At 42.7% G+C, this 144179-nt stretch overlaps 1 protein-coding gene and 1 long non-coding RNA gene across 6 annotated transcripts; one reads left to right on the forward strand and one right to left on the reverse strand.

Annotated features, from left to right (window-relative positions):
* Positions 1-5303: 5303 nt before the first annotated feature.
* On the reverse strand, positions 5304-76264 carry ESRP2 (epithelial splicing regulatory protein 2). Of its 5 annotated transcripts, none has more exons than XR_016444120.1 (16): positions 75786-76240; positions 74830-74958; positions 45545-45658; positions 44903-45017; positions 40811-40909; positions 40567-40621; positions 36462-36572; positions 33648-33780; positions 33211-33253; positions 32273-32574; positions 28292-28513; positions 27206-27404; positions 25781-25976; positions 24614-24791; positions 5692-6790; positions 5304-5625 (listed from the first exon to the last, which is right to left on the reverse strand). XR_016444120.1 is itself a non-coding variant. In XM_090062341.1 (16 exons), the coding sequence occupies exons 2-16, from the start codon at positions 75918-75920 to the stop codon at positions 6632-6634; spliced, it is 2190 nt and encodes a 729-aa protein (XP_089918467.1). In that variant the 5' UTR covers positions 75921-75938; positions 76145-76264; the 3' UTR covers positions 5304-6631. The 5 variants fall into 5 exon arrangements, 4 of the variants coding, with proteins under 4 accessions (XP_089918467.1, XP_089918469.1, XP_089918471.1 ...); XM_090062341.1 differs by having other exon boundaries at positions 5304-6790; positions 75786-75938; positions 76145-76264; XM_090062343.1 differs by lacking the exon at positions 5304-5625 and adding an exon at positions 11278-11389 and having other exon boundaries at positions 6653-6790.
* Positions 76265-101383: 25119 nt separating this feature from the next.
* On the forward strand, positions 101384-139847 carry LOC149857280 (uncharacterized). Its single transcript, XR_016444279.1, has 3 exons — positions 101384-101777; positions 113381-113482; positions 134443-139847. It is a non-coding gene; the product is annotated as an uncharacterized LOC149857280 (long non-coding RNA).
* The last annotated feature ends 4332 nt before the right edge of the window (positions 139848-144179 follow it).

Consider the following 144179-nt stretch of genomic DNA (forward strand, 5'->3'; position numbering starts at 1 on the left):
CAACAGAATAAAAATAAATAAATGAAGGACCAAAATAATGCACATTTCACTGAACTAGAATTGGAGCAGGGTGGAGTTGGGTTAGTACTCACACCAGGGCAGAGCTGAGACTCAGCAGGCTTGTTGCATGCTGAGACCTAGCAGTTTGGAGGTAGTAGGACTGATTGCTGCTGCTGTTTGCATGGAGGTACTAGAGCACACAGAAAACTGAATGGGATAAGCTTCACCCAGGTGCTCAGAGCAAGCAGCGAATTGAGGAGCTAAACCTGGATGCTCAGAGTGGTAAAGGTGGGGATGGGAAAAGGAGACAGGTTGTGGCCAGCACCAGCTCCTGGGCAGTAGAGTTAGGGAGGGTTGAAAGTTACCCACAGAGCAGAGAAATGGGAAGGGCTGAAAATGCTGCATCCTGAGATACTGGAAGAATGAAAGTAAAGTGTTTTATCTCCCTGGAGGATTCAAACAATACTTGTTCCTAGGACAACCTGGGTAAAATGGTTCAAAGATAAACCTCTCTCTGAGTGGCATAGCTTTAAAACATTTAGAGCGGGGGGGGGGGGGGGGGCAAAATGTGGCCCAGGGGCCAGATGCAGCCCTCCAGACCATTCTATCCAGCCTGCGAGACCCCTAAAAAATTTAGAAAATTCATATTTATCTGCCCCAGCTGCCTGTCATGTGGCCCTCCATGGCTTGCCAAAACCCAGTAAGCAGCCCTCTGCTCAAAATAATTGCCCACCCCTGATTTAGAGGGTACTTAGCCTGGGCAAACTCCCTTTAAGAGGCAAATGCTCCCATTTTAAGTGCCTTGATGATGGTTTAAAGGTAACTTAACACCACCCTCAGTGACCAAGGGCCATGGAAAATCTAATGCAGTGGTTCCCAACCTTTTTTATACTGTAGACCAGCAAACATATTTAAATTTAATTTACATGTAATTTTTATGTGGGGGGTGCTGGGGGGACCCAGCTGGGACTGCCCGGGAAGAAGAGGTTCCACTGCCTTCTGTAAGAGCAAACAGTGGTGCTGCCTCCCTAACCTCTGCCCTAGGCAATTCCCTGCCTGCATCCCCATGCTCCCAGCCATGGGCAGGGCTACAGGCCCCAGTACTTGCTGTGTGGGCAGAGTCTTGCTGGGCATGGCCATGGTGGTAGGAGCAGGATGGGGCACACAGAGCTTGGTGCCTCCCTCCCAGGGCTGCCCCACCACCCAGCTTTAACCCTGCAGCCTGGTGGTTGGGAACCTCTGATCTAATGCACTTATTCTACACTACCAGCTTGTGATGCCTGCAGTTCTGAGCACTGCCCTGGCTCCCCTCCCTCATGAAACCTTGAACCAAGGACCACACCGTTTCAACATTCAATTGCAAAGAGCAAACATGGATGTCAGAGAAAGGAGAAATGTTTAGGCCTTACCTCAAGTTCTTCACTTTGCAGGAATGAGGGAATGGGAGCAGCTAATGCCAGCTCAACATCTGTACAGTCAGCGTCAGGAAGTGAATGGCAGATGGGCACTGCCAGCACGGGTTGCATGGGGTGGGTATAGCTGAGCAGGGCTCAAGCACCTTCCTGGGTTTTCCTGGGGCTTACCTCCCTGTCCCTGCTGCCTGGGCTCATGCCTATGCTACAGGGAGCGGCACTGTCTCACAGGGAAGGGCATTGCAAGGAGTCACCGCCAGGCCGCAGGGGTGCCCTCACAGCATTGCTCCCAAGCAAATCCAATAAGTTGCAGGGGTCAGGTGGATGTGCAGCTGGTGAGCAGTGCGGAAGCAAGCAAAGCAGGAACCATATCTCCAAGATGAAGTGGCCAGAATTACCTGTGCTTGCTCTGAGCTTCACCAGAGGAAGCCCAAGTGCAAGGACAGCGCAGTGCCCCAGTGCAGCCTGTCAGGTGCCAGCTACAACTGCAGCCTGTGATGCCACCCTGCATCCTGTGCAACTGCTCGCCTGGCACCAGCGGCATAAGGCAGGGAGATGTGGTCCCTCTATTGCCAGCAGCCCTGCAGCACTGGATCCCAGGCATCTCTGCACCTGTAGCCCTCACTGATACAAGGTTGCATCAGAACCTGTGAGCTGTGCTCAGACAAAAGAGCCTGCTGGGAAGATAGAAGTTGCTGCCTGTTTGCAGCTCCAGGGGACTGTTATACCAGGGAGGTCAGAAAGACCTGTCAAGCATGAGACCTTCCCTTTGAGTCATAAAAAAACAAGTTTCAGCCAGTGGATGAGCAACAGAAGGAAAGCAAGGAAGTGTCACCTTCCCATTGCTCTGGGAGCAAAGACATCTTGCTGCATAGCTGGCACTAGTGGGGCACACCCTCTGCCAGGGCTGTGGTTGGGCTGCCTCTCACACAATTGGGTACAGAGAAGACAAATAGTACAAGGGAAGGGCCTGTGTGAGAGAAGAAGGCAAACAGATTAATGCTAAGGAACAGCATTAACCCTTAGGAACCATGGGCACATGCAGAAGTAGTTGGCTTCTGGAAATCAAACTCAGCCTGAAGATATTCAAAAAAGGGAGGCAATTAGAAACAACCATCTAGGCAGCTCATCCTACCATGCTAGCCTGGACTGTCCATTCATCAGCTTCTGCATGTCTCAGCATTGTTCTTTAGGCCTGGAACAACTGTCTAGCATTTAGTCAGAAGACTTATGGCTCTGATACCAAAACAAAAACAACCCTCTCCCCTCCACACACTCCTTTAGTTAAGCTTGTAGGTATATATGTTCACCCATTTCAGATAATGTTTATTAAGTTCCCTGCTCACGATGTACTATTTTTTAAACAGCTGGATAAATTTAGGTGAGACTAGAAAGTGTCTTCTAATCTCTACCCCTGCAGGGAACTAAGTGTAAATGTACATATGTCATTTATTGTTATCCACAGAATCCTATAGCCTTAATACAAAACAAATAATTTCACACAACTTTTTTGCAAAGGTGATATTTTGGCAGGCATTAAAAACAGTTGACACCCTCTTTTTTTTCCAATAGGGAAAAACCTAGAGCCTGAATTTTTCAAGTGCAGCTTGTTTCAGCCAGATTCCAGTGGCTTAGGTTTTTAAAGGGAAAACACCTTTGATGACTGACAACAGGAATCTCATTTCATATTCTTTAATCAGAGATTATCATTTCAAAATGTCAGGGAGTTACACAAAGCAAATGGTTTGTTACTAGCTTACAGATTGTGCGGTTTGGAGCTCATTGCCTTCAATGAGAATTTTCAAAGCCACCAAGGAGTTAACAGGCTATTTTTGAAGAAAGGTAGATAGCTACCTTACTCATGCCATGGCAGCTCAGATTTCTCAACCTGTTAAGGGAGGAGTGGAATAGTGTACAAACAACAATGGAAGTTGCTGTAAAGAGACTGGAAGCTTAAGTAGATTAAGCACTAGGTTCAGCTAACATTCAGCCTAGGTTTTATAAAAGCCTGTTAAGGGAAAAATAAGCTGTTTTAACTGATTGCAAAGCTGATGACACGGCAGATTCTTGCCAGCTGGAGCGTGGCAGGATGCAGCAAAAAAATGAACTAGCTAACTTTCTTCTACAGAAGATCTAAAACTACATGCCTGTTTCATAAGCTCCACACTGCTCAAGCTGTGGGACACCTCTCTCTCAGGTAAGTGCCATGACTGCTAGGCTACAGGACCATGCTCATGCTTGGTCTCTGGCCCAATTAATATTCATGTTGTTCATGTTTGGTGGAAGAGCTTGAAACAGGAGGGAATGAATGCATCTCATCCTGGAATACCATATGGCCAGACATTAGATGTCAGTTTGAATCCCATCAAGAAGAGGAAGATACTAAACTTGGCCTCCCACATGCTAGGGGAATTGCTTTAACCAGTGCGCCATTTGATAGGTAGGAATGACACACTCTCCTTCAGCCATATTTTGTGCCCGGCCTAAGCTGCTAGATACACTCGGAAAACACAAACCAAACTGGGCCCTGAAGGCAAGATAGGTGGAGGTAGAGAATGGGACACACCTAGTTACTGGAACCTGCAGGGACTGAGGTGCTCAGCTCAGTACTGTAAAGACTGAGGAACTTTCAGGCATGCCTAGAAATGGAACATAATTGCCACACATCTAAATCTTGGCCCAAGCCAAAGCGCAAGCTTCAAAGCACATGTTGATCAGACCAGGGGAAAGGAGAACATCCTTCCTATACAGTCACATTTTTCCATTTAAAAACCAGGGTCCCCAGTACAAGTACCTAGGCTGATTACAGCCATGATAGCAAGGAGTGAGGATAGGGGAACTTGCAAAAAGGTAGGTCCCATGCCAGCTGTGTATGGGAAAGTAAAAAAAAAAAACCCACAGTAAATATTGCATATTTCTGTTTATAAACTAGATTAAAAGATCCTTTTACAAACAAACCTAGTATCACTTTCCCCATTTTGCACATAAGTAATCAGGGCAAATTGCTTTACCTATTTCACCTCAGTCGCGTACTGTAGGTCAAAAAGAGTGGCAATAGGACCTCAGTTCTCTATCCTATATAATGAATTAAACATATTTTTTATGCTTCTTTTATAGTTATAGAATCCCAGCCAAAGCCCAGACAACCCTGTTCTAGTACAGAAGAATCGGAAAGTTACCAGTTTAGCTTCCTCATGCAGACACATACACAATATAAAGGAAAAAATAACATGTACTAATCTATAGTTTCTACAAGTTGCTCATATAGCTATGTAATTGTTTTTTCCTACAAAATCCACACGTGCTTCTGTTCTTCTCCAATTTAATCCATATTCAAATCAAGTTACACAAAAGTATTCATAGAATTTGGGAGTTGATGGACTTTACAGCTTGACATTTAATAAGAGGCAGAACATTGCATCTCCTACCAAGGCAGCAGAAGCTTTGTGAAACTCCAATTCTAGCAGGTATACATTAAATTCTTTGGCACTGCAGTGCTGGTGTATATATCCTGTGGGTCAGTAATTAGTTTCATAGTTTCACAGCCCCATCTTTTCTGTCCCTATCTTTTTAGAAACACTTTATGAAGGCTAACTTGCACCTGCTGTTCTTCTGCAGACTCCCGGGCTCATTTTGTCACACTCCTGAACAATCCATCTGGGCAAGTGCAAGCCATGTTCTACCCCAGTTGTCACCATTAATGGCTATGACTAGCTATTTAAAATGAAATAGATGAGCTTACTTTTTGTACAGGTGACACTTTTAAAGTATTTTCTACCAATCAGTTAAAAATTCTATATGTGAAAGTCACACCATCAACACTGAAGTCAAGGGACTAAGTGGAATGGATGTTACTAGATGAGGTATGAGTACATTTAATAAGCCAACACCCATTGTAAGCATCTCTTTTATTTGTTGTAATATAAAGAAGCATACATCATTCAGTTCTTTTAAGTACAACTCAAATTGTACACTAACAAAAAAAATCAATATACACAGACATCCATGAGCCTGTCACAAAAGGACTCATTACATTTTTGCTCTGCTGGTATTGCACTTTGAATAGTTTTTAAGTAAGGCACAGTAAAAATAAAGTCATTTAGTGCTTCTACAGCAGATGTCTTTTTAAACACATATGCTACATGACATGAAAGTAGCTCTTCTAGCTTATATATATATCTATAGATATATACATATATCTATAGATAGATATCTATCTATCTATCTATCTGTAGATAGATAGATAGATAGATAGATATCTATCTATACACACACATACACACGAAAAAAAGGAAAAAAGAAAAAGGCATGCACTAGAAGGCTTACATTTCAACATTTTCTGTTGCTTCATAATATACAAATAAAGTAGGTTAAAGATGTAAACAAATTGCATGCACATAAACTAGAGCAAAATCTTTAATACAGTATTTGAAAGCTATTATGCTTAAATAAAAAAATATAACTTAGTACTCAGTATTTATGTGCCATTTTTGTCCTGTAGAAACTAAAACTTGGGGGTGGGGGTTGCCTTACATATTGGCAGCATGCATATTGGTAAGAAAGACAGATATGGCTTTTGCAATACACAACACAATGTAGGGAAGCTTCTCCTATTCCATTTGAGTGCAGCATCCTGGGTATTCTCCAGTTGAGGAAAAGAACAACAAAAAATCCAATAGGATTTAACACTCTGAACTGGAAAAAAAATGGAAGTTTCAGCAGCCCTTTCTGGAGACAAACTCTACCAAAACCAGACACTTTGCTGAATGTAAATTCTTAAAAACTAAACACACAAAGCCTGAACTAACCCAAGCTTTACTTTCCACTTCACATACTAGAGAACATTAGGTCTCCATCTTTCTTTCCCCTTCTTCCTTCCCCCCATAATGTGTCTGTGATAGCTGAAGTGCTGTTGGATTGTCCAAGTAGTTAACTGAGTGAAAGTTTTGGGAAACATTCATTCTTGAAACTAAGCTTCCATCTTTCTTAAATCAATTAATTTTGGTTTGCTTTTGTCTGTCTGCTTGTTATTGGTTTCTCTCTTTGGCAAAGAACAGACCATTTTTCAAATTAAGTACAGGGATAAGTACAGCTCCACACCCCAACACACCAGGTGGAAAAGGCACATTTCCTTCTGTATAGGTGGAATGGGAAGACTTCTTTAATAAAAGGAACAGTATTTAGTATGACTTCTCCCTCCCTCCCACAGAGTGTTTTAATTAAACCAGATAAAGTTCTACATAGCGACTTCCCAGGAGCCGTCCGTTTTTCTCAGCCACTGCTTTTTTAGCAAGGTCCAGGCTTGGAAAAGTCACCAATGCTTCCCCACTGGGCCGGCCGCTAAAGTTGTAAAGCACAAGGATGGAATCTGTGTGGAGCTGCAGGAATAAGAACACAAGAGAAAGAGAAAAAGAAATACTGTTAAACTCAGAGGCTTTGTCTCTAGTACTTGTGCTGTCTTGCTGGTTTATCCCATTCCTTTGTCAAACTATGTTTCTACTGACCTAGAAGTTTATAAAGAACAACTTCATTTTGGATCTTTTTTCTGGCTACAAACAGCCAAACATTGTAGAATACTGAACAGCATGGCTTTTAGGTTATCTTGGGAAGCAGAAGGATCACAAGTTATGCTGGTGTGCCAGGCAGAAAGATTTAATACACCTCCATAGGAACAGTCCAATAGAGGAGCACCGCATATGACTCAGAATGACGGTTAGCAAGATGATAAGAGTTTAAATGTTAATAAAAGGGCAGGCCGAACCAAGCCTGCAGTGAAGAATTTTTGTCCTACCTGGCTTGCTTGCCAGAACAGGAAGACGAAGACTAACCAAGATAGCATGAATACTAACAGAAAAGGTAGAAAGGGACATCAGAAACTCATGGAAGGACAGAACAGCTTAAGGAGTGGCATGAGAATTAACAGAACTCAGATAGATAAGAAAAAATATTTGCCAAAAATAAGACAGTTAGATTTGCTAGGATACTTTAATAGAGATTTTCTTGATTCAGTTTAAAATGTTAATGGGGGGAAGGAAAGGAGAGGGATTGAGGAAATTAAAATGCTCCGTGATTGAACTTCAGTCAGTTGGGGTAATGTGTCCTTGTGTATTCTCAAAGATTTACATTTTATAAAATGTATTTCTTTTTGTTATTAACTAGTCTGCAGACATGCTATGGTTTCTCTGTGACATCTCAGGCATCTCTCACAAGAGCCTTGAAAAGTAAATTTAGTAGTCATGTGTATTTGAGTATAAGAAATCTGACCCAGGTTTAAAAATCAAAACTTGAAGAAACAAGAGAACAGAGTACAAGATACCTGTTTACTAAAAACCTCAGATGTGTCACTTCAGAGCCAGAGAGCACACACAAACATCTGCTAAGGTGGAAGACCAAACTCAGTTTTTTTAAATTTGGTAATGCAGAGATGAAGCTTAACATTTTGCTTTGTTGAGTCTGATTTAAAATGTGAATTGCATGGCTCAGGAAAACAGCCACAAACATATACTCCTTGGTCTAATGCAAAGAATTTTGGTTACCACCAGCATTAGTTTGTGACCAACTTTATATTAAAACACAGAAAGCCAGTACATGTCTGAACTTTAAATCACCCAAATGCTTGGCAGGACATGAAAGCACTCAAGCTATAAGCAACAGTATGTTGGAAACTTAAAATATTTGTCAGGAAAGTTACCACAGAAACCATTACATTTATTCAGTGATACATTTCCTTTCCAGAAAGGAGGTGAATTAGAAAAGAAGCATGCAGAAAAATCTTCACAGACTTCATATAAAAATTCCTGAAAGAAGCCCAAGTTAGGGTTAAAAATAGTCCTTGTAGGTTCCACATTACCAATGTGCTCAAAAAGAAAGAAGTGATTGCTTTGTGTAGGGCTTCAACTGGAGAAAATGTCGCAAGTGCAGGTGTCATGCTACAGGCCCAAACATAAGTCACAGAATACAATGGATATGGTTAGATTCCTAAGCACAGGAGGCATTTAAAAGTATTCATAACTATTTGCATGTGAAGTCAGTGTCTTAGGATGTCAAAATGAAATGTTAGAAATAAATCATTTTTGGTTTGTTTGGTTTTTTTAATGAAATGGGGATAGCTGAAAATTCATTAAAAAAACATTTAGAAGGTCAGTGAAGGTAGAACTGCACATTTGTTTAAATCTCTTTGGTCTAATTTGTTTACATTCCCAACTTTAGACACATTAAGTAAACATTAATTTTGAACATTACAGATGATTTAGAGGATGGGAATGATATTCTCACTCATTCTGGAAAATATAAGTTTCTTTGGATTGTTTGCAACAAGATACTATGGTACTGAAGCTGCATAGTTTTCATGATGAGCTACTCCACCAGTACTCCAAGATCTTACTTCTGATTTGTGGCAAGATATACTCCCCAAGTCAGTTTTCCAGATATTCTGACTAATACACAGAGCAGGGTGAATAAACTCAAAGGTCACAGAAATCAGTGATCTACCTAGAATGATCTGGTGGTTCTTTTCAAAAGTAGATTGAACGGTCCATATCATATTTATTCTGGACCAGTTATGATAGATTCAATGCCCTTATGGCGTAAATTAAAAATAAATGCAGTGCCTTTACTGAAATGGATATAAAGGAATGCTGCTTTATTTTAACCCTCATTTCACTCAACTTTATGCAACTGGTTTTCAAATTCTGACATTTTACACATAGGGGCTGTGTCCAGATGTGTGTGGATGTTTGGTTTCCCAGAGACAAGTAGCAGGGATGCACCTTGTGCTGCCGCTATTTGTCCCCAGGGAACGCCTGTGCCACGTGCACTTTGGCATACAGCAAGTTGCCCTGGGTGTGCTGGCCCCAGCAGCCTTATCTGGGGCCCTGGGGGCCTCCTGGGGCTGCAACCACAATGATTCTGCAGTGCCAAGCCTGGCAGGCAGAGGAGTGACGCTTTGGGTGGCCCAGCTCTGCTTTTCAGTAGTGCATGTTGGCTGAGTGTGTGTTGCTTCAGGATTCCCCCCCCACCCCCATGTTTTTTTTTGACCCTGGATATCCAGGGTCCAAACCCCCCCCCCCCCCCCATAAATAAAAGCAAACCAAACAAACCCTGCAGAAAAACCCCAGTGCTGCATGCTCGGGCAGCGTGACCTTGTAGAGCAGAGAACACTGGACTGTGCGGCATGTGGTGCTGCAATGTGTTTGCAGCACTACATACCACACAACTGTGCTTGTCTGGATACTCCTGGGGAGGGCAAAGTGACTAGCTGGTATGATTTTTAAGAAGTCAGGGGCTTAATATTATGGGACTCATTAATAAAACTTTCATGGTATAATGGCATTCTTCTGGCATTTTGACTTAGGGCCACATAAATGCCAAAATGCATTAGTGTCATTAAATTAATAGCAAGCACGGAAATAAGATTTGTGAAGATGCTAAACAAAATTGGGAATTATATAAAAGTACTAGAAAGTACTAGCCAACTGCCCATCAAGAATGACCTGGGGCGGGGGGGGGGGGGTTCAGATGGAGTGCCGCCACCTAATGTCCCATGCTACCGCTGTTCTGCGTCTTGCAGGGAGAGGGGTGGGGGAGCCAAAGCCAGCACTGCTGGCCCCAGCTCCCCCACCCTCCGTCCAGTCCTCGATGCAGCTTCAAAATCGCAGTACCATTCCTCCACACTTGGAGCACTCTGACTGTTTCCATCAGCCAATCAGAGTGCAAATAAAGCACTAGGCAGACAGACTTAGGCTTTTATAATATTAGGATAATTGACAACAGGACTGTTTCATGGAGTGAAAACACCTTTTAAAGTATTGTTTATATTGGAATGGAGTAATTTAATGCGAGTGCTCTAGCACCAAGTACAGGGTCTGTACGAATCTTGTGGGGATATTCTGAGCACTTAAATTGTATAATTATCTTGCTGTTAGCCTCAGAGCACAAAATGAATTTTCACCAAACAGCAGCCACCAAAACAGGCTCCAAGATCAATGAGAGAGCAGTATCCTCAACGCCATTTTCTTTTCTTAAATTGTGCAACTCATATGTTTAAATGAGAATACTTTGAGCTATACTATAAAGGTATCTTGTCTTAATATTTTTGTGCCTTCAACTTGTATATTTTCTATAGCTATATGATCAAATTTTAATATAGGCTCACTGAAGGATTTAATAGTTAAATCAATAGCCACTATATTTTTCTCTCTGATGCTTACATTTATATATGTTATTAATTATATGCATAGATGAATGATGCATTCAGTCCCAGCTATGTCTCAGAAGCTACAGTGTACGTGTAATGCTGAGAAAGCCAGATGCAGAGTGTAATGCAGACAGACGAATAGGTGTGGTTCACTATTAGCCAGCTTATTTGCATATATGTAAAAAAGCCCTCTTGCCAAAGCAAGAACTAACTCATGCAAAGTGTGCAAGAGCACAACCACCTCTAGATAACAACACAGTGTGGGAAAAAACTGATTTTTAAATGCATGTTTTTTTATGTCAACTTTAGTGGAAGTATATACTTACTGCTACATTCAACAAACAAAAAGAAAAGCACCCGATTAAAATCTCACAGGAAACGCTTAAAACAGCAATAAACTATTATGAAACTTTAACTAAAACATTTTTGCACAAAGCCAAGCCATCACAACCTCCACCATTTAACACTGCTCTCCCCTCAGCTAAAGATCATAGGAGTGGCCTCAGTTTCACCAGGTTAGTTGATTCTTATAGGACAGGAGAAGGGAAGTTAGGAGCAAGGATCCCAAGGCAAGCTAGGAAGGGAAAAAAATCTCCATGTCACCAAGCCCTTCATTTCCCTTCTTCCCATTCACCACTGGAGACCCAATTTCTTCCAATCCCATCTTACCTTCTTTGGAAGTTACAAACAGTTACAAACAGACCCACTCTTTCGGTGCTTGTAACACACTCCTTGCTTGATCGTTCAGCTGAATAAGGCCATTGTAGTCATCAGGTGCATACTACAGTACAAGTGTGATACATGATAATCAGCAAGAGAAGGAACAGTTCTGGTATAGCAAGCCACACAGACTAGAATTTGCAGCCTTAATATTAAGGGCATCAGCTACAGTAACTGGCAGGAGACAGTGCATGTGACACTCACTACTTAATATGCAATCTATAGAATAAATCATGTGACTATTTGGTTGCAGACTAGATTTAAGGGAAGTGTACAGAGAGGATTCACACTGCATGTGGTAGCTTTTGCAATGCAAGTTTCCCTCACACTATCAAGTATTCTTTCTTCCCTTGATATTCATAGAAACAACAGCAATAGCTGTGTTGGGTTAAAAAAAAAATTCAATAGTGTGAAGTCTACTTATCAGACTTAGAGCAGAAACTCTCCTTGAGACTGGAGAGTTCCCTCCAAACTGTGTACTGAAATGGGAAAAGAAAAAGGGGTAGAAGACACCAGGGTCCCAACTCATATAACTTGTTCACACCTCTGTGAGCGAGAAGTCCACTGAAGCAAAGGGAATTGGAGTGGTGTAAAGCCAAAGCGGGGCCTTGTCTACACACAGAAGTTGTACAGCACTAACTACGCCAGCATAGTTAAAGCAGTACAACACTCTAACATGAATGCACTTACACCAGCAGAAAAAGTGCTCATACTATCATGGCTTATTACCTCTTTCTGTACATGAATAAGCAATGTCAGTGTAAGGCCCTTTTATACCAGTACCCTCATCAGGGTTGTCCCAGCATAACTGTTTCAGTAAGAAGTAAAAAAAAAAATCATACCCCTAATCAACATACTGGTACAAAAACTATGTAGACCAGATAGAGGGAAGAAAGAATAAAGTCCGTGTACATTAATCATGTACATTTAGAGCTTAAAGAGCATGATTCTTGCATGCAGATAAGGTCAGACATTGGATGAGACAAGATACTGCTGGATGTATCACCTCTCCCGAAGTGCACATGCTCAAATAAGACTAAGCCTGCATGTGATATGGAGATTGTTAGAATGATTCCTATTACTTTGCAGCAAACAGATATGCATGACCCAAGTTATGCAACCTCCTTTCTGCAGTAAGAGGAAGAGTTTTCTTTTCTCAAATACCTTTCTTTGCATGTATTGGTAGATTACAATATCACACAAAATAAATAATAACCACATAAAGAATGTATGTACTATGCTGCCCTTTGTTCCTTTGATACAGAAAAATGTCTCCTGCCAGTTTACAGTGAAGAATTAAATACTGTACTTACAAAGGGGATGGGGCACAAACACTTTGTAGCCATCTAAGGTGAAGTTTAAAGGATCACATCATACACCTGCCACACAGACCAACATCCAAGAGCCCAGAGACCATAAGAAACAGAATCCCCACAGTTTTTACTACTGGATTCTAGCCACCTTCACATCTAGACCCATGCCATTAAGTAAAGGACAAATATAAGAAGTGTTTTCTAAATAGTCTCTACCAGGGCAACCAGGCTGTGCAAATTATTAATCAGCTCCCAGACCTGCCCTTGAAACAAATCTACAAAGTTTGTTCTTTGGAAGGAATGTCTCAAGATAGTACATACTTTAGATTACCAGTAGATGTACAGTAGGTAAAGCTCTGTATACGCTACAGAAAGTCATGGAGCGGGGGGCGGGGGGGAGTAGTTGAAATGCATAAGCCACAAGGAAAACAGAGAGGACTGGGAAAATGTTAAGGAACTGAAATGCCAAGAAGAGTGTTCAGTCAGAGTTAAGCATACAGGAAACTCAAACAACTACTATTAGAGAAAAGTAAAGTATTTACAAGACAGAAATATAAGAGGAGATCATATTTAATTAATTAAACAAACAGACATTATGATGCAGAGAATACTTTAGAACAATTTTTAGCTTAAAAATATGAAAAGCAATATTGTAAATCAAATTTCAGAAACAATGGAATAAGAGAGACTTTATGTAAGACTGGCTCACATTGACAATAGAAACTCCCCCAATTAAGAGTGCATTAAGGAGCATTTCAGATGTTGGCTGCATTTCAGGTGCCTCCTAAACCAGTGAGCCCAAGATAGATTACTGCAGAAATCTTGTTAACAGTAGCATAAGTCAAGCCCTGTTTGTACTCAAAACAAAAACTCGAAATGGAATTGCATTGTTACCAGATGTAAGCACTAGAAAACAATTTACAAACATTAAGCTTGTCAACTCAACCAGAAATTCACATGTTGAACCAATCCCCTAATTTAAGACTGTGAAATGATCATGTAAAAAAAAGGATCATGTAAAAAAATGCACTATCATGGTTTTGCCAGGAAATATCCAATGCCCCATACTCTACTGATGACAAAACCACACGTTACTGAAGACAGCCTCAAAGGCAGACAAAAGCAAAACTGCTGTCACTTCCCTGCCTCCTGTCTGTTAAAAGCTGGCATGGATAACATTGTCTGTTCATGGGCTTCTTTCTTTCAAACCAAGGCAAAAAGATGGCATTTTCAAAAGAAATTGGTATGGATCTTATTCTGTCTCCTTTGAAATGGAGGGAAGTTAGAGCAGCTTGAAAATCCCAGCCAAAGTGCTCAATTGTGAACTAATGAAACCGGAGGTTATTTGATTTGGTTTTATAAATCCACTGACATATCAAGCTTGTTCACAATATTTCATGTGAATAAAGGCTGCATTTTAAAGACATGCTCTTTAGTGCGCACCTGTGACTCACCGAAGTTCACTGATGAGAGCTTAATCCTTAGTAGATTGCTGCAGCCATTGATGCTTATTATGTAATTATTCACCACTGAAGCACGTTTCTATTAAAAATGGTTTCTCTCTATCCCCTCCCTGCCCCGCCAGCATATTTTCTTTGATTAGTGACAAAAGTAATTTTTCTTTCCAAAAGTGAGGGTCAGTGAGGACCTAGTCAGGGAACTTCTGGAGGGACTGGACATATTTAAATCAGCTGGCTCTGACAATCTCCACCCCAGAGTGCTGAGGGAATTAGCGAGGTCATTGTGGGACTCCTAGCACAGCTTTACAAGCACTCATGGTGCTCTGGTGTGGTGCCAGAGGACTCAAAATGGGCCAATGCGGTTCCCATTTTCAAAAAGGGAGGAAGGAGTCTGTGGCGTCAATACCTACAGTCAGATGGGTCGCTTATTGGCTGGAGGGTCGCACCCAGAGAATGGTGGTGGACGGGTCTTATTCAACCTTTAGGGACGTGGGCAATGGGGTCCCCCAGGGCTCCGTCCTCGGGCCTGCACTGTTCAACATCTTCATCAGCTACTAGGACGAGTGGGTAAAAAGCACCCTGTTCAAATTCGCAGACGACACTAAGACGTGGGCATGCTAGAAGGGAGGAATAGGCTGCAAATCGGACCACAACATGTTACAGGTGTGGGCGGATGAGAACAGGATGGGTTTCAACACTGACAAGTGCAAGGTGATGCACCTGGGGAGGAAGAACCAGCAGCTTACTTACAGGCTGGGGAACTCCCTTCTCGTCAGAGCAGAGGCAGAAAAGGATCTTGGAGTCATCATTGATGCTAAAATGAACATGGGCTGGCAGTGTGGGGATGCAGTCAGGAAGGCCAACTACACCTTGTCATGCATCCACAGATGCATCTCAAGCAGGTCCAAGGAAGTGATCCTCCCCATCTATGCGGCACTGGTCAGGCCGCCGTTGGAGTACTGCGTCCAGTTCCGGGTGCCACACTTCAGGAGGGATGTGGACAGCATGGAGAGGGTCCAGAGGAGGGCTACTCGCATGATCAGGGGACAGCAAGGCAAGCCCTACAAGGAGAGGCTACAGGACCTGAAGAAATTCAGCCTCCACAAGAGAAGGCTGAGGGGGAATCTAGTGGCTGTTTACAAACTAGTCAGAGGGGATCAGCAGGCATTGGGGGAGTCCCTGTTCCCCCGAGCACCACCAGCAGTGACTAGAAATAATGGTCACAAGCTGGCAGAGGGTAGATTCAGACTAGACATCAGGAGGTGCTATTTCATGGTCAGGGCGGCTAGGATCTGGAACCAACTTTCAAGAGAAGTGGTGCTGGCTCCTACCTGGGGGTCTTTAAGAGGAGGCTAGATGAACACCTTGCTGGGGTCGTTTGACCCCAGTACTCTTTCCTGCCCATGGTAGGGGGTCAGACTTGATGATCTGCTCAGGTCCCTTCCAACCGTACCAACTATGAAACTAAGATACTATCAAGTCCAGCAGAAGATGATAGGGGGGGGGATCACAACAAAAGGCAGAAAGAGACCGCACAGACAGGTTGCCACTATATGGCTTCTTTAAGGAGCTCATTAACTGACACTAAGGCTGAAGGGCAATAGAAAGTAGTTTTCAGATTGCCCTCCGCTGTTATTGTTCTTTCAAGCAAGGAGTAAAATTGCATCAAGAGGGTAGGCTGGAAAAAAGTCATATAAAAAAATGGCAAATAATGTATATAGTAAAGATCTTACAGGCTAGAAATAAATCTAAAAGCACTTTAGACAAAGGCCACAGACAAAAGATTGATACCAGGCAGAATAGGCAACTGGAGGGGAAGAGTGGTGCTACCAAATGAAACAGTCTTACACCAAGCTGGCTTGATCAGGGAAACCAGTCAATCCTCTGAGCAAGCATAGCTCATTTTTTTATATTAAAAAAGCTTGGCAACTGCTCGTTCAGCCTCCTAGCGACTGTTTTACTGAGTATGAGACATTAGACAGTTATTTCCAGGATCTCCTGGACAATCTTTGTGGGACTTTCAAATTGAGAAATCTCCAGACAACTGGATTAATGAAGGCTGAGAAACATTTACAGCAGCCCCATTATACCAAATCAAGACTTTTTATATATTTCCCTGTGTCTCAATATGAATTGTTAACTTATGTAAATATTAATCTTATCCATTGCTTTGTTTTCAGAATGGATGGCAGGTTCCATCTCTTCAGTAAGTCCTGTTGAAGCAACTTAAGTGTTCAATAAATGTATTTTTGCAATAAGCATTCAGTCAGGATCTTGCAATCCAGGTTCTCATTCTTGTACAATTGTTTTGGTCTTTCTACAGGTCCTCAGCACAGATAACAAAATGACAAATTGAGTCCCACATAGTACCGGTAGGAAGGCTGAACCTCTAACAAATCCATGGGCCTATGTGAGCTCACCTCTCCCTCACAAAGCTTTTTAACTTGTAGGTTTATATCTTTTCCCTTTGACATTTCTTGACTGAAAAATATTCCCTCTGCAGTTTCAAGTCTAGTTCTGTACACATGAAACATGAACATCAATTTAAAATTCATTCTAATAATTCTCCCAACATTTTCCATTTCTGACCAACAATCTCCCTGTCATGCTAACCTGGCTTATAACCGTCAGCTATGGTGACTGTAGTATGATGCTTTCTAGGGAGACATCCCTGTTTCTTCAACTTCTTTCCTAAAAATGAACTCAAACATAGGCAGACCCAGCATATTGAAACAAATATAGATGGTGAGGTGCATCATGGCATATAAACCCAATGCACATTTTTCTCCAAAAGAAAAATGAGTTAAATACAATCTGCAAGGCTCTCCGGTAAGAGCTTCAGTACCAGGAGCAGAGAACAGACAACAGAATTACACATCGCTTGATTGGTGGAACATCAAGACCATTAAAAAGAAGAGAGGGTTGGTTAATACCCATGGAAGTAAGAGTTTAGAAGGGATCAGATAAATTACTATGAGCCATGAAGTCATTGACTCCTTCAGCGCTGCCCGACTTGAAATTCTGCTTCCAGGGTGCACCAGGAATCAAGGAGGAAGAAAGGGGGAGGCTTCAAATGCACCCTCCCTGGATCCACCCCTAAACTCAAACCTAAATCTTCAGGAGAAAGTTTAGTGCACCACTATCCCCACTGACTTTACTTTCAATCTAATCCCTCACATTTTCTCTTCCACTGTCTTAGTGCCTCCTGAAATTTCTGCTGCCCCAACAGGAATAAGAGCTTGTCCTCATCTTCATATACTTTGTACACATATTTAATCATTTTAGAAACTAATGTTTATGTAATTATTACACCTCGTGGTGTGGATATTTAAATCTGTTTAGCCCATAAAAGCTGACAAAATAGTGCAGGTGAGGAGCTTGCACCAATTTAGCTAAACTAGTTAGATAAATCAAGGAAGGAGGTGCATTTAGACCAACACTAGAAGGAAAGGAAATGGGAACCAAGACTTGTTTCCAGCTGGAGAAAAAAGATCACTTGTAGCAGTTATCATTAAAATGGCATGTCATGGACGCAGCTGCAATTCTATCCCAGATATTAATGTATCCAGTCACCAAAAGATGATGCTGGTGTATGGCCGTAAGAGGGTGAACCCCACTAGATATGGTTTAGTAAGTTTGGCGGGGGGGAAGATTCCTAACTTTGAGATTGGGGGGGAGTGTGAATGCATTGCGTCATGGAACGAAAATAATGATATAAGCACAGCAGCAGCAGCAACCTTCATGTTTAGTGAAAGAGCTAGATAGACCTGTTTCATATTAGTCACCCTCTGGGCACAGCTGAGAAGTAGTGCCACTTCAATGTGTTGCTTAGTGTGTGGCAAGCTGCTCACTATCAAAAGTAACAGCAAGTTTGCTATCCCAGCTTTTGTAGAGTCTCTCTCCTTTTGGGCAATGCTTCCAATCAGAAAAAAATATATCCAGGTCAGAAACAAAGTAACATAGGCAATGGACTGGGAAGATGCCCGATATTCCTCCTACTGTCTGCAAGCTGGCTTCTAGATTCTACAGCGAGCAAAATTATCCCAACATCACGTCTCCAACCCACCCCCTCCCCACCCTCTCCCAATCACAAAGGTGTTATGACTAGAATTGGCAGCTAGAGGATGCATCAGACATGGATCACGAGAACATCCCTCCAGGACTATGTAAGGTGTCATATTTCGGTAGGAAGTAGAGAATGTGCCTTTGTTTACGCATGCACTTCAGAGAAAACTTAATCCTAGAGAAGTCAGCAACAAAGAATCCTGCTGTCCTGATGCTAGAGAGAGGGAGAGATGGGTTGCTAATGCTCTTGAAATTTTACCATCAGTTCATCTCCCTTATTATTATTTAAAAGTAATATATTTATGCTGTGATTTCCATCTGTGAAGACTCAGATGATTAGGAAATGGCAAACAACTTTTTAGCTATAGATGAAGAAGGGTAAAAGAGGAGAAATGACATAGTGAATCAGGTCCATCTAACTTGGTATTCTGTTTCACAATGTCATTGAGCTCAGTGCTCTACCTAAGCCCAGTACAAGTTTAAAGGATACTTTAATTTATTTTGAATTTGACCTCCACAGAAACACTAAAAAGATATCAGGTCTCTATCCTAGCCTTGTTTTAGCAAATTTAATTTTATGAGCAAGTTTCAGGTGCTGACAGTAGTTCCATAAACTCATTCTTCTCAGATCATTTCATTTATGACTGTAGTTATGAATGATACAGGATGCTCCAGTTGGTACTACTACACTGACACTGAAGTTAACTAAGTAGGCAGGTCTGCCTTTTAAGAGGCCACTCCAGGATACTGCAATTCTGTCAAGGCTTCATACACTCCCATGATGGAAGCAAGCTTAAACAGCCTGGAGTGTTCTTGTAGTCCAAAAACATTTCACACATATGTATAAATTTGATTAGTGATCACAAAAAAGAGAACGAGATGTATGTATAGTGGTTACAGCACGTGTGTCAAATATACAGCCCATGCACTGTATCCAGCCTGCAGAGGTGGTCCAGTGCTCAGACCTGACCTGTAAGCCTTCTTGTTGTAGTTCCCAGAGCCACCATGTTGGCATCTAACACATGGGATTAACACCCCCCTACCACCTCCCCCAGAATTTTCAGTTTTTGATCACCATTCAGCATGCAGATTGGTAACAGCAGCATTAACCAACATGTGCTGGCCATGCTGACCCAGAAGCTTTAGGAAACCTCTGGGCAGGACACATCCCATCAACTCATTTGAGGGTCCTTCAACATGTGCAGATAAAAGTGCAACGGGATCTAATGCACAATCCACAAAATTGCACCTCCTGCCATGTCACACATGCATGGCAGAAGGCATGATTGTAGGATCACACATCAGATCCCATTGTACCTTATTGCCAGTGCAGGGGAGCAAACTCAGACTCCCCCTGCACCAACAAGAAGCAAGCTCCTACAACCAGGAGCCCGCTCAGCTGAGGGACTTGCGAGCCACAGAAGCAACCCTCAACACCACTTCCATGACTGGAAGATGCAGCTGCTGCAATCTCCCAGCCTTGGGAGTATGAAGCTGGGACCCAGATTTGCTGCTGCTGAGGCAGGCCCAGCTGGGCATGGTATACCCCTGTGGCTGGGACCCTGCTACATGTACAACTTAAAGCTCAATAGCAACCAGCTGGGAAGTTAGTACACATTTTCAGAATCTAACTGGTTGATTGCGTGATACCTGTGCCGTATAGAGGGGGCTGAGTTTGACATCCTTAAGCTAGCGTAACATACAGAAATAGATTAAATCAAATGTATTACTTTGTCTCTCTCTCATGATTGTGTGCCTTTCTTGCCTTGGCACACATTATTAATTGTTTTGGATAAAAACACCATCATACTTCTACAAATACCTAACAAGGCAGATTTCTGATTTTGTGTTTTCCTGTTACTTTATTCTTTCCAACTTTTGTGACAGCTGCTTAGAGAGCTAGGCTGAAGCAATCAGCTGAATATTTTACTAAATGCCAGTATAACCAGCAACCTATTTTCCTATTCTCCTCTCTGACACTTTGGCACCTGGTGCAAGGACTATACTGCCCAGTATCTTGGCCAATATTACTTCATTTTTATCTCATGCAACCGCAGGCGTCTGTGTGCATTTACCTGTTACCTTTCATTATTAAGGGATTTAAGATCTTTTGGGCTTTTTTCATGTATTTGTACACAGGGATTATGGTTCTGAATGGGACTCTTAGGGAATACAATTATAAGAATTACATATACAATTAATAAGAAGTTACATAATGAATTATTAGATGACAGTATACTAGAATTAAACATTAAGCACACTGCACTACAATTTAGTGGGGTCTAAACAGCTTCAAAGATGTTCAGATTAATAGCTTTGTTAGTCTTTGCAAGGACAGTTCAAATCTGCGTAACTCAACTGAATATAAATTGCAGGAGAGCCAACAGGCCCTACAAGAAAGAAGCCCAGTTGCTGAGCTATTAAATAGAAGAGGTCAATACTAATAATTGGAGTCAAATAGTTAGAAATGTAGAATTATAAAAGTTGAACATTACGTACTATTAAAAGCATGTACTGAGGTTGAGACCAGCTTGTTAAAGCACAATCTAAGCCAGGAGTATCTCTGTTATGAGGCAGGTCTGGTGTGAAAGCTGTTTTCAGTTATGTAGCAACATGTGCTTACATGCAGTACATGGAGCCCATGAAGACCAAAGAAATTCAGAGAAGGAAACAGCAGAAAATAAATAAGCAAGAACTGAAACTTAATTCATCCCTTCTAAACCAAGACACACAGATAAAAATCACCCTTTGTTCACAGCATCTCAGATCCAATTCCCATGTCCACTGAACACCAACTGCAATTACTTTCACAAAGGGATTAAAGACCATACCCAAGCCACTGGTGGTTAATAATGGCTCACTTTATAAAGGACCTGAAGCATCGTTCAATACATCCTTGAGGTAGCAGCAGAAAGAGAAGAAATGAGGGGGGGAAAAAAGATAATGTTAGATATTCTTACCAGAGACAATACACTGTCCCAACACAATATGCCAACAGCTCTCTCTTACAAAAGGATTTTTCCTTTTTATAATTGCAGGAGTGGGTATTTGTGCTCATGTGTAAGTGCAGAGCTGGGGTTACCACTTACGGCATCTCAGTGATATCACAGTGCACTAACTGCTCAGCTCCTTCACAAACCCCTAAGTCCACATCTTGTTGGAATAACAATATTTTCTAAAGACTTATTTAAATCAATCAGCTCTTTCACCATAAATAGCTGATGATAACTGTGGCTGTAAACTTGTAAGTACTTTGCCAAGTTCTTTATATCATCAGCAACAGGAAGACAGTTTATCTGAGAACATGAAAAGACAAATGCCAGTTCAGTTCCTGGAAAGGACATAGTGACTAAGCTGTACTTTTAAGACCATTTGTGAGTGAAGCAGAGTAGGGATATTTTTTATTACAAAAAATTAAAAATGAAAACTAGAAATACATCCCCAATTATCAATGGTATTTCTATATATTTAAGAATGTTAGATATCTTTTAAGTACTCCTTCAAGCTGCCTTCCATGGAAGGGGAAATGGAAAAGAAACTGAGCAACAGAACTGAAAACTATATACTATCAATCTAAGATCTGGTGCATAAAAACAGGCCACTATCAGAGATAAAAATGTCATCGATCCATAAGCAATTGCCTGACCAGTGCCATCTACAGAAGGGTCAGATCTAAATGAACTCATTTTTCACGCTGACTGGTATTTACATTTCTACGTAGTATTTTAGCATGGGATGCAATTCAACATCCTAAAAATAAAAGCTCATATTAAAATCTAGCAGGCCAAACAACACCCCCCCGCTTCCAAACCACATGTAAAGTAAGTAGCAGATACAGGGTTACTACTAGGAATGTATCACTTGCAAAGGTGGGAGGGGGGAGGACAGGGAAAGAGTACGAAATATGTGCTTTTTTTTTTTTTGGTTTGAAGTTTTCTTTAAAAATATTCTAAGAAGTAGAGGGGAAAACCAAAAGCTCTGTCAATTAAAAAAAAATAAAATTAGGAATTTGCTGGCATAATAATTCAAGAAACCATGCTTGATCTAAACTCAGAGGCTAATTGGCACTTAATAGAATCATACAAAAACAAGTCTAGAGGGACCACATGAGGTCACTTAGTAGAACCTCCAAGGATGTGAACAGACCTTTATAATGTAAGTAAGCCTTTATAATGTAAGCCTCTCCACAGATCTACAGCTGTAGAGGCCAGCAAAACCACTGCATCTTTAATCTCTTTTAATTCAGGGTTAAAATTACAGCAATTTAGCTTACTTATAGGAGCATGGAAAGGTAAGTTACATAGTTCCTACTGTTGCTCATTCCTAAACAAGAACTCCCTCCACTTAAAACACTGCAAAGTTAAATCCATCCACCGCCCAGAAAAGTTTTTGACTTAGAATTTCAAATCACTGACTGCAAAAGACATGTAAAATTTTATAAAATTCTTTCTGAATTAGCAAAACAGAATAACGTGTAATGAATAAATGTATTTTTCAATACCAAAGAGACATCTCTTAAAACAACACTAGTTCTCCAAAAGGCTCAGAATTCCTAAGACACATATCTAAGCATATCATCTACTCTAAAAATACATGATTATATGGCTGATGCAATAAAATGGCTGACACTGTAAATAAAATCTGCCATAACCCTTTCAGAAACTATCTCCTATTCTAAACCATCTTTCTTGCCACCAATTTGTCATTGCCCGTTAAAAATACCTCATCTGCCTTGCAGCCTCTAAAGCAGTGGTTCTCAACTGGGGTCCCATGTACCTCTTTCAGCAGTGCCACAACATGGGTACTGCCTCAACTAGGTGGAAATGTACTGTGCACCTCCTGTTGAGGCAGACCAGAAAGCAGCTACAGCTAGAGCCTGCACTCTGATGGACTTTACTGGTTCAACCCTACACAGTCCTCTTGGAAACACAGGTGTGCCAAGCAGGGGGGACTGTCTCATGCCCCATGTTTCCAGAAGGAGCATATGCAGGGTCTGATCAAAAAAGTCTGTGACAAGCACGCACACTCCAGCCACAGGCCTTTACTCTGTCTGTCCAGGGAACCATGCTGGGCTGGAATAACCCCTTGCATTGCCTAGCTAGAGGAGCTGGATATGGGAACACCTGGGATTGATAAGACCACTCTTTCCATCCCCTCCTTCCCAGCCCTACCTTTGCCCACAGCACAAAGCTAATTAAGTACACCTCTTCTCCTACTTCTGACAGAAAACCCTAATATAGGCAGGAACACTCAGCAGGACCCTGGCTGAGAACCACTGAGGCAAGCAGAGGCAGCACAAACATGGTTCTCAACCAGGGATCCTGCCACAATCAAAATAGGTGTAGAGGCATGCTCTGACTCTAAACAGGTTGAGAACCATTGCTCTAAAGAGAGAATGAAGGTCAGAATCAGCACTAGCTTGGCATCCTGTGGAAGTTTAAAGGGATGGACTAATGTCAAAAGTGTTTTTTTTTTTAAAGCAGCCTATGTGGAGTAGGAGGCATGATATATGTTGAGTTTTTAATAACATCTCATCCCAATCAGTAAAGGGTTGGAATCTGTACTAGGTCTTATTTTTCCACAGACATAAAATTACCACCTTGAAAGCTTCAAGCTGGTTATTTTTGCCTTTACAACTTTTTAATTACAGTACATGGATTTAGGGAGCTGGTACTATAATAAAATATAGTCATCATCTGAGCTGTATGGAGTACCATCCCATACATTTAGATACCTATGCTTGTGAATTTTCCAGGGATAGAGCTCAGGTTCTTTATCTTTAAAAAAGTTATTCAGTTGATAGTCAACTGCCCACTGACTAGTACTCAATGCCTTTGATGCCAGTAGGTAGCTAGCTACCTGCAACAGTTGTTCAAGGCAAAGTGTGGTTTGAAGGGCATATTCTCCTTTTGACTGAGATTAGACATGATTATTCTAAATAAAATGTTTCAGCTTTGAGGCCAAAATAGTCCTGGACTGTATGACCTTCATTTTCAGATGCGTCTCTGTTCCCTCCCCACTCCACTCCCTGCCCTCAAGTAAGGTAACAGAGGGAGACTTTAAAAACTTTAGTTCGCCTTAAGAACTCTCTAGCACCCAGTCCTGTGCTTTGACCACTAGATCCTACTTCCAGACTTTGAACAGAAGTGCCACAATAAATAAAAGGGGTATAGGTTGTAGCCATATTGGTCTAAAGACATAAGCAAAAAAACCTTGTCTGCCTATGATAAATAGAAGGGTAAGATTTCCAGAAATGCTTTCATGTCTAGTATGAAATTTACCTTATTCATCTGCTTAGCTGCTGACATGACAGTGAATGTACAGTCATCCTGACCCTTCCTCCTTTTCCCAAAGCCAAGATTGACTAAGTTTGGACAGACAGCAATTCCTGTCAGAAGCCCAAGTCAGAAAAACATACCATGTAAAGGAGAAGCACTGCATACTAACCTGATATCCCTGGAAAAAACTCAGAATTTCTTTCATTCCTGTGTTATAAGGCAAGCCCTGCATACGGACCAAAGCTCCAGGCTGGGGCAGTATTGGAGTGTGTGTGGCTGTGGCAGCAGCTGCTACAGCTGCTGGTGGGGCTGTGATATAGCCCACTGTGGTGGGAGATACAGGAGGGCTGTAAAGAAAAAAAAAGAGAGGAGCAAAATGGTTAACATAGGCCGAGTGACTTGAGAGCCTGGAAGAAGAGAGAGGTTTTAGTGGCCATTTTATCTTAGTTTTGATAGTAGCTTGTGCAGGATGCTTCTGAATATTGCCTATTCCTATTCCTACCTCAAAAACTTACTGAGATCTGTGGTAAGGGAAAATGAATCAATAAATCCCAAACCAGAAGGTGATGGCTCTTCCTAGTGCACAAAACAGGTTATTAAATGATGATGATCCAAGCCAAACAGGCAAAATATTCATCCACATTATCTTAGGGCTGAGAGTGAGGCATGGAAGAAAATGAATAGCTCCAGGGTTATATAACCAAGCTATGAAAGTAAATTCTTGCTTAGTAGGGTTTTATTCTTGATGGTGTATATTCCATCATCAAGAGGGGGAAAGAGTCACAGGGATATGGTCATATTTAAAAACTCTGCAGACACCTGGATCCCATCCTAGTGACTGAAATGTTAGGATCCAGTTTAATTTACAAGGAGCAAATTAAATAAGGTATTGCTGTAGGCTTATCATAAAGGCTGGGGAAGACAAAGTAAAATAACTCCTTTCTTCTTTCATCTCTTGACTAGAGCACCATGTGTTAACACAGTAGATAAAGACTGCATAGGTAAAGTGTTTACTTGCATTGTTTGTGTGTGACTACACCCTCTAAAATATTGCTCATCTTTTCCCTCAGTGACCTTTGCTAGCAACACTTCTCTAGTGCTGTGATAAAGTGATGCTCAAAACTACTTGAGGTTTGATTACAGCCAGCAAAGGTTAAGCTGCATTATGAGACCAGGAGAGAACACTTACAGGGTCATTGCCAATAATGGCAGTGGGTTGCTCAGAGTAACAAAATAGAGTTACACGGAAGTGGGTTAATAGTTGCCTCCAAAAAAAGAAACCGAGTCTGCTCCACTTATATCAAAGAGCTTAAATGGCAGTCCAGGACAACAGTACCTGGGATAGTAAGCTGTGTAATTCATGTAAAGCTGGGCAGCCTGAGCTGGGTAATAGGTAACAGCTTGAGGGGCAGCAGCAGAGGCCTGGGGAGTCCTGGTTGTCGGTAACAAGGCTTGGGGCTGGTAAAGTGCTGCTTCTGCTGGGATCACCGCTGCTGCTGTTTGGAAAGCAGCATAAGCAGGAGGAGAAAGACCTAAAAGTAAGTCAGAAGACAGGTCAATCAGAGCACAGAACTACTTGTGTGGGAATAGAACTCTCTCTTCTAATGTGACTATTATCCATTCTGAGAGCACCTGACCATGATTAAGTAATGCTCACACAACAACTGATCTCAAGTCTGTTGTACTAAGGGCACCCAGTGCACACAAATGGCTCGGTTTCTGGGTTTGTTACACTTAAATACTTACCAGTGCAGAAATGAGGACTCCGAACCATATTAAAAATGCAGGAACTTTAGAATTATTAAAGGAAGCATGAAGCGGGGGGACTGAGTGTGCATTTGGCACATCTTTTGTTTCTTCTAGTAGAAGCTGCACTCTCTGGGGTATGTTCAAAGATAATGGCTGCACAGGTTTTCCTATATTTGTTCACCAAGAGTCTATATATCTACTGCAGCTTGACAAGCTAGCAAAATATTGTACATACAAAAGACTAATCATAGGCATTTTCATACACAGTTGCCCGATTTGTACATGAGTACGTACAAAAAGCAAGCTTTTTTGAAAGCCCAGCTGTCTATATTGTTTTGAAAATGTATATATACCAGCACCCACTTTGTAATCATGCTAGTTAGAATGGAACACTCCTACCCACAACATTAAATTAATACTCCAAACATTAAACTAATATTGTAATGTTTATATATTCTTAAGAGACCTTAAAGTTATTCTTTGCTGAAAGTGTTCAGTATACAATATTCACTGATGATAGCCAATATAAGCCATCCAGTACCACTATGCACTGGTCCATTAGAAATGCATCCTGATGGAAGTTCCCTTCAAAAACAAGTTATCCCCAAAGAGCAGCACCTTCTCAATGCTCAGAGGCAGGACAGCAAGAGCATTCATTGGCAGCTAGAGTATAGCATGTTCCCCATTAAAAACATTCAATTCCAAATAGGTGTCACTACAGGCAAGTCTACTGCAGAGCTCAGAAGAACAGTACACCCAATAAAAGCAAAGTGCACCACAAATACACTGGCGAGGCATTGCTGCCATCTATTTCCCCACCGAAAACATAATAAAAATGCCTCAATCAGTCCCATTATTTCCCCAAGGGAACAAATTCCAAATCTCAGCCTGTACACAGATGGATGATTACTGATCATGGCATACCCCAAGTTAAAAAGTGAAAGGCCACAGAGCTTCAGCACCTACCACGTCAGCCGTTAGCAGCAGAGAGCGTGAAGAATTGGAGACTTACATGGTAACTTACATGGCGGTGGGGATAAGCCACTACGATTTAAAGTGCCACCCATTAAAACAAAGTTCATCTCTTCTCCTGAACACTGGAACACTTCCACATAGCGGTCCTTCATCATTTTTTTGTGACATTTCTGGGCCACCAAAAAGGCCTTGTCAGCAGATTTCATTTGGATAAATGCATCACCTGATGGTCGTCCCTGAAAAGTTGCAAACAGCCATGGTCAGTCAGTCGGTCGCACAAATTTCCAGAGCATAAAAAAATGCAAATAGTTCTAGCCAGTGCTATGATCAAGTGTTTACTAAAATCTTACAGGATTTTTCCCCTCTGTTGCTAACAGCTAATGACTCAGCCTCAGATCATTTCAAAAGCTGGGTATGCAATCCTACATCATTGCACTTGGCTTTCTTCAGCAACAACTTACTACCAATCCATTTGGGCGCACAAGTGTTCAGGTCAAGCCTTACTTCAATAAAGTCTACAGGCACTTTGGAAATTCATTCCTAGGTTCCTGGTTTTTTAAAGCACAAGAGAGTTTAGTTCTATTTGAAGCAGATAAAAAAACACCACACACAAAAAGAACCCGAGTCAAAAAGGCTTTTTGACAGACTGTTCGTTTAGACAAAAAGAACCTGTCAAGTAAAGAAAAAGTGGGGAAAAAACCCCCTCAACTTGTTTGAACAAGTTTCCCCACCTTTCTGACAGGGTCTAAAGAAGAATTAAAAAGAAGGTGGCAGCAAGAAAGCAAACCACTTGAAAACCACATTTTTTATTTTCTAATTTAGTTTCTATTTAATTTTCACTTTGAATGTTTTGATTAAAAAAAGCACTGGTAGCCAACACAAGCTCCGACATGTGATAATGGTGGGTATTATCCCCTTTTTATAGAACATTTTATCCTCCAAGCCAGCAGTTCTCAGACTCTGACAGATTGTACACCTCCAATTTAAAATGATACAACCTTAAGTACTACTAGCAAATTTTTGTCATATAAAGTAATTATAATAAATCTGTTAATGTGTACCATTAGTGATACCTGTATCACAGATTGGGAACTGCTGCTCCAAGCAAAAGAACTGCTGTTACCTGTTGATTAAGGACCATGTGGACTCCATGTGGCTTGATATCTCCCGTAGCATCTCCCATGAATTCCAAGATATCATCAATGCCAGCAGTGTAGGGAAGGCCTCGGAGTCGGACACAGTCACGTATGCTACCTGTGGCAATGGTGTAAGGTGGGGGTATGACGGGAATTATGGGAGTTGGCAAAGTGGGTATAAGAGGAGTTGACATGTATCTATTAAGAACCTGTTGGCCAGAAAAAAAAGAAAAAACGTAAGTGGGTGGATAGGAATATAAATGCTGATAGGATGCACAATACCACTTCATATATTTAAGTGTAACCAGCTTTATTAAACTGGGAAAAAGGAAAATTTTGCACAAGATAATCCTGTTTTTTGTTGTTGTTGCTGTTTGACATCTACCAGTTTCAAATAGAGCAGGTTAAAAAAAAGAGACCCTCTGAAAAATGTTTGATGGAAACCAAAAATAGATTGCTCACTGGATAAAAACGAGAAGTGGATTGTTGTTAATCTGAGAACATCCCACACAAAAAGTATTTATCATTTGAAAACACTGGCTATGCTGACAAACCCAAGTAATTATTATTGTCAATTATTAAATTCCCTTTGCTTAATGCAGTACTTATAGTCAAGATTTTTTCTTTTTGTTAAAACCAGTTTTACTCCCCTGCTTTCCTGAGTAAAACACTGTTAGAGCTACATACTAGCCAATTACTCTTTTTGTTTCGCTAGTGCTCATACTCACCCTGAATAGAGAAGAGTAAAAGGCATGGGAGATCCATTTTCTCAGTCTCCTCACACCCCCAACTCTCATTAGCATTTTATTTGCTCTCTGATTTCTCCCAAAAGAGAAAGAAAGAGATAACTGGGAACAACTTAGTGACAAAAATGCTGTTGGGACCTATTCTTCAAGAGATAAATTAAACGATGAGTAATAAAATAAGCAGAGACAAACAGCTTATGCTGGTAGAAGCAGCCTTCTAGTAGCAAGCCTTCATTTTGTCAGCAGCAATTCTGCTTAAAGAAGTATCTTGCTTCATTAGAAACACCCTTGTAGCATTCTAATACTCTGAACGTACTGTACAGGACAGGCCAGAAATCTTTTTTTTCCAGTTAGTTACTAAACTGGCTATTGTGGTTATGTTTGTGGTAACAGTGGGCTGGCTCTATATAGTTGGCTCCTGAACAACCAAGTTTTAATCCCTCTAATTTCTTGCTATTCACCCATGTAGGTGCCTCAATCATGAGATACGAATGTCTTACTTCAGATACAACCCCCAGCAAAGAAAAAGAACGGTATTTTCCTAGGACGGCGTGGCATCTTAATCTAGCTCTCCTTAACCAACACAACTTGGCTGGTGGGCCTTCAGTTTTTTTGGTCTTAGAGGACTTATGCCCCTTTCTCAAGGATACAAAACAAATAATCTAGTAGTGCTATTTCACTGACAAAATTAGTTAGCAGTATCAGATACTGGGCTCTTCGCATGGCTATTACCCCCAGTAGTGCTGGTAAACAGTAGTAATCAACATTCTTCTGCTCACCCCTCAAGCTACTTAGAGAAAGGATGCTTATGATGTGCTTGGACAAGAGTTGACGGAACGCCCATAAAATTGCAAGATGGAATCTTACAGCTCCTGTTCTGCAGGAGGTTAGACTATATGTATGTAATGGCTGCTTTTGGCCTTGAGTATTACAAAATTCCATAGGCAGGCAGACCCAGACTGCCATATCTGGAAATGTTATCTCCTTAAATGTGGTACAGTACTTTCAAAGATTAAGTCTGCTAATTTCAAAGTAAAGAAATGTTTTCTGAAGTGACCTATCACTGCTGTAGACAGTGCTTTATTTTGCAAATATGAGCAGGTGCCCATTAACACTATTTGAAGTTAATATATTACAGGAGGTGGAGAGGGAAGCAAAATCAGAAATCTGAAACCATAATTTTGAGAAAGTGAGAATTTAGTTCCAATTCCCCAATTCAGGCACTTAAAAAAAAATCCAGGCCAGATCCTATTCCACCCTGCTCAAATGCCTGGAAAACGTAATACAAAACACATGCAGTTCTATCCTATTCATTGCCTTTTTTTGCAATTCTCTCTTAAGGATGACACAGCAGCATTTTACAAAATTAGGTGCATTAATGGTTTTCAGGATCTCAAGCAGGGTCGAATAGGATCACACTTATGTACCGAAATCCACATTCATGCATAACAGGTGTCCAGCAAGAGCATTTTAAAAAGTTCCTTAAATAAGTGCAAGTTTGAATGCTGTATTAAGCTTCCATTTGAACATGCTATATTAAGCTTCCATTTGTAACTGGTTTGTAATAAATATTTAAAAAAGCACGTTACAAGTATGAACAGGGTTTATTAATAGGAGAGTTGTGGAAAGCACTGTAAATGTCCATTTAGTTAGAGAGCAGTGATTTATCAACCACGATAAATTTTGTATAGCTAGAGCCTTAACATTGACTTAAGTGCTCATAAAGCTTTTCGTAGTTGGGCACCAGAATGTCTTAAACTAATTCACAGATTTTTGGAATGGTCTGTCCCTCAGGGACCTGCTGCAAAATTTTAACTTGTATTTTTAAATTTAAAGACAATCTCAAACTTATAGGAAAAATAATTTTTCAAACATTTCTATTTGATTAGCTGGTAAAGGAAGAAATCAATTTGAAATACTATGCAAACAATAGTTATAAAATGCCATCTATCGTGTACGATATCTTTATTATAACAGCTATTTCTGTTTTTATATGTAACAACATGTGAAGCAGAGTTTCGTAATAAGAAGGTAAAAACCTAGGAAGTGTGTTATTGGGTCAGACTTATGATCCACTTATCCCACTACCCTGTCTCCAACAGTGGCAGCAGTGAATACTTTAGAGGGAGGGTGTTGAACTGGATATATCTAGAGCAAGGGTGTTCAGCCTCCTGCAAGGGTGGCTGGAGAGCAGTGGCAAGTAAGACTTGCCACCGGCCACCCTCCCTTGCTGCCAAATTCCTAAGTCCCATGGGGCTGGACCACACACCTCTGCAACTGGATTGGGGTTGAGCCATACACCCTTCCTCTCCCCTGCACAGCTGGATAGGGGCTCCTCCGATGCCTCCTCCCACCCCCTGCCCTGTACAGTCACATCAGGGATGGGCCATACTCCCCGCAACATGCAACAGATTGGGCCCGCTGGCCAGATCCAGCCTGTGGGTGGACTGAGCACCATTCGCCTGGCTCAAGGGGAAAAAAGATCGGGTATTACTGATTTAGAGTGATCTATCCCCTATTCATTACCCTCCCACAGATACCGTCCCTGGCATCCACCTTTATTAGTTTAGAGATGCCAGAGGAAACATCCCCAACCAGTCTGTTCAATAGCTATGAATAGATCTAGTATCCATTCATTCCATCTAGCCCTTTTATGAACCTGGATGTGCTAGGTGCCTCCACCACCTTCTGCGGCAATGAATTCTACAAGCTAACTATACACTGTGTAAAAGTTCTTTTTCTTGTTAGTTTTAATCTGTCTCCTACTAATATCAATGGGTGTCCCCTAGTTTAAGTATTCTGGGACTTGGTGAAAACAGTTCCCTGTTCACAGTCCACCCACTTCATGATTTCGTAAACCTCTGTCATACCTCCTTTTCTGCATCATTTCTGATTTTACTACGTCTTTTTTGGGCAGCAGGGACCAGAAGTGTATGCAGTACACAGTATTCAAAATGTGTGCACACTATGGATTTGTATAACAGCATGATGAACTTCTCTATTTTCAATTCCCTTAAGTGATACCCAACATTTTATTGGCTTTTTTTGATTGCTGCTGCATATTGAGCTAATGTTTTTAGAGGACTATCTACAGTAACTCCAAGGTCAGTTTCCTGAGTCTGGTTCAGTACCTAGTATTGTGCTTACAGGGTTAACACTAGTAGATGATATAAAATAAATAAATAAATAATTTTTCTGGGCTTCACAGCCCATGGTTATGACCTGCTGGACTTCAGCTGCTGTGCTCCTGAAGAGTTCAATGTAACGTTTTCCAAGTATCTCCTTGTGTTTTTTAAGTGCATTCTGTGCATATTCTTCACAGGAAAACAACACAAATGCATCTCCTGTAGGTCTGCCATCTGGATACTTGACAAAGAGAAGTCCCTCTTTCCCTCCTGTGACAGGACACTCAGGCCCCAGGAACCCTAAGACATCCTCCTGGGTAGCTGTGAATGGAAGACCTCTCATCCGGATGATGACTTGATTCTCTTTGGATAAGAACTGAGCCACTTCATTGGAGGTACCTGGCAGAAAACAGGTTGGGAGTGGGAGGAAGTAGGTTAATTTTGTTTGTAAAGAATCTGAAACCTAGCCACAGAGGAAGGAATGAAACTGCAAGAAGATCCTTTGTAAGTCACGAGTTCTGTAGGAACTGCGACAACAAAGATTTAGTCCACAATCCCATCAAGATGTGGAGCTACCCCTAGCTTCCTCAGAAAGCAGTCTGGCACTGTGCAGCAACATGATGTTAAGTAACAACACAAGAGACATAGCTGACAAAGCTTCAGATCACTTAACTGTAGGGAGCCCTTTCAGGGTGCTTATACCCTGGGCACAGCAGTTAAAAAAAGTGACATACAAAAAGACAGGCTGAAATCTTTTCACATTATGATTTTAGGTTTGGCAAGGAAAAATAAGGCAGATAATGGACTTTTCCAGTGCACACATTCTGTTTCTCCCTCTAAACACCAAGCTGTTTGCCTGTGGGTGTCACAATTAGAACAACCCAACTAGCACAAATTCAGTAGTCCCAAAACAGTTGATAACAGCATACAGCCATATCAATTTCTGAAGAGTAAATAAAAAATGCTATTTGGTTATTCCTTTTTTTTTCCTCGTACAGCTAAAGACTAGAAAGAGAATGGATTACTACTACTCACCTCCAGCAATCTTTAGAAACTCTTCTCCAGTAGCTTTGTAAACCTTTGTAAAGGGGGGGGAAAAATCCAAAATCACTCATATTAAAATTACAAAGGTCATTTAAAATTGAAACGGAACATTTTCTAGAGTTATGCAGAACTTTGTAAAGGATCTTTTAATAGCTGCTGAGTTCTACCAACAAATAAAATTTATTTTTAAAATTGGAGGAAGATTGGATTTTCAAAAATGGTGAGGGTAAAAGTGGTCCACCTCCCAGTAAATTTCAATAGAAGCTGAATGCCTTAATTTTCATGGATCTTTTGATCTTCCCTCCTAAAGAGGAAGTCAATTCCCACTAATTACATAATAGGTTTGTGCTCATTTAAAAGCAGACTGCTTCAAATATTCTCAGCACAGTAATATGACAGTTGGCATACTGTCAACATATGTTCTTTACCTCAATGTATCGGCTACCCATATGATGCTTATGTCTTTCTAAAGCCAAGTCTCTCTGTTCAGCACTGACAAATCGCACTAGGGCTTCCCCATTTCTTCTTCCTTGAGCATTCAGACACAGAGCCACACCACCTCTAAATAAAAGACCAAAGTAAAAGGTGAGATAGGAGTTATGAAAGCCTTATAAAACATTGGCATCATTTCCCCACTCCTATTCATCTGAAAAATCTTGAGACCAAACTTTAAAAATAAGTCACTACTTTTAAGTAGTGTTTAAGTGACGGTGTTGCTGCGGTGATGGTCGAGGAAATATCTCTAGTATAAACACATTTCCACCCCACAACTCTAGATCACAAAAATTGTTTATACAAACAATGATTTTGGTATCTAATCCATTGATTTATCAAATCAAATCAAAATAAAATCTCTTGCCATGCAATGCTCTCACTAACTTACAGTGCTTTGCTTTTCCTGTTTTCTATTTTTCATTATAAACAAAGAAAACCTTTAAAAAAATTCCACCTTCAAACTGATATGTTCTTGGAATTAACACCTAAAACAATCTGATGTCTAGGATATTCCTTCGCTTTTACTATAAAATATATTAGGACCCCTAAATAAAAGAGTATATTTAATGCTTAATATATTCAACAACTGTGTGTTGTTGCGGGATGTTCTTCAGGCAGTCTGAAGAAGGGCACTTGATGCTCAAAAGCTTGTCCAACATCTCTGTCAACTATGCAATTGATCCAATAGATACCACAAAAATGTCCTTGCTTCTCATACATTTCCTGGACCATCACAGCTATGACAACACTTCAATCCTATTATAGTCATATAAGAATATATGCATGCATATTCACCAACCATGTTGATTAGATTGTATCTTAGACTATAAAAGATAATTATGCAAAACTTGACATATTCATCTCCTACATCTGAGACTAAGCAATGCTGGAGGTGCCAAGCCTGTTCTAACTAGATGAGGTGACATTCAATCTTGACTAGCACAGGATTCCCATAAGCAGCCAGTGTTAACCAAAGGGTCATAACACCATGCACATGTACCATGATCAACATCCAGTTCAATAGGAAAAACTGCAGAGCGTTAATTAACATTGATGGAAATAGACAAATTGCAGAATAAACAACATGCATTGGGTATGTTCTTACACACACACACATTTTAGTAGGACTTTTTTTTCCTGCAAAGAGCTATCGGCGATAAGGTGAAAAGCTATTTGTTGTTTGTGGCTTGTTTTAAGCATCACTGCCTTAAAAACTAGACTAAAACTTTGAAATGTTACCCCCAAATTAAAACTTCTCCAATTAGCACAGAATGTCTGAGAATATTTTTGATTACACTCTGAGTCTGTAGCTGTAGGAGATTACAACAGGTGAATTAACAATATTTGTTCTTTAAAACAAAAACAAAAAAATCCTCTTCATTTTCTTGTTTGAAAATGCTTTGCTTGCTTTGTAGCTTTACGGGGAGAGGAGTAACAGCTTTTTGGTAGAAGTCTTACCCGTAAAATTCCAAGCCCTTGGAAACTTAGGATAAGTTTCTCAGAACATCCCAAGGCTTATGCAAGTTACTGCAAGATAAACTAGGGTGTTAGCTTATAGCATGCTAGCTACTCTGCAGCAATGATTCCTGTGCATCCTCTTACCTTCATAAGGGAGATGAAATAGCTTAGCCTACTTGCATTAAGGACAAGCTACCTCACACTCACAATAGGGTAAGAGCATGCAAACATGCAGCTTTCCCATACAAACTCCTATTCTGTGAAATTCACATCGCACTTCGCCTTTTGGTAACTTGCTTGTGTGGCCATACCATCTGTTTCCTCATTGGCAAAATATGCATCCCAAACCTCATAGAGGTGAAGCAAACTTCTATACTGTGCTTTGTATCCAAAGGTCTTAACAATGTTATCAGTGACTGATGGCTGGTAATATAGCTCCAAGTTTATACTAATTACTAAGCTGCCCTTTCTAAAAGCATAATAAAGGGAGGGTAAATATGGTAGGGGGTGGGGTTGGGGGAAGTCAAATAAGATGAAGCAAGATCTGAAATAAGGTATGTGTTGTTGGGTTTTTTTGGTTTTTCTTTTACAAAACCAACCTGTTTGACAAGTTTTTTCCCCTATCAATGCACATGTGCAGTAGAGGATACACCAAGAAGTTATGAAATAGGAATAAGAGGGAAGAATACAATGTTAAAAAGGCAACATAGAAATAATTAACTATGGTTCTGTTCCTAGAATAGAAAAATCTCTTAAATTCTGATTGTTCAGATATCAATATGTCATCCAGTTAATTCTTTTAAAAACAAACTTTTTAAAATTATACATACGACAATACTGTCATATTCCTGTAAGTCACAATAACTATGATTTCTATATAAAAATGTTCCAAGGTTATGCATAATACATTACCAACAGTTCTTTGTTTTGAAGAATATATGTAAACTAGACAAAAACTGTAAATTTTATTATAATTGTATTGTAAAAATTAAATAGTAACTATTTAGTTACACAGATATCATATAATTATAAATATTTAATATTTTAGAATTGTACAAACCTGTGCAAGTATCTTTGAACTACAAGACTAAAGAACATAACAGAAAGTTGTGTATTATATAATCCCAGCCTTGTGTTCTTATCTATGCAGTTCACGGTACAGTGAAGTGCATATACACTTCATCTATGCTGTGAATATATTCTATATAATAAAATTATGTACTATATTTTAAAAGGATTGATGTTAAAAGCAAAGTTAAATGATATTACAGAAAATCTCACACTCTTACTTGGCAATATTGAGTCCTTTGAAAAATCGGGCAATATCTTGGTCTGAAGATTGCCAGGGCAAACCTCTGGCACGTATTACTGTTTCACTGTCTACTGCTTCAGATTTGCTACTGCAGAAAGAAGTCAAAGTAATCATTAAGTCACATCTTCTGTGATACCATTACCACCAAATTTAATTACAATTACTCATTCAACAAATGAGTCATTGGGACATTTGCTGCTGCTTCATTTCCTTTTTCCTGTCCTTGCATGACAAGGTATTTAGCAGAATTCACATATTCGCTGGAATCTGACAGGGCCAAACTGCAAGTGCTTCTGCTACAGCTTTGAACTTGCAAGCTCTGGGCTGTCAATCATGTGCCTTAAGCACCACATCCATTTCCTTTCTTAACTGAATAAGGAATATACCATAATTTTCTCATATATAATATGCCCCCGTATAGAGTATGCACCTTGATTTTGAAGAGAAACTGAAGGAAAAAGATTCTTTGACAGAATGGTAGAGGCTACTCAATGGAGTACCAGCTCCATGCACTGGATGGGAATCATGGACCAAGCAAGAGCACTGGGTCTAGGGCCATGCATTGAGTCTGACCCCATGTACTGGCTTTGGAGCTATCTGTTGGGGCAACCCAGTGAACTGAGTCCAGCACCACATGCCAGGTCTGGGGCTGCCCACCAACTCAAGCCACATGCTTGTTCTGACTCAGTGTGCTCAATCTAGGGCCACACTCTGGTCCTAGAGTCATGTGCTAAGTCCAACCTAGCACACAGCCCTGGAGCCACCTCATGGTCCCAGACTTGGCATACCAGGTTGAACCCATCATGTCAAGTTTGGGGCCATGTGCAAGGTCAGATTCAGTATGCAGGGTCTGGCTGTGGACTGATTCAGCACATGGCTGGGAAGGGGGGCTCCCCTTACTGCCAAATTCTGGAACCAAGGGGTAAATATGGGAGTGAAAGTGGTGACTGAGCGTCTCACCGCCTCAGCTCCTCCCCGCCCCCCCACTGTATTTCCAGACCTGTGGAACTTCCTTTTCCTTGCATATAATGCAAACCCCATTTTCCTCACCTGGTTGGGGGGGAGGGAAAGTGTAGATTATGTAAGAAAATACAGCATTGCAATCATCATACCACTACAAGGCCCACCTGTGACCTTAAATGGTGCCATCTTAAAAATAAAATAAAATACTTTAACAAGTCTGCAGGGATTTGAATAAGGTTTCTCTTAGTGGTAGCACTGGCAGTACACTGCAAGATGGTTACATGCCAATACTGAGCATAAATGATAGAAATCAAAGCAAATTAGATCAGGCAGATTTCATATAGGAATATTCCCCGTTTACTCCAATTTCTTTCAAAACAAAAGTACATATATCCACTCAGCACCTCCCCCCGCCATTTTTTTAGAATTTAGAAAAGCACAAATACTGAACTCATCTAAAGAGAAAGATGAAAGAACTGTGTTTATTATTTTACAAATAGTTTGTTAATGTAAAAATATTTATCAAAGAAAAATATATAAAAAAATAATGTGAAACATTTAGGTGTTGGAAGACATGAGGTTGTAAAAAAATGTATTTCTTTCTAACTAAATTTCTTCCTCTCTTTTGAGTGAAAGAAAGAAAAAAAACTCAGAAGAGAAAAGAAAACTAATTCCAGGAATACCCATGAAGCAAATATCTTTATCCAAACTAAAGGCTGAACACTCACTCAGTCCTATTAGCCCCAAAACATAACATATTAGCCCCCAAATTCACATTATTTGAGCCATCAGCAACAAAAGCGAGGAAGATCCAAGGGCCAGGACACAGACCTGCTAATCATCAACTTTTGTTTGTTTAAGGCATATGAAGGAAAGTCACACAGTCTAGGAGGAGTCGCAGAGTCTTTGCAAGCGACATCTAATAAGCTGTGGTTCAACAGCAAGTGATTAACACTTCAGTTTCATAGTTGGTAGGGTCAGAAAGGACCTGAGCAGATCATCAAGTCCAACCCCCTGCCATGGGCAGGAAAGAGTACTGGGGTCAAACGACCCCAGCCAGGTGATTATCCATCCTCCTCTTGAAGATCCCCAGGGTAGGAGCGAGCACCACTTCCCTTGGAAGTTGGTTCCAGATCCTAGCCGCCCTCACTGTGAAGTAGTGCCTTCGGATGTCTAGCCTGAATCTACCCTCAGTCAACTTATGGCTGTTATTTCTTGTTACTCCCAGTAGTGCTCAGGAGAACAGGGACTCTCCCAGTGCCTGCTGATCCCCCTTGGCAAGTTTATAGGCGGCCACCAGATCCCCTCTCAGACTTCTCTTGTGAAGGCTGAACAGGTTCAGGTCCCGCAGCCTCTCCTTGTAGGGCCTGCCCTGCTGCCCCCTGATCATGCAAGTGGCCCTCCTCTGGACCCTCTCCATGCTGTCCACATCCCTCCTGAAGTGCGGCACCCAGAACTGGACACAGTACTCCAACTGCGGCCGGACCAATGTCGCACAGAGGGGGAGGATCACCTCCTTGGACCTGCTCACAATGCATCTATGGATGCATGACAAGGTGCAGTTAACCTACACAGCCTTTACACTGTGTAGCCATCTTTTGACAAAAAAGTTTGGTGTCTCTTTCTACAAACTGTCCAGAATCCTCACTCTAATCTGTTCAGCTTTACATTGCTCCGATTGTCTAACTAATTACAGTTTGCAACAGCATCCTGTTCTCATTAAGAAACTGGGGGACTGTGGTGTCAACATCCACACGGTCAAATGGGTCGCCAACTGGCTGGAGGGCCACACCCAGAGGGTGGTAGTGGATGGGTCCTTCTCAACCTGGAGGGATGTGGGCAGCGGTGTTCCGCAGGGCTCAGTCCTCAGGCCCGCACTGTTCAACATCTTCATCAGTGACTTGGACGAGAGGGTAAATAGCACCCAGTTCAAATTTGCTGAGGACACTAAGATGTGGAGGGATGTGGGCATGCTAGAAGGGAGGAATAGGCTGCAATCAGACCTAGACAGGTTACAGGGGTGGGCAGATGAGAATAGGATGGGATTCAACACCGACAAGTGCAAGGTGATGCACCTGGGGAGGAACAATCAGGACCATACCTACAGGCTGTGGAACTCCCTTCTTGTCAGTGTAGAGGCAGAAGAGGATCTTGGAGTCATCACTGATGCCGAGATGAACAAGGGCAGGCAGTGTGGGGATACAGTTAGGAAGGCCAACCGCACCTTGTCATGCATCCACAGATGCGTCTCAAGCAGGTCCAAGGAAGTGATCCTCCCCCTTATGCGGCACTGGTCAGGCCACAGCTGGAGTACTGCGTCCAGTTCTGGGTGCCGCACTTCAAGAGGGATGTGTACAACATGGAGAGGGTCTAGAGGAGGGCCACTCACATGATCAGGGAGCAACAGGGCAGGCCCTACAAGGACAAGCTACAGGACCTGAACCTGCTCAGCCTCCAGAAGAGAAGGCTGAAGGGGGATCTAGTGGCCTGTTACAAACTAGTCAGAGGGGACCAGCAGGCATTGGGGGAGTCCCTGTTCCCCCAAGCACCACCAACAGTGACCAGGAATAATGGTCACAAGCTGGCAGAGGGTAGGTTTAGGCTAGACATCAGAAGGCCCTACTTCACGGTCAGGGTGGCTAGGATCTGGAATCAACTTCCAAGAGAAGTGGTGCTGGGTCCTACCCTGGGGTCTTTAAGAGGCGGCTAGATGTACACCTTGCTGGGGTCGTTTGAGCCCAGTACTCTTTCCTGTCATGGCAGGGGGTTGGACTCGATGATCTGCTCAGGTCCCTTCCAACCCTAGAAACTATGAAACTATCTACGCTAGGAAAAGTGTCTAGATGTTTTTCTGAATCAGTGGGTTCAGCTCTATTCAGACACTAATATAGGGGGACAGCCAGAATTTATACATGGTATCAATTTCACTTGAACCCTAGGGCTAGATAACATTGTTTGGAATTTCAGTTGCAACCTGTCTACATTTGGGTTTGTTCTCTTGTGACTACTGCCAGAGCTGAATAAAACTGTCAGTAAGGCAACACGTAAAAAAAAAAAAAATGTCCTTCTCCTTAGTTTTTTTCTGCACCATCAGTTGTAGAAGTTGTAAATGCACTCACCAGGGACCTGTTTCATACTTGTATTTCACAGTTTCAGGGTCTGTAAATAAGTGACCTGTAATAAAGATGAAGGCAAATATATATATATATATATATATATAAAATTCAGAATATATATAATTCAAAATATATCACTTAAAAATATGTAATTTAGGCTTTTCAAGTAGTATTGAAAAATCCATTGCTGATTTGTTTGAAGGAAAGTATCTTAAAAATCACTCCACAAGAAAAAAGTCTCACTTACTGCATGTTTCAGACAGCATGCTGAAAATGATAGCCACCATAGTTTTCACTTGCCAGACACCAAAGTCCTCCTCTGTTTCATCTGTTCCTAAGCTTAGATCTATGCAGATGGTTAAAGAAAATTAGATTTTCACAATTATTTGCAACAAGTTGTAAGGCTTTGCTATTAACACAGAACTAGAATGCAATGGTCCTAATCCATGTGGGCACTAATGATACAGCCAGGAGAAGCCCTGATCACCTGATGGTGGACTACCAAGCTCTGGGGGCCGTGCTGAAGAAGCTGGGTGGTATTCTCTTCTGTTCTACCAGTGAGCGGACGTGGAAGATGGCATGAGATGTGCAGCGCAGAGACCAATTGGCAGCTTCGGAAATGGTGTCTTGCGGGCTTTGGCTTCCTTGACAATGACCCACATGCTTGGGTGGGATGGGCTCCACCTTTCCCCTAAAGGTAAGCATGTGTACTCTTCTAAGTTGGCTGATCTCCTCTGGCAGGCTTTAAACTAGGCTCGTCGGGGGATGGGGAAGATGTGGGAGGAGGAAGCCGTGGACCGCTAAACCAGGTAGCACTCACAAGTACAGCCCAGCCTAGACCGACGAGTGAAATATATACAGAGGTAAGCAACAGGAGCCAGGGCAATGCTGCAATTAGGGGGCCAGTGCACATATCCACAGGAGGTCTCAAATGCCTCTACACAAATGCTCGTAGTATGGGAAACAAGCAGGAGGAACTTACCTTCCTGCTAGCTGACACCAACCCAGACATAGTGGGGCTCACAGAAATGTGGTAGGACCCAACACACGACTGGGCAGCGAATATCAAGAGCTACAGGAGGAAAGGCAGGGGTGTGGCGCTCTATATTAAAGAGGAATACATCCTCACCAGCTACCACAGAGTCAGAGGAGGGGCACACTGAAGTGCTCTTGGTTAGAATACCAGGCAGTTGAGGGGAAAGAGACTTAATGGTGGGGGTCTACTACAGACCACCCAACCAAGGGAAAGAGCTAGACCAGGAATTCTGAAGTCAGCTCATGGAGGTAGTTAGGTCAAAGAACGTGGCCATCATGGGTGACCTGAATTTTCAAGACATCTGCTGGGAAGAGCAGTCAGCCAGGTCTGACTGCTCATGTAGGTTCCTAGCCCAAATGCAGGACCTCTATCTAACCCAGGAGGCGCACAACCCCATCAGGGGAAATGCCTTGTTGGACCTGGTGCTGGCCACAGGTGACGACCTGGTGAGGGGCTGCAGGTGCTCGACCACCTGGGCAACAGTGATCATCATCGCCTGCTGGAATTCACCATCCAGCGCAAGGTGGCAAGGGCCTGCAGCAAGGCAGCAGCCCTAGATTTCAGGAGGGTGGACTTCAATGAGCTAAGGAGAATAGTCAGGGAAGCACTGAGGTCCCAGAGGGGAGGGGAGTCAGGTGTCCAAGAAGAGTGGTTGCTCCTTAAGGAGACGATCCTCCAAGCCGAAAGGGAGGTAATCCCAACACGGATCAAAGGGAGCAGGGGGGAATAAAAGCCCCGATGGCTCACCAAAAGCATCCGGGAATTTCTTCTAGTGAAAAGGGAGGTGTACACCCAATGGAAGGGAGGGGCCATCACCAGGGAGGATTATACTGCGGTTGCTCGGGGATGCAGGGGGGCAGACAGAGAGGCCAAGGCGGAGATGGAACTGGGACTAGTTTCCCAGATCAAGGACAACAAGAAGTCCCTTTTTAAATACATAGGGGGGCAAAAAGAAGGTACCAGGTAACATGGGGCCCCTGCAAGACACGCTAGGAAATCTGGTCGTCACACCAGACAACAAAGCTAACCTATTTAATGACTTCTTTGCCTCCATTTTCCTGAGCAGGGACCAGATCAGCCCCCCCACCAGATCCCCCTCAGGCCCCAGGGGAGGCGCACCTAGGCCAAGGGTCAGGGAGATCTAGTCAGGGAACTTCTGAAGGGGCTGGATGCATTTAAGTCAGCTGGTCCAGACGATCTCCACCCCAGAGTGCTGAGGGAATTAGTAGAGGTCATTGCAGGACCCCTGGCACGGCTTTACGAGCACTCATGGTGTTCTGGTGTGGTGCCAGAGGACTGGAAGAGGGCTAATGTGGTTCCCATCTTCAAAAAAGGGGAGGAAGGAGGACCCAGGGAACTATAGGCCAGTTAGTCTTACCTCAATCCTGGGTAATCTTTTTGAGAGAATTATTCTGGCACATGTCCACGAGGGGCCAGCAGGGGAGATTATGCTTAGGGGCAACCAACACAGGGTTCATTAGCGGCAGGTCCTGTCAGACCAACCTGGTGGTGCCAGGGGTAGCAGTGGACATAGTCTTCCTGGACTTTCGGAAGCCCTTCGACACTGCCTCTCATCCCATTCTCATTAAGAAACTGGGGGACTGTGGTGTTGACACCCACATGGTCAAATGGGTCACCAACTGGCTGGAGGGCTGCACCCAAAGGGTGGTGGTGTATGGGTAATTTTTGACTTGGAGGGAAGTGGGCAGTGGGGTCCCCCGGTGCTCGGTCTTCAGGCCTGCACTGTTCAACATCTTCATCAGTGACTTGGACGAGGGGGTACAAAGCACCCTGTTCAAATTTGCTGATGACACTAAGATGTGGGGGGGGATGTGGGCATGTTAGAAGAAAGGAATAGGCTACAATAGGACCTAGACAGGTTACAGGGGTGGGTGGATGAGAACAGGATGGGATTCAACACTGACAAGTGCAAGGTGATGCACCTGGGGAGGAAGAACCAGCAGCATACTTACAGGCTGGGGAACTCCCTTCTCGTCAGTGCAGAGGCAGAAAAGGATCTTGGAGTTATCATTGATGCCAAAATGAACATGGGCAGGTAGTGTGGGGATGCAGTCAGGAAGGCCAACCACACCTTGTCATGGATCTCTAGCAGGTCCAGGGAGGTGATACTCTCCCTCTATGCGACACTGGTAAGGCCGCAGATGGAGTACTGCATCCAGGTCTGGGTGCTGCACTTCAAGAGGGATGTGTACAACATGGAGAGGGTCCAGAGGAGGGCCACTTGCATGATCAGGGGGCAGCGGGGCAGGCCCTATGAGGACAGGCTACAGGCAACCTGTTCAGCCTCCAGAAGAGAAGGCTGAGGGGGGATCTAGTGGCCTGTTACAAACTAGTCAGAGGGGAGGCAATGGGGTAGTGCTGTTCCCCCGAGCACTACCAGGAGTGACTAGAAATAAAGGTCACAAGCTGGCAGAGGATAAATTCAGATTAGACATGAGAAGGTGCTACTTCACTGTCAGGGCGGCTAGGATCTGGAACCAACTTCCAAGTAAAGTGGTGCTGGCTCCTACCCTGGGGGTCTTTAAGACAAGGCTTGACAACCACCTTGCTGGGGTCGTTTGACCCCAGTACTCTTTCCTGCCATGGCAGGGGGTCAGACTCGATCCGCTCAGGTCCCTTCCAACCCTATTAAACTATGACTTGAGGGGGGACATGACCTCTGTGTACAGGTTTAGGGTACGGTTAGGGTTAGGGCAGCACATGTTGCTGCCCATGACTGATAAATATTCAATTGACTGGTGAAGTATTGTAATGCTACGATGATGTCATCTACCAATACACAAGTGAGAGAACTTTCTACCAAGCAAAATGACAGATTCAGGGAGGCTATAAAATTTCTTTCAAACAAGGGTGTTTTTACTAACCTCACACTGTGTCAGACACTTGGAGAACTACCATTGTCTGCAAGCACTTTGAGTAGAACATTAGAAACTCCAGTCCAAAAAAAGGGGATTTTGACTCATTTCTCAAGTAAGCATTTACTTGAGACCAAAATAATGTCAATATCTGAAAGAAGGAAAAAAAAGAAAAAAAGATAGAGGTACCATAAACATTACTAGATGAAAACTAGGTGTGAAATAAGATTTCCTGACTTGAAGTAGCAATGCTGGATCCTATGCACAGAGGATGAAGTTGAAAGTTCCTTTGGCTCTGCACAGAAAATAATTTTTATAACCAGGTTATTGATTTATTTGCAGGATGGAAACTATCATAACTGCATAGAAATGCACAATTTATAAGTAGTTAAAAACTTCTCAGTTAGAAGCAACAGCATAAGGATACATTCTGCCATGGATTTGATAGTCTGATCCTTCACAGTGGCCGAATTGGGGTAACACATGTGGAACTCTTTGCGTAGATCATAAAATGAATAAAAGTAGTCAGACAGCAGGAAGTTCTACAGAGAAAGGAGGAAGAAGGAACATAAGTTGACATTATGAACACTACATTCAAATCCATTAAAAGCCAAGGCTTGTCCAGGCTGAACAAGGATCCTCCTGGCCATATTTCATGAATATTTTGTTATTTGCTAAATGACACATTTGCTTTTTCTTTCTGTAATTACACAGCAGCATGTCATAGGCTTGGGAAAGAGAGCCATACATAGTTCCCTTGTAACCAGCCTCTGTTTTATGAAGGAAACAATTCAGAAGGGTTTTGCAATCACAGAGATAAGCAAACCAATTGCAGTAGAACTCAGATTTTTTCCAGGATTGGGGTCCTAACCTCACATGAAGATGAATACAAATTAGTCAGGGTATACCTACCAAGTAAACATCATAGGCTGAAATAGAAAATTGTTTTAGTACCTAGAACACTAAGCACTATTGGAGCATCTTGCTTCCTAAAACAGGATTACATTACTCCTCTTTGTTATGGTCTTTATGAGGTTGTTTCTTTGGCCAAATCTGATCGATCCCCTACCTTTTTGGATGCTTCTGGGTGGAGAACCTGTCGAATGAGTAACTGGCCATCAGTACAGAGAGTGTAAGAGCTTCTTCCTAGTAACTTCAGATCACTGGATACCAGCTGGCTAAACTAAAAGAGATAAAATTCCATTGTATTAGTCCAAGGTCCTCTATTTCTGGCCCACAGGCCAAATAGGGTCCAAGTAGCCATGATATCTGGCCTGCAACCCCGAGTCAGAAAAAATTGGCAGTTGGGAAGCAGGGGAAGTTCCACGCAGCTGGATCCAGCCCTGCCTGGGCTATTGCAGCACAGTGGGATCAGAGCTGGGCCCACTCACTGCATGTCCAGATCAGGCTATGCTGCTCCCCACCTTCTCCATGATAGGGGCCACTCCAGCCTCCCCACCAGCCCAGGCATCTGGATCAGGGCTGGGCTTCTCTCCCACCCTCCCACCTGCATGTGCAGGCTGGAGCTGCTCCCCCTGCCTCTCCAGCTCCTTAAGCATCCAGATTGGGACTGCTCCATCCTGCCTTGCACAGCACATCCAAACTGAGGCCAGCCCATACCCCCAGTACCCCATGCATTCAGTCTGGGACCAGACTTCCACCCTTCCCTGGGTGGATGGGGATGCCGGGGAAATTTGTGGGGTGGGTGCAGACACTTTATGGGAGGGTGACGAGCAGGGTTCTTATGAGGGGTTTTCTGGGGGAGGCATCTGGAGTGGACTCCGGGGTGAGACAACAGTGTCTGCTGTTGCCAGGACTCTTTGTTTGTGCCATTGAGCCTCTGGTGCAGTGGATCAGGGGGAACAGGGTGATCAGTGGGGTTAGAGTGCCAAGGGGAAGGGAATTAAAAATCCTCTTATACATGGCCAACATGACATGCGTGGTAAGGGAAGAGATGTCCCTGAAGAGGGTGATGAAGCACGCAAATTAATTTGGGGAGGTATCTGGCGTGAGGGTGAATGTGGAGAAGAGTGCTGTCTTGGCAGTGGGGAATTGGGGGATTTCGGGAAATTTGGATTGCAGGTGGAAAGAGAGAAACTTAAGGTACTGGGCATATGGATGGATACCCAAGGGAAAGGGAAGCAGGCATGGGAGGTACTGGAGGGGAGGGAGAAAGAGAGTGGGGTTGTGGGGAACATGGGGTTTATCATCTAGGAGGAAGGTGAAGGTTATCAAACAGTGCTTGTTCCAGATGATTTTGTACACAGGGATGGTGTACCCCACATCCTGGCTACAGGCCTGGCAGGTCCAGCATGCCTTGTGCCTCTTTTGCAGGGGGTAAAGACAGAGAAGGTGACTAGGATGGAGTTATATAAGGAGGGAAGGTTGGGGGGATGGGGTTTCCCCAACATAAAGGTTTTTGTTTATGTCTACTTCTTGAAAATGATGGTGAGAGAAGTGAGGGGGGCACTAGGGGTGGTTTCAAACTACTGTAGGTTCTGGGGGGGAGGCTATTATGAAGGTTGGGGCTGTTTGGGAGCGGGTGGAGAGGAGTGTGGGCTTGGCACATGTCGCTCCCTTATGCACAACTGGGAACTTTTGTTACAGGACAAGGCTTGGAGGGGTTAGAGCTTGAAGGGCTGGGGGATGCAAAAAGAGTATTTAAGTTCATGAGGGGGAGGGAAAGGATGACAGATGTGGGGGAGCTGAGATCACAGCAAGTAAATAGGGTGTGAAAAGGGGTGTTGGGAAGGAATGGAAAGGGGAGCATGAGGAGCTGGCGTGGAGGGCAGAATGCTTTGCTGGTGCAACGGGTGCTCTATCATTGGGCACTGTCGCAGTCCCCCAACTGTCCAAGGGAGCTTTATTGGGCTGCACATTCCCCGTAGCACAGGGGTGGGCAATTATTTTGGGCAGAGGGCCACTTACTGAGTTTTGGCAAGCCATCGGGGGCCACGTGACAAGCAGCCTAGGGCAGATAAATATTACTTTTCTAAATTTTTTAGGGGCAGGCTGCATCCGGCCCACCCCTGCCATAGCTGGATCAGGCACCCCTACCAGCCCTGTGTGCCAGATCGAGCTCACTGACTGGATGAGGTTCACAGGGCAAAACCTTTGGGCCCCACTGCATTAGTCTATATTATTGTTATTATATTATTTACTATAATATATTTTTAAAAGATACCAAAGGAAATGAACTACTTCATAATAATCATTGAAAGATCACAACTGGGAGAAGGGAGGCAAAGACACATTAGGCAGTCACCGGCTACAGACTAGGTATAGGACCAAAACACTACAGGCAGTTCTGTAGCAACAAAAGTTTGGCACCCAGGACAAGGCCTGCAGTGGCAGCCCACCCTTGCCCCGCGCACAGATGCAGGGGGCACACCCCCACCCCCATGCTTGCCCAGGAGTACGTGAAGCAGTGGGAGCTGCCCTTCCCCTATCCCCACACCCCCCAAATGTGCTGCTTGTAGCTCTGTCCTGGTCCCTGCCCTGGCTGGGCAGAGCCTGTTGGCACCTCTTTGCTTCGACACCTGGGGTGGTTGCCCTGCTTGCTCCCACCTCTGCTAAGGCACTGACTACAGGCAGCACTGCAGCAGCACAAAAATATGTTGGAAGCTGCATTGAATTCTCACCATAAAGTTCAAATATTTGGACTTTTTGCAGCCCAGTTAATTATAAGGCTGTGAAAAGAAAGAATACACTGGAATATGATGCAATCCTGACTTTGCCACATCATTTCTTGACCTAAACTGTCCAAACTGGTTTAAAGCTTGTGTTACAATGGGCTATCTTTCTTTCCTTTTCTCGCTCGCTCTCTCTCTTCCCCACTCCCCCCTCAGTTAAATGGAAAACAACAAGAGCCAGGAAACTACTGAGCAGAGGTTATCATTAACTGCATAATAACTAAACCCAGCCCTATACCCCCCAATTCTGGTGTTTTCATTACTCAGTTTATAATAAAATCTGTGCAAAGACCACAGAAATGTTGACAATCAAAAATTGTACAGAACAGCGATCATTAACTGAAACAAAGCTACTAAAGCTTTTCTAGGTTCCAGATAGGTTTACTGTGAAAAAGAAAAGAATAGATAAGCATGTGTGCCCAATTTCTGAAGTAGTCTAATTCTAAACCAATACTGAAGTCCCCATCTTTAATTGTTAGCAACTATGATACCATAGCTAACAAGCTGCTGTTTACTAATTTGATGCACACAGATAACTTCCAAGGGAACAAACATAATTTTAGTTTCCTTCTCAGTTCCAATCCCCTCCCTGGAAAAAGGAACATGGTTAATAGCACGAGTCAGTATTTTACAACTCCTCTCAATGTTTTTCCCCCTTCTAGAGAGCACCTTGTAGAACTTTATATTATGGCCTTCTTTCCTTTTCCTATTTACATAGATATCTCTGACGTCATGTTAGACACCAGTCACTGCCTCTGATTGGCTCATTCTAAAGACCTGAATGTGTAGATATTATACATGCAGTTAGCCAAACCGTGTGCACTCTGTACGGAAACTGTAGAAGTAGATCCTGAAGTCCTAAGGTCACATCTACACAAGGTGGAAAAAAAAACATGGACTTCGGTTAAAATAGCAACTAAAATATCAACTCAAGATGAAACTAGAATTGTTCTAGGTTTGCACTCAGCAGACCATTGTAACAGCTAATCACTTACTATTTTTTGCCAGTATTTAACCTGCTAGTGTTTAACCTCAGACCACACTTTTATTGCACAGTCGATGTATTCTGAGATATAACAGAGTGAGACTAAGCCAGAACACTAGAGCAGTTAAAGCAAATTACTTGTAATTCACCATTTTTATTTCTCTGACCCCACTATTCTGTGGCAGGTGGCTAGGTCAGCTTTGCCAATAGACTTGAAAGCTGGTTTGAAGGAGAACATGAGCTGTAAGTGAGGGTAACTCCTGTGCATTGACAACACAGATTCAACCCTGTTTTGAATGGCTGCAATTTCCGTTTACTTAAGTAAGACTTTTCTTAACTTAAGTCAGGGCTGAATCTTACGCGTTATGTTGAAGTGTTCTGCCAAAATTCTGCCTGGGCTAAGAGACCTTTCTTTGAATGCCTGGAAAGGAGCAAGGTCACTGCCATGGTGCATCAAAGGAAACAGTATTGATATAAGCCAACCACAGAGGACGTATACTATCCTCAAAACTGGCTCTTTCACCATTTTCCCCTTTCTCAGAGTAGCAAGTTTCACCAGGGTTTGGTACTGTTTCCCTATTTCAGAGACAGCTGCTGCAGAGCTCCTCTACCAAGCCTCAGGTCTACTGTGGAAAAAGAGTAAGGGGGATGCAAGAGGAGCTTGCGGAAGCTTCTAGAGCAAGGGAGGACAATTATTTTGGGCAGGGGGCCACTTTAGGTGTTTTGGCAAGCCATCAAGGGCCACATGACAGGCAGCCCAGGGCAGATTAATATTAATTTTCTAAATTTTTAGGGGCCCTATGGGCTGGATAGAATGGCCTGGTGGGCTGCATCTGGCCCCTGGGCTGCATTTTGCCCACCCCTGTTCTAGTGGGATGTCCTGTATTCTGAGAAGATGACAAGTCCCAGCTCAAATTAACAAGCAAATATTTCTGGCAGGAAAGTCAGGCAAGGCATACATTCGTGTCTCCCACACGCTTGCAGTTCCCTCTCCAATAGCTTTAGAATTCTAATGTTCTGCCCAGCTGATCATCTTTATAATATCTGCTTGACCCAGAGATAGATGGATCCATCTATCTATTGATCTAGCTAATCTATTGCCCAGGCAAAAAAAGTGTATACCAGCAAGTTCCTAGCAAAGCAATCATGATACTCTATAATTAATATTGTTTTTTGTCCTCTTAGTGTTTTCCTCACCAAGGGATCATTGCATTTGCAGTGATGAGTACAGCATTGAGACCCTGAGTGTGGATGGCAGACTGAATCCTCTTTATGTAAAAGCGGACAAAACAAAAAACCACCACTACCTACCTCCCCACCACCAACCAGGGATTTTAGTCAAAGGGGATTTGTTTCTTATCCAAAAGAGCAAATGTTTCCATCCCTTATATGTCAGTGATTCTCAGCTGTGGCACCCTGGAATGTCTTGATATTTTTAAGGGCACCTCACAATGGTATTACGGCACTGTTAGGTGAACAAGCACGTTCCAGAAGATAAACCCAGAGATTTCAAAGAGAAATTCATAGTGTCAAAAACATTCCTACCTGCTGTGGTCTGAGTTCTCATTCCTTGGAATCTCAGAACAGCAGAGACTCCCAATGCCTGAAGAAGGTGATTGCACCCGAAAGCTTGCTAAGACCTTTCCCCCTCCAACTACTGACTTGGTCTAATAAAAGATATCACATCTGCTCAAAAAGCCTAGTCTACCTTGTAACAAAAGAATAGCTATTGTTTTTCTGTAGTAAAAAACCTGGCATTTTCTGAGGGATGTGTCAAATTTAATGAGGGGTGTCTTGAGTCTAAAAAGGTTGAGAACCATTCCACTACATTTTAGTTTGGCTTTAAACTCTGTTCCCATGCTGCCCATTTCAGAAAGATGGCTTTCACCAGAGATTATCTCACTTGCTAAAATTGTTTTTTGCAAAACAGTTTGAAGTGAAAAGTTAAATAGGGGGAAATAGTCAACTATCAAAAGAAAGTGGGGGTTTTCTTTTATTCTATTTTTTCTTCTCTCTCAAAAGAAGTGTGATGGTAAAGGCATTTAAAAATAAATGAAATGCTCCCCTCTCACTTTCTAAACTTATCAGTTTCACCATATTTCCAGGTTAAAACAAAGAGAAAAAATAGGTAGGTTTAGGAAAAAATGCTTTGGCTTTTTTTTTTCTGCCCTGACCTTTCAACTAGAAAAAAATAGTAGTAGCAGGAAAGTAAAAGTTTATAAAATCCTTTTTCTACTTGAAGGGGAAACAAAAGTATTTCTTAAATATTTTATATATTGTACACATTAAATAAATATATTAAAATTAATAATATAAAATATTTTATATATTACAATACAACTCAGAGAAATGGGGAGGGCACGTTCCTCTCACTTTTTAGATTAAAAAAATGTAAAAAAAATGGGGAGAGTAATTTTATCTGCCTCCCCTATTCTCCCCTTCGAAGGTTTTTGGGGGAAACGCTTATATATCTCTCTCTCCACATTTCTCCAAGTTTTACTTTTTTAAACTTTTGTTGCATTTTGTTGCATTAGGAGGAAAAGCAGAAGAATGTGCAAAAATCTAAAACAATGTTTCAAAATGAGAAAGATGATTTGCATTTTTTAAATTTTATAGAATTTCTTCATTGCAAAATGAAAAATATGAAGAATTTGCAACAAAAATCCCCCCACACTATCCCGAAAGAAGTCTGTATCATTATGAACTCAAAAGGCTATTTGCCACATAGACTATTTATCTTGCTGCACAGAAACTTATGGTTTCAAGCACAAAAGTCTGATGAACGTGAAGCTACCATGGCATGTCACTGTTTAGGATGGATTTTCAGTCACTGCTTAAAATTCAAAAATCAAGATTTAAGAGTGTTCAAACTACCTTAACTGTAGTGTAAACACCAAAAAGACAAAGAGATGTAGCCACTCTCAGAGATGCAGTTCTGAGTATCACCACATTGACAGGATGGCAGCAAAGACACTGACTCCAACCGCAGTCGGGAGCTCTGTCTACTGATCAAATCAGCTTGTTACACCTCTTGTCTATAGTACATATAAAGAAAAATAATTGCCTGCAAAAAAATGGACATGAAAGAGGAACAGAAATTAACCATCCCATGAGTAAGAGACTCAACGAAAAGAAAATGACTGCACGATTGGTAAAGTATTTCTGAAACAATCTACTTTGTACCCAGAATGTGCACAAATCTTAAGAAAGGAATACAAATGGGGACAGATTTGTTATCATGAATCTGCATGGGATTCTGGTGTTCTTTTCGGGAAAGGAATATAATGGAAAAATGACCACTGCATTTCAACTGTGAAGCTGCAGATCAGACAGCATAGGAAAAAGAAGATTCCCTTGGGGAGAAAATACTGTAAGGCCATATACCTGCCTGGTATAAATCCACATAGCTCCACCAGAGTCTGATTTTAAATTTTTCAGAAGATGTGTGGAATTTAATCACGTGATGGAAAAGGAAGAGAGATTTAGGCTAGTGATTTTCATCTAGGAGGAGTTCCACATAAGGCGGCATGCCACATTTCAGTTAAGAATGACGAGATGTCATATAAGGTCACAGAGGAATCCAGCACTAAGCAGGCAGAAGAAAGAGAGGCAGCCTCTGGAAAATGGGCTGGAACAAACCCTGGATGTATTTTTGCTTTGTTTTGTTTTTAAGTTAGCAAATTATTTCCACTGTTTATTTATAAAGGTAAACAGTAAAATTCAGCATGACAAACCCACAACTACTGATAGAGATATCTATCAGACCAGCAATGCTGACAGTCCCAAATCACCCACCCTTATTAACAGAGTTTATAATTTCAGCAATTTGCAGCTTGGGTGGAGAGTTAGCTAATTGATCAGATTAAAAAGACTTCATAAGGAGATGCCCGATGAAGACTGGTTCCTTCTTGTCCCTTCCACCTTCCCCAGTCAAACTGTGGAAAGTTCAATATGACTTAAGTAGCTCTGGCCAAATTCTCACTACCACATGCTCATTCATGGTATTATACAGAGCTCCAAAGAAACAGTTACAGCCCAACATGTCTATGCAAATGGAGCTGGAACTCATCGGAACAGAAATGGTTATGAATTTACATTAAAATCCAAGCCAAGACATTAAAGTTTTCAGATGAAATGCTGCCTTCTGCTTTTCCTTTTGTGCCTAGGTTTTTCCTAGGTGGCAGTTTAAAACGATGCTCTAACACACTCTTGAGTTCATTTTGGCCACCACAGGACAAAGTAATGCCAGCCAGCTTTACACTATACTTTCCTGCTTAAAGGTGGTTTTGTACATTAGCCTGTCTCAACTCATGTTTTTATATCACTTTACCTTTTAACTCGTTCACACTATTACTGAAATCCATCTCATCTCCATTTCCTTTTTACACTCTTTCATGCTGCCTTCTTGCAGGTGCTGGTCCTCCATTTTGAGGTGCAAGACACCCACTCTCTCAATTCCAATTCCTCTTTAAAACTACTCCTGTGAGGCTGAGGAGCACTAATCTACATCAGTATCATGCTTTAACCACCCCATTATTATACAAGAACTGTGTTGATGATACTGCTGTCTGCATCCTGCAGCAGTTCTCTCTTCGTCTTTGTTTATACTACGATCCTGAGAACACAGACGGCAACTTTCTTTGTGTATTGTGCAAGACCAGTCATGCTATTGGTGTTTTAATAAAATCATTTCATATATGGGGATACATCTAATAATTCAACACTGAGATAAAAGCTTAAGGGAGGGAAGTTCTGAGGCAAGCTGCTTTGCACCTTAACCTCCAAGACTGTTATTTGAGGAAGGGCGGTGGGAGGGGAGAGTGTTTGAATGCCACATTGAAAAACTGGCTGAACAGGATTCTGGTCATGTAGCTGAGAATACAAAGAGAAGCAGAGAGACGTGTTTAGCCAGCAGCAAGCTGGACAGGAGCCAGTGCAGGCTGCTGTGTTTTCTGCAAACCAACCCCAAGTGGCTGAAACGATACAGCCCCCCTCGTGTTTCCTTAACTGTGACTGAACAAATAAGCCATGGGTCACAGCAATATGAGAATTCCTCCGCAGGCTCTTTCCATTATCATGATTTACAAAGGGTTAAAATAAGAAGTTGTAGGTTATTGGGGAAAATGGGAATATCCAACAGTCAAAAATCTCTCATCCCTGAAGGCCAATAAGTATCTTTACCATATGACAATAAGTACCTTTACCATATAACATCTACAGCTGGCACAAATAGAGCAGCAGCACAATTCAACTGTGAAATCACCACCCATGATATTCCAATCAAGTTTGCCATACCTAGCAATAAGAGAGAAATTTCATCATGTGCTTCTGCTCCAAGAAATGACAGGAAACATGACAACTTCTTCCTCACCAGACCTGCTCCTCTCAGGTCTTAAGAGTTAGATTTATTTCCTTTAAAGAAAAATCCAAGTTTTCTGCTTAACTCTTGCTAGTACAGTGAAAGCCAAATAGGTAATACTGTATTCCAGCTCCCACAGGCAAGACTACTAATGGATCTCCAGAGCAAAAATTTGTCCTCTTGATGGCAAAGGGATATAAGATCTATCACCATGGGGCAATGGAAAGATCCAGAAGGAACTGAAATTCAGGTTGTGGTCTACATTAAATCTTTGTTTGCTACTATCCCTGCATAGATGTGCTTAAGGTATACAAAGCTTTCTTTCCTTCACTCCCCTACGCAAACCCCCAAAGTCCTTCATCTTTCCATTTGAAAGGAGTGTCTGCATGATAGGAAAATGACAAGATCTCTCTCATTAAGCAATGCCAGGCGGCAGCATCACATAGTGCACATTCTAAAAGAGGTAAGCAGAGACTTCCCTAGTCAAGCTCCTCCTAGGGACATAACATCCGACCTAACAAATAGATAAAAAAAGACATGCTGTTTCTGAAACCTCCAGTAAGGGTTGCATGCTTCTGTACCTCATTGTGTTTCACTGGCTACAGATGTTATTCAGAAGGCAAGATAGATATGCACTTTCCCTTCTCGTCAGTGCAGAGGCAGAAAAGGATCTTGGAGTCATCACTGATGCCAAGATGAACATGGGCCGGCAGTGTGAGGATGCAGTCAGGAAGGCCAGCCACACCTTGTCATGCATCCACAGATGCATCTCGAGCAGGTCCAAAGAGGTGATCTTCCCCCTCTATGCGGCACCGGTTAGGCCGCAGCTGGAGTACTGCGTCCAGTTCTGGGCACCACGCTTTAGGAGGGATGTGGACAACATGGAGAGGGTCCAGAGGAGGGCCACTCACATGATCGGGGGCAGCAGGGCAGACCCTACAAGGAGAAGCTACAGGACCTGAACCTGTTCAGCCTCCAGAAGAGAAGGCTGAGGGGGGAGATCTAGTGGCCTGTTATAAACTAGTCAGAGGGGACCAGCAGGCATTGGGGGAGTCCCTGTTCCCCCAAGCACTCCCAAGAGTGACCAGGAATAACGGTCACAAGCTGGCAGAGGGTAGATTTAGGCTAGATATCAGGAGGCGCTACTTCACGGTCAGGGCAGCTAGGATCTGGAATCAACTTTCAAGAGAAGTGGTGCTGGCTCCTACCCTGGGAGTCTTTAAGAGGAGGACAGATGTACACCTTGCTGGGGTCATTTGACCCCAGTACTCTTTCCTGCCATGGCAGGGGGTCGGACTCGATGATATGCTCAGGTCCCTTCTGGCCCTACTAACTATGAAACTATGAGCCAATTCAATTATATGAATTATATATGAATGAGAGAACACTTTTTTGTGAAGCCAAGTTCACTTCATCAGATGCTGGAAAAGGACAAGCAGCATGACCTTATCCCAATTTTGCTGGTTTAGTAGTTAAAGGGTAGAGGAATCCAAACCATCTGCATTCCTCTACCTCTTACATTTTCCATCTACGCTTCACTCTAGACTAACTGATTACAGACAGAAAACTACAGTCTTACACACATAACATACAGCCACCCAATTCTTCGGTGCAGACCCACATTATGTCAGACAGAAGAGAGAGTTTGTCTGCTGCTTTACTAGCTAGTAAACATCCATGTAGGCAAGAGGCTTTCAATTAAAAATAAATACATTTCAGGGACAGTTTTAAAGTCCAATTCTTGAAAAACTGCACGATTTGGCTCCACTTACATGTCCTGTTATCTTCATAGTTTCATAGTAGCTAGAGTCGGAAGGGACCTAGGTAGATCATCTAGTCCGACCCCCTGCCTTAGCAGGAAAGAGCACCGGGGTCAGATGACCCCGGCAAGGTGCTCATCTAACTTCCTTTTAAAAATCCCCAGGCTAGGAGCCTGCACCACTTCCCCTGGAAGCTGGTTCCAGGCCCTAGCCACCCTGACTGTGAAGTAGCGCCTCCTAATATCTAATCTAAACTTACCCTCCGCCAGTTTGTGACCGTTATTCCTGGTCACTCCTGGCAGCGCACGGGGGAACAGGGACTCCCCCAATACCTGCTGATCCCCCCTGACCAGTTTGTAGCAGGCCACAAGGTCCCCCCTTAACCTTCTCTTGTGGAGGCTAAACAGGTTCAGGTCCCGTAGCCTATCCTCATAAGGCCTGCCCTGCTGACCCCTGATCATACGAGTGGCCCTCCTCTGAACTCTTTCCATATTGTCCACGTCCCTCTTGAAGTGTGGCGCCCAGAACTGGACGCAGTACTCCAGCTGCGGCCTGACCAGTGCCGCATAGAGGGGGAGGATCACCTCCCTGGACCTGCTCGAGATGCATCTGTGGATGCATGACAGGGTACGATTGGCCTTCTTGACTGCCTCCCCACACTGCCGGCCCATGTTCATCGTGGAGTCAATGACGACTCCAAGATCCTTTTCCGTCTCCGTGCTGGCAAGAGGGGAGTTCCCCAACCTGTAAGTGTGGTGCCGGTTCTTCCTCCCCATGTGCAACACCTTGCACTTATCAGTGTTAAACCCCATCCTATTCTCATCCGCCCACCGTTGCAACCTGTCAAGGTCAGCTTGTAGCCTATTGCACCCTTCTAGTGCACCCACATCCCCCCACATCTTAGTGTCATCAGCAAACTTGAACAGGGTGCTTTCTACCCCCTCATCCAAGTCACTGATGAAGATGTTGAACAGTGCGGGCCCGAGGACCGAGCCCTGCGGAACCCCACTGCCCACGTCCTTCCAGGTCGAGAAGAACCCACCCACTACCACCCTCTGGGTGCGGCCCTCCAACCAGTTGGCGACCCATTTGACCGTGTGGGCATCGACACCACAGTCTCCCAGCTTTTTGATGAGGACAGGGTGAGAGACAGTGTCGAAAGCCTTCCGGAAGTCCAAAAAGACTACATCCACAGCAACCCCTGCGTCTAATGATTTGGTGACCTGATCGTAAAAGGCCACCAGGTTGGTCTGACAAGACCTGCCACTGATGAACCCATGTTGGTTGCCCCTGAGCATGCATTCCCCCGCAAGGCCCTCCTGGATGTGTGCCAGGATAATTTTTTCAAAGAGCTTACCCGGGATTGAGGTCAGACTAACTGGCCTGTAATTTCCCGGGTCCTCTTTTTTTCCCTTTTTGAAGATAGGGACCACATTGGCCCTCTTCCAGTCCTCCGGCACCTCGCCAGAGCACCACGAGTGCTCATAGAGCCGTGCCAGGGGTCCCGCAATGACCTCAGCCAGTTCCTGTAGAACCCTAGGGTGAAGATCGTCCGCACCAGCGGACTTGAACACGTCCAGCCTCTCCAGAAGTACCCTAACTAACTCCTCGCTAACCCCTGCCCCAGGCGTGTCTCTCTCGGGGCCCGAGGGGGGCCCAGCAGGGAGGTGGCTGAACTGGTCCCTACTTAGGAAGACAGAGGCAAAGAAATCGTTAAATATGTTAGCTTTGTCATCTGGCGTGATGACTAAGTTGCCCATCGTGTCCTGCAGGGGCCCCACATTACCCGGGACCCTCTTTTTACCCCCTATGTATTTGAAGAAGGACTTCTTATTGTCCTTAATCCGGGAAGCTAGTCCTATCTCCAACTCTGCCTTGGCCCTCCTGACTGCCCCCCTACATCCTCGGGCGACTATAACATAGTCCTTCTTGGCGATGACCCCATCTCTCCATTGGGTATATGCCTCCCTTTTAGCAAGGAGACATTCCCGGATGCTCTTAGTGAGCCATGGGGGTTTATGTGCCCTCCTGCTCCCTTTGACCCTTGTTGGGATTACCTCCCTTTGGGCATGTATATATCTTGCATGTATAAAACTCACATTTAGAGGAGCATAATTTACAGAGTCAAGATCCAAACTATAGATTTGTAACAAACTACGTATGATCCACACAATATAAATTTTAATTTGAAATTCTGTCTGGGTTTTACACACCCCAGGTTTGGAGATGGACCAAACCATGGTTTACTTCAAGTCCACTATCAGAAACAGGGTTTATATGCAGATATCTAATTAAGGCAGGAGTTGGGTTCTTTAGTTTTTATTTCAGACCTGCATTTCATAGAGCACACATTCTGTGCAGCTCCATGCAGCAACTCATAAACCACAGGAAAAAGGGAGTAATGGCAATTGTACAGCTTCTGCTCAAGTAAGTAATAATATTGGCCCTGCCTCTGGGCCTGATCCTGAGAGAGGTTGAATACCTACAGTCTCTATTACAAAGAAAAAAATATCAATGGAAAAGGATCACAGGTCTGAGTTCCTAACATGAGACTTCCTCTGCACTTTCTATACATGCATGTTATATGTTCTGGCTGGGACAAGGAACCACACTGACAAGCCATTATTTACAGAGCATTGTTTTGTTTAAAGTAACAGATAAACCCAACCCCCTACCATTCACAATATACACACCGACTAAAACACGAGCGCCTCCCAAAATTTTCTACTGCTTCTCACTCAGTGTAAGATAACTGAACTTTAAAGATATCAAAATAGAAAACAAAGCCTTAAAGAAAAAAAACACACACAAAAACGAAACCAAACCAAGCAGATGTGCCTCTCCTAAAGTGCTTACAATGGGCCTTAAGAGTTACAGGCTATACATAGTATAAAAGGTGAAATCTGAAAGACCAAATCATGAGCTGGGTACTAGACAGAGACTTGAAAACAACACACCTCAACTTTAGAAGTGTTCCCATTTGTACTCTGGTGTCTCAGGTCCTATCCACATCTAGGAATAATCTGATCTTTAAATGGAACTGTTTTCTGCCCCCTTACTCTATCTGGATGCTGTCTGTCTAATCCACACACTGAAATAATTTAAAACTTGCCAGTACTACAAAGACATGTGTGGACTGCTTCAATAGTATTTGCAACCATGATAACTCCTATTATGCTGGGTAACTTTTTAAACAGAGAATCCTATAGTAACCCCTTGCCTTTGTTCATCTGTTAACTGTTATTCCACATGGCTGATAATGGGTACATGGTGACCTTGTACTGAAATCACAACACACGCAAAAAATGCGCAATCCATCAAGCCATGGCTAATTTCTTTCTGCTTCTGGCAATGCAAAAGAGCTACCATATCTGGTTAATACTCTGAGCCTGGTGCAAGAAGGAAATAATGCTTCTACCCTTCCACAAGAGTGAGGCTTCAATTTAAGCTGAATTTATTTCTGATGAAAAATCATGCAGGTCAAACACCTCTCACCTCAACTTTTATTAGAAGAAGTTACTTTCCATTTCAGAAAAAACAATACAGGAAAAAAAAAAAATCAATATTCTTCTGATTACCAGGTTATGGCTATACCCTCTTTTTGTACTATCACACAGAAATAAAGAACATCAACCCAGTTGCTACAACATTCATTTTCAACTCAAGGAGATGGGTTCAATCACTGCTCTGCCACAGACTTTTGGAGTTGCCAAGTTACTTAGTTGCTCTGTGCCTCAGTTTCCATTCCAAAAGTCTTGAAAAATAACTATATTAATGATGGTACGTTGCTCAAATATTATGCCAAATAAAATGCAAGACAGGTAAGCAGGTAGGTAGGTAGATTCACTGGTTCTCTTAACCCAGTCATTCACATAGTCCAAATTCAAATAGCTTCAAAATGCGCAAATTTGGGCTAGATTTTCCCAAACAGCAGCCAAACTGTGCACCAAGTTTGGAACCACCTTGAATAGTTTCCTCTTGGAGGAATCTCAGGTCACTTCTTAATGGCTGTCAGTCTCGTCTTTTCTTACTACTGCTCTGAAAACAGAATTCTAGCAGCATTTTTTGCCCCTTTTGTGCCAATAAAATAACTAGTGTGCAGTGGAATTACTGTTTGTCCTCCAAGTTGATGCCATTCACATTGGCTGTTACTATGAAAATAATCTATTGTCATTAACTCAGCCAGTTATAGAAATTGACCCATTTCATCTTCCTATGGCAGACTCCAAACAAAATTCTTCAGGGAACAGAACAAGAATTATTTAAAAATAAGGCTCTAATCCAGTATCTCATTGTTCTGAGTATGGTCTTTTCATTGCCGTTTTAAAAAATATATACTTTTCACCAGTAGAAGTTTTCCACCCTTACATTCATGTGCCATGAAGTCTAACTCTTGGGAGCTAATCTGACTGACATCACAATGCCCTAACCACTGGGAAAGAGAGCAACTATGGAGCCTTAGGGGGAAAAGTACATAGAGCTCTTACAATTGTGGGAAAATGTCCAAGAAAAAAATAGAATTACCCATATGAAAGTCTGTCAGAAACTCTCTTAACAGAAAATGGAAAAAATGAACAACTATAAAGGAAAATGGGTTTTAAAAGTATAGTTGAACAATGCCATCTAAAACTTTTTGACCACGTATAGATTAATAAGGAATAATTAGAATGATAAAATATAAAATATCAGAAGTATGTTCACACAGTATCTGCTTAGGGCAAATTTATAGATGTAGTTAAATTATATGCTTGGGTTCAAGACAAAATAAAAGGTATAAGAAAAGCATAAAGTAAAACCCACCCCTCTTATGAGACAGTCTTTTACATTTTCCTTACAACTGGTGACATACGTAGTTAAGATAGTAAACAACAGCTGGCTACTTAAGTTTCAGTTCTTTCTGGAAAACAAGTAGAAAGCTAGTTTTGAGTTTAGGAGAAAAACACTGCCCCAGTCCTGCCAATACAGAGCATTTTATGACTATTTTAGATTAATTATTTCTTAGATGGAAGTTTACAAGAGTCAGGCTATTTGCATGCCTTCCAGCTATGGGCCCCTTCAGCATTTAGCTCAGGTAATTCAATAAAGCACAAAAGGCAAGACTATATTACACAGTAATTAATCTGCAGCTTTTATCTGCAAAAATATAATCAGTTTATTTTAATAGCAAGTGTTTATATACTGAGGCCAAGGACAAGGCACTTGATGTGCTCCTCAGAGAAGACAGAATAGCACATGCCAAAGGTATATAGAACAAGCAGCCCAATATTCCATTATTGTTAGGCTTGCTTTGATGCTGCAGCTGAAGCAGCTGATGATTAATTAAATGTTTGCTTATTGAGGAAAAAAAATCCCTCTACCTTCCAACTAATTCTCCTGGTCTCTTTGTTAGACTATGCAATGGCAACAACAGACATTGCACAAGTCTGCAGCAGAATATGCACCCAAAAGCAAGTTTCAGAGCTTTGAATAACCTAATCTCAGTAAGAGAAGGACTTTGATGGGACTGAACAGCAGCAGCAAAAAAGTAAGGATAAAATCTCAAGTGTTTGAAAGGAAACTCAAAAACTTTAAAAACCATGATGTAGCATGGAGGAAAAAAGAAAACCCTGTAACCCATATAATTTTTCTGGACTTGCTCTTTCATACCAAAACATTTTCTTAAATGTTTTGAAAAAACAAGCAAAAGGTAAGGTTTCTACATAGCTAAAAATAGCACATAACAATGGCTTGAAAAGAAAAGATGAACCTTATAGGCTAACTAAATCAAAGATGCATAAGTAGGGATCTACCTAAATTGTGGGGTTGCCCACGAAAAAATAAAACTTAATAGAAATAAGTTTTTATTATAAGCACCCCACTTGGGAGGGAGAGATACATGCTGGTGGGACAGCACAAAGGGTGAAGCAGACAAGATGGCAGCTGCCCTCTCCCTTCACCCCTTACCCCTCCTCCCCACTGGGCCTCTCTGTCAATCAGTGCTGGGGGGGCATGGCCTCCTCACCAAGCAGCACCAAGCGGCAGGGCCACTGTTAAGTGTCTGGAAAATGAGCTCTTTGTGCCCAGACAAAGCTGTGAAAATCAGTGCATCTCACTGAGAGTTAAGTAAGTCTGAGGCTGCTCTGATCCAGCTCACCATACTGCAGATTGTTTGGCTGGGGCATCAGGGTGTCTCAGTGCAGGGCTACTAAGCAGGCAGCCCCTGCACTAAAGCACCCTCATGACCCAGCCAGCTGGGCCAGTGTCTACATGTGCACTGCTGTGGAGTTAAAAAAAAAACTGCAGCAGGACAGTACTTGTATTTACAAGTACTACCCTGATGCAGAGTTTTCATTTACTCCAGCCTAATAACCCTGCACATGTAGATGCCAAGATGTTCACTGCAGAACTAATTAGTCTGCTCCACAGTAAAAGTCTCATGTAAGCATGCCCACTTGGAAGTTCACGGTGACCTAATTCTACATGCATAAGGACTCTCCATAAATGCTCAAGTTCCAAAATCTCCTGAATTTTCATGCAAGTGCATGCTTTACTAGATATTGCCTGTTAGGCTGTATGGTAGGCCTCCTACCTTAGTAATTCCCCATTAAAATCATGCAAGACTGTATCATTTTACGGAGCTATTTGCTTAGGCTTAGTCTGCTTTCACATTTCATTATTAATATATACACATAAAAAACCTTAAACTAAAAGCTACCTTCAAGAGCCAGCTCACAATACTGGATTGCCTCTCTTTAATGAAGGCAAAATGCCCACTGAATAGTTAAAGAAACAACAGAAAACTACCTTCCATGTTGATAATTTTACTGGCACAACTGCAATTTTAAAGGCTCCTGTACCAGTAAAAGCCTTTGGTAGTTACAGTTAGAGCTGTTTAAAGATTTTTTATACCACTATTTCTTGTTTGGTTCACAAAACCAAAATAAGATATAGCAATGTGGAAGTGTCCCTGGACTTCCACAGCAGGGCAATGTGGTTGGTTTATCTAGGTCAGTATAATTAAATGAGTAAAAAAAATAAATAAAGTTGACCAAGGCAAAATTCTTCAACCTAGGGAACACACATGTTGGCACCCTTTGCAGAACACCTTCAAGTCTACTAAACCAGCACAGCATTTTTGACCCTTTACCCATATTTCTAGATTGTACAATAACAATGTCTCATATTTGTCAGGGGCTGGAGCATTGTGCACTCTACTTGTGCAATCTATTACTTCAGCCTGAAAGACAAGGTTGAACATAATTCCAAAACTGGATTACTCTGTATGATTTCATCATTATATTCCCTACAGTGAAGTCTTGGGTTAAATACAACCTTGCACACACAGTATTCTATATTCACCCCCCACCTCCTCTCTTTCAAGGGCAAACTTTCATTAGCAATGTGATCTTTAGCACTGACTCTATTGATTGTAATGCATGGGACTGCTGTGTTTACTCAACACTGTCTCATTGTTTGTAGTGCCACCCTAACCAGTTGGAGGCCAGCAGCCAGTCCCTGCAATGAAGGAACACACAAATTGGCTTTTTCCACAGCGATTTTTAAAAAGAAATGTTTTTCTCCCCTTTTATTTTTTAAGCAGAAAGATGAAAAAGATGGGTAGGTTGGGGAATGAGGTGAAGGAATGCCACTCAACCCATCTCCATACACTTCAGTCTTCATCAAGATACCTCATGCTTCTGCTTTGCCCTGATTCTTAATCTTGCCACAGCAGTTTAAGTGCTTGAGCTGGAAGTAAGAAGCCTTTGGTTTCATGAAGGAGTGGCTTAGCTTCATTTTTCAAATGCTCCATTCCCTGTGAAGAGCCCTAAAACACAAACCTATGTGAACTGGCTGCACCTTGAAAATAAACTGGCCTCTCTGACTCCCCTCACCTCCACAACACATAGGGATTTTTGCTTGCCTCAACCAGGATACTTTTTTTACAAACATTAAAGGATGCTGTTAAGTGTGGAGTAGCCCCTTAACACACTATCACTGTCACACTCCAGAATCTGTCCCTGCTCAAAACAGCTCAAAACTGGCCCTGGCAGCAAGATCCTGCAGGACAGACATTAGCCATGCGTGACGAAAGGGGAAAAAGGGACGGGCAAAACAAGTTTTAAAAAAAATGCTAAAATGTCTAAAATAGTCCGTCTCCTTCAAGGCTTGGAAAACCTGTGTGTCTCTTCCCCTTCCCCCATATATCCGTGCTGCTAGCAGCACATGAAATACATATTACATATTGCACTGAATGCAGTACAGAAGGAGGAAGAAAGGAAGGTAAGCTTTTACTACCTTGATAGGAGCTGTCTCCATCACCCCTCCCCCCTCCAGCTGTCTGTCTGTACCAACTAGCGAAGCCAGTACCAGAAACCCTTCTGTCAATAAGGCAATCCCAACTGACTTATAAATCTTACCTAATCAGGAAGCAATGCACCACAAGATACCACCACTACACGCAGAAGAGATATATTAGGAGAACAGCATCTGTCCCTACCCTACCTCCCATGTTTCTGTACTCAGTTACCTCCAACAGTGCTATACAGTAGCTGTATGCAGGCTAATACTGGAGAAGCATCAAATCATTAATGTAACAGAATCACTTCTGATATTTGTTTAGAATAGATGTGTGCATATGCCTATGCACATGCTGTAAAAGCCAATTCATACCTACTCACAGAATGTAAAATTTAAGCACATTTAAGAGTGTTCCCAAGAACAGGACCTTCACAGTCATCTTGCAAGGTTGTATCACTGTCAGATGAAGATCCACACTACTGACAGCTCAAGAGAAGTTCTTGAGCTCAAATGACACCCTTTTAAAGCCAAAAGATGTTTCAAGGGAGTCGAGAACTAAGAATGACCACTACTTTCAGAGCTTATAGAACCAAGTGCAAAACCCATTCCTTCAAATTTCTCTCTACTTTTCAAGCTTTTCTATACAGATGACAGCAGCAAGAAAGTAGACATATTTGTTACCTTTCAATCAGCTCCTACAGGAGCAGAAGGGAAGCTGGGTTTAATTATTATTGTTGTTGTTGTTGCTGCAGCTGCTTTTCTGCTATTGAACTACAAAATTTCTCACACACTACTCAGCATTTATCTACTCTAAATACACCATTTGGCAAAGGACAAATACAATGACTGTCTAGCTTCGCAGGACATGAGCATATTGGGTTAAAGAACAGGTTGGCAAAGCAATTGTATCTTTTCTACAAAAGTGGCAGGGCTATCCTGACACATTTAGAGACTAGAATAGGTTGGGAATGGTTTCAAGAACATAAGCTCATCAAACATATCAGAGGTGAGACAGATAAGGTCCCAAAGGAAGATACCACAGCAAGCAAAACCACAATCCAATGCATTCTGATGGCTTTTCAAACAATTCAGTTCCTACCCGTGTACTGAAGTGATGAGACAACTGCAATAAGAGTAGTAGGAAAAATTGTTCATTACCAACAGAAACAGGAGATGTGGTTTTCTGGAATTGTTATGCAGAGTTTGTGATTTTGCAACTCTTTTCTATGAAAAGACAAGAAGAACTTTATTTGTAACAAAGAAGAAAACATCTATGAAACAATTATGGGGGTTTTTTTTAGAGATTTAATTCAGCAAAATGAAGAAAGGAAAGGAAAACTAATTGAGAAGTTCAGCAAACACATTTTTAAAGCTTTGTTGCTGTTGATAATGGGTCAGGATGGATAAATCCATGCAACTGATGCATCTGTAAACCATACACTTTTAGATCATCATTCCTTCCCAAAATCCTTCTACCAGCAACTGACTAGATGGTAAGCAGACAAGGTTCTTTTAGTAAATGTGATATCTTTTATTAGGCAAACTAAATAGTTGGAAAAAATGTTCTTTTTAAGCTTTCGGACACAAACACCCTTCTTCAGACATAGGGAGAGTCTAGATGGTAAGCATTTATTGTTATATTGAATATGCCAGGTTAAGTCTACGCTAAGAGTTTCTTCTTCCAGAGAAAAGGGGACTTGGATATCAAATACTCTCTCTGCATTTGTGGATTATTAAAATGTTTACACATTACTGAAAGTTCTCTCTTTATAATCATTCTTCTGAATACAGGTTTGTCAACAAGGAAAAAAATAAAACCAGAAGGCAGCTACTCACATAATTACAGACAAGAGATGGACAGAATTAGTGTTTGTATTTCTATCAAAGCACTTAAACTTTTAGGGGAAAAGAAAGCAATGAGCCAAAGGGCAAAAAGTAGTCTCTGAAAAAGGGACCATCCCCTATATTAAACAAAGTATTAAATGCAATGGTGTTGCATAAAGCAGGCATTATGAGGGCAGTTACTCCACAACCAAAGACCAATTAGCCTTTTTATAGCTCTTGCCACAATACTGGCTTGCTACCTACAACAAAAGCCAGTCAGCATCTATGCTTTACTAATATGCCAAACTACCCCACCTAGATGTGCCACAACATGTTGAGAAAGGTGTTGTCTTGATTTAGCAGTGGTTAACTACACAGCATCTGCAAGAATGAGGCTTAGAGACACTAAAAGTGCTTAGTACAGCAATGTGCAGAAGCACTGGCTCTGCAGTCCTAGAGTAAGAAAGCCTGAGGTTGAATCCACTCAATCTTTACTAGTTAGTCTAAACCGCATATATTGAACCAATAAGTGAAAGGATATTTACTTTTGATTCTGGAAATGCAGCCAGATCCCTGCAGTGGCCCAGGTCAGAAGTCTGGGGCACCAGACTATGCCACCCTGGAGCAGACAGCTTGGACCAAGGCTAGCACATCCACCCTGCGAGGGGGGTTTGAGGGGAAAGTGAAAAGCATCCCGGGGGACAGAGAGTTAACCTGAATTTGGAGGGGATCTAAGATAGAAGTTCAATAAACCAATTTAACCTAAATCAGTTAAGTCTATACTACATCCAACCAGGTTCATCTTAAACCAGTTTTGGTCATTTTGAATGCAGTTTATGTGCACTGAATTTCTGTTGTGTTACAGATTTGAACTGGCTTCTGATCACTTAACCGGTTTATGTGCAATTTCTCTGTTTAACACATGAGCTTCCACAAGGACAAGACTGAAGACTCATAGGAGAGCAGTGGAATAAAAACAAGGCAATGTGAAAGAACCAATATTGTTCCACGGAAATAATTTAGTTTCTTAAGCTGGTGAAACCATTTTTCACATCACTCTCAGGTCTGCGGGTTTTGTTTTAATTAAAAGTGCTTAAACTCCAGGACCAGGATTCTTAGTTCAGCAAGACACCTAGGGGGTATTCTGACAATACCATGACTCATTACCAGCACATTTGACTGAATAAATGCTTAGAGTAAGGTAAAGGAAATAAGCCAAATATCCTCTGGGGTCAGATGCTTCTAACTCAGCAGTCACTGCATCAGACTATATGAGCCCTTTGCTTTCAGATAAGACACTATTTACTGTTTAGAAAAACACTGAGCTACAAGAGCATTCAAGTCCTACACACCACCACGAAAATGTTAGACTATATTAATGACACATGCGCTTGAAAAGTTACATGGCTTCCAAGCATATCATCATGTTATCCAATGTGAAAATATGAACAATCCAAGCAATGCTTTAACAGGTCATTGTGATGATTTACTTTCTAATAGCTGCTAAGCTATCCCAACCTGATAAGTTTCAGTTACTGTTTAATTCTGCCAGAAGCAGATAGTAGCGTCAGGCAGGAAAGAGTATGCAAACTTTTCCTGTTCACAACTGAAACAAGGTATAATCTCTCACTAAGAGGCAGAACTAATTTGGGCCAGTTCTCAAAATGATGACAACAATGGTAGCTTATGGGATACTGGATTTTTTTCCTTGATCTGCAAATAGTCATATAATTTCAGGGAAGTTGCTTACCCTACCAATCTCATTTTAATCAGACGTAAAATGAATTTAAACATAATTTGTAGAGGAAGCAAATCTTAATGAGGCTTATATGACCGTTTTATAAGGTTAATAATCCTTATACAGTAGTTGGGTTGATCAAAACTCTTATGGCCTTTAGACACGTAAAAATTATTACATTGACATATTCCCTATAAAGTACAAACTCTGTCGATAATGCACACATCTACGTGACATAATGATCCTTTCTCCAGAACCATTTTATATGCAAGCCCTTGTTTGGCCTAGAGGACAATCAGGGGTAAGCAGTCCAAATGTGACCCACAGGGAACTGCATTTTTAGTGAAAACACACACCACACCTCTAAAGGTATAGACTTTGGGCATCAATTAACCATTCTTTTCCACTGCCAATGATATGAAATCCCACTCTTGTATCCAGAGCCCAAAGCACAAAGATATGGAGAAACTACAGACTACAAAACTACACGCAAGACTCTTTTAACTAATATATTGCTAAATTCAGTAGTAAATTGGAAATAGAAAAATATTTCACATGCAGGACCAGAATATTACATAAAGCTGATTGCAATAGGTTTGTTTCTGTAGCTGGCACCTGAGGAGTTCACTGCAGGAAGTTGCACACATGCACAGAGCAGGTTTTGTTTTTTTTTTAAATGGCATACAGTATCCTTCTAATTTACTCTCAAGCAGGAGTTCCAGCTTGCACACCTATTCAACAAAACAAATAATTAAATACACTGTCCTGTTCTCCTGAGCTAGCCAGCTAAGCCAAAACACTATTTAAAAAGTTTGTATTCAGCCATTCAAAATAGTTGTAAATTTATTTTAAATCATTAAATGCCCTCCTTAAAAGGAATATGTTTTTCCCTCCATTCCCCTGAAGCAGCGTTTTAAGAAGCTGAGCAAGCTTGGACTCTGTTCCCCTACTTCCTTCGAGAGCAAATCACCATCAGCATTTACATGATTGGAAGTGCTGATAAGCTTTTCAACAGTGGCTTCATTTCACCCATTTCCTAAAGTTAATCAAAAGTCCCCATGTAGAAGAAAATATAGAGCTGGTAAGTGGAACTGGGAATATATATGACCATCTAGTCAATGGGTGTTGTCCTTTGTGTCAAAGAATTCTAGTTTAGCACTTGCGTCTGCTTCCTCACACCCATGCAAAATTCTGCGCTTCACTTTGCACCCTGAAGACTGGTTTGGCATCTTGGCAATTCATGCTGAGGATCTAAACACTACTGTGGAAATAACAGCCTGCTTGGTTACAAATGCCAACTGATCACTAAACACCTGTTCCAAGTTTCAGAGAAATAACAAGGCAATTACTCCAAAACTCAACTGTATTTGATAGCAGTATTTGGATAAAATTTCTTCAGAATAATATGAAGTTGAAAGACCCATTATAAACTTCAGTTCTTAAATTGCAGCTTTTTGTGGGTTGCAAGTTGAGTACTTCAGAGAATCTATCTAAAGTTTGTCATTAACTGCAAAGTCAACTCAAGTTATCTACACTCTACTTACTACCTGAGTTTGCCTAGAAGTGAGGGGTGTCCTTACTGCAAACTGTCACATGAACTGCTGCGTTCAAATTGATGCTGAATGTACTCTAGTGTAGTGTTAAAGCTGTGGGGAGCACGTCCCACAGCTACTGCACTAAAGTGAGGTGGATCATTCTACTGGTTGTATTTTAGTGAAGTATGAGAGAATTTGTCCTGACATGGCACAGGAGGAACTGTAGGAAAGTACTGGAGGCCTAGTGGCAGGTTGATAGAACAAGACTGTACCTACACTAAATTGCCTTGTTTACACAACTCACCAGACCCTAACTTGGGCTTAAAAAAAAAGTTACTGCACTTCAGCTAGTAGGTTTTGGGCATCAAACCTGAGTTAGGAATAACACTTTAGTTGTGACTTGAGCTCCACGATGAAAACAAATCTTGAAGTGCTTAAGTCACCATATTCCCTTTTTCCTGTTACTTAATTTTCGCTCAGTTAAAGCCTACCACATGATGACAGAGTTCTTAAGTAAAACTGCTATTCTCCTTCATCCACATCAATTGCTCCATTTTTTCAAAATGGAAGTTAAAAAAAAAAAAATTCAGCCAACATTTCTGCTAGCATTTTGGAGTGCAGAACATGGAAAAAGGATGCTGAAAGACACTGAGAAAGTGCACTGTTTAAATATAGAGTGAGTTATGTTGCTTCCATTATTGCAAGATGCCCACAGTATTGCCAAGAGCACACATTTAAAAACCATGTGTCAAGCCTCCAAACTCATAAGATTGGCATTAAAAAAACTTCAGATACAAATGATTTTGCATTCTTTTTATTTTATTTCTGGCATCTGTGCTCTTATGGTAAGAGGAGGATGTAATACAAGTCTTGTTAAATGAAGTTGCAACCTGTTGATCAGGCTACAGGAATTTACTGTTTCTTTCCGTTTCCTAGTTTAAGGGCAAACAACTATCTTGTTTCCTGATTGTTCAGGTTATGTTTGGTAAAATACGTTGTGTGTGTGGCTCATTTGCTGGGTTGATAAAAGAAAATTTTTGTAATGGTGCATTTAGCAATTTGCTTTTATGGCTACCTGAGTGAATGGCAAACCTGTTAGTATTTTCAACTTGTGCTTGATTCCAGGCTCTCTAAGTGAGAGAAGACTAAATGCTCTGGGGTAACTTGACTCAACAGATAATGTGATGAAAGGCCTGAAAATTTAGGACAGTCCAAAAGGAAAATATCCAAGTAGAACAAAAAAAGCCATTGCAAATGGTTACATAACTGAATTTGGGCGGCATTTTTTGAGAGGCGAGATATGAAACTTCCTTAATTATGGAAACCTTCCTCTTTTTATGAATGTTTCTCAAAGTAAATCAGTAACAGGGCATAAAAGACACCACATACTTTCATATTGTAAACATTTCTCTATTGTAGTTACTTTTTTAAAGCTCTGTCCACTATCAGGTTGGTATGTGAATGGCACAACTATGCTAGGGAAACAGGGTGACCATATTTTTAAAGAAAATCCAGGACCCTGTCCCCCACCCTCCTCCCCCAAGTCAGTGGTGCTGCTGCAGGCAGAGGCAGGTGGTCCAGTCTGCTCGCCTTACTCCTGGCCCACTGTGCTACTCCACTTCCCTGCCAGGCTCCGCCCCATGCCCTTCCCTGCAACAGCCAATTTTGGGACTTTTCTTTCAATTTGCATCAACCAGCCAGGACACTGAGTCAGCCTATGAAATCTGGGACTTAAATAGGTGAAACTTGCTATGCTTAGCCATGACCCTTGTAAAGCACTCAGAGAACTGAGACATAAGCAGCGTTATCATTTCTTACAGCATTTTGTCTTTTACTTAAATAAAGTTCCATCACCTAGAGTCAGAGAAATGCATGAGAAGCTCAACCTTCACATTTTATTTGAACACAAATAAAGATCAGCTTCATGGTTGGAGAAGTGCCTGAAAATACACTGATCTTACTGTAAAGGCTCAGAAACCAGAAAGCAAACAAAGACTGTTAAATTAAATGTCTTAAAAATCATGGGATTTTTCTACAATCTCATGACTGAGAATTGGAGGGTAGCTGATTAACGCTTGGAAGGAAATAATGTTAAAGCTGGCAAGGCTTTCTTTTTAATGCCAAGCCCAGATACTTCTGTGTAGCTTTGCTCTATATTAAGAGGCATTTATTTAGGATTTGTTGCTTGTACCCTGACATAAATCTAAACCAGCAAAAGGAGTTGATCATAGGTTTTCAAGTACAGAGATGACTGATTTAGAAATTAAGTCTTGGAGTCATTTCCATTTTGAATCCTCTGCACATGACTCAAAAGATACAGACTTAAAAATTCATGAAAGAGCCATATGTCCATCTTTGTGCAGTAACACAAAGCTTTCCAACTGTGACACTATGGGTGTGTCTACATGAGATGCTTACTTTGCAAGTAGCATGCTAGGCAAAAACCATGCTAATATGCTACTGTGTAGTAGTACTAAGCTACTGCACTGTAAGCATCACTAAGAAACTGTGTGCCAATGCTATTATGCAGTAGAGTTACTGTGCATTGATTTAGTACTTGGTGAGCCAAGTACTAACTTAATGTACAGTAACTACGATGCATTAATGAACATGTAGATGCACACTGTATATCATAAAACATAACTGCACACTCAGCTCTCTACAGGTATGGATGGGAGTGTACCGCTTTAGAACAGTCAAAATAAATTTAATAAATTGATTATTTTTCTTTGAAAAAGATACTGTCTGAGCTTTGAAACTATTTTTAGGATAACGCTACATAGCTGTCCCTGGAGAAGATGGTCAGTTTTGTTCAGGGGAATACATGTTTTCTAGAACTAACATCAAAAAATCTAATTAAAAGACATCTCTTCAATTAAAGCCTCTAATCCACAATTAAGGAACTCAGAGCATATGCCTTTGATGGTGAACATGGAAAGCTCTCTGAATAAGAAGTAATCTCTTTTTGTTCAATGGAACGGCTCAGCCTCACTCACTATTAAATCGCCACCTAGAAAACAAAGCTGAGAGTTACCATCTATTGACATACTGTGATTTGGAAACAGTCTCCAGGACAAGCAGAGACTTAGAAACTCAAGGCAAAGTCAGAATAGCCAGTGAGGGTTCTGATGATGTGGCTGGCATGGGTGTGTAACCACCCCTCCACTTCTCCACAATGATTCAATCAAATGGAAAGCCAGTTTCATATACTCAGTTTTGCAATCTTATATCCAGGCATATGTTTATACTGGTGTTTTTAAAAAACAACTTTAGTTAATTCCCCTTTTTAAAAGCATGTCTCCATTTGCAAAAATAAATTTAAATGAAAAAGAAAATAAAACCTAGATTTACTGACTACACTTAAAATCCTTGATACCAGCAGAGCATTCAAGGGTCATGACAGATGCAGGATTTGGCACTATACCCATAGCATTTAAATTCTCCTGTTTTCCACCCCAGGATATAAGCACTTCATAGGCATTAATTAATAAACCTTTCCACACCCCCTTGAAATCAAATAGCATCACCATCTCCTTTTTTCCCCCTCCTTCTTCAGATATGGAAACAAAGGCACAGATTAATTGAACTGCCCATGGCAAAAAACTGCAACAGGCAGAGGAACACACATCTTGAATGCCATTCCAGTGCTTTAAAGCAGAATCCTCCTTCCTCAACTGAATGGATGTACCACCCAAAAAGAAAAAAGGAAAAAAGAAAGATGTTTTGCAAGAGTCTGCACCACACCTCCACACAAAGGTACTATTTCCCTTTATAGGCTGAAGTTGATCCACCTACAGTGCAATTTATGACAATAAGATACAATTGCTCATAAAAGTATTGAATATAATTAAAGTATGTCTGTTATAAAGGTAAACAGAGTGTACTTTGCTAAGCTGTTCCAGATGCTTTCAGTGCAAGATCTGGGACAAGATCAAACCTGCAGCTGTACGTTTTCTCAGGGGTTAGTTCAAAGCTACACAAATCACTTTACACTCTTAGCCTCTTGTGAAACCTGTGTAACAAACAATCATAAAAGATACTGCCAGCACAATTAATTTTGAAAGATAAGTTAACACTGAGGGTACATAATTGTGCATTAATACTTCAGAACACAGTCAGGTCAAGTACAGTGAGATGTTAAACATCTAGCATCAAAAAAGAATTTGCACCCACTCCGCCAAGTTGTGCATGTTTCAGGAGATATTAAAGCAACATGAACCTGTTTTACTGCCTAAGCAAGTTTCTCTCTGAAGCACACCTACAGTGATTCAAATGAGTTGTGGAAAGTCAGTTTTATATACTCCACAAATATGCATTACTATTTTTCCTTTCATGTACATGTCACTCAGCTATCAAGTTTTAAAAAAAGACAGAAAGCCACTATATACATACATACAGTCTATATACACTAACATTGAAAAAACCCCACCTGTTTCTTGAACTGTGAGAATCATGAGAAAATATAAGTTATTGTATTACCCAATACTGAAGTGATGCAAAGTGGTTCATAGAGCAAAGTGCATCAATAGTAGAAACAAGCAACAAAAAGAAAGGTTTTATCTTCCCTCTACTATGAATTTAGATTCAGACTTAAAAATGTCTCTATCACTACAATTACCCAGTTTGATAATTAAAGATAATTCAGTGAAACATGAAAGAGAAGTCATGCACTCACTGCACAGGTAATACTTTACAGAAACTTAAGTTTTCCAGTTAATTACTTTTTTAAGACTGAATTATTTTTTCAGAACATGAGAAAGACAAGGCTTGACATCAGCACTGAGGCTGCTGGATCATATAGTGGACAGGTACTTCTTTGATCAAATCTCTCTTTCAAAAATGTAGTTAGCATGGTTAAATTCAGATGGAGCCTTGAGTTAGAAATTTAGGTTAAAGTCAGGACAGAGGCCAGGCAGAACAAAAAAGGGGTCAGAACTCCAGAATGCCAGCTCAAAAACTGCTACATTGTACATAGACCATTATTCAATTCCTCTGTTTGTTTGTTTCCCCCGAAGTCCAGTTGCAGATAGCTCAGGTCTCTCCAGAGGGTCAGTTTCAAGGTGTTGCTGGTTCTGAAACAGCAGTGATTTCAAAGCCAAAGGCAAAATCAAGTCTATTTGCTTTATTGCATCAGTTGAGGGTTAACCTTGGGAGCAAGATTCATCTGCCCTGGTTAGTCCTCACCTGTTGGAGAACTCGGTCCAAAGGCTCAGCTTTGCTCAGTCCCTCTGGTGTTAAGCCACTCACTTCTCGACATGGGTCACTCAACTCCGGATTGTCTGCTTTCACCAGGGATTTGTGCAATGTCCCTACCTGAAAACATTTAAGCAGGGGAAGATGTGAGGAGCCAGGGAAGGAGTCCCTTCTTCCACTGCACTCAGAAATGCGGGGAAGATCCAGGCCCTCTTTCCGAAACAGCTGTACACACGCACCAACAAGCAATGATTTGACCAAAAACAATAACAAGGCATTTGTCAATTTCACAAATCAAAGCCTCTGAACCTCTTTTCCTTCCCTTCCACCCCAAAACACTCGTCTGTTGCCAGGGCCCAGGCGGGCTGGAGAGGCCTCGGGAGAAGACCTCTCGCCCCTCACAAGCCAGGGCGGCTTCTGGCTGGAATCGGGTCATTTTGATGAGAAAAAAATGAGAACGGTAACAGTGCCTGGAAGGGCAGGAGCAGGGGTCAGTCCACCCTAGCCGGCTCCTGCCCATTGTGTTTCAAAGAAGTCCTGCAGGTTGACTTAGGAATGAAGCTCATAGAAAAAGTGAAGAGTTGGAGCATGAGGAGAAGAGGCGAAGCACAAGGCCGACCCACTTCTCGAGGGGGTCCTTTGGCGGCGGGGGGGACGGGGACGTCTTTTAAGACTCCAAAAACGAAGGGGAAAAAATCCCTAAACGGAATTAATGTCTTTAAAAGGGGAGCCCAACGGAGAAGGGCTTTAAAAATATATACGTAAGTCTTTGCAAACTAAAGTCCGCGCCCTCCTCCTCCCCGGTGCATTTGTGAAATGAACAAACGGCCCCGGGCGCGGGTCGGTGCCGCGGGCCATGTGGCGCAGCCCGGCGGCCGCGGCCGGGGGCTCCTGCCGCCGGCCTGGAGCCCTAAACGCAACGTGGAGGGAAGAGGGTGAAGCCATACCTTCTTGCTGTGCAGATCCACAACTTGCCACACCAAGAGAATTAGTTCCCTCTCATCCGAACCCAGTTTAGCCCCATATGCACCAGCTGTTGCCCCAAACAACACCACCAAAGAGTCACTGTGCGAAGCCGTCATGACCACAGGGGGAAACAACTACAATCAAAAGCAGAGGTCAAAAAAAAAAAAAAAGAGGAGAAAGACAGACAAAAACAAAATGCAAAAATCCCCACAAAGGCTGGTCCCCGTCCTCCAAGTGATCACAGGCAAATAAAAGGACAAGGAGGAACGATATGAAGAGAAGAGCTCCCGGGGCTGGGAAGGTTTAAGGCGAAAATGGAGAAAACTTCTTGCAGCTCTACCTGTTCCCAGTGATTACTTCCCCCGGGTCTGATTGGGAGGTGAAATTAACAAGCTGTGGGTTTCTCTCCCTCTGACATCACGGTAGGACCCAGCCTGGGCTTGAGCTTTTTTTCTTTTCTTTTTTTTTTTTTTTTTTGCCTCTTCTCCTAAGTTACCTGCCCTGGACTCAGCCCATGTGACTCTAGTCAATCTCCCAAAGGGACAAGGCCATTGGGTCTTTGGAAAAGGTGTAGGAGGGACATAGGGAGAATCAACGTGTGGAGGATCCTGCCTGATTGGTTTTTGAGAGAGATCAGAAGAACCCCCCCCCGCTTCTCTATTTAATTCTGCCTCCAGGAAGTGCCTTTACCTGTTTTCAGTTTTACAGGAGTCTTTTATCAGCAAGTGGAATGCGATGTGCAGCTGAATTTTAAAGAGACACGAGGCCTTCGAGGGTTTGTTCGCTCACTTCTGAAGGGGGGGTTGCCCGAACGCTGTCGGGTATTCTCATGTTTACCTGGAGTCTCTTCTCTTGGGCTAAGTTTCACTCCTTGGAAAGCTTAATAACATATAAGCATAGCTATGCCTGGTGTATGCTTTTACTCTTCACATGTGCCTGGTAAAAACCTATCTACAGTACTTTAAATCCAGAGGTTTTTTTCTACAGTGAGTGTTAATGTCTGTGTGCTCAAGGATACATTTGTCAGCTAACAAGAATGAAAATGGAAGTAGTTTATAATTGTTTAAGAAGATATTCTAAAGGGTTGATACTTCAGTCAGAAAGTATCTGACCCTAACCCTGCATGCTTGAATTGCAAAGGATCCAGTGAACTCCTGCTTTCCTTGAAAGTAGGAGCATATACCAAATCTGTTGCTGGTCATGGGCCTCAAGTGCAAGAAGCTATAGTTCTTCTAACCTATTGCCACCCAGTAGTAGCTATTCCATAGGTATTACTTGCAATCTGATTTCAATGGTTACACTTCATTGTTTCTCCTTTTACTTAGCTATGTGTAGGGGTTTGGTTTGGCTTTTTTTTTTTTTCTTTATGAAACAAATTGGGAGAAACTCTTACTAAAATAAGTGGAAAAATTGATACAAAGTAAGGGCTTGATACTGCAAAAATGTACACAATAGTTAGACTGGTTGAAGCCACTCAATTTAAAGCCAACTAGTGATGGCTGGCAAGTATGAAATATGTATCGTATGGGGTTCACGATATTTTTAGCATCTGTTGTTTAATCCTGCTGTGGTTCAAAATGCACAAAAACTTCAGTCCTCCCTATCCTACAGCTTCCACCATTGCTAGCTCTGCTGGAACTGCACGGAGAGTGAATTGCAAACACTGTATTTCTGTCCAGTGGGATTCCACTTTGAAAATCTCCTATCAGGTCCTAAATTTCAGCTGTGTTGGTGGTCTGCAGCCAAAAAAGTTGATTTCATGCGTTATGGCACAATTGGTTGCTCTTACCTTGGGAAAAGGCAGAGATGCACGTTTCATTATGGCTGTTGAATGGACCTAGTTTTTTGACAATTATGTTTTATTTATACTTCTATTAATGAGATCTTGTAGGTGGGGGAGGGGGGAATAAGCATCTTGAAACGCTTATGGAACACTACATGGTATGCCCCAATCCTGCAAACAGTGGTATACATGCCTAATTTGGTTTGTGTTTCTTCTAAATGATACATTTTAAGCGTGTGTGTTTGTGAGATTGGAGCTCATGAGAATATTTTAAGGATTTATGCATTCAGAATATTTGCATGATAACAGCCATGCAGAGAAATCTCAGAGGGCATCTTTAGGTGTGCTCCAGAGGTGGGTGGGGTTGCTTTAATTAGAGCAGGTCTGAGGAGCCACTCTAATCAAAGAGCCTCCAGCCTCTCACGTATTCAGTATCCCACCCTTCAAAATGGTGGTGGGAATGCTTTAACTAAAGCTTTAGTTAAGTGCCCCTCCCCCCCCTTTTGAAACACAGGACCATTGAATACCCAAGATGCTGAGGATGCTATTTAGCATGCTCCAGCACATGATAACTTAAGTCTGCTCTGACGTGCTGTAATTACAGAGTGTTGGAGCAGTCATCCTGCATGTCTACATGCCCCAGCCTGGCAACTTGGAATTACCATAAACTAAACTAACATCTGTAACTAATAACTGAATGCTTTTCAGCTTCTGCCTTTCCTAGGCAAATATGCAGCTGCTTAAGAACTAGATTTTTGGGGGGTGCATATTCATCATGTAAAAGAAAAAAATGACCCCAAACTACTTGGACTAAAGCAAGCTAAAAGTTGTATTATTTTCATACTACCAAACCTGCTTTTTTGTCTAAATAAATGTATTATCTTTTGGGATTCTGCTAAATTTTCAGGACACCTCTAGCTTTTTTTTTTTTTTCCCTGCCAGAATTTCAATATCTGAACAAAATATTCCATTGGCAGGTGAGTTAACATCATGGTGATGAAAGAGCATAATCACCCAGACAGTTAACTTTAAGCAGTCTTTCTCATTATACTATATACAATATATGAGCACAGTGCAGGGTGTGTAGGGCTGCTTTACTTCCCACTGAACAAAGTGTTATGTGGACTTTGGGAGTAGATTCATACCCAGACATCACCCACACAAGTGATTCTACTTGAAACTGCCCTTAGATATGGCATAATTAAAATGGCTGCTAAAAATTAACTGTCTGGGTAATTTTATACCTTTTATCCCAGGCTGGACACGGGCATGGGCAAACCAGGTGGCTGCCTGGGGCCTGGACAGAAAGGGGGCCTGAAAATGGTAATTGTTGTTGTTGTTATGATTATCTCTGACAAATGGGGGCAATACTAAAAGTTCACCCAGGGCAGCTAAGAGTCTACGTACAGTGCTGCTTTTATTGCCATGCTATCCAACCACCTGATGCAAGTATGAGATTACAATCAGCAGACCTCTGTGAAATAATAACACAAACAGTATATTAATTATTAAGAAATATATTTGGGTGGGAAAGATTCAAGTAATGTAATGCAGATATCCAGCAAGTATGCAATGTCTGTGATTGCTCTCTTTAATTCCAAGATTGTTGGTATACATAATTCAATATCATGAAGCCAGAAATTTTGGAATGAAATCCTGTTCCATTAGCAGGTTTTGGTCCTGCTTTAGAGGTAAATGGAGAGTTTCATGGATGTGAGTTGAGGAAGAAACTGTAAAAGTAACCATGTCTATTAACAAGCCTTCAACTGAACCTGCTGATATTGCTGTTGATGATGATATTATTGGGTGCATACACATGTACTAAGACAACTTAACTTTGTAAAGTCAAGTTAACTCGGAGCATACACATGTATGTGGAGCAGAGTCAACTTAAATGCAGCACAAGTTAATGCACCTCCAAGGTGAATTATCTGGAGTTGCATTAGTTAAGTTGACTTAGCTCACAAGATGGCTGCCATCATGTTAAGGAGCTGTACATGTGTATGCTCCGGTATGGCTTAAATTTAAGTTGACTTGGTTAAATCACCTTATTTTAAATTGACTTATTATGTGTATGCACCCATTGAGCCCATTGGCCAAAAAGGGGGCAAATATATAATCTACTGGAGCATCAACTGACAGAATATTGAAGTTAAAACTCTTCTACAAAATTCCTCTTTGTGTGTGTGGTTTTTTTTTGTTTTTTTTTCGTTGTTTTTTGCCACAGGTAAGTTCTGAATAGAGCAATGCCAACTTTAAGTTTATTTCCTAAAAATATTTCAGAAGATCCCCTTGACAAACACTTGATGTAGTTTCTTTTGGTAAGTGTACCTAAACACTTATCCTTTACTGCTTGGTTGTTTTATTTTGGTATATCTTGAAAACTGGTCTGCTTCTCAACAGTCTGCCTGTACCTTTGACTATAAGAATGATAGAATTATTGTTGGACTGTAGAATTATTATTACATTATGCCACACCCAAGGGCTCTTAAAAACAAAACCAAAAAAAAAACCTTCACCAAGATAAAATATGTATGTGCCCATTATATTGACTTTGATTGTGTTGGCAAAAGTAACTGAAACATTAGAAAGTTTATGTGAAGTAAGTAAATACAAATAACTGAGGTCAATAAGTCTCTTAAACACTCTCTCTTGAAATTGTGCTGTTTATCCTTATTACTTAACAGCTTGTGTCAACATTAACTGACAATGATCTACAATCTAACACAGCCTCGATACAGTTGCATTTAAACCTATAAGTAAAAATCATTCCTCAGACACACCATAACAGTTTGTTAAATGTTTTCTGACCATTTTTGTACATGGAAAAATGGCTTTTTCAGAACTGAACCTCTTGTGAAGAAAGGTGGGAAGAGAGAGAGAAATCCACTTTTATCAAACACTACCAGATTTTTCATGCAAAAACTGACAACTTTGTTTTGGCATGTGATCATTGATTCGGTTTCAGTTTTTTTCAAACAAGTTTTTTAGTATGTTGCCTCTTGAGTAAAACCTAACTTTTTTTTTTGAGGAAAAACTTCCAGAAAACTAAATAATTTGTATACCTTTTCTGTGGTAGAGAGAAGGAGAATAACCGTCTAGCAAGCTGCTATATATGTTGTCATGCCTCAATGAAAGCGAATAGAGAATACATGTGTCCATATATTCATTTCCAAACAAAGATGTTTTAATGCTATGCTGTAGGGTTTGTTTGTTTGTTTGTTTGTTTGTTTGTTTGTTTGTTTGTTTGTTTGTTTGTTTGTTTGTTTGTTTGTTTGTTTGTTTGTTTGTTTGTTTGTTTGTTTGTTTGTTTGTTTGTTTGTTTGTTTTTAAGGAATCGGGCAACAACCTTGCTCAAGAAGAGTATAGATTTAAAAGAAATCTTATATATGTTAGGGTCAGATGACAATTCAATATTTTATATAGAAAACTGAAATCCAGTTTTCTGGAAGGAGAAGGGTTTAAAAGTGGCTTTATGAAAAATATTTAAACCAAAGCCTTTAAGAGAAGAGATCTCCAGTTTTGAAAACATCTGAAGCTTTTGTAGCTGGTAATCCATTTGCTTCTACCTATAACCTCTACCTCTCCATGTGCAATCCTGAGTAATAAAGTTACATAATATTATCTCTGTCTAAAACTTGGAGAGCCGATACAGTATGTATGCACAGAACAGCAACAGGATCCACTTCCTGAAGCAACGTGTAGGGTAGGCCCTTGTGCATTAGTGCCAGCAAAGTTAATTTGTAACCAAAGTCTTGCTGAAATAGAGTTATTGCTCACCTTTAACGTTAATTCTAGTAATCATATTTACCAAGGTTCTTGTTTGCAGCTTACACACAAGGATAATGTCCCATAAGTGGTTTTTTAACTGGCTGTGGAAAAGCTTTGAAAAAACACCACTGAATGTTGTCTTGGCTTAACTTTGCTGAAAAACAACCAAACAAAAGTAATTGCAAACTGAATGAGCCATCTAGAAAGCTTGGGTAATTTTTGGTTTGACCATATAAGTTTGGAAAGCTGAAAGGCTCATTACGTGCTTTTTTGCTTATAGACAAGTCTACACTGACAACTTCAATTTTTGCAGTGTGCGCTATGACATATCAATGTTATGCTTCTGAAAATATATTTCTTTCTTTCCTGGCAACTTGCTGTGGACCAGTGACTGGTGATTTGCAGACTGGTGCCACCACTTTGAGAAGCACTGGTCTAGAAGAGAGAATGTGCAGCTGGGAGATGAATGGGTCACAATTTCTTTACAGACCTCACAAGTTTATGGCAGAACTCTAACCAACTCCAGTGACACAATTCATCAGTCATGCTTTCTAGTCCCAGCTTGTGTTATAGAGAGAGCATGTTGCTTCCTTATTGCCAGTCTTATTAATTAGTAAAGAGATGATTTAACAGTGTAACGCACTTTGAAATAAAATGCTCTAGACTCCATTAAACACATAATATCTTCATTTGTTGCCTACTCTTTCTCCCCCTCAATAATAAATAACTCATAATGTATTTTAGTTTGTTTCTCTTCTACAGTCATGGCTTCCTTCAGGTAACTTAATTCAGATGTTTTTCAATACAGTTTTTTGATACATTTACACTGGTTTCACTGATCTGCTCACAATCAACTAATATACACTTGATGTTTGATCAACCTGATCCTGGATAAACAATAGCACTCAACTGTTACCTAACTGGAAAAGTGGTAAGCATTTCTTGCATGACCTTCCCCACCTCCACCTCTGACTCTGAAAACTCACTTTTTCTGACTGTTCTTAATACTAAAATCTGATTTATTAAATGCATGTTGAAAATGAAATTTTAAAGGAGGCTACTTTAGTAACAGCAATTCACTTAGACACACACTCTTGCATTGTTTATTCTCCCCCCCCAATATTTTAAAGTAAAAGCATGTAGGAACTGCATTGCAGAAATGAAGGTGAAAAGCAATCATGATACCATGTTTTCATTCAAGTCACAAATTCAAATGCAGCCCAGGTGCACAAAACCTATGCTAGGTCTTTGGGTATGGATAAACGTATGCTCAGAGTGGCTTCAAACGGGGAAAGAGTTTCAGCTCAGGACTGCACAGCATCTGATAATACATCACAGTTTATCATGCTTCATCCATAGTCAAAAATAGAGCAAACTAGCTCGCTGGTGCATGCACAATTCGGTAGTGATACAACAGTTTTTAGTTAAATTTTTGGAGCTTTCTTTGTAAAGCCTCTGTGTCACTTGATCTAACGTTGCCTAGGATGGGCAGAGGCAGTACTATAGCAGGGGCCAGAAATGCGTTGTCACTGAGTGCTCTTGTATGAGAGCGGCCAAATCACATGTGGTTCTAGGCACTCACTGTCACCTATGCATACACAGAAAAGAGGCTCAGTAAATAGCCAGTGGCATGCAGTGCATGCCTGCATACACAGCTTAGAGAAAGAGGCTGATCCATGAACAGTGCTGCCTGACTCCTCCAACACACAGAGCACACATTGGTTGGTTTTTTTTGCTTTTTGGGTTTGTTTTTTTTGCACCAGTCCTGGAAGCACTAACACCAGGTCAATGCATGGAGTGGATGGAGCAAGCTCCAATTCTACCACCCAACACCAAAGAGAATCTGCTCAATATAGACCTCTGATGGAGGACATATTAGAGACAATCACCTGCTCTGGGGAGCCTGCTTACGTGGTGACCTGATTGATCATGGTGTCTCTGCTGCCAGGTCAGCCCCTACATAGGAAGCACAGCATGCAATTGGCACATGGCACATGCAAGCATGTAGCATACAACACAAACTCCAATACATGCATAGATACCCACCCAGCAACAGATACAAGCACAGCAGGCACCCTCCAAGTGAAGTCCATCACATAATACAGGGGTGGCCATCCTGCTGCCCATTCCACTAGTGGGATGGGCAGCTTCTGTGTGCAGTACATGGGAGACCAGGGAAGGAATTGGCAGCATAGAGTAAACGGGGCAGGGGGTAGGAAATAGAGCAGAGGATTGGGTAGGGAGCCAAGGTAGGAAGCAGATCAGGCAAGGAGCTTAGAGCAGGGGGCAAAAAACAAAACAGCCTGCTAGGCAGGGAAAAGGATGTTGGAGTGGCACTTAAGAAAGATGTAGGGCTAATTTGTGGCATGGGTGGCAGAAATTCATGTATGCTTTTACACAAGAAAATACACAATATTGATATGGGGAAACATATTTTTAAAAATTGTCTCCGGTCAAATTAGTTTCAAATTCCATCCACTGAGCAGAGTTCAGTCATTCAGTTCCATGTGATGTTACCACCAAGAAGTATGTTATCACCCAGACTCTTCAGCCTGGAGCTGCAGATACTCCCAGATCTCTGTATGCAGTTGCACTCTCCAGCCCTATCTCAGGTAGCTGCACACCATGCATTCTGCTGTCCTCCCTGCATGGAAGGGGTGTGGGACTTGAGGACTTTGCAGGAGGTCCTACAGTTAGTCGGGGCTAAAATGAAGGGCTCCATAAGCCCTAATCTGTCAAACACAGGTGTTTGCCAGGTTCTGTCGCTACCACACTTCCCTGGCTAGAAGCCACATGTTCTTCCACAACTCCTGGGAGAAAGGGCACTGCTTATGCTCCTTGTTGCACAGATGGGAGCTTGCCCAATGAAGCTGGAGCAAAGAAGGGAATTGAACTTTGGTAACTAGTGCAAGGCAAATGCTCTAATCCGTGAGCCAGTCTTCCACTTTGGTCCGGACATTTGTGTGTGCTACCCTATGTGTGCACCAGTACGCTCCAATGCATATACTAGTCCTAATGTATGCATGGTCCAGTAAGCACACACTCCTCTTCAGACCTTCCAATAGCCACCCATGCATAGACATAAACATGAACACAAGCAGAGGCATACTCAGCCACCAACACCCATAAGTATCAGGGTTTTGATTTTATATATATTTGCATATCCTTAAGGTGTCCTCATTTATATCATTCATCCATCTTCTTTCAAATAAAAAATCCCAAAGCAAACAATGATATGTAATAATTTGTGTTATGTAGTAGCACATAGGGAAGCATTCTGTACAGGACCTGTACCAGGTGCCAAAATACTTGGCTATGGCTCTGGGCAGAGGACAAGGAATATAAGCATGCAGGGCTCTGAACTGATGGTCACATTCAATGCCATCCAGTTTACTGTACACTTATTTGTTAGACTTAACATAATAGCAGTCTGTAACAGAGCTGGAGGCTCCTGTTACTTTAAAGGTGAAGAAGCAGCATAGAGACCCTCAGGAGGGGGAAAGCTGCCCCTTAGGAGGTACCTGGGGATTTAGCTAGTACAAGTACTTACTGCTGAACCAGCTGCACAGCAGTAGTGCACTGGGCTGGTACCCTGCAAGGGAGACAAGTTATTGTTACAGCAGAAGCCAGCAGTAGTAAGTTGCCCTGGGGTTGAGCTGGCAACCTAAATCAGGAAGCACCTGTGGGAACTCAGGGAGTCACATAACCAAACAGGAGCATGGCTTCCAGCCATATAAACTCAGGGTCTGAGCCAGTATATTTGGTTTGCCTCTGGGAGCTGCTAAGAGAAGAGCTCCAGGGCAGATGCACTGCAGAGGAGCTGTTGGCCAGTGTCTGAACTGTCCTGAGGGAAGAGCAAGTAGAAATGCCGCTCACTTGCAGGGGAGTAGGAAGGGTAGGAGGGAACTGAGGGATACAACCAAGAAGCTGAGGTTTGGGCTTTGACCCAGTTGGGGATTTGTGTTACAGCCAGAAAGCTTATTCTGGGGTAAAGTTCTATTCTGGTGGTTTGTGGAATGGACTAAGGGGTGGTTTGGAGGTTGCATTAGTGCCTGGGGGCACATGACTACCTTGAGACCTGCCAGGGTACAGCTTGGAGCCAGTGGGCCCAGAGCATAGAGAAGGGCAGAGCTTGGGGCCAGAGAAGGGCAAAGGTAGGGTTAGAAATCCCAGATAGTGCTAAAGCAGGCTTAGTGCCCAGAGCAGGGTGAAGATGGGGTCAAAGGCCCAGAACCAATACAACTGAGATAAGAGCTGGTGCCTAGAAGCCAGGTCCAGTACAGTAGGCCCAGGCTAGAGAAATGGGGTAGAGATTGAGAAAACCAAGGCCCCGAGATGGGAACGATAGTACAGTGACATCTGTGAGGCTTGGGCATAACTGTAGTGGAGGTACAGAGAACATGATTAGTCCATAAGGTGACAGGTGCCTTGGGGGCACATGCAGGCCAGGAGGGCCCACTTAATCTTACAGACTGGTGTGACCAGTGGATTTGGAGAGAGGGAGAGGGGATCCACTGATGGGAATTGACTAGGGCTTCTTTAATCTCTTAAGAACAAGGCATGGCAGGAAAGGATTCAAGGGAGGATATATTGGAGACTGAGCCAGACAGGAGCCATTCCCCCACCAGGAGACATCACATCCACCCCTGGGGCCTGGTCCTACATAGTCATATAGGAAAAAATGCCCATCAGATTCCTTTCCTCACAACTTAATGGAAAGAACAGATACAGACACGGTTCTGCTTCTCTAATCTTAATGGAGAACTCTTTTTTATAAAAGACAAGAGCAAAAAAGTTTACTTTCAGTAATGATCAGATATACTAAATTGGCATTGGCCCATTCTTCTTTAAGCAATAAAATTTCAGTTGGGGGGGGGGGCGGCTAAAAAAAAATCTTACCGTTATGCTAGCTCAAGGGGTTAACCTGCATCTAAAATCAGAATGATCCGAATGGGTGATATCTCCATAACCTGGCAGCACTCTATCTGTTGAGAATGGAATCTGTCCATCTGGAGTACAATCTTTCAATCTGTTAACTGAGTCAAGGGAGTATTTACTTGTTTGCATCTGATGCTTCATTATTGTAGGATACCCTGGAACTGTATTGATCATGTTCCTGTCATCATCAAGTGGGAAAGGGTGATTGTTGGGGGGTTTTTGCCGAGGGAGGGGTTGCTGGGGGGAGAGGGGGGTTGTAGTTCAATTCTTTTCTACATGTCTCGGCCTGAAATTTCAGTGCTCTGTTATCCAAAGTCTTTAGACACCCAAGTCCTGTTAAAAGTAACCAAAACCCTTAGACATGATTGAAAACCCCCATGCCTACCTCCAGCAAAATAGCTGTTTACAATATGTCCCTCTCAACAAAGGACAACTAGTATAAAAATTCTGCTATTGCTAGCCTGCACCCATTAAACCAAAATTAAACAAATACCTTCATACAGTGGGAGGGAGTTAGGATTGTCCAACTAGCTATGGTTTTATCCAGACTAAAACTTACTGTTTCTTGGGCTTCATCAACACTTAGGTGATGCTTCGTGGTGGTGCTTCGAGACAGATCAGCCAAGTACAGCTTTATCTTTTGATTTAAATTATGCCATAAAACTCTTTCTGGACTAGATTAAGCCCTTTTGAATAACGGATGGACTTGTGGTCATCCATTGCTTTGTTCCCATTTGATTTAACTCAATAACATTAACTAGATCCTGGCTGCCAACAGGGATGAGGAGCAAAAAATAGCTTTTGCTGTAGCTGCAAGATTGCAGCTGTGGTAGCAGTGGCAACTGGTAGTTGCTGCCGCTCCTGTGGGTGGCAGCTGTCCTGGACGCCCTGCTGTGTTGTTACACTGCTGATTTAACTACTGTCAAGGCTGAAAGCTTTTCTCTAGTCCCCTATGTATCTTTTTGTTTTAATGTAAAGTACCATAATGTGTATGGGTAAAAGTAGGCTAAGTGTGTATCTTACTGTAAGCATGACTTGCACATAAGCAAAATATTAAAGGGTACTACTAATTAGTTAGGCCTTAGAAACATTTAAACAAGTGAAACTGCATCCATAATAGATGTGATGAGCAACTTACCTTTCACGGGTCTTGCGCACATGGTATGTTTGTTTCAGTCTTCCCCATTGCTACCAACCCCAGATGTTTGAGATCTGAAATGAGGAATTCACACGTGCCAATGGACCGTAGTACTGGTTTCTGTCTGCTTAAGAATAGAGAACATCTGTGGCACTGAATCAGGCACTGGTACAACAGCCTGTCCTTGTTTTTACTGTTCCATGTTGAAAGAAATGCTTAGTAACTGAAAATGTTAGATCATGGGGTGTGACTGGTTACTAGCGGACCTTGAAAAAAATGGATTTGTATCTGCCTATATAGCTCAGAAGATGTAATTTATTTGCAGCCTTAGAATGTGCAAAATTGGCCAGGACATCTATACTTGATATGGTGGGCAGTTCAGTTCCCTCCACGTTGTGATATTTACTACTCCTGGGCAATTTAGATGTTTGCCTACCTCTTACTGACCTGGGGTGCACTAACTAGTGCATATATAAAATGGAGTACTGGCTTCCTGCAGGGCGTGGACTTACTTTGCATACTGAGCTCCTCTGCTCCTTTGCACTGATGCACATTGTGGATACATAACAGAAGCCAGCCAAATGCAGCGTTTATCACTGACACACCTGAACAATAAATCCCTCATGATCTGAATTGCTGAGAAACAGAGGCATTAAGGAGGCATGTTACATGTAAAGTAACTGTATCTGGATTTAAAAAAGAGGGAGCCTCCCCCTTTGTGCACAGCAGGAATTTTTAAATGTAAGATGCTGGATGATGCAATTCGATGCATTTAATCACTTTATAACCTTGGTATTGCTCTGCAAACATTGATGATAGCTTGATGCATGGTAAACAGGTGTATTTAGCTCTACTCCTGTGACTCGTGAGCTGGAGCTGTGATAAGATGCCGTGACAGAACCCTCCTATGTGATTTTTCTTGTAAGCACCACCCTGTGTCTTTTCTGTATCAGCCTGCTAGTCTGGCACACCCTTGTTTGACTGGAAATAGCATTATGCTGTTTCTGAGACTTTTTTTTTATTACCATGTGAAATATTCAGATGGCATTTGTACTAAAAGTTAAGATTTTGCCCCTATTTCCTAGAAAGTATCTCTGATTCTTGCACTTTGCAGTGGATACTTTCTGGGATCACCTTCACTCAACTGGGGGTGGTACCAATGCTTAAAGTATGACAGTCAAGAAAGGAGGGGATGCTTTCTCCAACTCTAGCTGGTACCTGTGCTACTGTTCTTCCAGGGGTAGTGCTTCCCAGTGCTCTATAATATGAACAAATGATAGGACCAGATCCCATGTACCCACTCACTGATAAATGTGGGGAGGATATAGGGTCTGGGACAGAAGTTCCATAAACTGGTTTGACTTCTATCAGTTAAGTCTGATACTACATTCAACCAGGTTTATCATGAACCAGTATCAGCCATTTTGGAACTGGTTTACGTGCCCTGAGCTTTTGTTTTGTTACAAGTTTAAATCAGTTTCTGTTCACTTAAAAACAGTTTATGTGTAACTTCTGTCCCTAGCCTGGGTATTGGTGAGGAGTACCAGCAGGAACAAGTAAATGGAAGGAAGTGCCTGGGGTGTTCCAGGACTACCTTATGGTGAAGATGGTGAGTATGGCTGACAGTGCTTTGGGTATGGGAGGTGTCTGACATGAAGAGGGCAATTGCTACTACCCCCTCCCTGTCTGAAGCTTCCCACTCTGAGAGCTAGTAGAAGGACCTGTCAGTAGGGAGGTAGAAAAATCCCCCAGGGCACTGACAGAAGTGTCATTTGTTGTGCTATCAGCCCCTTGAAAGGGCTCTACAGATATGCCATAATAGAAGTGCACAGCTGCAGAGCACTTTAACAGTGGTGAATATGTGACAAATTAACCCTCATCTATTAAGGGATCAGATGTAGGTGCTCCAAAGCAGAGTGCCTTAGGTAACTTCTGGCAATCCCTGTATGTGATCAGAGCTGAGCTGATGCAGCCCAGTCCTGCCCTTGGTGCTGCCTACGGGAAACGAGGGGGAGTGAGCTGCAGGCTGGGGTTCGCCTAGACTGAGCTGGAGATGGGGTGTGGATTGGAGCTCCTGTGCCTTGCAGCCCCCCCTCCTTCAGTTCAGGCTGAGCAAACCCCAAGCTCCCCCTCCCTTCCTGCACTGTGAGGAGGGGGAAGGAGGGCTGCATCAGCCCAACAAGAGGTTGAGTTGTGTGGTTTTGTTTCTAACTCATGGCAATTTATGCAAAGTGTCATAATTAAGAGCTGGGACCTGCATGTTTGTCAGCACCCTCAGTTGCCTATGTAACATGAGCCACAGGGGCAACTGGCATTTGTTACGGGGTACTGCAACAGCTGCTCTGCCCAATCTGAGGGGATTGTATTCATACCACTTGAAGGGGCAAGAAAAAGAATACCACTTATACATTAACTAACATTCAGCAGAATGTTGTATAATGGACATAGGGCTGTGGAAAAAGTCAGTAACCAAACCCCACACAACATGACACTTGCCTGGCTTCTTATCTGATTGCAAACTCACAATCTCAGTCTAGGTTTGCTGCAAGTTTCAGTAAGATCTCCAAAAGTTTCAAGTAACATTAACTTAGTACAAAGCAGCTTGAATTTCATGTTGAACTGAAGCTCACTTTAAGTTTGCTCAGAATCAAACTTGAGATGTGAACCTCTGGAGCACATAACACCATGTGCAGGCCCTAGAATAAAACCAGCAAACCCAAATCACCAGGCTCAGATATTTAGGAATAAACTTTCAGAACAGTTTACAAGGCTTTGAGTTCTACTTCAGTCAGCTTGATGATGGAAGTTCCTCTACAATGATCAGCTAATATTGAATGCCTATATGGTAGGAGACCTTCAGACAGTTTAGAGGACTAGTTTGGATAAATAATGCACGCACAGAGGACCTTCTAAACCCTCTGGTTTGCAATATTGGAAGTACAAGTACAGTGTTCTTTTGTGAGATTTCTTGTGTGAACTATATGCAGTGGGGTTAATAGTCCCATGAGAACTGTCATTCTTGTAGCTTGGTTCTAGACTTCTGATGCCAATTGTAATTGAGAAGATGGAGACTTGTGAGAATGCACTGGGAATTAATCCAGTTTCTACAGCAGACAGGTTTAGCCACGTGTAATTGAAAGGATGAACTTATCTATAGTTGGGATAGGCTCTGTGTCATTAAACCCCATCTCTACCTAGAGATCAACAAACCCCATCTCTACCTAGAATGTTTCTTGTAATGTAATCTGTAGGTAGCATGTGCAAAATTTCAGGGCTTCAAGCCATGAAACTCATGCGGTGACACAAATGCATACTTGTATGCCACATTCAAATCAGAAAGCCTTAAACTTTTTTTCCCTTTATGCATTTCCAAAAAACATTTTTAATTATTAAACAAAGTCCATTCTTAGTTCAGCTCTACACCTTGAAAGGATGAATAAAATGTTTCAGTGACCTTTACTCTAACAAGCCCTCACAAAACTCAAAGATTGTGGCAAATCATCTTCACAAGCAAACTTAGTCAATGAAACCAATCAGTGTCACTGAATATGTCTTTCTCACTATGATGGAAAATGTATCTTGTTGTCAAATAGATGTTTCAAGATCCCAAGAATGTATTACAATAGTCTGACTTAAGAAATCAACATTCCTAAAACAGCAAAATATTCACTGTTAGGGCCTTTTAATTCATCTTCTAGGGCTTCTTAAAGCAGTAGCAAAGGTGAAATCTCACTAGGGTTAGAAGTGGAGCTCAACAACAAATACAACCATTTGCACAAACGCTATGAATTATTAAATAGCTCTCTGTTCTCTGTCTTTTCCCTTGGTGACTATGGATATTGTGTTGCCTGAGAGCAGACTTGAGCCAGATTTTGGCATGCCCAGAAACTGATACAGCCTGTGGGTGAGAGTGCTCTGGGTTTGTTGATTCTCATGAATTGTTTTCCCCAGGATGTCCTAATAGATCTCCTAGCTTCTCCCAGATGCTAATATTGCAGGCCCCAATTTCCTAGCTAGGACTGGATAAAAATTTTTCAGCAAATAGTAAAGTCACTGAAAATGCATTGTAGGATAACCAACATTATTACTTGAGTCTAGTTCTGAAAAAGTCAAAACCTTTTATGAAAATTCAAAATATTTCCTCTGGAAATAACATTATTGTTTAAAAATTGATCTACTATTAAAAAAAAAGTAAAATAAAGGTTTAAATATCCAAATACTAAACAAGACATACAAAAAACTAGAACTCTTGGTTCCAAAATGATACCTTTTATTAGACCAACTGGAAAATGGCAAGACAATTATCCTTTTCTGCAGGATTTCAGGATCAACGTCCCTTCATCAGGCTCTGGGAAAAGTGTAGATGGTACAAGATGGTTAAAAGTCCCCATAAGTAGGAAATAAACTTCATTTTTGCACAGATGGAGCTGAAACATTTTAACCCCTCCAAACCAATACTTTATACTTCTCTCTTATTCTTCCCCCCTTTTTATCCCTGAATAAAACCATGAAAACAGCTAGAGTCCAGTTTAATTTGGAAATAATATTCTTCTTTTGCTCTCTGCCAGTCTTGCTTTGTTCTATTAAAAATATATAATTTCTACCTCAGAGGTGGCAGCTTTTCTGTGATGGGTGGGCCTGTGGGCCTAGTTTATTGCACATAAAACCTGATCCTCCACTACCTTCCAACTTGGGTTATATCTATGAAAAGTGGGTATAAAATGCTACCCACGTAAGTGCGACTACGTCAATGGTAACTGACCTGGTTATTATCAGTGGAAGGTAATGGTACTCTATATGATGATCAGGCTCCAGGTGTTTTGAACTGGTCACATACACACAAAAATGGAAGCACTGAAAATCAGTAAATGCTTTTGAAATCTTAGGGCATGGTATTATGTAGAGAGAGAGAGAGTTAGCTTTCTTCATCTGAATTTAAGCAGAATGCAGGGTAGTGTGGCACCTTACAGACTGAATGTTATGTGGTTGACTCCAAAGGATCCCAAAACACTTTACAACCTTTAAACTATATATAAGCTATGGTATAAATATGTTCTTGCAATATGGCTAACTAATACATAGTAATGTAGTTTTAAGATGTTGGCAAATCAAAATTAACTACAACCTGCTTTGTCTTTAATAAGATTTTACATTACATTCATCCCCACATGGTAAGAACATACTTTGTCTCCTAATGAAGATAAGTCCAAAGATATTAGTACACAAATGGATGGGGTTTGTTCTGCATCATTTTTTTACTACATTTAGGGCTGTGCTTTGCAATTCCACTATGTGAGATGTGCTGTTGTGCTTGGGACAATGGGAGTACTGAGAAGGATTACAGAGTTTGTTCCTTAGTGTAAGTTTTATTCTTTATGATAATTTAATTCTAAGATTATTTCCTAAAAAAAGCTTAATCCTAAACTGATTGATTTTTCTCTTAACAGTGCTTTACACGGACTCCCAGCTCACAGCATTTAAGCCTTTCACACCTCATGAATTTGTTGGGTGTAGAGGGATAAAGTGGAGCCCACCTTCAATCAAAGATTAGCTGCCTGAATCTGAGACAGGAACAGCTTGCATTCTCTGCTTTTGATTTCTACATAGCCTGTTTGTTTTACTTGAGGCTAATTTGCTACGCCCCTGTTACCATGGAATTGCTAGGCAGCTATGCCACACCTTTCTGAAACCACCTAATGTTTCCTGTGGGAAGCAGCTTTAAGAGCAGTTTCCCCAAGTACTCATAGGGGTAATTGGGGGGTAAAAAAAGTAGGAACAACTAGATTCTTAAGATCATGGCTGGCAGGTAATCTGTCAGTGCACATCACCTGTTATTATTATGTGCTGCTCTGGCTGAATGGGTCACACTGAGATTTTGGCTGGTGTTGAGGTACAAGATTTAATAATGTTTCTTTAGGGAGTATTGGATAACTCTGAGGTCTGTTAACCTGAGATGGGGCATTCTTGCCACTTGTTTATTGTTCCAAATCCAGCTCTTCCATTTGGCTGATGGTTTGTAGCTAACATCAAATGAATTAATTGGTGGGCTCATTCCAATTGCCTTTGATGAGGTATCCATGGCAAAAAACTCACTGATTTGCTGGCTAGCTGTTTCAGCAAATAGAGATTGTTAGCTGTGTTAGTCCAAAGTCAAGCACAAGGCAGGGTTGATCAAGGATTAAAAATATAAAACATACTCTCTCACTGCTAATAATGGTCCCTCTTGGAAAGGTTCAAGGTATATTTGCAGGACAGTGTGACAGCCTAAACAGAAGCTTGAGTGCTCTTACCTTTCCTTTGTGATTTAAATTGTTATCCTTATCTAATGCTGAGGTCAGTCCTGAATGATACATATTGCAGTGCTTTTTACCTAGTCAACTTTACAAAGAACAGCAATTAAAGAAAATGTATATGCAATGATATAAAATCCAAGCACAGATTTGTTCAGTGGTGAAACTTTAAGCTGTGTAAATATTTCCAAAGCACACACTTTATATTAGAAGTCTATTCCTATTGGTGAATCAGTCTAATAGTTGCACAAACTTCCGGTATACCACTCCCTGTGATTCAAAGTGTAAAATCAGGTTTGGCTGCTGAGTTGCTCAAGTGAATGGGCTAATAAAAGACTTTGTATGAAAGGAAAGGCAACTTCTAAGGTCTATGAATAGTAAAGACACTTCATAATATACAGTTGTTAAGCAAGAGTAAGGTGGAGTAGTTATTAGTAATGGTTTTTCTGTGGGAATGTGTCCAGCATCCCTAACTCATGAGAATGTATTTTATTTTTAGTGAAATTACAAAAATTAAGATTTTTTGGCAACTGTTTAGTTGGGCTAATAAAAAATATCACCTCTGCCAAAAGTTCTGCATGCAAAAAATAAGCACATTTAAGCTTCCCACAGGATTTTGGTTATGCTCTTAAACTTTGGAATTCTTACAAGGTAACACTTTTGCAACATTTAAAATAATATTTGATATCCAGTTTGCCACTCATACTATTTAGCATACACCTAGCAAACACCAGTTACTCAGACTTGCTGGAGAAAGCTGCTTTAAATATAACCCTAAATGTTTCTTTCCAAGGGCCAAATGTTGAAACATTGAATGTGGTCATAACAAGCCAGATAATGAAAGGTTTCCTCACATTTAAGGATCACCTGTTAGTTGTGTAAGAATAAAAGGCAGCAGAGAGAGTTTCCTGCAGTGTTATAAAAGCCCCAGGTTATCCACCATCTCCACAGTGCAGCATTGAGGGAAATATGAAAGGGATGGGGATTTGGTCACAGGAGCCATGCAAAATGTAGATATACTAGGTGTGTAGATATGAGGTCTGCAGGTCTGTAAAAGCAGCTGGCAGCATTGTATCATCTACTCTTTTAGTAGCAGCCACACCCTTCTTGTGAAAACAGCCTGGGTGGCTGGGATGGAGGTATCTGCCCCCAGACTCTGCAAAGCTTTTATATAAAGCAACACCTTTTTCTGGGGATTAGGTCTGTTTCCCAAAGATTAGATGAAAAAGGATTTACAAAACTACCATGCACACACAGTTGGAGACATACAGCCACTTCTGGGCTGCCTGTCAGACAATACACTATACGGTGGTGGGAGGAGATTTTTTTTTGTCTTGAGGCACAGGAGAAAATCCCTTTTCTTAGAAAAGCCCTATGGGATCATTAGTGTTTGTGCAAACAAGACAGGTCTCACCTGAAAGAAACCCAGCTACAACAAAATCCAGCCTGCTTCAAGAAAGGGAAGCTGAAGGAAAGGTGTCCGGGCCAACGGTTCTGCAAGTCAAACCCAGGGGTTGTAATATTTTTGTGGTGGGAGCTGCCATTACAGATTTTGTTATAGAGCAGTGGTCCACAAACCATGGGGGTCCATAGACTATGTGTAAGGGGTCTGCAAAAATTACTATGATCAATCAAAAGTATATGAATACTCACAACTCAGAGAGGTCCATACCGCCATTCAAAATCTTTTAGGGGTCTGCAAATGAAAAAAGATTAACAGCCACTGTGGTAGAGGCTTCTTTCCCTTTTCATAGATCATACTTCTGTAGGCAATATTGGTCAGATGATTTAAGAACACTGTCATTTCCTGTGGTTTCACTTGCTATTTTGCATTAAAAAATCAGTACAGTTCCAAATGCTTCACAGTATCGTTATAATAGAAATAGAGAGTTAAATATACTTTAAAAGAGAAAAAAATAGAGGCAATGCAAAAAAAAATTTGGAACAATTAGAAAACAGGTAGAGAGTTTTTGAGAAAAGGTACTGTGGTAGGGGCACCTTTGGTGCCTGCCACTTTAAGGTGAGAGCAAAAAACAAAAAAAAAAATCAGGTGGTCACACAGCAGCCAGGAAGCTGCCTGATTGGAAGAGAGATTGGTAGCCTGAGCATAAGAGGAGGCCCAGGCAACCAGGGACTAGGGCTAGCAGTGGCAACTGAGCAGCTGATAAAGTAACTTTTCCTGGCTGGAGGAGTCTGTCCCTGGAACCCCCTGGAGGTCAGGGTAGGAACTATGGAGAAGGAGCAAGTTCCTAGGGACCCAGGGAAGGTCCAGAGCTCTTAGGAGGGGGTTGAAAGCCTGGGGCTGTGGAGAGGCCAGCCTATAGTAAGGGACTGTGTATATGGGGCTTCAAGTTTGTGGGCCTACAGAGTTGCTAAGTAACCCCCTGATTAGACCTGTTGAGAGTATGGGGGCCTGAGGAAACCCAGGGAGTTGGGGGACCCTGGAGGGGTCTGTGGAGGGACTCAGATGAGCCCAGTTAAGTAAAGGGCTGCTTTGTATAAGATCTGTGGGGCTCCAGGCAAGCCCAGTAGGAAAGGACTGATTTATGGGAGGGCCCAGGGGTGGACCCAAATTGAGGGAGAGAGGGAGGGTTATGTTATAAGGTGGAGGTTGGAACCGAGTGCTGAGGAGGGAGCAGCCCAGGAAGAAATTAAGGAGCCCAGAGAGAGAGGAGAAACACTGCAGGCCTACCTACCCTAGTCTGTCGTAGATAAGACCTGAAACTGCATCCTGCTGTGTCCTTGCTCTTCAGTCACTGTTAAAGTGGTCTATCAGGGTGCAAATGTTCCAGGTTACAAACTTTATTTCTTGATTTGGACCACAGACAGTGATCCCACTGGATGTGGTTTTCTAGTCAGATGAAATAAAACAGACTAGGACGCATTTTGTGCTTTGTGAAGAGGAAACCATATCCTGATGGCAAGGAAAGCCTAGATGACTGGAGGTTTTTGTTCCTCTTCAGCTTTCAGCTGCCTTTGCAGCCACTGAAAAGTATTACTACTTCATCTGTCTGCTGTACTGTTGAGGACTTTTCTTTTGTTTTTGGATCACTATTACTCTAGAAACCTTGCTCTCAACCTTGCCACCATGGGTGACCCTACTAGGATGTGAAACTCCAGATGACATTGCTCTCAAGTCATTGGTAACATACCGGCCCCTCCACCTTGTCAAGGTTGCAGCCCTTATGAGGGATCATGTATAGCAGATAGTCAAAGGTAGATGACATGATGCTGCCAGTATCACTCTGTTCTGTGCTACTGGCCAGATAAACTAGTGTGCCTTAACCACACTATCCCAGTGGGGCAGCAAGGCTTAGGATCAACCTGCCCTCTAAGTAAAAGCAGGACACTTGGTCTGTTAAACAGATTGTTTTCTCTGTATAAATAAAAATGTTAGTTGATTTAAAATATATTTAGAGAATTAATATATATAGGACACACATGTCACTGTGGTGACATTGTTCCTGTGCTGTGATTTAGTACTTCCTTCAAGGCACAGTAACAGCCCATACTGTGCTGTATGTGTGGCACATGGTTATTTTTAGCTTCTACTTCGCCGCAGTGGCACGCTATAGCAGGGGACTGCATCATGACAGTGAAGTAGTTGCTGGCCATTTGTAGATCCCTGTGGACGCTATGCTGCTGTAGTGCATTGCTCTGGTGACATAGCATCATGTGTAGACATGCTCGTAGAAAGTTGATTCGAATACTGAAGCATCTTCCCGCCCAGGGCAGGGTGTCGGATTTGAAGATTGAGGTCCCTTCCAACCCTAACACCTATGAATGTGTTATCGGTAGTGGAGACTTGAAGGACAAATTGGTGGGTTCTAGTATAAACATTCTTACAATGGGGCACTTAGCTTCTACTCATCTGCATTACCTCTCAAGTCCCTGAAAACAGAAGGTATAAGTCAGGTTAGAAGTTGCCCAGGATAGTTAAAGATTTTACAAAGATCACAAGGTCCCCACAGTAGGAATGTAAATGGTTCAAACAAGCAGAAAATGGTGATTAAGACCCAAAACCAAAAAATGAGAATCTTACAGTCACTCCTAATGGGGCAAATCTTTCCTTCTGTAACTCCATTACCATTGAAATTTTCATGCTGGGTTTGATTTTGGCTTCTCATTAACTTCCCAACTCCTTCTCTACCAATTGTAGTCAGGGACCTGTTCTCCAAGGCAAATACTTCATCTGCATAAAACATTTGATTACATTACCATTCACCACAGTGCTCAGGGGCCTAAGAGCAAATTTTGAGACCGTGTTTATTGCCTATAAAGCCCTAAATGGCATAGATCTGGACTATCTGAAAAATTGCTTCTCACTCTGTGCTAGACTGCCTCATATACAGTCAACCACAGTGCCTGGCTCAGGTTCTTTCATTACAAGGGGGAAGGCAGCCTCTGATATGATATACCCTCCTTGCTCTGAAATTGATAATATGTGAAAGATGCATGTCTGACAGGACTTGTGGAAGGGGCTGAGGACATGCTTCGCAAAGTGATAAAGGGAAAGAGAGGCTTCTCTGCATATACCTTAGTTCATCTTGAAAGTGTTAGTTTAATGATTTGGGGATTTTATTGTGTTAAGGCACTTGGACTTTCAGATAGACATCTTTTTAATTCTTTGGAAAAAGGTAATATTATTTCTATTTCTATTTTTGCAGTCTTCTAAAACTCAGATCCTTTCTGCCACTGAAGAGAAATTACACAGAAGACTGCGTGCTGTTCATTGTTTCTTTTCTGCATTTTCTTCTGTCTGTTCTTGACAGCAGAATCATAGAAAATTAGGGTTGGAAGGGACCCCATGAAGTCATCTAGTCCAACTCAAAGCAGGACCATCCCCATCTAGATCATCCCAGCCAAGGTTTTGTTTAGCTGGGTCGTACAAACCTCTAAGGATGCTGATTTCCTTGCTGCAGTTGAGGCCATTACTCTTTGTTCTGTTATTTGCCACCACTGAGAACAGTCCAACTCCATCCTCTTTGGAACCACCCTTCAGGTAGTTGAAGGCTGCTATTAAATCCCCCCTCAGTTTTCTGTTCTGAAGACTAAATAAAATAATTTCCCCCCGTATCTCTTTATGTCATTGTGTCTCAGCCTCCTAACCCAGGGGTGGGCAATAATTTTGGGCAGAGAGCCACTTACTGAGTTTTGGCAAGTCATCGAAGGCCACATGACAGGCAGCTAGGGCAGATAAATACTAATTTTCTAAATTTTTTAGGGGTCCTGTGGGTCAGATAGAATGGCCTGGTGGGCTGAATCTGGCCTGCAGGCCGCATTTTGCCTACCCCTGTCCTAACCGGTTTTTTTGCCGTCCACTGCACTTTCTTCAGTTTGTCCTTTCTGTACCGGGGGGGCCCAAAACTGGATACAGTTCTCCAGATGTGGCCTCACCAGTGCTGACTAGAGGGGAAGAATCATTTCCCTTGACCTGCTGGCAACGTTTTCTACTAATGCAGCCCAGTATGCCATTAGCCTTCTTGGCAACAAAGTCACACTGCTGTTCCTTTTCTGCAGAGCTGCTGCTTAGTCAGTGGTGTCTAACCGGTACCAGTACTTGGGATTGTTCTGTCCTAAGTGCTGGACTTTGCACTTGTCCTTATTGAATCTCATGAGATTTATTTTGGTCCAATCCTCCAATTTGTCTAGGTCTCTCTGAATTCTAGGCCTACTCCCCACAGCTTGGTGTCATCTGTAAAATTGCTGAGGGTGCACTTCATCAATCTTCCAGGTTGTTGATGAAGATTTTTCCAAGTTATTGATGAAGATGAAGTAAGTGTATACCTCAAGTTATTAATAATAATTAACTTTCTATCTCATCCTGAAGTCCTCAAAACCTTTTAAACTTTGTAGTCTTCATTAAGGGACAGAATTCTCCTAAGTCAAATACTGTTACTTAACATTGCAACACAAAACTGTATACCAGGTTAGGAGCAGACATGGAAGAATGTTATTAACAATTCAAACTGAGGGGAGGAGGGCTTTGAGTATGCAGGATATATTTTCTGATAGTAGCAGAATGTTATGGTCCTCCTGTGGGAAATGAACTGGGACTCTAACGAGCAAGAATTCTATATTTTATCCCAGATATGGTCTCCACCAGTAGCAGCACAATGTCTCTTACCAATAGTGAGCAGCCTCTAGCTGACTGATAACTCAGATGGAAGGTACCATCTAGTGTATCTGCTTCCACACCTGTATTATCAAGGGTTCTCTGCCATCCCACTAGTCTGTGAGATCTGAGTAGAGCACAGGCCCAAGTAAAACAACAGTGGAGTGTATTACCAGCTGCACCTTGCCTGCTTTTATCCTTTCTGAAGGTCACAGACAATTGGAAACCCTGGAGTTAAATGTTTGATTTTATTTATTAATATATTTATTTTTTAATGAGTCTCTCTCAGTGATTACATAAGATTTGTCACCTATTTTTTTTCTGTTTCCTCCCTTTTATTTCATTCTTAATCTTTCATGGGAAAACACAGTCTAACATCATTCACTAGTTAAATATTTTTAGATTCTCTTATCTTTTTTCCTGAGGAAGTCTATCAGAGTAAGACTTCCTTAAAGAAAATACAAGAGGAGTGTTCAGATGGCAGTAAGTGTTGCACTTCATAAGTCTTACAAGCTGTAGAAGAAGAGACATTTCCACTTACAATGCAAAGGAGAATTCATGTTTATTCTCTCTCCTCTCTCTGTCTTTTCAGTAGTCAATTGTTTAAAACTAGCCTACTACTATTTGGTACGTCTTTTAACACGGAGAGGTAACCTGTTCAGTAAATGTCTGATTATAAGCCAAATGTCTCTGTGCTGCTATCCATAGATGGCATTTTTCCTTGTTTCAAATTTTTATACAAAATGTGAACAAGAACTTGGGGCTCTCTTATGCTTTGGGTTCTGGGATCAGTAACTGACAAATTTGAAGCCTCTAAAACCATTTAGCAGTAGGACATGTTTTCTTACAGAAATATTCCATGTACTTGGATAGCTACTTGCTCAGCTAGTTTTTCATCACTCTAGATTAATAACTTCAAAACCTGGCTTCTTTAGTATGGGGTACATGTATCTTATCCCTTAAGAAAAGCTGCTAAAATTGAAGTAAAGTGTTGCATTGCTTTTTCCCATTTCATTTTCACGAGTTTAATATATTCATGGTAAACATCCTTGCAGTTTAGTTACAAGTATTTTTTTTTAGTATCTATTTTGCCTTATGTCACCCTATAATTAAGGAAAATGGACAGCATTAGCTTATCTTTGATATTTAGGGTGTGTTTGAATCTAATGGTGTGTCTACACATGTACTTTAATGGTCAGTAGCTTATTTTACTGTACATCAGATTGTCACATAAAAAAATGTGCAATGATGCCAATGTGCAGAAAAATAGGTTACTATGCATTAAGCATCACTTAAAAATCGTGCACATTCATTGCTGCACATTAAGGCAGCCTAATGCGCATTTGTTTAGTACCTCATGTCAAAGAAAAATCTTTGATCTCAGATGCTGATGGCAAAGGGTCAAAGGCTAACGCAACGTACTTTGTAATTACAGTTCCGCATCATTACAAACCCCTCCCCCCCCATAACTTAGATGTAAAACACATGCGCAGTCTTATACGGCCAAGCTGACATGAAACCTGAGCAGACAAAGATAGGCAATCCTTTATTCATTTATTCATACCTGGCATGCGGTGATAGACCACCCTGCAGACTATAACTTTAGAAAGATTTCTGCCTTCGGCAGAGAACTCCTTACACGCCCAGGAGACATAGTTAGCGAACCGGCCATTCGCTAACATCTCCCCGCCTTGGACCCTTAATTAGGTGTATTTGTTCTGCCGGCTCATTCGTCCTTCTTGTCAGGAGCTCTCGGAAGTCTACGGACCAAAGTGACCTGTATGCTTTACTTAAAATCTGCACCAGTTGGTAATCTGAGCAGCAAAACATCTGCATGCTGTGCTGAATAAGTCAACTTCTCTTCCTACGCTATGACCACAAGTTCTTTTCCTATGTCGCGACCACAACTTCCCTTCCTATGCTGCGACCATCTGTAGCGTAAGTAAAATAAACTTTCTGTGTAACCAATACGCTTTAAATCTCCTGACTCCTACTTGCCGCTACTACCCACCTGTCCGACCACCGACGCCACCCGGGCCAAGCCGGTCGTACTGACCCAGGCCCGCAGGTCAAAAGTACGCCAGTCATCGGGGCGCGACACCTCACATTGGAGATACTAAACTTAATGTGTGTTAGGAAAAGCGCCTTAATGCATGTGTAGACACACCCGAAGAAGACTTGAAGAGATACCAAACAAATGGTTCATAAAGGCTCCTGTGAAATAGAGCTGTTGAATTTTGCAGTGGTTAACATACCACTCAAAAAATTATTATTCAGATTGCATTTTTGTACATTTTAAACATAAATAGTTGATTATGCACTTGGAATTAAGAGCATGTTTAATAAATCAGGATCTAAATACTTTGGGCAGCTTCAGTGACTTGCAGACTCATCTATTATCTATCTTAGTGTCCTCCAGTGAAAAGTCCACCACTTTCCTGCCTCTTCTGCTCTAGTGAAAGTTAGTGTAAATATTGAGTAAGAATGCCATGAGGCTGACAGTTGAGACCAAGACAGATCTCATGCAAGTGACCCAGCTAAAGCATTATAGCATGTTTTTAAATAAAACAGCTACAAACCCAGTGCCAGGACTGGTTTAAAGAGATATCAGTTATTCATTCCACAGACACATGGCACACAAACAAACAAAGCAGCTACATGAGATTAAACAAGAAGTAGCCAATTTATCATTAACAAATGTTTATGTATTCATTTAATATTTTATTCTTATTCTAAATATCAACAATAAATATTTAAACCAATTGATAGTCTGTTGATAAATCTGAATGTTTATGGATACAGTGAAGTTGTATCTTACGCGGGGGTTACGTGCTGAAGTCAGTGCATAAGGCGAAAATCGCGTACACTTGAAATCACCCTTCTCGCCGCAGTCCTTGCCCCTCTTGTCCTCCGCTGCATTGTCCCGCAGGGCAGCCAGCTGAGCGTGAGCGAGCTGCCGGCCTCCAGCCATGTAGGCACATGCAGGCAGTACCACATGGCGCTGCAGTAGCCAAGCATGTATAGCTGAATTTGTGTAAGTTAAATACGCGTAAGATGCAACTGGACTGTATTTATTCTTAGAGTTTTATATCTTCAAAATTCTTTGGAGGCACTAATTAATGGGGGGAGGTATATGGCAACAGTTAATTGGCAGGAAGCCTGAATCATGCAACCTATGCTAAAGAAAATGACTTTACTCATAGAATTAGTCTTACTCGAGCCAATGGGACTAACTGTGTGTGTGTACAATTTCCAATGTTATACACTTGGACTGCCAAATGGAGACAAAAATGAGCTGAGTAAGAATGTAACTGTGATTTACCTGGAAACAGACAATCACTTCTGTAACTCTGGAGAGAGGTCAATCCTTTGTAACTGAATTAGAAGCTGACACAGAATATTAAACTGGCCCTTTAAACTGAACAGTAGTCTTTCCCTTGTGTGCAGATAGAGGGAGAAAAGAGCTCCCAACCATTTCCTTTCCTGAGCTGTTGGATCAATATTACTAAACTGGTAACATTCTTATATTCCTCCTCTTCAGTAGAGCACTTTCCTGAGATTTGGAATTCTTGCTCCAAAGAATATTTAATTATGATACCAAGTAGAAGAACTCCAACATCAGAGAGAGAGAGCATGCATCAATCTGCAGACAGCTTGGTAGTCAGGGCACTCCCTGAAGATACCATTAGGCCCCTGGGCTGAATCAGGCAAAGCTGAACTCCAGCTTCTGTGGTGAATGGACTGACAACAGGCTTATTTAAGGAGGAACATCTCACTTGCATTTTTATCAGCCTTTTGTCATAATTGGCATGATCACCACTGGCATGTCATGAAATATGTAATAAAAGTGTTAAATTAAAACAATGTAAATTATATTTGAAATTTTCTGAAATAAAATGTGTTTTGAAAATGTGTTTCATGGGAAAATCCATCAAAATTCATATTAATTAATGAAAAAAACAGTTGATAGAACTGCATTTTCTGATGGAGACCTGTTTTGACAAATCTTAACAAATTTCCCAAAGTGCTGATTATAGTAGTACAAAAGCTGTGTGTAGACAAGCCTTCCCACACTGAGTTTTAAAGTGCAGGTCTAAAGTATTGCAATAAATAAATAACATGACTGCTGTGACTGTCTAATAGCTAGCGTATTCATTCAAAAAATTCCCTGTTTCTTCAATCTGCTGAAACAGTATCACTCAGGAATACATTCCTTACGCCCAGCTTTGTCCTCACCATTGCCATTTTTGATGGCAAAAAAACAGCCTCAGGCCATCAAGTATTCCCCATCAATTATTAATGTCAGGAAATGGCTTCCTTTTCCATTGTTATTACTTAAATAATGTAACATGAACACCCTACATGGATCAGCACTGTGTTGCTGGTAGGATTATGATTCTAGCTCACTTCATTTCTCAACAGCCTGATAATAAGAATATAAGCCTGGAAATTCAGGACTCAGGTGTCCAGTAAAGACACTAACTAAAACTTGGGGAAAATTCTTCTTTTGGTTATATTCCTGTATCTCCACTCAAATCAGTAGTGAGATGGCATAGTTATACTAGCAGGATCATTTTCATTACTTTTTTTCCTGCTAGAATTTTGGTTGTTTTTAATTTTTTCACTTTCTCTAGCACAGCTGTTTTAAAGCTCCTGTCACTCTAGTATCTTGATATTGTATAGGGTTTTAAAAAAATCAGAGTTGTTCAGGAAGGTAAGTCCCATACTAGGATAAATTCTGGGCTGCATGGTGTCTGATTTTCTTCTTGTCTGGGGAATGTTTTGATGTAATCTCTAACCAGATCTGAAGGCTGGACTCTAAATTATCAATTTTGGAAATATGTTCCTAAGCCCAGGTCTTCCTGTGTTATTCTCTTGCCTGCTTCTCATTTGAAACTATATCTGAACTTTGATTAAATATGATTCACTTCTATTTAGTATTTCATTCCAGCTACAGAATAAATGACAGTTAATTTTGGTTTTTCTAAGATGGATTGTTTCCATAAACTTCCCCAGGTTGTTTCCTTAAACTTCAGGAATTTGGGCTGTAGCACAGCTTTCATTATTTCCTGCACCAAGCACTTGTGTAAAGCAGTAAAAAAGGTGCAGATGCCTAAGAGACACTGTACAATTGTGTCACATTAATATAATGTGTACAAGAAACTCCAGCGCAGTTTGCACCAGAGTATGGCTCTTGGGTGCAGTGTTTACATGTGTGCCTGGGAATGCAGCATGTTGAGCCAGGGCAACTCGGCCCCAGATGGCAGGAGGTCTGGGGGTCAGCCTGCCAACCTTAAGCTGCTCTCCCCCTGGATCAGTGTGCTGCTTGGGCATGAGTGTGCTACAGTGTGGGGCTAGCTGACAGGCAGCCCCACACAGTAGCACCCTTGTGCTCCAGCCAGCCCCAGTCACCTTCTACACGTGTGTAAATCACTTGGCCATAGAATAGGACTTGTGTAGGGCAGTACAATCCTGTGGTGGAGTTAATTAGGTTACTTTTACCTATCTGGGGTCATCTGACCTCAGCAGTCTTTCCTACCTGGGGCAGGGGGGCTGGACTTGATGATCTCTGAGGTCCCTTCCAGCCCCAAACTTTTATGAATCTATGAATTAGATCATTGCTTGTGCAGATAGTGACACTTTACTGGAGAGCTAATTAAGCACTTCCACAGTAAGCATCTCCTATAGATGCCCCCACTGAGGAGGTAAAATATTTCCTCAATGGAAATAATAATTTTTTTCTCTGATCTAAGTCACTTAACAGGAGACTGCAAAGGACACTAAACCAGAAGGGAAGACAAATTGATCAATGCATTTGCTATGTGTCCTTTGTTTTTTAAAGATGTTTCTTTTTCAAATGCTATCTTCAAAGGAACATCTATAGAGAAATCCCTTTGGTTCCTGTCATTTTGGGGTTTTAACCTGTTCCTTTTTACACCCCCTAAAATCCCTTTTCCTTCTAACATGGTGAAATGATTCTGAGAATAAAAGCAGCTGCAGCCATTAAGATTTTATCTTCCACATTTAATACTGAAAATATAATGAAGAAACTAGGGTTTTTTCCTGCCGTTCAGAGTTGGGACATTTGAACTTCCTAAAAGCATACTCCTTAAGCAATCACTCTAGCAATGTTTGCTTTCACCTGTAGCAGCTGTATGTATGATCTCACCCACAGTCCCCAAAGTGGGGAGTTATAGGCTGTGTTACTGAGCAGCCCCCTTGCGGATAAAACAGGAGCAGATTCAGTGTATGCCTACAGCATAGAGCAGCAGTCACAGAAGTGGCTCAAGTGTAGATGTATCTTTTATTTCACAAGGATACTAGGCACATGCTCTTTACCAGGTCCTGATATATTGATGGGGAAAGAGTAAGAGCCGATGAAGGTATAAAGATTACAATAACATTTTATATTGAAATACACGTCTCGGGGAAATTTTTACTTTTGAAAAGTACTTGGCGATTAACCCCCCTGTAGTAAGTACTGTTAAATGACCTATGATACAAAAACACAGCCAAAAATGCTGCAGGAGAACAATGGCCAGAGTGTTTTTAAATGCCCCAGTTACACAAAGCACTGTGTCAGAAAGGTTATGCCCAGTAGGAACAAGAGAGAATTTCTGAACTAAGCTACCACACTAATCCCTGGCAGGCTTATTATTTAGTTAAAATAGGATTTCAAAGACTTTTCACATGTTTATAGCAAAATCTTCTAGTGGCTAAATTCTAGACCCATTTGTGACTGCCTAGCCACCACCGCTGCCATCTGTGATGCTACAACAATTATTAATAGGGAAAGGTACAGTGGGAAAAATGCATGTAGCATGATGTTTATCAGCTAGATCTAAGGCAGTGGCTCCCAACCTCGGGTCACAACCCAAATCAGGGTCACGGGGGGTCTTTGCTCCACTCCTCCCATCCGTGGGGCTCTCCTGGTGCACGGTCCACATGGCTGTCTCTGCTGCTGCCCCCCACAATCCTGGCCCGGGCTCTGCTGACCCTGTCAGGCATGAGTGAGTTGGTGGCAGGGGCGGAGGTTGCAACCTGAATTTAGGGTCGCAGCAAAAAAAGATTGGGAGCCACTGAACTAAGGAGCTACCAATATTGTGAAACTAGCCAGCTGATCCAGGAATCAGTTTGAAACCTCAAGGGAAAAATTACATTATGAACATCAATAGATTCTACCTGTGTTACAACAGTGGGAAATGAATTCCAGAGTTGAACTTTTACACTGAGAATGTCAAGCTCCTGTTCCCTATGTTCCAATCTTCCATTAGCAAGATCACTCTTGTTAATTCCTAGTGTGGACACTTAGAGGGATGGCTTGTCCTTTCATTAAGACCTTGAAATGGACTTTGCATTGGGCAGAATCATGAGATCACTGGCCTCTCTGCTACCGGTATCAGAATGCTACAGCTCATTCAAACTGCTTAGGTGATAATGTTGCTGATCTTCCCTTCTTCACATGCCCTTCCCATTACCGTTTTTAATATTTCCTGAGATACATTGCTTCCCATGAAAAATGTATCTGACATCTTAAGGAAGAAGAGGGTGGAGGAAGGCAATACTTACTCAAAGGAAATTAAATTATGAAAATCAGAAGACTGGTTCCTGTATCTTTATGGAACAGGTTGATCAAAGCAAAATGTTATTCTCTTCCTAAAATGATCCTCCCTCATTTAGCAGGCTGTATGTCATGAACATTGCACTACAGGTAAAGTTGAATTTCATTTTAAAATAATAGCTACTCATTGAGTAAACCAAGAGACTACTGGGCTATATTCTGATCTCATGTACCCTAGTCTAAATCTGGAGTAATGTGAAGTAATGCCTTTGTCTGCAGCATAGTTTTTCCATTGACAGTATCTGCCTCATTTTTGCCAAAATAACAGCTCAAGACTGATCAAGATTTTCAAGAAAAGTACATAGTGGAGACATACAGTAAGCTAATGCTTTATAATTACTTTTACAGGATTCAAAAACTTGACAAACTGCAGCTTGTTACATTTATGTTCCTTATTCAAAGAAGATGAACAGCAAGTGAAGGAAGAGACTTTTTCATTTTTTTTGAACAACAAAGTGCTGCCAAAGTTGGGGTCTTCTTAATTCTGCTACTGAGATCTTACACAGTTTGATATCTGGGCTTAACAAGTTTTTTTTTTCCTTGACATTTCACATTCCTTTATTCTGATTCTGGAGGGATCCCCAATAGGCTGCAATGTGACCAAATAAATCGGTATATTATAATGACAATTTTTACTAGGGGTGCACGGATAGAGTTTTTTATGGCCGATACCGATTTTTAAGGAGTCAGATCAGCTGATATTGATCTGATTTCTGATGCCAGCCCTGCAGCATGGAGAGCTGCCTCCAGCTAGTAAGTCTGGTGTAGTGGAAGGGGAGGGGGGAAGGGAAGGAGAATTGGGGGGCAGATCAAGGCTCCTGGAGTGGAGGAGGGGTGGGGCTGGGGCAGGGACTGGGGCATGCACTGCCCAGCCAGGCGGGGCAGGCACGACATGGAGCCTCAGCTTATTCAGGGCATGTAGGGGAGGGCAGTTCCCACCAGTGTGCACCGCTCATCCAGGAGCCGCTGGTCCAATGCTCACCCACTCACCTGGGGACTCCCACTGCTTATCCAGGAGGGCGTGGGAGGGGGGTGTGCCCCCGGATCTGCATGGGGCAGGGCGGGTTGGGGCCATGCTAATCTGGGCTACACTTAGCTCTTTCTGGCAGGGTGGGGCTGTACTGGGAAAGGGGCTGTGGTGGTGGTGGTGGAGGGGGGACTGGGGGTTGCAGCCACAAATTCTCCATAGCCCCTTTCCAGTGCAGCCCCGCCTTGCAGGGAAAAGCTTGGCACAGCCCTGACCCCAGCCTGCCCTGCCTCGCACAGATCCGGGGGTACATGCTCTCCCCATGCCTTCCCAGATGGGCAGCAGGGGTAGCAGAGGAAGCTGCTAGGCAAGCAGGCAAGCACCAGATTAGTGGCTCCTCGACCAGTAGCACAAGCCATACCCCCCAGATGAGCTGTGGCTCCATCCTGCACCTGCCCCAGCCCAGCTGAGCAACAGTCGCTCCAGCCCCCACCCCCACTGCCACCCCTCCCTCACTGCAGGGCCTTGACCTGTCCCCCACACCCCTTCCCTCCCACCTCCCCTTCCACCATACCAGACTTACCAGCTGGAGGCAGCTCTCCATGCTTCTGGGCTGTGCTCCTTGCCACCTGTGCTGTGCTGTGGCTGCGTGCATGCATTGGCCATTTATTGGCCAAATTATTGGCCTGATATGGCTGATTTTCGGTATAATAAATTTTCTTTATATCAGTGCCAATCCAATATCAGACTGATGTATCGGTGCACCTCTAATGTTTACCATATCCTCTCATTTTAAATCTCCAATGTGGACTACTTACTAGTTGCCCATGTAGATCACAATCGAGATATATTTGTCAAGGCATTATAGAAAAAAAAGTATAGCTGCTACCTAAGTCGAATTTTTCAGAAATTGCTTAACGGATACCATATCAATTTTCACCATCAAAATAGACAAAGTAAAAATATCTTTCATTATTAGAGTTAATATGTAGTAAGTAATTCTCTCACAAATGGCCCTGGGGACCTCTTTTTCCACTGGAACGTTTATCTGTACAAGTAATGAAGAACAATAAAACTTCAATGGGATTGTTCTTAGAAAGTTAAAGGAATCTTAGAATTTCAGGAAGACAATGCTAATCATATGCATTGATTTTTCTACCTAAACAGCCTGGTAAGTCTGAGACAACAGTTTATGGGTGAAGTCAAAGCAACTTAGGTATGCACTCACTGCTTTCATGAACCATGAGGTGGTTAGAGCTACATTTGCCTCCATAAAGAGCTGTTTTCTCATAACGTATGGATTTTTGTAAATGGTGTAAACTGCAAAATCGTTAAATATTCCAAAAAAATGTGCGTAACAGTATGAGCTGCTTTTTATAGCTAGTCCTTAAGCTCCATGAGAGTGACTATAAACAATTGTCCTTGAAGACTGGCTCACCTGGTGTCTCAGCTAAAAAGAAATGAATATTATGCACCAGTTTTTCCCTAAATATTTGATACCCTGTCTGCAACAGAGGGGTAAAATTACCCTCTGGTGTTTGCTTTGTCATGGAGCAGAAAACAAAGAATATTCCTCCTCTGTTTCATATTATACCAATACAAACTGGAGAACCCAGGATTATGCAGCATCTATCAATGTAGTTTTTTCAAAACCTTCCAAAATTAGAAGTAGTAATATTTATCTTTCTTCCTAGCTGGCTGAAGTGATTTAGTTAGATTGTTGGAAAATGTATGCAATGTGTGCTGCGGTTTCCATTTAGTGTTGACCGTTGTAAGATTCTTTTCCATGAGTTAAGCTCTTAAAGAAGTTTTGTCCCTGTCAACTCAGGAGTTTAAAATTTCATTTAAAAATAAATAAAAAGGCTTCCAGGGGCAGGGTATTGATGAAAAGAAAGTGAAGCATGCAAGGTGAATCATGGTTTCTTGATTGCTAAGTCTCCTTTGCTTGTGATATTGTTGATGATATAACTTAGGCAACAACTGAAGCCCCAAGTTATGGGGCTTCTCCCTGTTGACACCAAAAACGGTTTCTGACCTTCTTAACCTTGTGTTTAAGGTAAGATTCAGAGTATTGAGGAGCCACATTAATAACTTTCCTGCTTCCCTGAAACTTACTAGAAGTCTCATTCTTTGTTTACATTTCAATGCATAAACAAGAGGAAAGCAAACATTTTAAACTGGAAAATGAAATGAGAATCTCATTATAAGAGTGTCACTAAGTTTCAGAAATAAATTTGGTGCTAGTGATGTTGCCAGCAGGATTCCCATTAGATCACTGCGGTAATTGGTAATGCCAAATGACTCATTAAACAACAAATGTTATTAATGCTGGAGAGGCTAATCTGACATTCTTGAAGTTTCCTGCTTACTACTTATATTCAGGCTGTGTGCTTTTATGTTGAACATTCCATCAGGTTCTTCCTCTAATCTAAAGCTCCTTTGAACTTAAAATAGTTATTGAAAGAATTAGTACAGTTACCTGCTTGACTGAGGAGAGGAACAAATTTGCTTCCCACCCCAAACAAAGGGATTCCATAGTATTCCTGTGGGCAGAGAAGATACTGGTGCCAGTGCTCCCTCTCAACTACTTACACTTAGCTTTCTTCCTATCTTACTTCCTTGTCCCCTTCTTCTAACAAAAACAAACACACAAAGAAACCACTCTCCTTCTCTTCCCCTCTCCCTTCTCCCTTTTCTCTCTCCTTCTCCCTGTTGACAGAAAGCTATTCTTCAAGACAGAGAACTATTTCTTGGCTTGTTGATAGGTAAACAAGCCCTCTGGGTACTCAGAATATTGATGATGCAGTAATATAAAATGAATCGATCTCTTGGAAGCCAGTGTTACTCAGTACTTGTCCAAATATAACATTTATTTAAGCTATTCCTGAGAACTTGACTAAGGTTTTCAGGGAGGTCTTCCTCCTCCTCATCCTACTATCCATACAAAACAATATTCCTCGGACAACACTAACAGGTAAAGTAAAAAATTCCAATTGAATTCATATATTTAAATACAACTATAGTACTTCTGTTCCAATCTGTATTAAAATTAATATAGAGTACTTAGGAACATTGCTGCACCTGGTTCTTGTAATGTTCAGGAATTGAGTAGTAGCCCTTTAAATATTTTGTGAACCTTTTAGTGGTGCTCTGCCTGCAGTTGTGTATACATGTAGCTAGGTTTTGTATTTCATTTATAGTTAGAAAACAGACTTCACTGTACTTGTAAGATTCCTTCATATGAATACCATAATTGTAAAAAGAACAACCCCCACCTCCCCCTTCTTGTTTATTTTTAAAGTTCTCTAGTCTTAAAGACTGGAATGTACTAAGTACCATAAAATTATCTCTGCAAGTGTTTCATACACCAGTTTTTATCTAAATAAATAAAACACCAAACCCTCACATTCTAGCTCAATGCCTAGATTTTCATTCTTGCTCTCCCTAAATCAATGCTGAAATAACTGTCCATTTTTAACAGAAGTCACTGCTAACTTTCAAAGCAAGTTTTTAAAGTTTTGCTTAGGTTTGATATTTTTTGACAACTTGCTATAAATGGCAGCTAAATGTTCAGTATTTATAACAAACAAGGAAAATGAATTTGCAGTTCTCCGATTTCACACCATAAGAAATCTTATAGGTTTTCATATGAACATTTTGACTCGGAATCCTATATTACACTGTGGGGAACTTGAAATTTGAACATACCTATGGACATCTGTCATGTATCCTGTCCCCTGAGGCTTTACTCATCTTTCTCTTTTTGGTTCAGTATATTGCAACTCACTATAAAAGTTTAGATAACTGGTAAACATGACAAATGTATTGAGAGAAAAAAGACTATTTAGCACCCATCATCCTTTATGCTGCTTTAAGTGTAAATTATGAATCAAATTACAATATTTATTAGTTGTAATCCTTTTGCTACTGATTTTCTTTTGAGAGTCAAGAGATTTCTGATTCATTTCCTCTACCACAGAATTTCTGTATTTACTCTTTGCCCATCCATTTCCCAACAGCTGTGCTTCAGTTTCCTCCATCTGTAAACTTTGCTTCTCTAGTTAAGAGGAGTTTTGTAAGGGTTAATTCACTGACATGTTTTAGATTCTTGGGTGTGATGGTAATAAGCTCCAACAGAAATGCATACAAGTGAAACAGGTAAAGGCACAGGTGAAGATGTACAAGAAGGGGAAGGAGCAGCAGTTCAGGCTGTACAACCCAGAGAAATGTATGATACGGTTAATGGCTAACCGAACCAAGAAACTAGTTTTATGCTAGCAAGCATGGGGTGGAGCTAAATGCTATCCTGTGTCAGACAAGCAGCAAGTCTGGCAAAGGCAAAGGGTGAATGAGGCATGTAGTAAAAGGATCTCACTTTGGAGAGGAGATACTCTGTAAAAATAGGTGATATGAGCTTCCCTCTAATTATCTATCAATGTGGCTCAGCTCCTGCTAACCACAAGCAAGGAGTTCAGTTTATATTTACATGTATTATGACAAAATACTATTATCTCCATTTTCTCATATCCCTCTGTGATGGGGGGAGGGTTGACCAAGGGTTCTGCTTGTTTGCCATTGAAGTTGCAAGGGCAGACTAATGAAAATTTTGCCATGGATAGCACTAATCAGAGAGCACTCCATGCACTCCTTCCTAAAGTGGCTAATGCAACTGAGCAATTACAAGAATTATGTAATGGGTAAAAAAAGAAGAGAAAAGAAAGACAACTCAAAGTTAATCTGCTGACCATAATGTATCATCCTGATATTCACAGATACAGTTAGATCCGTACCTTTCTTGTTAAATACTAAAATATGGGAAAATAGGTGCACAACTTATTTGAGTCATAGTCTGCTTTCATACTGGATTTAAACTTGTGTAAAAGCAGAAGCTGGTTCTTGGGAGTCATACAAAATGGATCAAATGACTTTTTGATGTAGCTCTTTTGGTTTCAGGTCAAGTTGCATCAAGATTGAATTTAGTGCTCCCTTTCTTGTCAAAGATTTGTGAACCCCAGCAAGCTGGTGAGCAAAACTGCTGACATTTCCCATCAGCAGGTAAGGCCTCAGGCAGAGACAGATAAGACTGAGCTCATCCAGATTTTGATTTATTTATTACCTCCTCCTCCCTGCATTCAGCTGGATCACTAGTCAAAACATGTTTATCCTGGTTTTCATTCTGGATTGGCCAGCCTCAGGTAAGTCAAGGTGTTTCTATCTGCTTCTAATGACTAGGTTTTAAACACTTTAAAATCCGAATGTTTCTGTGATCTTGATACACTTGGAATACAGAAGCTGCAGAGTTTATTGTAAATCAGAAGAAAGTGTTTTGATCTGAACACCAAGCAATAATAAGGAACAGTTGACAGGCACATAGATATTGTGAAATGATGCCTTAGAAGTGACTCCACCCATGTTACTGTCTACATAATGAAGGGATCTCACCTTCCTCACCCAAACACAAAGAAAGGAATCTTCACAAAGCAATTACAAGGCACTGTTTACAGGGACTAAACCACCCCTCACTGAAATGCAATCACCACTCTAATAGGAGTCAGCAGCCTTCAGAGAGGGACCAGTAATACAAAGTACCTTAGACTAGAAAATGAAGACTACCTTATCTAATTGAAATTAGAGGGGAGACTCCAGGGAGGCAAAACGTAATTATCCCTTGAAATTTGGCCAGGACACCAGGATTAAAACTCTTCTCACATAGGGTGTCAGGCAATCTTTAATGACTGAGCATGAACAAAGAAAGAACACCTTTGTTTTGCATCTTATCTGGAAGATGGCAATCTTCAGCAGTATAATGATACCCGATACCACACTGAATAGATCTGAGGAGAAATAGTCCTTCCCCAAAATATAACATGAAAGTGTATGTGTGTGTGTATGTGTGTGAGAGAGAGAGAGAGAGGAAGGGGGAGATATTTGATGCTGCTGCTGTTTTTCAAAGAGAGAAAATTGTCTAGAACATTTGTCCTAAAAGCTTGTTTCAGTTAAAACATCAACTTGCATAAAAAGTTGTTTTTGAGAATTTTTGACCAGCCCTAATGCTGGTGACTTGCTTAGTACTGGCTGAAAGAAAATAAATATATCCTGAAAATCCACCAGTGTAAATTCCTGTGGCATCTAGGTTTCTTTTGGCACTTTCATATTCAGTTCCCACATAGCTTCATGACTGGACTCATCTGTAACTCAGGAGGCATCTCCCATTCCTATGTTCACAAGAGAACTGCTGCACCAAGACCAGCCACTGAAACTTTATTTCCATAGATATAATGGTACTTTTAAAAGGCAATTTTGATATCTATGAAGAAGTCAGAAATATGTACAGTCAAAAGAAGTAGAATAATTCAATTTTTTCTTAGTTCTACATCTTCATGTAATGAGGATGTGACTCTCCACTGCATTGTGCATGTGGTCATTTCCATCTGGGTGATTGGTAATAAAACAAACAAGATCAGAGCAGCATAAAATCACCCCACAAAATGCAAGGCAATAGATTATCAGTTTACACATTCAATTTTACAAAGCTTTTCCAAAAAGAAGCACAGACTTACAGCTGTAAGGAGGGGAGAACAGAAAAAACACTACGTGGCACAAAGAAAAAATGGAACCAATACTAATAAAATGTGTGGTGACTTCAGTAAATATAAGCGATCCAACCCAGCAAAATTTTCTGCAGTTTAATACCAGGAGTTAAACAGCACAAAACAATTAGTTTCCATAATTTCTCAGTAAATCTGTTCACCCTCTGAATTTATATATGCACTGTCTTTGCTTGGCAACCAGCCTTATTAATCCAATGAGAGCTTCCTGCAGGTGAGGTGAGGATGCTGATGCACTTAATTTCTGGCAGCTGGAAGGCTACTGTTGCCAGGCAGCACTATGGATCCAGGTAGCCCATCAATTACATTGAAATGATTTTCTCTATTCCCTTTTGATTTCTGTTGCATTCTCTAAAGAAATATCACATTGCATCTGGCTGTTGCCCACATGTTAAAGGTTGGGTTAAATCTCACTGAAACTTTGGTGGGTAGAACCACTACCCATCATTTAAGATAGCTGGTGTGAGCCTACATAGGTGTTTTGGTTTTTTCCCCCTGCTGGTTACTGTTAATTGTGAAGATCTGAGTGCCTATAATGGGATTAGAGCAGGGGCAAGAAAAGTCCAGCCTACAGGCTAGATTGGGCCTGTAGTGGACTCTATTTCCCAGCAGCCCCTGCCTGCATCACAGTGGCTGGTTTCCATGGAGACCCCAGCAGCAGTGGGCCTTGACAGTGCAGGGCCAGCATTTCCATGGAGACTGGCCCCAGTAGTGCTGGCAGGCTGCACAGCTGGGTGTGGAGCTGCTTTGGAGTTGGGATCTTGTGGCAGTGATGGTATGGTCTGGATCCAGGGCAGAACTGCAAGCTATTGCCTGCATACCATGGGCAGGGATGTGCAGGCAGCAGATAGCACTTTGCCAAAGCTCAAAATGCTGTCACCACCACAAGGTCCCAGCCCTGGAGTAGTTTCCCACCCAGTTGTGCACCCTGCCAGTGCTGCTGGGGCCAATCTCCATGGAAACCCTGGCCCTGCACTGTTGCTGGGGTCTCCATGGAAACTGGCTGGAGTAATGTGGACAGGGGCTGCTGGGAAAGAGAGTCTGGCTGCTGACTGGAGCCACCATTTTACCCACCCCTGGATTAGGGTGTTGTTAGAGCTGTGATGGTGGGATAAATTGAGTGAGAGTATTGTTACAGCTGTGATAGTCTAGGAAATGTAAAAGAGGAATGGGTTCTTTTGTGATATCTTTTACTGGACCAACTATATAGTTGAGAGAGAAATTAGATAAGCTTTTAAGGACAAACTGCCCTTTCTCTGATCAAGATGAGAAAGAATAGAGGAGAAAAACCTAGCGAGGCTTTCTGGCTGAAAGGAGCATATGATATCCTGTTTGATTCCTTCTGAGTTAAGAAAAACAGGTCTTGTAGGATTGCATCAAAATTAGCTGATGCCTTCGAGCATGTGTATGTTTTCTGCCCTTTCTTGCACTCCACCAGTGTGACTGTTTGCACAAGCAGATTTTCCAGAAGCTTTAAAAGTATTTCTGGAGTATTAAAATAAAACTCCTCAAACGTAGTTTAGTTTGGCTTGCTGTGAATTAAAGCGCCTTGTCCATGGATTCGTTATGCAAACTCAAAGATGTGTAATGAGCTTCTTTGCCCACCAGATGGTGCAGTGACATTTTTGTAGTTCACCCCTTTGTCCACCAGATGTTGCTTTGAATTGCAGCTTCCCTGTTTTGGCAAATGTGTGTAATGTGTTTCCCCGAATGCCAGATGTAGCATGGCAAATGCAGTGGTCCACCCAGCCCAATGTGCATCATCATTCTGCTGTATGGACACCCCACCACTCATGCCCAGGCCATGCTGTGGCCAGGGTGACAATAGCACCATCACCCCATTACCTGCCCCTGTTCCTGCCCCTGACTGAGCACAACCCGTAGCTGCCACTTCTTTTCTTTTGTGCCATGTGCTACCTCCCTGCCACACCATTCGTGATTGCACTAGAGATCACCCCAAAATCAGAAAGACCCATGGCAGCTGGCAGCCCTTAACTGAGAATGGCATAGCTACTACACCTGCCTCAGGTTCAGTCCAGGAATAAACCACTTGTGTACCTATGGGGGGCAGTGAGGGGGTGAGGTGCCATGGTCTGCTTTCATTCAGATACAGCTAAATGGCATATGCCTTGTCAGTGCATGCAGTCTATAGCTGTCTTTTTCTTTTTGTTAGAAATATTATTAAAATAGAAATATTATTAGAAATGCATAATGAATAGAGTGTTGTTAAAGCTACACAGTTTGTATCTTGTACCTGATAAGCAAAAATACCACCAAGGACATCTCGCTAATTTACTACCTCTTTGTAATACTAAATCACACATACCTTCAAACTCCCCTGCCTCTACTCTTGTCAACTACAAAGGCTATGATTTAATTGGCTGTGTCCTTGAGACAGAGAGAAAGTTTGAACTTTTGGTAACCTAAAGAGCTTTCTAAGCATGCGTAATCAGCTAATGCATATAAGCCTATCCGCCCCGCATACTTAAGTAGTTAATTATAATGCACATGTGACGGATGACGTGACGTCATTTCATATATGTTTGTATGAACCGGAAATGAGTTGTAAGAGTTCCTGCTTTTGCACACGTGCCCAGGAGAGAGGGGATAAAAGCCTGCTGAGAAGTTTTCCCCGCGGGCAGAGTGTGGTCTTTTGTCTTCGCTCTGACCCTATTTGCAAATATACCTTTTGTGTTGCTAATAGAGTGTGTCTAAGAGTTCTTCGCCTCCCGAGAAACGAACCGCAGCAATTTCTGGAACATTTTTGTGCTGGCTGCCATTCTACTCATGAGTGCACAAGGTTACCCAACCACCCTTTTAGATTCATAGCAGCACACAAGAGAGCAGCTGGAGCCCACCTGCTCCTAGCACTGTGTGCAGCTGGCCTGTAGCTGCCAGGTTCCCTTGCACTGTCGTGCTTGTCATGATTGCACAGTCTCAACCCGCCTGTGGATGAGTCCCTTTGTATATAGCTTGACCAGTGATGCATACCCTTAAAGAGGTACACTACTTCCCTGAGGCACTCTTCTGCCACGACTTGTTGATAATGATTGGATAATTCTCTCCCTGAGAAGGAAAGACCAGCTCTGCTGTCAGGGCTGTGTCCAGTAATTCAAAATAATCAGTTATGGCCTGTAACAGAGCCTCACAGGCCTTACAGGGGGCTCCTCCAACCCCAGTACCCCTGCCACAATCCTCCAGGCTTAAATACAGCCTCCTGCTGTTAAGGTGTCACAGCTAGGGGTGGCTCAGTACCTTCCTGGATGAGTCCCAGGAAGCCTCTGCAGTCCACCAGAAAAAAAAATACAGAATATGGGCAGGAGTATTCCTCACCCCTGGCCTCAATTGCTCTCCAGTACAGGGTTTTCCCTCTCACTACTGCTTGTGTCCTTTTGGGGTTCCCACCCTGCACTCCCAAGCCTATCAATGTTGGTTTCTGGTCCCCAGCTTGCCTGGCCTGTATTGAGGAGAGAACCTGGGCTGAGTTAACATGAAGTAACTCCTCCCTTGAGGTTATAAACAGCCTGGGCTGTTCCAGCCCTGTTTTAGTGTTTCCAAATAGGGCTTTCTCCTTCCAGGGGTTCTGTTTCCCAGTGGGAACCTTAAGGGGGCCAGACTGTCTTTGTGTTCTCCTGGGGCTTTCTGCAACACAGGCTTTCCCTGCTGGAATACTTCTCCCCTCTGCTTGAGAGTGCTCTGCAGGTAAGGGTTTAGTCCTTTCCATGCTCCCAGACCTGTCTAGAAGCTTCTTCTGTTTGCTGCCTCTGAGCAGGCTCTGCAATTTCCTTACTTCAAGTGCTCCTGTGTCTTGCCCCTTTACTGCTGGGGCTGCTTGACTTCCAGATACAAGGGGGTAGGGAGCGAACATAGATTTTCCTCTGCCCACTCCCCTGACTCTTCTACACCATCCCTGTGGCTCTAACGCGCGATGGCATCCCTGGTCCTAGCAGTGCCCATCTCTCCCACTGACCTGCAGTCAGTGCCCTACCTCCATAGGCAGATTAATGTATGGGTCAGCTGGCCCTGGGCCTGGGAAGCAACGTGTCCTGCTCTAGCCTCTGCTTCTGTGGCACCAGTCAGGGATGGAGCCCACAGCTGTGGGGCAGGGCTGTGGCTCCTGCCCTGCACCTGGAAGGCAGCACATCCTGCTCTAGCTTCTGTTCCTGAGGTGCCAGCCAGGGACAGAGCCCATAGCTATGGGGCAGGGTACAAGATGTGAGGGCCCCTGGACTATAGGAGGGGGGCCTAGGGCCCCAAGGAATCTTAATCTATCCCTGTCCCCCAACATGTGCCACTTGGGGATTCACTGGGTTAAAGCATTGGTTAAACAACCTTCCCTGATGTTTCAAACAAATGTTTATTTGCAAGTGAGGATAGCAGACACATTGAAAGAAAAGGAGACAGATAGTTCTCTTTTACATAATTAATCTTTACTGATTTATTCACCTTAACTTACCTAAATAACAACCCAACCATTACCGAGTTTTCAAGGTAAACAATTTGCAAGAAGCGGTAAACACTGCTTAGTAAAACCATGGAACCAAGTTAATTTAGAGAAAAGTGAACGAAGAGGGGACCCCAAGGCTATTGGGGCAGAGAGCAAAGGGAGCAGGTAGACAGATCTACTCCCACAGTCCTCCTCCCCCTCCCCACCCCTGCTAACAATGCACCCAACTGATACCATTACATGTGGGGAAAAGTGATCAGGAGCCAATCACTTTTCTCTCTGCCCCACTGGCCATGGGGTGCCCTCCGTGCTTACAGGTAACAGCCGATAAATAGAGGCAACAGGCAGGCAGACAGACCTGCGACACCCCCACCAGGCTTGCAATTCCATATTATAAAAGACTATTTTGTTCAATATGAAAGGTGGCTACTTGGGAAAATTGCATCTACAACTCGCCACTTTTGTGAAGTAGCAAATGTTAGTGAATGGCAACAAAGACACTGAGTTTTAAATGGAATCTACATAAGAAAAACTCAAGAACCTTTGGGAAAAGATGGCAAAATTACTACAGTGGCTTCATCCAGTGACTGATAATTAATTCATATATGTATTACTAATGAGCTCTTGGTATTTTTCCATAAGAAGGAATAAGGCAGGAGTAGGATTGCTTGCTTGTTTACTTGCCCAGTGAAAACAACCTACAGGGCCCTGACTCCTAGCATGGAAAAAGAGAAATGCTGTAAACACTTCTGCATGTAGATAATCCGGCCAGTAAGCGAAGTGTGGTAAACCTGGGTCTTGTCCATACTGAAGAAGAGATGGTATTTATTTCTTGGGATAAATGAACTTGTTTGGTTGTAGTCTTGTGGCTTGCAAAGTCTATTAAGTCATTGTGTTGGGAGCAAGACAGATGCCTTGTAGTTTGAAGGAACTCCTTACCTTTGATCATATGTACTAGATAGTTAACTATTGAATCTAGACAAGGGATTAGGACTGACCTAGTCAATAGACTTAAAAAGCCAAGCAGCCAGTAGGCAGTGAGCCATAAACGGGTGTCTGTAAAAGTTATTAATCTTCTCATGTAAAATATAGGGACAAAGAGCTGAAACAAATGTTGCAAATGAGGCAATAGTGAAGAAGATGGAAAACTGGAGAGATACTGAAGATCATTATGTGTACAAGCTGCAAAGTGTATTTTGATTTGGTACCTGAAAGATGAACCAAGTGGGTCTGTAATTAAAGTTCTTGATTTCAAAATAAATATTATAAATTGAGGAAACTAGTTAATAAAATCAGTGATACTGAGGAGTACAGTGAGTCGCATGTAAAGAAGGCCTGGAATTTCTTTAAGGCAAGGTGTGGTGGGGCACTGTTTGTGCCTACCACTTTAAGGGGCCAGAAGGCAGCAGCCAGTAGGTGCCTGATGAGGGCAGCCATTTTAGATTCAGGGCTGCCCATGTAAACAGGGCATTTTGCTGCTGGGGAGGCAGGCAACAGCATTGCCTGGCTGTTGGGCTGCTGGTATCATCTGGAGGTAAGGGAGGAGGGGTAGAGGATGGTCAGGAGGCTCCTGGTCCTGGGCGTGACCTAAAACTGCACCCTGCCAGGAGTGGGTGGCCTGGTGGGGCTCCCAGTGGTGCGGGAGCCCCCAGGAAATGCCAGGCCAGTTACCACCCCGGTGAAAGGTGGGTTGGGGTGCCTTAACCCCTAGCCCCCACAACCAGGTGGGTTGCCCCCTTTGTAGGGTCTGGAAGGTGGACCCCAGAGGAAGAGTGTGAGGCCATGGACTCACGAACCTGTCTGAACATTCCCCCAACTGGTCCATGCTGGGGCCAGGACCGGAAGGGTCAAAGGGCCAGGGGCCCACCACGAGGAATGCCCAAGACCTGAGGGCCTGGGGTTCTGACTGGCCTGGAGGTGGGCCAGGGCTAGTAGCCCAAAATTGTGGGGGTGGACCACATCCATGAGGGGGAAGCAGCTCAGGGAGCTATGTTGCTGAGAATGAAGGCGAATTAGGCTCCTGGAATGGAGGGATCATGGAGGGGCTCAATGGTAGGATTCTGGGGCCCAGCAAAGGGCCGGTGATTGTGAGAACTATTGATGTCATCTGTGAGGCTTGGGCTGTGGTGTAAGGGAGGAACCGAGCCACAGATAGTGCCCCCTGGTGTTGAGACAGGAAATGGGCAGCCTCCCGCTATATTAAGATCAATTAAATAATTACCAACAAGGCATGGCGGGTGAGAAGGTGGGCGGTTAGCCCAGAATAGGTGGATGGGCCACAGTGAGATTGGAACAGAGCAGGCACTCCTGTTACACAAGGGTACTAACATTATCTGTAATTTGTATCCCAACCAAGGCAAAAAACTGGTAAGAAAGGTTTCTGGATCTAACTGGATGAATAACCTCTCTCAGAAAAGGTATTAGGAATAAGAGGAGCAATTACAAAGAATGGAATAAAATACATCAGCAGAGATATGCCTTAAGATAAAGTGAGAATCACCAGAAGATAAGCTGTGTTAGATACTATGAAGGAAAATAAATAGCAGGAAGTTCTTAAGTCATATGAATAAAAAAGAGAACAAAGTGGGGCTGCTATAAAGTGAGGATGAGGTCATGGTTAAAGATAACTTAGATAAAGCATTTATTTTAGTTTTCAGGCAACCCCTAAGTTTTAATAAGGAAAATATAGCTAAGCATCTTGGGTTGGGTGTGGGGAAGAAAGGTATGAAAATTGCCACAACTGGGGTAGAAGCAAAATTCAAAAACCTTAATTTCTATGCCGGGATACTAGAACAACTGTTATAAAAATAACAAATTTAGTAATAAGTATTTCTAGCAAATCTATCAAGTCTGAGACTGTACCATATGGCTGGAGAATAAATTTAGAACTTGTCATAAAAAGGGTTGGAGTAGGTTAGAGAAATTATCTAGACAACTACAGAATCTTTAGTCTGACTTGAATAGTATGCAAGTCTTTAGACCAAATTTTGAAGGACAGATTAATTCATTACATGGAGGGAAATGGGAAGTTCACTAAAATGCACTGTGGATTTACCAGACTAAACTGATACCCTTCTTTGATAAGATAACTGGTTTTAGACGAAGGAAATGCTTTATATCTTATCTATCTGTACTAACAAGCATTTGATATGGTGCCACATGGGAAATTGTTCCTTAAGCTGGAGATGATGGGGATTAGTAAAAGAATTATCAGGTACGTATAGAACTGATGCAGAGACCACAATTAGGAAGGGAGTATATTAAGAAGAAAGTTAATAGAGACATTACTCAAGAATCTTGGACCCATCTTGTTACTTTTTTCGTTCACAAATTTGGCACAAAAGGTTGATTGATGACATTTGCTGATGACTCAAACTTAGAAGGCATCATCAGGGGAGAGGAAGATCAAATCATCCAACAGGGAGATCTGAGTTATCTCTGTCTGAGTTATCTCAAGGACTGGAATAATAAAAATGCAATGAAACAATAGTACACTTCTCAGAGTCATGCCCATAGGGAATAATGGCCAACATATCTGCTATAAATTGGGAGTTCCTCAGCTTGATCACAGAATAACTGGGCTAACATGATTTTTAGAAGGTATCAGGAGGTGAGGTATTTCTAGTGTAAAGAGTGAGAACTGATGCCTTTGTACAAGATGCTGATAAGAACTGGTAAGAATATTGTGCCCAATTCTGGTTTGTATAAGTTTTTTGGACCATAAGTAACAAGAACAGAGACAGAGAAGGGTTACTAGAATTAGGTTTACCATATTTCCAGGTCCAAAAAAGGAGGACACCTGGGGGGGGAGGAGCAGGGGGAATATGGTGGTGTGGGAGGCAGCGGAACCCTGCCCCTGCCTATTTTGTTGGCCCCCACTGACAAGCCACACACCCCCAGCCCTGATGCTGCCCCTCACTCCGGACTCACTGACCCCACCCCTGCCAGTGTCCCTCACTCCCAAACTGCAGTACCCTGCTCCCCACCCTGGGGGCCCCTCTCTCCTGACCCCGCCAGCCCTCCTGCCCAAGCAGCTCCCACATTGCATACACATTGACTCTCTCTCTCTCTCTCCCTGGTTGCTAGAGCCTGTGCAGGGAGCACGTGACCTCTGGCAGCCAATCACCTTGCCCGCTGCTCCCAGCCCCAAGCAGAAAACCCAGACATTTGCTCTTATTTTAAAAACCTGCTTGGACACAGCACAGGGGTCCAAAAAAGCGGACATGTTTGGGAATGGCAAGGGAGATTAAAGTAAGTCAGCAGGACTAGATGAACTTCATGCAAGAGTGCTGAAGGAGCTGACCGAAGTAATCACATAACCCCTGGCGAATCTCTTCCAAAACTTGTGGCACTCCAGGGAGGTCCCCAAGGATTGAAAGAGGGCCAAAGTTGTGCCTATCTTCAAGGAAGGGAGGAGGAGGACTTGGGTAACTAGAAGCCAATTAGCCTAACTTCTATTGCAGGGAAAATCCTGGAAAAATTCATTAAGGCTTCTATGTGCAATAGGTTTGCAGAAGGTAGGATTCTGAATGACAGCCAGCATAGCTTCATCACAGGCAGGCCTTATCTTACCAACCTCATCTCCTTTTACAGTCAGGTGATTTGCCACCTGGATAAGAGAGAGGAGGTTGACATTATATGCCTCAACTTCCAAAAAGCTTTCCATCTGGTATCCCATGATGTTCTTGCAAGAAAATTGGAAGATTGTGGGCTTAACTGCAAGACAGTCAGGTGGGTAGGAAGCTGGCTAAAGGGTAGGACCCAGAGAGCTCTAATGAATGGATGTGTGTATTCCTGGCGAGAAATGGTGAGTGGTGTGCTTCGGCCAGTGCTATTCAACATCTTCATCAATGATTTGGATGTGGGAATGAAGAGCATAATGGCCAAGTTTGCGGATGACACCAAGTTATGGGGAAGCATGCTCACACATGAAGATAGGGCTGTAGATACAGGCAGACCTAGACAGGCTTGTAAGTTGGGCAGACTGACACCAGATGAAGTTCAAAGTCGAGAAATGTAAAGTACTCCCTGCTGGGGATGAACAATACCCTGCACACCTACAGGCTTGGCAACGCCAGCATGACCAGCACTAGATATGAAAGGGACCTGGACCACAGTATGAACATGAGCTGGCAGCGTGACTCTGTATCCAGCAGAGCTAGCAATACCTTGACATGCATCAGTTGATGTATCTCCAGCAAAACCAAAGAAGTGATTCTCCTGCTCTATTTGGCATTGGTAAGACCACAGCTGGAGTACTGTGTCCAGTTCTGGGCACTACATTTTAACAAGTGTAGACAGGCTTGAGAGAGTTCAGAGAAGGGCCACCCATATGATCAGAGACTTGTGCAGCAAGCCATATGAGGGAAGACTGAGGGATCTGGAACTCTTCAGCCTGAAAAAAAGAAGGCTGAGAGGGGACTTGGTAGCAGCTTACTGCTACATCAGAGGTGTACATCAAGGGCTCAGTGAACAACTGCTTACTAGGGCACCATTGGGGAAAACTAGGAGTAATGGTCATAAACTCCTGGAAGACCATTTCAGGCTCAACACTTGGAAAAGCTGCTTCACAACTAGACTGTCCAGACTGTGAAATAAGCTCCCTTCAGAGGTGATGTAGTTGCCTACCTTGAAAGTCTTCAAGAGGAGACTGGGTGGTCACCTGATCCTGGTTGTCTTTCCTGTTTGGTGCAGGAAGCTGGACCTGATGATCTTCTGAGGTCCCTTCTAGCCTTACAATTTATGAATCAGGAGGAACAAGCAGATTCCAGGGATAACCTTGGTCAGGATTTCAGAAGGTCAATCAGAGCAACGGGTCTAGGAACAAGCCAAATTGGGAAGCCAGGGAATCAGGCAGAGAGAAAGCTGGGTTGAGAAGCCAGGAGACTGGCACACAAGAAACAACAAGGCAGTCTGATATCAGGTTGAGCCCTGTTACTCAAATACTTTTTGTTCCAGCTTGGGGGTTTATATGAGGGAACTGAACAGTCAGCTGACTCCTGCCAGCCACTCCAGTGCCAGTGAATGGATGGAGAGCTAGGCCCCTTTGGAGGCTTCAGGGCAGCCTTGACCAGCCTAAGTGACAAGTTGCAGGGTGGCAGGCTGGGATGTTTAGTTGCACTGGTCAGGCTGAGGCCCTAGGTTAAAGGCTGTGGCCTGGTGAAAAGATGTGTCTATTGAATGATGGTGCTGACATAAAGATGCATTCACATGGACTATGTGTAAATACATTACGTATGTATTAGCCTGAAGACGATATGGGCTGGTTACATGATTACATATTTCAGTCCCAAGGGGCTAATTATTTTGCAGCTATTATGTGTACCTGAAGGACAGTGGGCATTCATTTAAAACAGGGGTGTCCAACCTTTTTGAATCTGGGGCCAGATCATGAACTTTTTATCTTCCAGTGGGCTGACAGGAGTCGGTGCTCGAGTGGCTGTCCAGTCCATCCATGGCCTGGGGGCGCAGGGACGAAGGGGTGCCGCCTGACCCCACTGTGTCCTCCCTGCCACCTGGGAGACCTTGTGGATGCTCCCACACTTGTGCACCTGGGCTCAGCAACCAGGGGGACATGTGAGGACTCTACAGGGGGGTGCAGGATGTGCAAGGACACCCCCCTGCTCCCTCTCCCCAGGGCAGCCCGAGCCCAAGCCCAAGTGGCAGGGGTCCTCCCTCCCCGGGGCTCGCAACTCACCACCCCCAGCGTGATTTCTGCAGGTACAGGGGGATGTGGGGAGGCAGGAGCAATGCCAGCTTCCCGCCCCGACAGACACAGCAGCAACGGCAACAGTATCTCCCACAGACCCGGCCACAGCATCCCTCTGAGCCAGCATCCACGCCCTCTGTGCCCACCCGCCCACTGCACCGTGACCTGCTCCGACCCACGCAGCCGGCGGGGCCCGGCTCAGGGCGGGGCCAGCATGCAAATGAGGGAGTGGTGGGGCTAGGAACAGAAACCCTGCAATGTGGGAGAGGGGAGGAGCTGTCATGCAAATGAGGAAGGAAGGGGTGGGGCAAGGAAGGGACACTGTGAAATGAGGGGGAGGGGAAGAGCCGCACCGTGTTGGCAACATCAAGCTGACGCAGTGCGTGTGGGAACCTTGTCCCTTCCCCAGCCCTTCAGCAGCCATTAGGAATCTGCTGAGTGGCTGGGGGAGGGGCTAGGGGTGGAAATGAAAGTAAACAGTGTTTACTTTTGTTTCCTGTTGCAGCACCATGGGGTTCAGAAAATGGCTTGGTGGGCCCATGGCGGCCCACGAGCCATATGTTGGACAAGCCTGATTTAAAAGATGTATGTGTTTATGGAAATGATGCCATTTTCTATCTTTGTAGAATATGGCATGTGCTGTGTGTTGGCTTTTGTGCCCACCTCCACTTGATGACCCGCTCTCGCACCGCCTTTGGATGTGCAGCTGGTCCTGCGCACCAAGGAGCCTCGTGTAGGCCTCAGAGGGTTCCTCAATCATCTTTGGAGTGGCCCCCAAAATCATCTGCCATGACTTTAGATGGATCTTCAGTGTAGGGCGTCTCCTTTGAGGGTGCCTCCAGCTTTGTCATGTACCTTGGCAAGTGTCCACGGGGCTCCAACCTCCCCTACACCCTGGCGGGTGCCACCCTTTGAGATGGGCCTCCGGATCTCTTTGCGACCAACCTTTGGACAATGTCCTCCTTGGCACCTTTGTCCCCTTTGTTGCGGAAGAACATCTGAGGCTCCACCTGGGTCTGGGGGATTTGAGGTGTCCCATCTTCCGAGATGTTCTCTGGACATTCCAGGAGGATGCCACTGACCACTGCCATGCTCACAACACCTTGCAATCCTCCGTCTCAAGATCCCTGATCTCCTGAAGTCCAGTGGAAAGTGCTGTGTAAACCCGTGCCGAGCCGGGGAAGAAAACAAAATAAGGAAAAAAGGAAACCTAAAGAATCTACACCACCACCATGCCACAAGCCCATTGGTGAGGACCCCCAAGCTCTGCTAACGAAGGCCAAGAGGGAACAAAGCAGTGAGGGGAAAACACAATAAGGAAAAAAAAGAAGGAAGGGTGGGGGGGAAGGGAAGGCAAGGCACCCTAGTGCCGTAGGCTCACCAACTCCATGTCCCCAGTGTCTTCGGCGGGTGTGTCCTCCAGGCTGGGACCCACGCTCCCGACCCGATCAGGATCTCTTTTGGCTCCTGCAGGAGCCCTCTTTAGCTCAGCACCTCTGCTCCACCCATTACCGCTGCGCTCAGCAGCTCCTGCTGCCGCTAATCTCTCATCCAGCCCCTCCAGCTCATTCCTGAGCTTCTCACTCCTGGTGGTGGCTGCAACAGCTCCTGCCACTGCTACTGCTTGCCTCTGCACTGGCTCTTCTGCTCCTGGCCAGTGCTATTTCTCTCCAGGGTGGGCCGGGCTCGCAGCCCCTCCTGCAGCCACCGATCCACCCCCTGCCAGCTCTTTGGCTCCCTGCTGGCACTGGGAGCCTCTGCCACAGCAGCTCCCCACTGCACTCTTTGTTCCTGCCAGCATGCTGTTTCCCATGCTCCCAGGGCCGATTTTTATCCCGGCCAGGTAATGCCTCTTGATGACATTACCTGGCCTCAGGTGTAGATGAGCGTGGCTGATAAACCACGTGGGTGATTTTCCCTGGTGCGCTTCTTCATTTCTTTGGAGCCTTGCAATAGGTAGGTTTTCTTCCTTGTTGTTTATCTGGGGTCTGCCTATGGGTGTGGCTTTCCCCTTGCCTGATCCTGTGTCCCTGGGACAGCTTGCTTGGAACACTAAATTAAAAGTGGATGAAAAATTCAAACTTGACTGATTACCTGGATACCAAGACCTTAGATACAAGGCCATGTCTAATAAACAAAAAAACCCAGTTGAAATGTAAGAACTCTGGGGGATCCTTGAACCCCCAGCTGAGAGGCTGGACACCTTCAAGTCAGTCAGCCCTGACAATCTACACCCCAGGGTACTCATGGAACTGGCAAGCATCATAGCCCAGCCCCTGGCATGGATCTTTGAGAACTCCTGGCACTCTGGTGAAGTGCGCAAAGATTGGAAGAAGGCCAATGTGGTGCCTATCTTCAAGAATGTGGATCCAGCAAACTACAAGCCCATCGGCCTGACCTCTATCCTGGGCAAGGTCTTAGAAAAGATTATTAAAGAGGCCATTCTTAAAGGACTGGCCAATGGCAACATCCTGAGGGATAGCCATCACGGGTTTGTTGTGGGTAGGTCTTCCTTGACCAATCTTATTTACTTTTACAATCAGGTGACCTATCACCTGGACAAGGGAGAGGAGATTGATGTCATATATCTTGACTTCAAAAAAGCCTTCGATCTGGTATCCCATGATCACCTCTTGGCAAAACTGGCCAACTGCAGCCTTGGGTCCACCACGATTTGCTGGCTGGTGTTATCTGTCAGCTCCATGTTCTGGGGGAACCCTGACACAGGACACAGACTGTCTGACTCACAAAGAATCGCCATCTCCCCCCCACCCCCACACCTAAACAGAAACTGATTAAGATGCAGTGAGAGACACACCTAAAACCCTCCAGATAAGGGTGACAAAAGTGAAACAACTGGCCTAGGTCTCATTTGCATCGGAGATGGGAACATTGGAGATGGGCATTCATTTACATGAGAGATGGAGAATAGAAAGCCTGAAGCAGAGACTGCGGTGAATTCTGGGATCAGTGAAGCAGGGGAGCACTGCATGATGGGGAAGCTGTGTTCCAAATGCTAAATCAACCCTCACACCCAGCTCAGCATTTATCAGACCAGTTCTAATCTGGATTTACAAAGGACTTTTCCTCCTCCCCCACCCCTCCCCACACACACCTCTAAGCAAAAGTAAGTTTAATACGCATCTCGGGCCGTACATTCCCCGGTCCCACTATGGGAGGCTGATGTAAACTTAATTGGCTACAACTCGGTTGCCGGGTTAGGGAATGCTGAGGCAATAGACCGAGTCAGAGGGGGTATGGGCAACATTTGAACAATGGTACACAGTTCATCACAGCGTCCAGCCCGTTGGAGCCCTGCCCACAAGTGTTGTCATACTTTTCCCGAGACGACTGGTGGAAGTCCTCTCCACAACAGGTTATGAACGCTCCAATAATTGCCGTACATCTGTTAAAAGACTATACTAAGATCTGGAAAAGTCATGCTAAGCTGAGGCTTGCTTACAGCAAGTAAAAATCCAAAACCCTGATGCTGCAATCTATTGTTTCTGAAGACACCAAGAGATATCCCATCAAGTATATAATGTCAAGCTGGCTCCCAAGTAGGTGTTTCCTGAGTATCAATCAAGTTCCTGAGATGTTCCACCCAGACAACCCCTTGTCAATAGAGAGGGCAATTTGATTTACACTATTGAGAATGCCTGAAAGAAGCTGAACTGGGGATATAAAAATCTGTAAAAGAAGCAGCAGTGTGTGTGCTGACACCACTCGCTTTCTTCTGGCGAGGCTGCAGGAGGCAGATCATCTCCCTTCAAGGATTGTGCTGAGAACTTTGACCTGTCAGCTCCGCAACCCGAGTGCCTTGGACTGGTGAGATCCCAGCTCTCTCTCTCTTTTCTCTTCTCTCTCTCTAAGCAATAGATTTCTGAACTTGAACTGTATTAGTTAAGCTTGAGCTAAGTTTCCTCAAATACTTAGTGAAACCAGGGTATACTGTAACTGTTCGTGTTTGTTTTTCCTTTGCATGTCTATCACTACTAGTGTCAATATATATTTCATCTACTTAGCAATAAATAACTTTTATAGTCAAACTGGTGGTAATTGGGTATATTTTTCCTTCTTTACTTCTCTTTTCCCCACTTGCTCCGCAACAACGCCCCTCTTACCTAAGCTAAAGATCCCTGTGAACCCAGAAATACTGTGGGGTCTGCTCATCAAGAGGCTAAAAGATTGGGACGTGCTGAGTTTGAAACACATAAGGGGATCAGCTTGTACAGGCTGATTGACCCAGTTTGGCTCAGACGTGCCCTAATGAACTGAATGCTGGCCCATGAGGGTGTCATCTGGACACCCAGCCAGATTCAGAGGTATTCTGTTTAACTGTGTGCTTGTGTCTGACTAGTTTATTGTTGCTCTGATGAACTGATTCTTGGCATATGAGGGTGTCAGCCTGTCCATGCTGATCAACCCGACCAGGTCAGGTGTGTCACATTAATCTGTGTGTGTTTGTGTGTGTATGACTGATTTGGGGACTGGAGGAACCCAGCCCCACTGAACTGAGTCCTGCAAGATAGCTCCATTGGGGAGTGAGGGCTTGCAGAAGGGAGAGATACAGCTCCATATAGAAACACAAGTAACACAAGCAGCACATTGATAGAATTACCAAGACCCTAGCCCTAATAAATGAGCACACCTCAAAGTAATAGGCAAATCTGGTAACACTGGGGAATTGGCTCCATGGTCAGACCCAGAGGGTGGTAATTGACAGAAGTCAATCGTCAAGGTGCCCTGTGACCAGTGGGGTCCCCCAAGGCTCTGTCCTTGGACCTATATTGTTCAACATCTTCATTAATGATGTGGACACTGGAGTCAGAAGTAGACTGGCCAAGTTCGCTGATGATACCAACCTCTGGGATAAAGCATCCTGGGGACAGGAGCGTGATTCAGGCTGACAATGACAGGCTCAGGAAATGGGCGGATGAGAACCTGATGGTGTTTAACACTGAAAAATGCAAGGTTCTCCACCTTGGGAGGAAAAACCTGCAGCATCCTTATAGACTCAGCAGTGCTACACTGGCTAGCACTACGGAAGAAAGGGACTTGGGGGTCATGATTGACCACAACATGAACATAAGCCTTCAGTGTTATGCTGTGGCTAGTAAAGTGAGCAAAATGCTGGCTTGCATCCATAAATGCTTCTCAAGCAATCCTGGGACAGCATTCTCCCACTGTACTCAGCCTTGGTGAGGCCACAGTTGGAGTGCTGCATCCAGTTTTGGGCTCCACAATTCAAAAAGGATGTGGAGAAGCTTGAGAGAGTCCAGAGGAGAGCCATGCGCATGATCAGAGGGCAGGAAAACAGAACTTATGACTACAGGCTGAGAGTTATGGGGCTCTTCAGCCTGGAAAAGCGCAGGCTCAGGGGTGATCTGATGGCTACCTGTAAGTTTGTCAGGGGTGACTACCAGGATGGGAACAATTGTTCACCAGAGCACCCCAAGGAATGACAAGGTCGAACAGTTATAAACTACTGTGAGACCGTTTCAGGCTGGACTTAAGGAAGAATTTCTCTACTGTCCCAGCCCCCAAGGTCTGGAATAGCCTGCCATCAGAGGTGGTTCAAACACCTATATTGAATGCCTTCAAGAGAAATTTGGATGCTTATCTTCCTGGTATCCTATGAACTCAGCTGACTTCCAGCCCCTCAGGCAGGGGGTTGGACTCAATGATCTTCCAAGGTCCCTTCCAGTCCTGTCTATGAAATCTGTAATTAAATCCCATTTTCTCTCTTGCTTCTCCCCAGCCAAAGCTAAATGTGAGCTATCGCTGCATAAAAGAAAAGCATAAGTACACATCTTCCATAACAACTTCAACATAAATAATCCTAACTTCCTATGATTCTATGGTTAGGATCTCATGCTATCAAAGACTGGGACTGTTCCAGGTTTTGTGAGGAGTTGTAAGCAAAAAGAGGCCAAGAGAGTAGGGTTACCATACATCTGGGTTTTCCCAGACACGTCCTCTTTTTTGGACCCCTGTGCTGTGTCCAGGTGGATTTTTAAAATAAGACCAAATGTCTGGGTTTTCTGCTCTCCCGGGCTGGCTGTCTGGGGGTGGCACCAGCGGGCAATGTGTTTGGCTGTCAGGGGTCACGTGCTCCCTGCGCAGGCTCCAGCAAGCTCCCAGGCAAGAGATGGAGAGAGAGCAAGTGAATGAGAGAGTATGTGTGTATGAGCCTGTGTGCGCAATGCAGGAGCTACTTAGGCAGCAGGGCTGGGGGCACAGGGGTCTGGGGGTCGGGAGTGAGGGGCACCAGCAGGGAGTGGGGGGCCAGGGTAATGCTGTTTGGGAGTGAGGGACACTGACATGGCTGGGGTCAGTGGGTCCAGAGTGAGGGGCAGCAGCAGGGCTGTGGGCATGGCTTGTCTGTAAGGGGTAACAGATTGGGCAGGGCAGGGCAGGGCACCAGCATGTCATTGACCCCGCCATCATCATATTCCCCCTGCCCCACCCCCACCACCCAACCCATGACAGGTGTCCTCTTTTTTGAACCTGGAAATATGATGACCCTACAAGAGAGTGCAAAGGCAGTTTTACGAAGCCTTCTTGCTTTCTAAATTCCGTGGTGTGATTGGAGTCAAAGGGGCTCCTGGTGTAAATTACAGTATCTTCAAAGATGATTTTTAACTTACAGCAGTCTCTTTAGTGTTGCCTATGGTCTGTGCAGCAGCCCAGAGTCTCCCCCAGACATCTGTCCTGCTCCTGCTCCCTTGCCTGTCTCCAACATTACACCTATTTAAAAATAGTGCAGGGCCTCTTGCACAGCTATCCCTTAGTACCTGCAAGCAGTGTTCTGTGGTCTACAGATAAGGTCAGAGTCAACTCATTATTCTGTATTCTTATTGCCAGAATATAATGGCAATATCTTTGTTTTTATCAAACCAAGCAACTAGTTTGCCTTATGAGCAATGAAAGCATTTTACTATAAAGCTTTTCAGTAATGAGAGAATGAGAGGTAAATAGAACAATTTTTCTTTAGTATGTAGTTTACTTAGCGCACTCTACCAATAAGACTTGTGCTAACTAGCATCTGAGAACCAGAATATGAAACAGTATCACTGCCAGATTTTGTTGTCTTAAATGAGTAAATCTTACTACTTACAAGTGTTGGTCATACAAGCTTAGGTGCATTAGCTTTATTGCATTCAAGAGGACTACTCACGTGTGTAAGCTGTGCAAGACTTTTGCAGATATGAGCAACCCTAAGCCAAACAACCAGTTTCTCTAGGAATGTTGGTTCCTCTCCCTTCATGGACAAGAAAATTGAGATGTTAGTTGTACAGACAAAACTAAAAATAAAATTCAAGAGATCCTAGCACCTTATTTTAGGTTCATATCACTAGATCTTGCTACAGATTCAAGAGAAAGAGAAAAATATTTAAAGTATCTATATAATACTCCCTGATCTTCATCATTATTAAAGTCTTTAAAGGCTTAATCATTTTGCTCTGTCACTTTCTTCCTGAAGTTCTGGATGAGGATTTTCTGCTTATTTTTTTTAGTTGCCATTTTAGGCGGAGTAGACGAGGAAGAGGCAGCAGTTTCACAAATCTTGCTAAATCCGTGGTTCAAGCAAGTTTCCCCTTGCAGCAATTACTCATTGCAATAAACATGTTTTTACCTTTAGCTGCTGATCTGCCAACCCAGCCCTCAGGGGAAAATTGCTGCCCCACCTGTCAGCATGCAAATATGTTAGGTATGTTCAACTGAGCTCACTGGAAAGTGTGAAATCCTAGTCAGCAACACGTGGAATTGAATGTTGCCTTAATCTGGTTTTGATGAAAGTTTCTCATTATGCTAAGACCCATAGTTTTTGAAGAGATAAAAAAAAAAAAGCCGAGATAGATGTTTTGGAATCAGAAAAAAACCCACCTTGCAAGAGTTTACTCTCCCTTGGCATCTACCTATCGCTGCAGAAAACCTATGCTAAACACACACATAAAGGAAACTATTCTTGGGAGCTTCTGAAATTCAGACACAGAACAGCTCAAGGGCTTCTGTTACCTGTCCCTCTTCTTAAATGTACATTTATCAGGTGTCTGTTGTTCTCTCCAGATGATTACTAAAGATAACTTCTCCTAAATCCAGCTTAATCAAACAGTTTGTGGGGAAGCATTTGTGCTAACTAATGTCATAGAATATCTTTTATTGCATCCTGTTTAGTTTTTTTGATGGTGAATCTGTGTTGGCTAAAACATGTTTACAGGGCAAAAAATGCTGTATTTGTTGGCAGAACAGAATTTGTTGTACTGGAATTCAAGAAATAAACAAATGGCTGCGATGAAGAAGTCCAGCACCAGGTCAACTGTGCCAGTGCTGCCTCCTTCAAGCTGCAACAATGTGGATTTGAAAAGCTCTTCAGAAGTCGACAAAGGTCCTGGTTTATAAGGCTGTCGTGCTGACCACCCTCCTCTACTGCAGTGAAGCCTGGACCATCTACTGATGCCACATTAAGACCCTTGAGGGCTTTCACCAGAAGTGCTTGCATCAAATGGGAGGACTGCCGGACTAGTGCAAGCATTCTCTATGAAGGTGCATTCACCAGCATCAAAGCCTTGCTCTTGAGAAATCAACTCCAATGGATGAGCGACTGCATCCGGATGCCCAAGAACCACCTCCCCCACCAGATTCTTCTCCAAGCTCTCCAAGCTCTCCATTGGCCAATGCTCAAAGGGCAGCTAAAGGAAACGTTACAGAGACACACTCAAGGTCACTCTGAAGCACAGAGGCCTCTACACTAATGGCTGGGAGGAGCAAGCTGCTGACTGTTTGGCATGGCACCACCTGGTCCACCAAGGCGCGCTCCACTTCAAAGCCCAAAGACTTGATCACCATAGGCACCGACTTTGGTGTTTGCTGGTGGGTGGGTTTTTTTGTTATTTTTTTTTGCATTTCTGTGCTGAGCCCTGCGCAAACCCAGAAGAGGCAGCACGTTATTCCAGCTGCGTTCACCCAACATTTGTAAAGATTGAGTGCTTTAGTGGGGCTTTTTTGGTGCTTTCATCTAATAGCTGATTGAATCAGCTTTAGCTAAAAGTGTCAAAAAGTGCTGCTGAAGCATCCACCTGAGATGGAACAGTGGTGGCGGAGGAAGGAAAAGGAGACCAACCTGGGGCTGTGAATCTCACTCCCAGTCACCTGAGGACCCATCAAGCCTGACGGACATCATCCTCAACATTGAGGGACCGCCACCATATCCTGTGCAGCCCAAACAGACTTTCGATAAATCCTTGTTGCCTTTGCTTTTACCAGAGAGATCGAATTTACCAGAGAAATCGAATTGAACCCAGAGTTGATTGTTGAGAGTCTTTTGCTTCCTGAGGGTGAAGCTGTCTACCTATGCATCAGGTTCAGTGTGGTTTAGAAGAGCACTCCAAAATTCCCCAAGGAACATTGTCATCTTTAACCATGGACTGGTGGTCCTGTGTCTATCTGTTTTTTTTCCTCCCCTTATGCTCAAGCGAATTAGAAGTACATTCACTGATGTGTAAAAAAAGGGCAAATAATGGAAGATTATCCTTTGTTACCTCTAGAGATAAAGGATTTTTTTGCCTCTCTGTGAAGGCTGAGAACCAAGGTGCCAGTTAGGAAAGGGATTTTTGCAGTGAGAACACTTACATGGTCTGCATACTGCACTGAGATCACCAACCCTTTATGCAGTGGTTATCATTGCAATACATCTTTGCACAAGTGAACTGGAGTTTAATCTTCTTTTTATCTTAAGAATCATCAGTTAAATTCCAGTTATGTTTATTCTCAGTGTTGATATGAGAGACCTAAAGAACATACAGTTGCACTTCCAAATACCAACATTATTTTGTACTGGCAATTAGATATTTGCATAAATATATGAACTGAGCAGCTATATTGTGGAAGGTGGTTGAGGCACTGTGAAATCTGTGAAGATGTGTACTCTTCCCTTACTTTTCTGTAGCAGAGAGACAGGACAGAATGGGCATAAAAAGGTGTAATAGTGAAGTTCTCAGAGTAGCTTTAGGGATTGTAAGGCTTCTTGTTCAGTGTTAAAAGAAAGAGGTTTCTTTACATTGTTACTCAACTAATCCTTATTTTTCTAGTCACATTTCTGACTATAAATTATATTTTAAAGAGAACCTTCCTTTTCTCTGGTGGTTTATATGTACACATTGGCACACTTCTCTGCCAAAAAGCATATAAGATGGTAGCTTACCCACTGGTTTTGGACAGGAAGCATCTTTGTGTTACGTGTTTGCACATTACCTTATGACCAGGGCTACAAAGTAATAATAACATAAAAAATAATAGTCCCTAAAATAGATTACTATTTTTCATTTAATTTAATTTTTCATTTCAGTTCATTTAATTTTTCATCCAGAGTGTGATCTATATTCTGTTTCTTTTCTTGCATCAGGCTTATAAAATAAACTTCAGTTACAAGGTCAGATGAAAGCAATGGAACTGCATAGGTGTTACCAATAGTCTAACTGGATGTGCTGGACTTTTATTATAAGAAGTAGACTCCATCTTTACTCTCAAATTCCAAGTTGAGTTTATAGAACTATCACTTAGAAAAAAAAATCCAAAATCATTAGCACTCACAGGTGAAACGCCATTATGTTTCCTTTTAACATCTACTTTTCATATTAGAATTGCAATCTAAAATGATACCCACTCTCTGTACAGTGCTTACTATGAAAAACTGAGTCTGTAAGTCATTGCTTACAACTTATGCTATTGTGGTCTGGAAGGTCTCTTTTCTGAAGCATTGGAAACATTAAACTCCTAAACTGTGTTTTTGTAATCCCATAAATTACATTTTGTAAATTAAATTATAAGATTGCACAGTTTATGTTTTAGCTACTAGAAAATGCAGCTATCTAGGTAGCAAAAATGAATATACATATCAAGAAAAAATGAATGCTGGGATACATGCTTATACTGTCTATAGGTGAAGGGAGAAAAAATTATTTGGGGGGACTGAGCACATGTGCACAGGCATGCATGCGCCTTCCCAGTAAGTAAGTTTCGGGCCCCGGTAAAAAAGGAGGGAGTGGCAGATTCCACTGCTGCATGGCGCCTGGAGGCTTGGGGGGTGCACAGATGTCCTGGGGTCAAAAACCCCCCACCTCACTGCAAGGTAGCAGGAAAAACCTGAATGTGTGGTGTGTGGCTATGGACATGGAGGGCAGATATAGCCTCACATTCTAATATGAAAAGTAGATAGTAAAAGGATGACATAATGGGGTTTCACAAGTGAGTCCTAGTCACATGTGGAGTCCTAGTCACATGTGAAGGCAGCATGTACCTCCCAAAACCAGAGCCTGGCCAGCTAGAGCCGTGGCCAGCTGTGGGCCATGCTCCCAGCTGCAGGATAAACATAGCTGCAGCATGGCCCCCAGGACCCCAGGTAAGGCTGCTGGTCCCAGGACCCCAGCACAGTTGCTGGTCCCAGCCTCCCCTACTTCACCCAGGGTAATCTGCTGCACACCAGAGTGTGCATGGTATGGTCATTCCCTGGGGACAACTAGCAGTGGCACAAAGTGTGGCGTCAAAAAAAAAAAACAGTGCCAAAAAAAAACAGGGCAGGGCATGTGGCTGCAGGCCAGGCTCTGCACACCCAGATCACCACTTGTGGGGAGGCCCCCAACAAAGTGTGCTGCTGCTAGTTGTACCTGGGGAACCAAATGTCCACGTTCATCTGGACACAGCACATTTGTCCACTGTGGAGCAATGCTGGGCTACAGTAATTCTACAGTGTGCCTTTGCCCTCAGTAGGTAGAAGACCAGTGTCCATGGATAAATGTTCAGGGAGGTTGTTCGCAAGCTTTTTTGACTATGTGCCCACCCCATAGTGATGCTTAGACACTGTTTGGCACTAACTTGGCCATCCACAAGATTGATCAGGACTGGGCCAGGCAAATGCATGCAGGAGTTAGAATTAATCATGATTTCTGTTAATTTCTATGATGTCAGTGGTCCTGACAATGCTGCCCCCTTCTCTGCCACATTTTATTCTTACCTTTAAAGACCTTTAAGAACTTGAGCTCTTCTTCAGAGTTTTTGCACACCTCTTATCACATCCCTTCCACTAAGATGCCAGTCTTCATTACCCATTTGTCTGCTCACAAACATTACTCACATCACTTCCTATCAGAGAGATGCACAACTCAAAGATTTCTTGAGGGTAAGGTTCACTAGCAAGGTTCCCTTTCTGACGGATGCCCCTGCATGCAGTCCACAGGCCATATGCTAGGTATCCCTACCCTGTACATAAAAAGGACTGTTCAAAATGATTGGTGCCTGCCCACCATAGGCACCGACTTTGGTGTTTGCTGGTGGGTGGGTTTTTTTGTTATTTTTTTTTTGCATTTCTGTGCTGAGCCCTGCGCAAACCCAGAAGAGGCAGCACGTTATTCCAGCTGCGTTCACCCAACATTTGTAAAGATTGAGTGCTTTAGTGGGGCTTTTTTGGTGCTTTCATCTAATAGCTGATTGAATCAGCTTTAGCTAAAAGTGTCAAAAAGTGCTGCTGAAGCATCCAATCTTTACAGATTAATGCAGAGCTGGGTTGAAGGAACTCATTGCTTCTTCTGGTTTGTTTTTTTTAATGTCTACAAGTGGCCACAGAGATCTAATTTGTAAAATCAAAACAACCATGGCTCATGGGTGCTGAGCACCTGCTAATTTTGTTTGCTGGGCATTTGAGCCCTGGAGCATGCATTAAGTCAGTACCAGTGCCCACCTTCAAGTCCTCTAAGACAGGTCTCTTTTCTATGCTTTTAGTAAAGTGCCAACTGACAATGGAAAGGAGGGCAGGGATAATGGATATTCTTAATGTTTCTTGCTCACTTGTAGCTATAAAAAACAGACTTGAATGCTGTTTACTATACCAATAACTACCCTAGGAGATGTATGTTCCTATTCCCAGTGCTTATACCCCGCTCCACTATTCCCTTAGTTAAACCTGTTTACTGAATCTTAACCATCACAATGGTCCTATGGGGTCTTTGGATACTAAAATTACCCAAATAACATTGGAGAATTTGGCTCCGTAATGACCATACCTCACTTTTTCTGGTAGTGCTTGAATGTACTACTGTCTTTGCTTAATGAACTGCATAGCCATTCACATTTGTGACCCTATAGAAAGTTAGCCATCATGTTTCATCCACACTGTTTGTAATTAATTTTGGAAACAGCTTGTTTCCTCTTTCTCTTTATTAGTGACTCATAATAAAATTAACTTTTACTTCGTGATCTTACATCTCAAAGGGAGCCTGGTAACCAGACCATCCTCCTCACCTCACTCCTGCTTCCACATTCTTGGTGATCTGCTTTGAAGTGAGGTAACCTAATGGAGAACATGCTGCCAGGTCAGCTAAATTGAGTTTCTCCACAATAATCTCATTAGATTCTTTATAGTGTTTTACAATATATAATGCCCTTTCAAAAGAGGAAAATATATCTTATTACTGAGTTATAGAATGTTAGAGAAATGAAATTTATTCCATCCATTGGTAATGTACTTCCCTGCTATCCCATTCCCACACACACTGGTAAAGGGCTGATCATTGCCTTGTGAATGAATAAAATCTTATTGTACAGTGACACAATTATGTAGGATTTTACAGAGCTGTACCATGTAACTATTTAAAATATTAAAACTCCCATACACACTGAAAGATTGAAACAGTTTCTTTTGAGCCTTTCCCCCCACCCAGATTATTATTAGTAAATGAAGGTCTCTCTACATCTCCATTAACCCAGAAAAATTGAGTAATTTCTTATGATCTATAAATGTCAGTAGTCCATGGATCATTGGAAAACTCCTTTGGAATCCCTGCCTCAGTGTGTCAAGGAAATAGCAATGTATGTTGAAGGTCAATATGCTTCAAAGCATCCACAAAATACCTCACCCAAAAGCATACAGTAAGGTCAGCTCAATACCAGGCAGAGAGTCATGCTCTGCATTTGACAAACTTTGTTTTTGTTTTGTTTCAGCACTTTCAAGGCCAGATTTTCAACCACATTCAAAGCTAACTAGTTTTGTCAACTCAAGTGAAAAAGTCAAGCACAGAACTGCCTGATTTTTCATGTATTTACCAGTATAAATAATAAGAGAGTGGAACACACAAAATATTGCAGCTGGAGAATTAATCTGCCTCTTAAAATGTATCCTTCTGTGTGAAGCATTAGATAGTCTTGCTGATTCTATGGAGTGGACTATTCTATGCTGATATCAGCCTTGCTGATTCTATGGAGTGGACTATGTGTTCAAGTACAGTGTGCACTTCTGGAATAGTTTGCAGGTCTAACAAGTAAAGATGCAAGTCATGTAACCAGAGAATGAAAACTGGTTTAGACAGTTTTACAAGATCAAAATTTGACAGAGTCTGTGTTTGGTTCACAAATCCCATTGCCTCAATAGTTTAGTCCAAAGCTATCTGTTTCCATCCTCTCTTAATTATGCCCAGAATGATGGCTCCCGGTAACTGGAAAAGAGAAACTATAGTGCCCATTTTTTAAAAAAGGAAAAAAGGATATAGGGAATTACAGACAAGTCAGTCTGATCTCATTATCTGGAAAGATCATTGAACAAGTCATTAAGGAATCTTTCTAAGCACCTAGAGGAGAACAAGGTGATGATCAGAAGCAGCCATTATGTATTGGTTCTAAGGTTTACGGTGGACCTTAAGCTGAATATGAACCAACAGTGTACTCTGGTTACAAAAAGGCCAATTGCATATTGGGTTGTATTAATAGGAGTGTAACTTTCCTATCCAGGGAATTAACCCTTTTGCTTTATTCAGCACCGGTGAGGCCTTATCCAGAGTACTGTGTCCAATTTTGAGCATTACACTTTAAGAAAGAAGTGAACAAGTTAGAAATAGTCCAGGGGAGAGAAACAAAAATGCTTAGCGGTCTGGGAAGTTGGACTTACAAGGAAAGGTTAAAGGTACTGAGATAATTTAGTATGCCAAAGAAAAGATTGAGGGAGAATTTGATAACAGTCTTCAAATATCCAAAGAGTGTCTGTATACAGGATAGGGATACATTATTTCCTGTGGCCACAGGGACAGGACAATGATCAATGGTCTCAAATTGTATCAAGGGAAGTTTAGCTTGGATATTAGAAAGAACTACCTCTCTATGGTGGTGGTTAAGCATTGGAGCAGATTATCTAAATGAGTTATGGAATCTCTATCCTTGGAAGTTTTTGCAGAAGGTTGAAAGAAGGTTTTACAGAAGTTTTTACAGAAGGTTCCTTATCCAGGAAGGCCTTGCTGAACCTGGCCCTGGCCACAGGGGATGACCTGGTTAGGGGACTGCAGGTCCTTGACCACGTGGGCAATAGCGATCATCACCTGCTGGATTTCACTATCCAACTCAGGGCATCAAGGGCTCACACCAAGGCTAAAGCCCTCGACTTCAGAAGGGCCGACTGCAATGAGCTTAGGAGACTAGTGGGGGAGGCACTGAGGGCCCAGAAGGTAGAGAACATGGGAGTCCACTAGGGATGGTTGTACCTTAAGGGGGCGATCCTCCAGGCCCAAAGGATAACAGTCTCTGAGAGAAGCAAGGGGGGTAAGAGTGCTCAGAAACCCCTGTGGCTCAGCAAGGGCATTCAGCAATGCCTGAGGACTAAAAGGGGGGCGTACAACCAGCGGAAGGGAGGAGCTATCACCAAGGAGGAGTACTCCTCCTTGGCCTGTGAGTGTAGGAGGGCTATGAGGAAGGCCAAAGTAGAGATGGAACTCAGGCTAGTTTCCAGGATTAAGGACAACAAAAAGTCCTTTTTCAACATCTTCATCAGTGACTTGGATGAGGCGGTAAAAAGCACCCTGTTCAAATTTGCAGATGACACTGAGATGTGGGGAGAAGCGGGTACACTAGAAGGGAGGAGGAATAGGCTGCAATCAGACCTAGACAGGCTACAGGGGTGGGCGGATGAGAACAGGATGGGTTTCAACACTGACAAGTGCAAGGTGATGCACCTGGGGAGGAAGAACCAGCACCCTACCTAGAGGCCGGGGAATTCCCTTCTCATCAGTGCAGAGGCAGAAAAGGATCTTGGAATCACTATTGATGCCAAAATAAACATAGGCCGGCAGTGTGGGGATGCAGTCAGGAAGGCCAACCATACCTTGTCATGCATCCATAGATGCATCTGGAGCAAGTCCAAGCAGGTGATCCTCCCCTTCTATACGACACTAGTCAGGCCACAGTTGGAGTACTGCATCCAGTTTCATAGTTTCATACTTTCATAGTAGCTAGAGTCGGAAGGGACCTAGGTAGATCATCTAGTCCGACCCCCTGCCTTGGCAGGAAAGAGCACCGGGGTCAGATGACCCCGGCAAGGTGCTCATCTAACTTCCTTTTAAAAATCCCCAGGCTAGGAGCCTGCACAACTTCCCCTGGAAGCCGGTTCCAGGCCCTAGCCGCCCTGACTGTGAAGTAGCGCCTCCTAATATCTAATCTAAACCTACCCTCCGCCAGCTTGTGACCGTTATTCCTGGTCACTCCTGGCAGCGCACGGGGGAACAGGGACTCCCCCAATACCTGCTGATCCCCCCTGACCAGTTTGTAGCAGGCCACAAGGTCCCCCCTTAACCTTCTCTTGTGGAGGCTAAACAGGTTCAGGTCCCGTAGCCTCTCCTCATAAGGCCTGCCCTGCTGACCCCTGATCATACGAGTGGCCCTCCTCTGGACTCTTTCCATATCGTCCACGTCCCTCTTGAAGTGTGGCGCCCAGAACTGGACGCAGTACTCCAGCTGCGGCCTGACCAGTGCCGCATAGAGGGGGAGGATCACCTCCCTGGACCTGCTCGAGATGCATCTGTGGATGCATGACAGGGTACGGTTGACCTTCTTGACTGCCTCCCCACACTGCTGGCCCATGTTCATCGTGGAGTCAATGACGACTCCAAGATCCTTTTCCGTCTCCGTGCTGGCAAGAGGGGAGTTCCCCAACCTGTAAGTGTGGTGCTGGTTCTTCCTCCCCATGTGCAACACCTTGCACTTATCAGTGTTAAACCCCATCCTATTCTCATCCGCCCACCGTTGCAACCTGTCAAGGTCAGCTTGTAGCCTATTGCACCCTTCTAGTGCACCCACATCCCCCCACATCTTCGTGTCATCAGCAAACTTGAACAGGGTGCTTTCTACCCCCTCATCCAAGTCACTGATGAAGATGTTGAACAGTGCAGGCCCAAGGACCGAGCCCTGCGGAACCCCACTGCCCACGTCCTTCCAGGTCGAGAAGAACCCATCCACTACCACCCTCTGGGTGCGGCCCTCCAACCAGTTAGCGACCCGTTTGACTGTGTGGGCATCGACACCACAGTCTCCCAGCTTTTTGATGAGGACAGGGTGAGAGACAGTGTGGAAAGCCTTCCGGAAGTCCAGAAAGACTACATCCACAGCAACCCCTGCGTCTAATGATTTGGTGACCTGATCGTAAAAGGCCACCAGGTTGGTCTGACAAGACCTGCCACTGATGAACCCATGTTGGTTGCCCCTGAGCATGCATTCCCCCGCAAGGCCCTCCTGGATGTGTGCCAGGATAATTTTTTCAAAGAGCTTACCCGGGATTGAGGTAAGACTAACTGGCCTGTAATTTCCCGGGTCCTCTTTTTTTCCCTTTTTGAAGATAGGGACCACATTGGCCCTCTTCCAGTCCTCCGGCACCTCACCAGAGCACCACGAGTGCTCGTAGAGCCGCGCCAGGGGTCCCGCAATGACCTCGGCCAGTTCCTGTAGAACCCTAGGGTGAAGATCGTCCGGACCAGCGGACTTGAACACGTCCAGCCTCTCCAGAAGTACCCTAACTAACTCCTCGCTAACCCCTGGCCCAGGCGTGTCTCTCCCGGGGCCCGAGGGGGGCCCAGCAGGGAGGTGGCTGAACTGGTCCCTACTTAGGAAGACAGAGGCAAAGAAATCATTAAATATGTTAGCTTTGTCATCTGGCATGACGACTAAGTTGCCCATCGT

This window comes from Crocodylus siamensis, chromosome 9 (assembly GCF_052110815.1).
Source record: "Crocodylus siamensis isolate JL-2025a chromosome 9, ASM5211081v1, whole genome shotgun sequence".
Classification (NCBI taxonomy): Eukaryota; Metazoa; Chordata; order Crocodylia; family Crocodylidae; genus Crocodylus; species Crocodylus siamensis.

What these genes read in the sequence shown, in the direction of transcription:
- ESRP2 (XM_090062341.1), bottom strand. Translation starts at nt 75,920, where the DNA reads ATGACGGCTTCGCACAGTGACTCTTTGGTGGTGTTGTTTGGGGCAACA. An exon ending in TGGGTAGCCGATACATTGAG is followed by an intron (nt 33,254 to 33,647) that starts GTAAAGAACATA and finishes CCCTTTACAAAG; the next exon opens with GTTTACAAAGCTACTGGAGA. An exon ending in GTTTTTTCCAGGGATATCAG is followed by an intron (nt 6,791 to 24,613) that starts GTTAGTATGCAG and finishes TTATTCCTGCAG; the next exon opens with CTCCACACAGATTCCATCCT.